General features: G+C 35.6%; 10 protein-coding genes and 1 pseudogene across 11 annotated transcripts in view; 7 read left to right on the plus strand and 4 right to left on the minus strand.

Moving 5' to 3' along the window:
• Positions 1–1,436, plus strand: part of LOC117933743 (uncharacterized zinc finger CCHC domain-containing protein At4g19190) — a 12,058-nt gene extending 10,622 nt beyond the window's left edge. Inside the window, exons 5-6 of the mRNA XM_034855265.1 lie at positions 143–257; positions 350–1,436. Coding sequence (XP_034711156.1) covers positions 143–257; positions 350–1,065 — 831 coding nt within the window. The 3' untranslated portion in view covers positions 1,066–1,436. The remainder of the gene's footprint in view (positions 1–142; positions 258–349) is intronic.
• Positions 1,437–3,382: 1,946 nt separating this feature from the next.
• LOC117928993 (upstream activation factor subunit spp27) lies at positions 3,383–6,533 on the plus strand. The gene is made up of 2 exons (XM_034849170.1): positions 3,383–3,732; positions 6,300–6,533. The coding sequence occupies exons 1-2, from the start codon at positions 3,517–3,519 to the stop codon at positions 6,423–6,425; spliced, it is 342 nt and encodes a 113-aa protein (XP_034705061.1). The 5' UTR covers positions 3,383–3,516; the 3' UTR covers positions 6,426–6,533.
• Positions 6,534–11,818: 5,285 nt separating this feature from the next.
• Positions 11,819–16,439, plus strand: LOC117934104. Its single transcript, XM_034855722.1, has 10 exons — positions 11,819–12,316; positions 12,401–12,572; positions 12,958–13,105; positions 13,326–13,403; positions 13,775–14,138; positions 14,488–14,600; positions 14,771–14,935; positions 15,098–15,237; positions 15,893–15,985; positions 16,095–16,439. Exons 2-10 carry the CDS (start codon positions 12,463–12,465, stop codon positions 16,252–16,254), a joined length of 1,371 nt encoding a protein of 456 aa, XP_034711613.1. The 5' UTR covers positions 11,819–12,316; positions 12,401–12,462; the 3' UTR covers positions 16,255–16,439.
• Positions 16,440–56,335: 39,896 nt separating this feature from the next.
• Positions 56,336–60,942, plus strand: LOC117926616 (F-box protein SKIP31). Its single transcript, XM_034845777.1, is given in 10 exon segments — positions 56,336–56,495; positions 56,590–56,745; positions 57,620–57,693; positions 58,448–58,476; positions 58,479–58,522; positions 58,856–58,966; positions 59,491–59,665; positions 59,793–59,908; positions 60,539–60,599; positions 60,682–60,942. Coding segments are annotated over 10 exon segments (915 nt in total). The 5' UTR covers positions 56,336–56,417; the 3' UTR covers positions 60,753–60,942.
• An 826-nt stretch (positions 60,943–61,768) lies between these two features.
• On the plus strand, positions 61,769–64,621 carry LOC117933952 (glycine-rich protein A3). 2 transcript variants are annotated; one of them, XM_034855547.1, is made up of 4 exons: positions 61,769–61,866; positions 63,378–63,555; positions 63,622–63,732; positions 64,163–64,621. In XM_034855547.1, exons 2-4 carry the CDS (start codon positions 63,393–63,395, stop codon positions 64,420–64,422), a joined length of 534 nt encoding a protein of 177 aa, XP_034711438.1. In that variant the 5' UTR covers positions 61,769–61,866; positions 63,378–63,392; the 3' UTR covers positions 64,423–64,621. The 2 variants fall into 2 exon arrangements, with proteins under 2 accessions (XP_034711438.1, XP_034711433.1); XM_034855542.1 differs by having other exon boundaries at positions 63,378–63,732.
• Positions 64,622–67,686: 3,065 nt separating this feature from the next.
• LOC117929718 (ABC transporter E family member 2) lies at positions 67,687–75,623 on the plus strand. Its single transcript, XM_034850105.1, has 11 exons — positions 67,687–67,941; positions 68,053–68,138; positions 68,261–68,476; positions 68,581–68,670; positions 69,124–69,428; positions 69,521–69,716; positions 69,809–69,994; positions 70,107–70,376; positions 73,798–74,043; positions 74,661–74,795; positions 74,891–75,623. The coding sequence occupies exons 1-10, from the start codon at positions 67,839–67,841 to the stop codon at positions 74,778–74,780; spliced, it is 1,818 nt and encodes a 605-aa protein (XP_034705996.1). The 5' UTR covers positions 67,687–67,838; the 3' UTR covers positions 74,781–74,795; positions 74,891–75,623.
• Positions 75,624–76,051: 428 nt separating this feature from the next.
• Positions 76,052–79,324, minus strand: LOC117929710 (pentatricopeptide repeat-containing protein At4g19220, mitochondrial). The gene has a single exon (XM_034850093.1). The coding sequence runs from the start codon at positions 79,186–79,188 to the stop codon at positions 76,336–76,338; it is 2,853 nt and encodes a 950-aa protein (XP_034705984.1). The 5' UTR covers positions 79,189–79,324; the 3' UTR covers positions 76,052–76,335.
• A 3,764-nt stretch (positions 79,325–83,088) lies between these two features.
• On the plus strand, positions 83,089–84,505 carry LOC117928355 (transmembrane protein 45B-like). The gene has a single exon (XM_034848252.1). It carries the CDS (start codon positions 83,207–83,209, stop codon positions 84,125–84,127), a length of 921 nt encoding a protein of 306 aa, XP_034704143.1. The 5' UTR covers positions 83,089–83,206; the 3' UTR covers positions 84,128–84,505.
• Positions 84,506–89,759: 5,254 nt separating this feature from the next.
• LOC117905874 lies at positions 89,760–92,012 on the minus strand (annotated as a pseudogene).
• Positions 92,013–107,366: 15,354 nt separating this feature from the next.
• Positions 107,367–109,620, minus strand: LOC117905881 (aspartate aminotransferase, cytoplasmic-like). The gene is made up of 2 exons (XM_034818751.1): positions 108,949–109,620; positions 107,367–107,558 (listed from the first exon to the last, which is right to left on the minus strand). The coding sequence occupies exons 1-2, from the start codon at positions 109,618–109,620 to the stop codon at positions 107,367–107,369; spliced, it is 864 nt and encodes a 287-aa protein (XP_034674642.1).
• Positions 109,621–124,365: 14,745 nt separating this feature from the next.
• LOC117934065 (arabinosyltransferase XEG113) lies at positions 124,366–136,312 on the minus strand. The gene is made up of 13 exons (XM_034855667.1): positions 135,961–136,312; positions 134,976–135,266; positions 134,663–134,868; positions 133,969–134,074; positions 133,156–133,412; positions 132,810–132,945; positions 130,225–130,319; positions 130,050–130,103; positions 127,858–127,971; positions 125,706–125,804; positions 125,486–125,602; positions 124,897–124,983; positions 124,366–124,790 (listed from the first exon to the last, which is right to left on the minus strand). The coding sequence occupies exons 1-13, from the start codon at positions 136,145–136,147 to the stop codon at positions 124,623–124,625; spliced, it is 1,917 nt and encodes a 638-aa protein (XP_034711558.1). The 5' UTR covers positions 136,148–136,312; the 3' UTR covers positions 124,366–124,622.
• Between the last annotated feature and the right edge of the window lie 4,905 nt (positions 136,313–141,217).

Raw genomic sequence — 141,217 nt, forward strand, 5'->3', positions numbered from 1 at the left:
ATCTTTTGTTTATGATAATGGGATCACTGACAGATTCAGAATGTACTGGTGTACACTTGATGCAATTAGGGGCTCCAACCATCATGATTTGACAATAATATTTATTGTTGTCACATTGGCTGCTTTTTGGTTTCTTTTGCAGCCTCTGAAATGGGAGCTGAAGCAAAAACCAGGAATTAGTCCTCCCCGTGGAGGTTTTAAACCAGATGATCCCAACCAGCAAATAGTTTCCGAGGATATATTTGATGAGTATGGAGGTAAAAAGCTTTTCCTATTGCAGTAATTTTTTCTTTGATTTGTATTCAATCTTTTGGACGGTCACTGACCATTATTTCCATTTGATTTCTAGGATTCCTTAGCGGGGGGAATATCATTCCTGAGTTGCTGACCAACTTCTCATCAAGCAAACCTAAGAAGAGGAAGTCCTCAAAAAAAGGTAAGCACAAGAGGCCATCATCACCAACCAGCAGTCAGCCAAAGGATCCTCAGCAGGATGAAGCAGAGAGAAGGTCAAGGAAGGATAACAAACATAGGAAGAAGAAACGAAATCATTCTGAATCTAGTTCATCAGATGATGATTCAGAGGATTATGGGGGGAGGAGGTCAAAGAAGGATAACAAATATAGGAAGAAGAAGCAGAATGATTCTGAATCCAGTTTGTCAGAAAATTCAGAGGATGATAGAGAGAGGAGGTCAAAGAAAGATAACATATATAAGAACAAGAAGCGAAAACAAAATCGTTCTGAACCCTGTTCATCAGACAATTCTGATGACAATGAGAAGAGGAGGCCAAAGAAAGATGACAAATATAGGAAGAGGCGAAATCATTCTGAATCCAGTTCAGATAATCCAGGGGATGATGGGAAGAGGTCAAATAAGGTTTACAATTATAAGAAGAAGAGAAATAGCGACTACTCCAGTTCATCCGACAACTCACAGTTTGATAGGCATCACAAAAAGAGCAGAAACAAGCATTCTGACAGGAATCCATCTGAAAATATTGACCCTGATAGGCATTTTAGAGGTAAACACCATCATCGCCATCATCATTCCCATCATCACTGATTCTTCATCAGAACAGGTGCCCATCCTACTTAAACCTTACAGTTGAAAGCCAGTAATGAAGCATTCTGATGAATTTCCAATATGGAAGTGAGCAAGCGATGATGAGGGGAAACCAGAGAAAACAGCTGCTGTATTGAATGTTGTGGGGTGTTTTGTACCCTGATACAATCACACACAAAAACAGGACCATTTCCCATGTATGTCACCCCATAGAATCTGATGTCAACCGTTTATGCAGTTGTTTGTGGATCATATGCTGTATTGCTTGATGTTTTCATGAAAAGTAGTTTTTGTATTTGATGGGTCATGTCCTTGATTAAGGAGATCATGTTTCACAGTGATTATCTTGAGTGGTATTTTTTATGTAGGCATGCATGATGGTCAAACACACATTGGGTTTTGCCTATTTGGCGTCCGAGAACTTTGGTGGCATCCGGTTGAAATGCTGCCTTGCTTGCAAAGTGGATTTTACTTCAAAGTCAAGGAAAACAAAAATGGACCCACCCATTTTTAATGTCATGGCCTATGGTGAAAGGGGAATAAGGTGACTTTCATTTTGGAAAGTATAAGGAAAGAAAAAAAAAAGTTGAGAAAAATGATTTTTTTTTTTTTTTTCATGTTTGATTGTTATATAAAAAATATAAGAGAAAATCAAATATAATTATAATTAATTAAAAATAGTTAGAAATTTATACATTGTCAAATATTTCATTTTTATTTTGAAAAGTTAAAATAATTAAAATGAGTTTGAATTAGCTTATAAAAATAATTCTATTTTTTTATTTTTCTTCATTTTCTTTCCCTTAAAATTTTCCTTCAATTTTCTAGCAACCAAACATTACCAACCCTACATTTTCATTTCAACTTTTTGAAAGAAATTTATTTCATTATATGCATATAAAAGGAAAGATGGGAGATTTTTTTTTTTTTTTTTTTTTAAATTGTTCTTGAAAAAAATAGTTTTATATTCTTTATAAGAGATAATAGTTTTCACATTCACAGACTTTTAAGAAAAAATAAAGTATTGAGAATTTATGTTTTTAAAAGACAACTAATTTCTAAAAATAAATTCAAGCTATTTTCAAATATCTTTTATAAAATGTTCTAATTAACAATTAAAAATATGAAGAATACTCCCCTTTAATGTAGAATAAGTCAACATAATTATATTTTATATTTGACTTCTTAAATAATTTTAAAAAAATAAATAGTAATTAATTTTAAAAAGTCAAAAATTTAGTGGTAACTTGGATACACTTGCTATTTTTTATTTTAAAAATTTTTAAAATTCTATATAAAAGACTAAAAGTAGAATATAGTGCATAAAAAGCATAGATTTACCCGTATATTAAAATATTACTTTTAGAAATTTTAACATTTGAGATAGTAGAAAATTTTGATATTTAATTTTTTGAAACAATTTTTTAAAACCATTAATAGATCAAAATGTGCACAATTAATCCATTACTTTGTTATTTATGGATATATTAAAATTTTCTATTAGACAAAAAATAAATAAAGAAAATAAAATTAAAAAGAGTAATAAATATATATAATTTAGTAATTTAATTATTTTTCTTGTAAAAAATAGTTACACAAAAAACACATAATTGACCAATTCCTTTGTTTAATTGTAAACATATTATATATATATTTTAATTTTATTATTAAAATAACTAATGGAAAAAAATAAAAATGGATAATCAATGAATAAAATTTAATTCTTTTTATTATTTTCATATAAAAAATAGTACGTTTTCAATTTTTATTTTTAGTATAAAAAATAGTACGTTTTCAAATTTTATTTTTAAAAATAGTTTTCATTTTTTAATCAAATGTTTTTTCAAAAAGAAAATATAAAAATATAAATCATATTACTATTTTTTTAGAAAGTATTTTTAAAATAGTTTTTTAACATAATTTTTCTTTATTTATAATTTAAAATAGAAAATAATGCTGATTTTCAATTATTTATAAAAAAAATTAAAAACAATGAAAAATTAAAATAGAATTATTATGGTTGTGTGAATAGTGGTGTGAAAATTGTTAAAATCCAAAATTTAAAAAAGTTTATATGAAAGATCATTGGGTGTTTTAGTTCATCTATCCTTAAAAGGTAATGTATGAAAATTTGAAGGGTATATTAATCTCTTAACATCTTATATCATTTCTATTAATTATATAAATTATACTAATCAAATGTTAATCACAATTGTCCGTTCTTTTTCACTTTTAAGACCTATTTTGGAAAAACGCCGTCAATGAAACCCTAAGCATTAGAGCGTGAAGTGAACGGCAGCAGTTGGATGTTTGAAATTTGAGTGGATGGAGGGAAACCCCCACCCAAGCCCCTACTCCCTACAGAGTAGCATAAAAAATATAGGGGCCTACTGCTGAGGCATATTGATGTTTGGGAGTGTGGGGTTTTAGTTTTAGAGCGAAGGAGGAAAAATGGGGTCAAGGGTTTTGGGTGGATGCAGAGCTCTGATGGAAGCGGCCAAGGCTAATGCCAACGCCAACACCAAAGTGGCAAGGCAGGGCGGTGGCATAACCAAGCCGGTTCCAGTATCCCCTCAACTGGGGAAGTTTCTCGGAGGCGTTCCTCAAGCTTCTCGCTCCCTTGCTATCAAGAAAGTCTGGGAACACATCAAACTCCACAATCTCCAGGTTCTCCCCTACCATTCCTCTCTCTTCTTCTTCTTCTTCATTATGCTATTATCATGTAAATGCCATGTTATGTTCAGTGGGTAGCTTCTTCTGTTATCTATTCTTTCTTGATTTCCATGACGTTACATTCAAAGCAATGTTCTCAACTCTCCAGTTCATGAATCAACTATTCCTATAGTCACCGCAAATCACTTGCTTATGTTCAAATTTGGTTCGACTCTGCCAAGCTATAATGTTCAAAACCAATATTGGAACCTATCTCGGAAATGGGGTTTGCACTTATAAATGGTGATTATAGAAAGAAGAATGTTCACACTTCTATTCTTGGGTTGAACCTCTCATTTTTGGATGCATAATGGAAATTTACCAGCAAGGCACCTAATGAGGCCCAAATAAACTAAAGGAGCTCAGCATTATCTCCTTGGGTTGAGAAAGAGAAGTTCCTTGCCCTAAAAAATGCCCTCTTTTCTTGCCTTTTGTACACACATTATGCCCCATGTCCTATGCCAAAGGAAACCATCTGCCACCCGAACTAAAAATGGGGTGAGCTTTATCACAATCCCCTTTCTATATGCTCACTTTAGAGTTTGATGAATGTCAACTTGCCCTGCTATGTGCTACACTCGCAAACTTGCTCATCACAAGCCAACAGCCTCCAAAGCCATTTTCTTATCCAATTGTTCCCAGTCTCCTCCTCAACTAAAGGTCAACTTGCATTCCAGCCCATCAATGATGTTTCTTCTTCTCATCCAAACCCCTCCTCAGGGGAAGTTCTTCTAAACATTATCTGGCCCCTTCTTACCAACATTGGGATCAATTTATATACGGCTTGACAATAAATTTGGTTCTTTTGAATGATGGGGTAGGACGAGTTTAATTGCTAAGAAATTTCAAAGAGAAGTAGTTATATTCCTCAGAATCTTCATACTAAATTTTTTAATACATGACAAGGCTGGAGAGTGGAGAGTTTGCTCCTTGTCAGTTAGGTTACCTCCCTTGGATAAACTCTGTATGTTTCCATCCACCCTCCTGTCTCTTAAATCTCTCGATTTCGAACTCCACATGGCTTTTGCTTTGGAGGGAGGAACCAAAGTCATAAGGAAGTTAGCAAACAGCCGGAAAGCATGTCAACTTTCCTTCAAGCTCCGCTACTTATTTAACTAACTGATCCAATCAGTGTTCTCTTATCCAAATCAATTATGATCCTAGACTCCCTCAAAACTAATCAGGATGCCCCTTCATTGCCTGAAGTGTTTTCTCTATGCCCCAGATAAGGCTATAATGTCACCCATATACAGTAAGTGCTATGCTGCCTTGCCCTCACCACCTCTCTTCATCACCTAAATAACAAAGGGGTAAGGGGTTGTCCTACTGAGGTTGCCTCAGCTATTAAAAGCCAGTAGGACACCCTTTAACCAGAATGTCATATTTGTCCTTATAGATGCCTGAATGAGGGTGTTAGCATGGATGACTTTCCTTTAGTTGCTCTTTCATGGGTTTATTGACAGCATGAGTTATACAGGGGTCGGTGAGAGATAGGAAGGTGATAGTTTTATTGTCTTTTTCCCTTTTTTTTTTCTTTTTTGACGAGTAAGAGAGTGTATTAATAAACGCTAAAAGCGCACAAGAGTACTTGGGTCATATACAAAGAGCACAAAACAAAAAATAGGAAAAAGGGTACACAAAAAATACTCCCTCCCTCTCTTTCCTCTTGTTTGTTTCCTTTTAGTTTTGTGTTCCATGTATGCATCTTATGCACCTAGGTTACATTCCTGTGATTTTTTTCTACTAATACTCACTTTACTTATAAATAGCATTTTGTTGCTAGAGAAAGGTGTAATCCCAGTATCTGATTGCAGGACCCAATGAACCAATAACATACAAAAACAACATTATAATTAGCTTTAGTCCCATGAGCAGGATCTGCCTATAATGTTTTATGTCGCATTTTTATCAGAAAAGTTCGTATTTCAATACATTGGCTTTCACCATAATAAAAAATAAAATAATTGTCTGATGAATCTCCTGAAAGCTCATGGTACAAGTTTAAAAAAAACTATTTGAGTCATTCATAAACAGAGTTCATTTTCCTTGGATATTAATCTGGCCCAAAATTTTTTTTACTGTTTCCTTCTGAAGTAGTTTGAGGCCTGTTTGATTAGAGGGTTGGAGACATGTTAGTTTTGGAAAATGTTTTCGAAAAAACTATTTGAGTCATTCAAAGACAGAGTTCATTTTCCTCAGACATTAATCTGCCCCAAAATTGGTTTTACTGTTTCCTTCTGAAGTAATTTAAGACCTGTTTTGATTAGAGGGTCAAAGACATGTAGTTTTGGAAAATGCTTTCTTGTAAATTTCAAATACCTAAAACAGCAGAATTTTTCAGAAGTTTATCATTCTCCATTTTTCATTGTTCTAAAGTTACTAGCCAGCAATAACCCATGTTGATCCTCCAAACTGATAACTAGTTAAAAGACTTGCATGCCTTCCAGTTCTCTCATTTTTCTTGGGACAATGTTGTTTATCCTTCTCATTTACTTGGCATGACCTAACTATGATGTTTGCAGAATCCTACAAATAAGAAAGAGATTTGTTGTGATGAGAAGTTGAAGACCATATTTGATGGGAAAGACAAGGTTGGGTTTCTAGAGATCGCGAAATTGTTGTCTGCCCATTTTGTGAAAACTGGTTGATATTAGACTTGCCTTTTCCGAACTCTTATGATCTATTTGGGTTGTTAGAATTGTATTTGAAAAACTTATTTTTCCTTTGGGTAACCCTTGTGTGGACCCGCATTTTCACGTGTGTTCCCACTCGATCAACGAGACTCGCTTTTGTTGGTGAAAAATTAGTTTTGGAAAAGTCAGAGTCGCCACTTATTTTATTTTACCCCTAAAGAAGTGACTCCATATTTATGGAAAAACGTGTTTTTGAAAAACCCGAGTCTAGGCACAAGGATCAAGTTACTTATTGGGAAGGTACCTCAAGGAGGGTGCACCCCTCTAAGCCCTAAAGAGGTCTCTATTGGCCTAATTGAGGGAAATGTGACAATAAATCGATTGATTTGAAGGTACCTGGGTTGACTAAAGTGATTTTGAGATTCTATTAATACTAGCATGCCAAATAAAAAAAAATTCAAATCACAATCATAAAGGAGAGTTAGGGTGTGTATCTAAACCACTTCTCAAGCGCTTTCATAAGATAGTCAAAGTTAGTCAAGAATATTGGCACATAACATGCATTTTTATCAAAAACAATCAAACGATGCATCATGGCAATCAAGGACAACATCAATCATAGATATAGCTCACAATGTCCTACATATTCGTGGATTTTGGCTAATGGGTGATAGAGAGCGTACCTGGATGACCAACTAAGCGCTTCAATGGGAAACAAGGTTAGTTTAATAACAGGTGCAAAACAATCTCATGCATCACAAAGAGGATCAATATCAATCAAATGTCAAACAAACACCTCGCTTAAGTCAATATCAAAGGTGTCATGGATGTTGGGCCCCCACCAAGACTCAAATTGCTTTTGCATGAGTTAGTTCAATGAATTCCATTATTTGGAACCATGAAGTTTGTTCATGCTTGTTGAAAAAAATGAGAAAACCGTGAAAATTAGTTGAAAATAGTGAAAATGCATGCCAGAAGGGAAATGACAATAAAGAGTTTGTTAAAAATCTGGATTTGATGCCTAGATATATGAGGATGAAATTTGAAAATTGGGAATTATTTCGGTGAAAAAGATTTGGAAGACTTGAATCAAAACTAGTAAGATCACAAAGACAAGAAAAGAAAGACCAAGGGAGAAGGAAAGTGTGCACCAAGGTAGGCAATGTTGGAGTGAGGTCCGGCGAGGCAATGTGACTGTACTGGGTCCTTGACTGCATTCTGCCCTCTTTCGTATCCAAGTAAAAAAATTTCGACTCTCCTTCTAAGCATTTTAGTTTGACAAGTTTTGTTGTGCCTGAGGAAATTGTTGCTGTAATTGAAGTTGATGAAAGGGTTGAGGAGACTGCCCAAAGACTTATGCTACTGTAGAATCCCAGTGTTTGAAAACCATTCTGCAATCTGGAAGCTCAATTTCATTTGTAGTTTTTTTTTTCTATCTCCTTGGGATGTAAGAATCAAATCCTTCTCGCTTCAGGTGCGTTAGAAATCCATATTCTGGTTGCTGGCATAGCATAATGATTCACAAAAGTTTCCCATGAGCATGCTGAGCAAGATTCACAAGAGCAGCCCTGTTGAGAGCTTTGGGAGTGCAAAATGTGATTCAGGACTTTCAGTGTGCAGAAACGGAGTCTGGAGCAGCATCTTCAGTCTTTGGGGGTGTGATCTTTGCAGTGGTAGATGATTCATTTCATATCTGCGTCTTGTTGGTTTTGTGAAGCAGGAGTACCAATTCTTTGGGAGCTTCCCCATTCCTCCATAGTTCACCTTTTCCAGCCTATGAGACACTTTCTATATGCTGTGGTCCCAACCTGATTTTCCATCGTGTCTTGAGATTCTTTTGAATGCACCCTTTTTGTCAGCCATATGATAATCTCCTTTAATGACAGCCAAGGCATTTCCACTGGCCGAAGAAGAATCAGGAATTCCAATTAGAAGGGTTTCTTTTCTGGTATGAACTGATTTCTGTTACTGTCCATATTCTTCGTGACTAAAACAGAATTATTCCCCTGTCTCTCTTCAGACCAGTCTCCGTTAGATACATGTCAGAAAATAGACAACAGCAAGTGCCGAGAATCATGATGGATTCTCATGAGGGTGAAAAGTTAGTTGATGAAGAAACTTCTCATAACTGATGCATCACCAATTAACTGTAGAAGCTCATCTTGATTAAAATTGGAGAAATCAGATTCATCAGATTGAGATTCTGAACTGGTTTCAAAGTCTTCTCCTGACCATTCAACCTCGTTTTTCTGAGTTACACGTTCTTGCTGATGAAGCCCTTCTCCTTACCTCTGTAGGGCGAACACAAATTGCCACCAAAAAATTGGCTAGCCCAGGTTGCTAGTTTATGCATCTATTCACCATTAATTTCTTTTTCCTTTTTGGAATTTCTGGAATATGGAAGAAACCTGTGAAGAAGATGGCGGAACATTCTGGTAATGCAGTGCACAGTAGGACCTCTTTGAGGGGGGAACCCTGTAGCCACTAACTTTAGCATCATTTCGGAGTGGAACACTATTGGATGAAGAATATATCAAGAGAATTCTTTGAAGCTAACACATTCTTAGCAAGAGATGCAGAAGCTTCCTGGTTATTGAAATCATTCTCTTCAGGTGTAGTGGTAATGACTTTTTCCTTTCCCCTTATTCATAGCATCCTCAATGTCCGTGGCAGCTAAGAAGGGAAAGACTCGAGGAGGTTTCTGATGAACCTTGGAATTTTTGGAGCTTGAATCATTAAACTTTGTATGCCCACCTGTAGGGACTGTTGAGTTTGTATTTACCCAAAGCGACCTTTCCATCTAGGCGAAGAATGAAAGACTCTTCCCATTCAAACACATAGGAGTTGGTAACAAGATCATAATGCTTATTAACCAGGACATTGTACTCATTTCCGACTTGAGTGTCATTCCACAAAACCAAGGAATTGTATCTGGAAAGGGTGTGTGTAAAGGGTACGCCAGAAGGTGGCCATGAAAGCCATGAAGAAGTAGGTAACAGAGGAATGAGCTGGTCCTTTCTTGGTGGCGCTAAAACAAACAAACACTTCCAGATCTTACGTTGCGACAGAGAGAGACGGCAGATGGCAATACAAGAAGACCGTGCGTCAATTTCACTCCACATGTCACCTGAAAAGGTCTCGCGCCCATTCTGTAGCCTGGCAATGTATCTACGTGAACGGTTTCCTCGTGTGCGTCACCAACAATAGCAAATGAATGAAATATTCAAATAAAGCTGCACCACATGAACGGAGGCCACTAGTGCGTGTCCCGTTGGAGGCCTTTAATCAGGTATCCTTCGGGCTTCAACTATGCTATGCTAAAGGCGAGGTGCATCCACTGAGCAGAATGGGTGACCATCAAGTAGGCACTGCAGACTGTTCTCAATGTGGAGCTGCCGCATCTGAAAGATGGTCCTGGCTGCAACTGTCCAACACGTTGCTAGAGACATAGTGACCGGATAAATCTGAATCAAATACCTTTCAAACAAGTTGGCTATTTAACATGTACAAGCACATTAATGTTGTCCATCCAAGAATGAAAAATGATCGCATTTTCATATGACCCAGGGGAGAGGGTGGTGTTCAAACCATGTACTAATAAAAGTGATGGGAAAGGAGTACTTCATGGAAGTTTCGTTGAAATATCCTGCTTTGGGCGGCAAGATTATGATTATAGCATAGAAATTTCGTCCCTCCCATTTTTAAAGGGGGAATGAGGGCGCGTTGCAACTTGTGTTTGGCTACCAATTCGGTTTCAATATAAGTCAATGGATCCACGTATTATGTTGATAAGTTCCTAACTCAAATCTAATCTTTTTCAATTAAAAATTCCAAAGGGTTTGGTCACTACCTATAAATATTCTTTTAAGCCTTGTATTTCTACCCTACCCTTCTTAGGGTGGATCACGTAACCAGTTCTCACAATAAAGGAAAATTGCATATGACTAAGACAAAGGCTAAGTGGGAGAGTACAATTTTCCCATTAGAAAGTTAAAGTAGGTATGAAGGTATGAAGCTAGTTGATTAAGCATCCTCTATCTCAAAAGGTAGCTCCACCAAAAGAGCTTATCCCTTCAATTTTATATTGGTTTTTCTACCAGTAATGGAGTGGTTGCAAGTACTGGGGACATGATTGGATTGGGGCCCATCTAAGCGCCTCTTTTTTAATGCGATGACGCATGATGGCATGCATGCTTATTACTACTTTGACCCTTACTCCTCGGTGGAGCCCCAAGGGTGGAGATCGTGGGATAAGACCTAGAAACCCAATTGGAAAGAGGGATTTTGAAAATATCTATATATATATATATAAAATATAAAAAATTCGAAAATTACCCTCAAATCTATGATAATTTACGAAGAGTTAGATACTCAATTTTGAAATTATCTTGTGAAAAACAATTTTAAAATTTAAAATTATTTTTGTGAAAGATAATTTCAATACGATATATTCGTGTAAAGTGAACTTTAAACTTTATTAAATTCAAATTCAAGGTTATAAAATTAAAGATAAATATGTATGTATGGTAGGTAAAATTTTTGAAATGATTAATATAAAGAATTAGAAAAAAAAAGGTTTTATTTCCAAATATGGTTTATATTACTTTTTTAATTTCAAAAATTGTTTATGGTAAATTTTAAAATTGTGTTGGTTTTTAAATTCGTGTTTGAGTCTAAAAAATTTGTTTAGTAAGTTTTATAATTATGTTAATTTTTAAATTGGGATTTGAATCTAAAAAAGATATTTGAAATATCTTAGAATTAGGAAATCTTCTAAACTCTAAAAAAAAATAATTATTAATATAAATAAACATCTACTTTTATGAAACTTCAGAAATCAAAGCTGTTTGGAAAAAGCTTGATGCTTTTTTCAAAATCATTAATAACTTTTAGTTTTAATAAATATGAGAATAACACAAGGAAGTGATGTATGCAAAAGGAATGATAAGGTATGGTAAAATTGTGTATATTTTTTTGTAATTAATGTATTATTTAACATTCAAGAGACTATTTGTGATTTTTTACATTTAAAAGTGTATGTTTTTTTTTTTTTTTTTACAGTATATTTATTGTTCACCTGTGCTATTGATTTTATTCATATTTATGTATAATTTTTGCTAAAATAGATTAAAAAAATTTAGTTTGGGATTTAATTCAAGATTAGACATTAAATTTTGTTGGTTATGAAATCGCTACCTATCATAATTTTGATTGTTGAAACCTATGAATCATGACACAACTACATGAAATGATGAATAAATATGAACCAAATATAAAAGAATGAGAGATAACAAAAATCCAAGAAAAGAGTAGATACGGGGCAGATTTAGAAATACGAGAAAAGGCGGAGCCACAGAACCCCACCTCCCTTGTGGTCCTGTGGATGACCAGCTAGCAGAGACTAGAGAGAGAGAGAGAGAGAGAGAGTGGGGAGTGGATGATGACATAGATGAGTATATAGCAGAGTAGAGGATGGGTCACGGGGAGATACCATGAGCCACTTCCACATACACGCGTTTTGGGTTCCTATTTTCCAAATCCATTGCAATCTTTCTATGTATGAAATTACTGCTCCCTCCTTTTAGGGATAAATTTGAAGAAGGAGGCCTGAAATAGAGGAGAGAAGGAGAAGTGGGGGAAGCAGAGAGTTGGTTAATGCTGTGGAATCCTCTTCATCGATTCAATTTTGGGTGTGGGTCCATCAGTATCATGGATCTTGGAAACTCCTCCTTCATCCCCTTCATCTGCTGCTCCTCTCCTTCTTCCCCTTCCTGTTATTATTCCTCCTCATCCACATCCTCTTCGTCTTCTTCCTTGTCTTTTGGTATTGGAAGTGACTACCCAGACCCCAACTCCATGGCTGTATCCCACATCAACCGCACTTGCTCCGAAATCACTGCGTCCTTGTATGATTTTCTGCTTTTCTCTTTTTAATTGCTTCTTTTTTTTCTTTTTCAATTTTGATTCACTCTGATTGGACCAAATTGCAGATAATCGTCATCTTTCTTCTCCCGTATATAAATAAATAAAGAAAGGGTTTTCTTTGTTGAGGATGGCCGCCTCACTGTCCCTCTTGTGTGGTTTAGCAATGACTAGTACTGCTACTCTTACTACTACTACTGCAGCTGCTTCATCACCAATGGCTTATTCTCCAACAATCAGGTAATTATTATGAAATCCGAATTTGCTGTTACTTTGGGTGATAATTGCCATCCGCAAATAGTAGAATTTATGTGTATTCATGGCTGTTGTATTATTAGTGGTACAATTAGAGGTACAGGAAGAATTGGAGATGGGCAATCATCATATCCGTTTGATTTTAGGTCTATGAAAAGTTGCAGGCTTTCTTTATGAGTCGTGTTTAGTGTTTACGCAACATCCACATGATGCCTTATTGTATAATTTTTGTAGAATTTCGGGTTTTGTTTAGGCACAATGCCATGCTGGAGAGCCCTTTCAGAGAGGCAAATATGAAAAATCTAGCATTCCTCTGTTCTTTATGGTTGGCATTTTGATAACATCTTTGATCTTGTTTCAATGAAAACAGGAATAGGAAACATTCAGCAACAATGTTGCACGAGAGGAAGAGGAGGAAGAGCCTTTCCCCTCCAGTTGTTGGTGCAGCTGCTTCTGCTGTCCCACTTTTAAGGAGTAGGACAACAAGGGATTCCTCCACTCCCAATATTTACCTGGAGGTCAGTTTGTGTGCCCACCACCCATTCAACCATGCAAATCCTTGCAAGAATGATGCAATACCTTGGATCTCTTTCTGTCCAGTATAATTAAAATCCACTGGCATAGTTCAATTAGTTGGATACCTTCACATATTTACTTTATCCTTGCTTGTTGTATTAATCCTTTGGATCTTAATGGTTTCTATCTGTGCATTGGATGGCTTGTAATAATGATTGTCAGGTTCTTAAGACTGCAAGGGAAAAGTTTACTCAGGAGATCTCCTTCCAGTCCAAGGACAAGGACATCTCTCTTGCAAAGGTAATTTTCTTTCATGTTTCCATGTTTCTTTCTAAATAAATGATGATCCCAATCTAATAATCATCACTGATTTGGCTCACTTTATGCCCATCCTGTCAGAGAAAGGCTAAATCTTTTCTTGTTCGGCTAAACATGATTTTCCCTCCAAAGTGAACCCATTTTTCTTATGCTAATACACCCCTAATTGGGATTTTTGTGCTTGTGGGATATGAACCATTATCATTATTCACCGTTATCATCTTTCTAATCATTGCTCTTATTCTTGGATTCTGCAAACTTAAATTGTCCTCTTTCTGTTGGTCTTGACACGTAATGGCATATTTAAAAATTGTCCTGAGATTTAGTTTGCTCCAAAAATGCTCTTGGTGCAGGCTTTGTTGTATATTGCAGCTGAAGATGAGGCATACATGGCTTTCAATCGAGAGATGGATGCACTTTCATGTCTAAATGAACGGAAGGATACGTTTGTCCCATCTGATGCCCAGGAGTGGGATTGCTTGGAGACAATGCCTTTGGCTCATAAAAGCATATCTGAATGGCTGCATGAGTTGGATGCCATTGCCAAAGAGGTGGAAGCGGAGCTAGTTTCAAGGGATATAGGTTGCCATTTAGTTGCAGTTTTGGAGGCAGTGAATGTAGTTCTTTTCCAGTCAAGAGGCTTTAAAAGATCAACTGTCCTTGTTGATTCAAAGTGTTCATACTTGCATTCCGTACTAAACTCTGGCCGTGGCAGTGGTAAAGCTTCATTCTACCTTTTATAACTCTCTTGCTAGCTTATTGTCCTCACTGAGGCCATACGTTGTGGATCTGAAAAACCTTCTCCACTCTGTCATATATTGTATCTTTCATTATATGGATTTTTTCTGCCACCAGACAATATTTGCATTTAGTACTAAGCTCTGGCTGTGGCATTGGGAGAGCATTTCATTCTAACTTTGTATGTCTCTTCTTAAGGGCGTTGCTCTTTTGGAGCCCATACCTGGTGCCTCCTAAAAACGTTCACCACTGTTATAACTTTATGTACTGTATCTTTCATTATGTTGATGTTTAGTGCCTCCTGACAATATGATTGCACCATTGACAGCAATTTTGCTTAGCATAATCTATATTGAGGTGTGTCGAAGACTTGGTCTAACCATTGTTGGATCTCGAGTTGGGGAAGATTTTCTGATATGGCCTCAAACAAGGAACCCTGAGGTGTGTTGATTTTCCAAGCTCACATGTTTAATCTATCTTGATGGAAAATAAGCATCAGTACCTACTTTTACTAATTCATGTCTCATGCTTTTCATAGTTTTGTGTTCTATGGTCATTATCCATATTCAATCTTATGTAGTCAGGATCTTATAACTTTTGTCACTGTGTAGGAGCTCTTCAAGGTGACTACAGGACACAACTTGTTTGCAATTGTAAATGGAAGGTGTGTGGAGGACCCTAGATCAAAGGCCTCGGATGTAAATAGCAGTTCGCTTTTGGGGCTTGATATTGCTACAAACAGAGACATTATTGGCATTGCTTTAGCAAATTTGATCGTAAGCTCTAATCCTTAAAAATAATTTATAATTTTCTAATGCTATTCTGTAAATTCCTTTTTGTTACCCTAGTCAACTCCAACTTTTCATGCCTTAGTGTTTGGTCCCATGACTCGACCCAGAGGAAAATAAAACTAGTAATAATGATTAAAACCTTTTCAGAGGCTTCACTGGAAACGTGCTTCAAGAACGAATCATGGATTGATGCTGACTTCTCCACTTAGGCCTGTTCATGATGCTACTGAAAAACATAGTGTGATGGATGGCTCCAATGTTCATTTGTTGCGGCCTCAAGATCTGAGGTAATGATGTTGTGGTCCTTTTTCATTACTATGGTGGTCACATTTTAAGCAGTCATTGTTGGTTTATGAACATTCATACAAAATTTAGAAAATACAATTTCTTGGTTTTGGTCCTTGGCATGAGTGAGCTTGCGTTTATTTATTTATTTCTGTACCAAATGGTTGGGATGCTTATCTTTTATATAGGCTATATGATTATCAGGAACAGAAGCACTGAATATGGCTCTTCTCACTGCCATAGTATTTACATTCTTGAACCATTAACCGTTGTAGCATAAATATATGCAGAAGGGAAGGCACCTCCTTAGATTGGCTAAGCCAGTCATTTATTTCACACTAATATGTATTTGTGTTCCCTTATACTTGGCTTTTGCATTCAGACTAAAATTAAAAATGTGAGTGTACATGTTAATAGGGGCACCGTGTTTGTCCTAAAAAAAAGCTTGCTATGTTATTTGGAGGTTGAATCCTCAGAAACTGTATGTAGTTATTTTAGTGGCACAATATCTAGTTTTTGTTTTCCATCATTGAAATTCTGAGGTGTTTAGCACTATTTCAAGTTGTTCTATATTTGGTATTGGTGCGAAAATGGAAGAAGATTTTATTCAATTTCGGATTGCTATGCTAAAATATCTATCTTTATTTTTAAATTAAGGTTGGCTATCATGGCTTCAGAGAGATTGCTGATTCTGCAGCCACATAATTGGGCCCTGAGGAGAGACCATGGGATGATGTTGTATTACAATAGGTACAAATTCTGGAACTTCTATGTTTCCCAAATTGGTGTTGTATTCATTAGTTTGGTTGATTAGATCGTTCTTGGTATTTCTGTTCAATTAACTGGTGTAAACTACCAGGGAGTACAGCTCTGCAGTCCAAGAGCTCAGCATTTGCATGGCCTTTGCGCCAGAAGAAGAAGCAGAAGTTTTAGAACCCTTTGTTGAGAAGTTGCATTTGTTACGGCTTGAATCATCATGGGAGTCTTTGGGACATACAGGTCGAGTGACGGTACCTTGACACTGCTTGTACATAACCAATTTTCATTACCGTCTCTTCTAACCTATCCTTACTATAATAGAGATCATGTTGAAAGAAGCATGGTGTGTAACTTTGAGTCTTGTTTCTGACTTTGTGAATGCTCCTCCTTCTCAAGCATGCGGTCTTCAGCAACTGCTTTATTTTAAATTTTTGTCCTTCGTTCATTTTCTGTGGTTTCATCAAGTGGCTGATTGGGGTAATGGATGGATCACTCCTTCACAAGGAATGTGAATGAAACCATCACCTGTGGAGGGTTGTCCTGGAAGTAAACTATCATTTCTGAAGTAGAATTTCACTTTTATCAATAATTTTGTTGTTGATGGTGATGAGAGGAGTTTAGCCACAACAGAATGAACCAAGTTAGGTGAAACAACTAAATCAGCAGGCCAACTTTGGGGACATGTACAGGACTCTAAAAGAGAAAAAGGAGGGGCCAGCAGCACCAATAAGCCAGGATGTATGCTATTGCTCATCCCACTAGGGAGTAAGGACAACAACAAAGTGGGACTGCAGCCTCTGTTGTTTGTGCCTTTTGGGATAAGATATTATTATTCCTTCTTGGGCCTACACATTGATTTATTGTCGTTTCACCCCTATCCCCTATCCCTTAGATTCCACTAATGACAAATGACAAATGACTGCTGACAGCCTGACACTGATGATGGAATTCCCTTTTCTGTCTCTTTGCTCATCTTAACATGCATAAAAATGATAACTTGTTATATTACTATTTATTAATATTCAATTTGTACAAGGAAAAATTTATCTTATTCTAATATTTATATTTCTTTAAAAATTATAAATACTTTCCTAAAATTTTCTAAATAATATTAAGTTGTTCAATAAGGTAGATTAAATTACACTAAATATAATACATATATCATTTTAATTAAAAAAAATTGTTTCACTATGTGACTTGTATGAAAAAGAATATTAATAAAAGAGTAGCCTCAAATAGAGAGGGTACGATAATGAGGGATGACAAAGAGGGCTGTAAACTCCTTTTTAGAAGTATTTTAATGGTGAATTATGAATGAATGAATGAGTATTTGACATCCAAAATTATAATGTTTGGGGTGCATGCAACTCAAAATTTTTTTGTTTCCTTAAATATGAGATTCCTTTAAAAAAATTGGGATAGCTTTTTGCCCATGCAGTACAACTCCCGCAGCAATTTGGGTTCTCATACAGAAAAATGTTAATCCAAATTAAATTTTGGTTAGACCTATGCTAAGAGTTTGTGAAATGGATAGTAAATTTACATAATAGTTATTAGTTTTGTGTGTTGAGTTCAATACACTTTCTCATTCATTCTTAGATTGAGTTCAGAAATTTGATTGTCAAATCATTGTTATATGTATATAAAAGGTAAGTGATAACAGGTTGATAACATGTGAATTTAATTGATGGCTCATTCCTTTTCCTTGTTAGATAGATGTAGAATTCAATTACTAGTTTTTAGGGTTAAACCAAGAATTTTGGGTAAAAAATGGCTCATTTATACAAAAAAAAAAAAAAAAAAAAAAAAAAATTAGATTTAACCACTTTATCAAACTTATATTCAAATTAGCCTATTTGGTGCCACATAAAAACCATGCCATATATATATATATATATATATATATATATATATATATATTTTAAATTTTAAATAAAGCCTTAATTGGCAACTGAGATTTTATTTTCAAACTAAAGTCCGCAGTTACCAACTGAGGTTTCAGTTTTAAAACTAAAAGCGTAGTTGCCGATGGAAACTTCATTTTTTAATTGAAACCTCAATTACCAACTAAGGCTTAGTTATTTTTTTATTTTTTATTTTTTACTTTAAAATTTAATTAAAACTATTAAATTATAATTTATTATTGAAATTAAAAATATATACTTTAATAATAAATTATTTATATTTAAGCTTAAGAATCTAGTATTACTTCAACAAACATAAATTTATAAATAGAAGATATTATAAATGAATAATTTATTTATTAATAAATTAATAATCTTAAAATAATAAATTTATATAACATATAAATAAGATATAAAATTGTATAATTTATTAATTTAAGATTAATAATTTATTATTATTTTATGATATTAATTTATTTGTATTATAACAAATTTATCTTTATTGAAATAATAGTATACTCCTAGTCACAGTTGCTAACTAAGGCTTCAGTTAATATTTTTTTTTTCACTTTCAAATTTAATTAAAAACTATTAAATTACAACTTATTATTGAAATTAAAAATATATAATTTAATAATAAATTATTTATATTTAAGCTTAAAAATCTAGTATTACTTCAATAAATATAAATTGATAGATATAATACAATAAATGAATATTTTATTTATCAATAAATTAATAATTTAAAATTAATAAAATTATTTGACATACAAATAAGATATAAAATTTTATAATTTATTAATTCAATATACTTAATTTGTTGTTTTTTAAGATATTAATTTATTTGTATTATAACAAATTTATCTTTATCGAAAGGGTTGTTATTTGGTACCCACTCTTCATTTTGGGGGTACCTACTCACATTTGATCCCAATAAAAAGATGACATGTGTAAAGTACATATCATTAAAAAATTTATAAAAACTTATTAAACAGGTAAAGATGACTTGCTGGTGAGAAATAATCACATGCATTTCATATATATTAAATATTACAACTTTTTTTATAATTTATTATTAAATATCAAATATAATTTGTTATTTAATGCATTACAAAAAAAGAAAATCCTACCAATTACTCTTATACTCTCATTATTCATATATATAAAAAAGGATAGTAATTTAATATGAAAATTAAATAATTTCAACTACCAAATTACAAAATATGTAAGATGTATTTTGATGAATCAAATTTCAATATCAAGTTTAAAAATTTTTGAGAGAGAAAATTTAAAATTTGTATTATATGAAGAAGATGAAGGATTTCAAGTGATTACAAGTGTCAAAGGTAATATTTGATATTTTTTTATCCAAATATAATTGTTGTAGGAAGAAATGTGATGTTAAATAAGGATTTTAGAATTTTTTATGAGTTTATTATAAAATTTTGTTATCAAATTGTTATTAATATTTTTATATAATTTTTTATTTTTTTTTTGTTCATATATTAAATTTGAAGATGAAGCTTTATATGTCTTGAAGGATGTCAAGTGATTACAAATGTTAAAAGGTAACATTTGATTTTTTTTTTCCATTTACATATAACTATTGTAGGTAGAAATGTCATGTTAAATGACATTTAAATATGTAATGATTTATAACATCTAGATTTTTTAATTTTTTCTGAGTTATTATTAATCAAATTGAAAGCATTTAGTCATTTGTTATGAAATTGTCATCAATATTTTGTAAGAGATGGTACAAATTTTCTAAGAGAGAGTACGAACATTGTAAGAGAGGGTACGAACTTTCTAAGAGGGGGTACGAACTTTCTAAGAGAGCGTACGAACTTTCTAAGAGATGGTACAAACTTTCTAAGATAAGGTACGGACTTTGTAAGAGAGGGTACGAACTTTCTAAGATAGGGTACGAACTTTCTAAGATAGGGTACGAACTTTCTAAGAGAGGATATGAACTTTCTAAGAGAAGATACGAACTTTGTAAGAGAGGGTACGAACTTTCTAAGACAGGGTACGAACTTTATAAGATAGGGTACGAACTTTCTAAGACAAGGTACAAACTTTTTAAGAGAGGGTACGAACTTTCTAAGAGAGGGTATAGACTTTCTAAGACACGGTACGAACTTTCTAAGAGATGGTACGAATTTTGTAAGAGATGGTACGAACTTTCTAAGAAAGGGTACAAACTTTCTAAGAGAGAGTATTAACTTTCTAAGACAGGGTATGAACTTTCTAAGAGAGTATACGAACTTTCTAAGAGAGTATACGAACTTTCTAAGAGAAGGTAACGAACTTTGTAAGGGAAGGTACGAACTTTCTAAGAGAGGTTACGAACTTCTAAGACAGGTTACGAACTTTCTAAGAGAGTGTACGAACTTTCTAAGAGATGGTACGAACTTTCTAAGACAGTGTACGAACTTTGTAAGAGATTGTATGAACTTTCTAAGAGAGGGTACGAACTTTCTAAGAGAGTGTACGAACTTTCTAAGAGAGGGTACGAACTTTGTAAGACATTTCTAAGCTTAATTAATATCAATAAATAATATTATTGTATTTCCATGTGGAAAAAAAATTGAAAAGTTTGAAAATTTGTAAAATTTTTTAAGGCAAAGAGAATGTGACGAAGGGTGCTAAGAATGTGAGGATTCCTCACATTATTCGTACCATTCCTCACATTATTCGTACCTTCTACAATTACTTAGTGTTTTAATTTTTAAATTTTCTTAAAAATAATTTTCATCATTTCTAAGCTTGATTAGTATCAATAAACAATATTATTTGTATTTTAAGTGGAAAAAAATCGAAAAAATAAAAAATTGTTAAATTTCAGGGTACAGAGAATGTGAGGTAAGGTATGAAGAATGTGAGGATTTCTCATAATCTTCATACCTTTTCTCACATTTTTCATATTCTCTCTAATTTTTTAGGATAATTTATATTATTTCCAATTTTTAATTTTTTAATTTTTTAATTTTTTAACAATTCTATCAATGATAACTCAAAATAATATTATTAAACCATGTAATTGTTATTTCAAGTTAAAAAGTAAATCTGAAATTTTAAAAATATAAATAATTTAGGGTACGAAAAATATGAGAACGGTAAGAAAAATGCGATAAATACATGTTTGGTACTTTCATCACATTTTTCATATTGATTTTTAGTTTAAAAATTTTTGAAATTATAAATTTATTTTCGAAAATACTATCATTAGTAACTTAAAAGAGTATTAGTAATTTATTTTATTGTAATTTAACTTTAAAAACCTTAAATTCAAAAAATGTAAAATTTGGAGAGTACGAAAAAAAATTAGGACGATCTAATTACCTAAGCTTTACATATAATTATCAAAATGTTGAATTTTAATGAAAATACTCATTTCATATTAAAATATTACCATATTCATTTTTATGTTGAATTTAAATGTTTAATAATTTGTTAAAAACAAAATAATGTAATTATGATATATGATGATTTTTTTTAATAAATATTTTTTCAAATTTTATATCATTTTTATTTTTATTTTTTTCCAATTCTACTTTTATCTAATATTTATTTCATTTAAACCCAAAATTGTTGAGAATGGAGGAAGAAAGAAGGCCACAACCGGTTCTTCCCTTAACTGGTTAAGTGGATTTTTTATTTCAAATTTAAAATGGATGACCAAAATGTAATCTTGGACATCCAATGGCTTGGAAAACTTTTTCGGTAGGTACCGAAGATGTACCCTAGAATTTTCCTTATTGAAATAATAGTATACTCGTAAGTTTCCATATATAGATTTTTTGACAAAATTAGTTAATGAAATTAATTAGAAAAAGTCTACTACAAAATATAATTTTTAGTAGTTTCATCAAAGTCACAAAAAATACCCACTAAACATTTATACAATGGAAAAAAAAAACATATATAATCTCATATGCCTCCACAAGGAGAGAGAACCTATAGATAAATTTGACATAATACAAATAAATTAATATCTTAAAAAAAAATTAAATATCTTTAATTAATAAATTATACAATTTTATATCTTATTTACATGTTATATAAATTTATTATTTTAAGAATATTAATTTATTAATAAATAAAATATTCATTTATAATATATTCTATTTATCAATTTATGTTTGTTGAAGTAATACTAGATTCTTAAGCTTAAATATAAATAATTTATTATTAAAATATATATTTTTTATTTCAATAATAAATTATAATTTAATAGTTTTTAATTAAATTTTAAAGTAAAAAAAAAAAATAACTGAAGTCTTAGTTGGCAATTGAGGCTTTAGTTCAAAAATGAAATCTCAATTGTCAATTAAAAAATGAAGTCTCAATTGACAATTGTGACTTCAGTTAGAAAATTGAAGCCTCAATTGCCAATTGAGGCTTTAACTAAAATTTTGAAAGAAAAATATATTTATATGACATGACTCTTATGTGGCACTAAAGAGGCCAATTTGAACATAAGTTTGATAAAGTGGTTAGATCTAATATATTTTTTTTTGTATAAATGAATCATTTTGACCTAAAACTCGTGAAACCAATCTAACCTTATGAATTTTATGACTACTCGTACACTCAACTTGTGTAACTCACTAACTTCACCAATCCAAGCATATATTTACTAATACAATTCTAACCCAATTTCAATATAAGCAAAGAAAAATATTCTTAGATTGGGTAACTCACATTAGGCTGGGCTTTAGCTAAATGGATTTTGTTGAACCCAAGTTCACCACCAACCCAATCTGACCCATCAAAGTTGTACCCTTTGCTCTAAGATTATGGTTTGCATGATTGTATTATCTAATGTGAGTTTGGTAATTAGTGTCAATTCTTTTTTATTGTGTTATTTTCAATGGGTGGTAATTAAAGAAGAATTCTCTCACAAATATCTTAGTATATGTTCAAACTCACAATCATGCACTAGAAGATTGAATTTTATTTTATTTTATTTGTTCAAATGCACTTAACAAGAAGTTGAAAACTTTTAGAATGATGAAGAATAAGATTACATATTTCTTTTAATCAATAATGGCTCAAATAAGGTATTTTGAAGAAGATGGAAGGTCAAATTGGTCATTAAGCATAGTTTACCTTGATCAATTAACTTTAGCAATCAATCAATAATTTAGCCATTAGAGGTAGGAGCATAGCAAGAAGTCATTAAAGTAGCAAGAAGTCATTAAAATAGCAACAAACTTGACTAGTTGAGCTTTTATCATAATAGATGGTCATTGCTAAGGACACTCAAAATGGAGACCAATCCACCTCAACCAATTAACCTAAGTAGTTGGTCAATACCCCTCCAATTTGTTAAAATAAGAAAATAAAAAGTTTTAAGCCACAAACCTTGGGAAACGACCAACTAAACACCTTAAGACAAATTTGAAAAAACCCTTTTGAGGTGATTTTGATCAAGTTAGACTTCAGTTTTTCTTGAAACCAATTTTTATCTATTTTTTTTTAAAAAAAGAATAAGAACCATTTAAAACCATTCTAGATGAGTTAGGTGCATTAAAAAAATAAATGCAATTTATGGCCCTTAAGATTCCATTTGTTTCTCTTAGCATAATTAATTTCTTTAGAAATTAAAATTTTTAATTCTAATAAACTCATTAGCAACTTAACTTTGTTTTGTTACCATCAAAATTATAATTTGGGAAGACCTTGGACTTAAACCAGGACATGAGCCTTTACTTGTTTATGGTAAGAGTCAATAATCTATTTAAGTTGGGACATAGGTCATTATTTGTTATGATTGTTTGTTTGCATTGGAGTATAGACATTTATTTGACTAGCATGGAAGCTAATAAATCATTTATTGGAGTATTCAGTTTGATTTGATTTGCAATGAACTAACTAGTTAATTATTTTCAATAGAAATGCTTGATGTTGATCATGACAAAGTAGGTTGTTTGTATATTTTAGGATTTGATTGTTGGATGAAAAGTGACCATTTGTGGTAATGATAGCTTGATCTGATGGATTAGTTTTGTTTTTTTTGTTTTTTGTTTTTAACAATCTTATGCATTTGATTTCCATCATTTTAGAGAGCTTGACTAGATTTAGACACCTTGCTCATAGCCTTTGTATAATACTTCATATCTTGGTAACATTTACCTTATGTGTTTTATTAAGCATCTTCACATTTTATCATACTTTTCAGGCATTTAGTCATTGTTATGTTTTTTTTTTTTTGTTTTTTTTTATTATAGTTTAATTAATCCTTAATTCCAATAGTTATGACTTAGTTCATTTCTTGTTAAGCTACATCTTACTTACCAAATCATGATCAATTAGTTTGGATTACAATTTATTAGTAAGATAATTTCTACTCATTGGTCTTTAGGTTCAAACTTTTCCATTATAATGAGCTCAAGTAGGTAGGGATTACTTATAATGTTATTTTTACTTTTAAAATGTATGTGTGGACCCCACATTTTCGCACGATGAGTTCTCACTCGATAGTGAAACTTGCTTTTATTTATTTGTGAAAAAATGATTTTTTTTTTTTATAAAAAAAAAGACTTGGAGTTACCACTTATTTTTGCTTTATTTTTTTTAAGGGAAAAAGAAAATAAGAAATAAAAACCCTAAGTGTGACTCCCAAAGGAAAAACAAGTCTGTGAAGAACCAAATCTGAGTGTGACTCCTGACGGAAAAACATGTCTATGAAAAACCAAGTGTGGACCCCGCATTTCGGCTCAATGCGTTTCCCACTCAAATGACGAGCTCGATTTTTATTCGAAAATTATTTTTAGTGATTAAGAAAATGACTTGGAGTCGCCACTTATTTTTGTTTTATTTTTAAAAGGGTAAACAAAATAAGAAAGAAAAACCCTAAGTGTGACTCCTTGTTTTGGAAAAGGTTAGTCTACGAAAAACTGGATCGAGTTCGGGGTCAGGTTACTTATTGGGAAGGTACGGTAGAGACCGTAGCACCCCTTTAAGTCCCTAAAGTCGGGTCTCTACTAATAAAATGAAGCCGATGTGGCAGTTAATAATAAAGTCAATGGATACTCACATCAATTATGCGTATATGAGAATCAGAATATGTATAGTGAATGATCAGAATGAGTGAATGCATACCTGGGCAGCAAACAGCAACGCGCTATCATGGAATGAGGTTAGTGAATAAACACAGAATGATTATATGTATATCAAGAACAGAGTAAATCAATCACGCATGGCAAATAAATAAATAAATCAATCAATCAATTAGTCATGAAATCACATATGTGGGGGGCCCACCAAAGCCCGATTTATTTTTGCATGAATTAGTCTCACAAATTCCATTATCTTGGAATTGTGAGAATCACATTAATGCTTATATAAAAACCAAGAAGAATAGAAGGTTTATTTGAGAACCCGAGTGGAAATAAAACAGTTCGAGGGGAAATTTTGATTTTTGAAATTCATTTGAAAATTGGAGTCTCGAAAATTATTTGAAGATTGGAGTCTTGAGAATTAGATTTAAGAATTGAAATTTTGGATATTAAATTTGAAAGAAATTAGAATTTTGGAAATCGGAAATTAAGTTCAAAAATTGGAACTTTGAAAGAAAACTGTTCAAAAATGGAATTTTAAAATAAATAAATAAATAAATGGAATAATAATATAAGGACGAAAATAATGATTGAATAAATGGGAATATTGGAATTTTTTGAAATTGGAAATTAAATTCGAAAGTCGGAAATTTTAAAGAAATGTTTAAAATAGAATTTTAGAATGAATAAATAAACTATTAGTGATAAATTAATGTGAATATGAGAATTTTTCGGGATTAGGAATTTAATTCGAAAATCAGAAGTTTTAAAGAATTGATTTTGAATGGAGTTTTAAAATAAATGAATAAAATTCTAATGGTTAAATAAATTAATGGGAGTACGAGAATTTTCGGGATTAAGAATTTAATTCGGAAATCAGAAGTTTTAAAGAATTGATTTAAAATGGAATTTTGAAATAAATGAATGAAATATTAGTGATTAAATAAATTAATGTGAATATGGGAAATTTTGGAATTAGAAATTAAAACCAGAAGTCGGAAATTTAGATGAATTGTTTAAAATTGAATTTTAGAATAAACAAATGAAATAATAATAATAATGAAAATAATAAGGATTAAATAAATAAATGTGGAAATTAAAATTTTGGAAATTATCTGAAAATTGAATTTATGAATATTTGATTTGAAAGGAAATAGAATTTTCGAAAATTTATTTGAAGGTGGCATTTTTTTAAAAAAAAAGAAAAAAAATTAAATTAAATTCGAAATTGTAGAATTTTTAGAAAATTAAATTTAAAATTTTTAAAATTTGAACCTTAGAATATTATTTCAAGGATTGAGCTTTGAAGAATTAAATTTAAGAAATTGGGACTTTAAAAAAATGTTAGAAAGGGAAAATTAAAAAAATAAATGAATACAAAAAAAAATGAGATTGGTTGTGGATAGGTTGTGTTGGTGATGATGATGGAAATTAAAGTATGGAAGGCAAGGAAATATCATGGATGGCTTTTACAGATAAAAGAAGTAGAAAAAAAAATAATAAATAAAAAAAAGTAATGATGCAATCTGGAGATGAAGACTTTTAAAGGTATCCTTATTAAATGCTTTCCCACTTTCAACATGTTCTCATTTGCTAGGAGATCAAATACCACCCATTTAAAGGAAACAGTAGGCATGGAAGAAAAACTGCGAACAATCCACAGGTGATTCTCCTATTGGGCTCGACAGTCAATCACATAGCTCATTCACACATTCCAATACACGTTCTTTGTCTGATTTCTTATATGGCAGTTTGTTTTCACAGAAGCAAGATCTGAAAACCTGGGCCATTCTCCATCTCCTTCTTCACATTCCCAAACTCACTCACTATTTCAGCTCACTTTAAATCCTCCAGAAAGAATGCTCGCCTTCCATCGCAAACCAGAAACAGGAGAAACGGCAAGAACAGAGCACCAAAAATAGGAATGAAATGAACCTATACAAGCCTCATTTCGTGTATCACTCAATGAGCTCAGATGGGGGGTGGGCCAAAAACAGTTACCAAATGAATTTTCTCTTAAAAAAACCAAGACGTGAATGCCAGTATTTCATGTGAAATCTCAAAACAGAGGATAGAAAACAGGATAAAAATCAAACAAAGGATGAGTGCAAGCAAGCTCAAATTACATAAGAATAAACAAGAATCCTCGGCAAGCAAAACCAGACATCAAAATATAAATCCCATTGTTCTCGGAAAACATAATAAAATAGTATGAAAACAAAGGAAACTCGCTTTTAGAAACCATACCTGTGTTCTTCGCTTCTTGGCCCCTCTCCTTTGTTTTCTCCCTCCTCTTTTTCCCTCTTCCTTCACCCGTTTTTTCCTTTTTTTTTCAGCCGGTTACTTCCTTTGATATTTTATTTCCCGCTCTTTCCTTGACAGCCACCACCTACTCTCTGTCTCGCGTCCCATCTCGCCGCCACCCCCAGCTTGATTTCAAGGTGGTCAGAAGAGTAAACGTAAAATAAAATAAAACACTGTTCGGGGGTCTACACCAAGTCTGGGTCTAGGGGTTAGGTTACTTATTGGGAAGGTACAGTGGTGAGCCATAGCACTCCTCTAAGCCATTATACGCACGACCTCTACTAAACAAATTAAGGGAATTGTGGTAATTAATTAATTAATTATGGATACCAAGAAAAATAATCGATGTACGAGTCATGATGAAAATCAATATTCATATAAATAATAATGAAATCTAATTACAAGAATACATAAAATAAATAACAAGAGAATTATGCAAAATAATTTATTGAACTAAATAAAAATAAACAAATAAATAAAAGTTTTCAAAAAATTTCAAAGGATTTTATTAAAAATGATTTTGAATTAATAATTTCGATTTATTTTATAAAAAAAGTCAATTTTCACAAATAAATAAAAGCAAGTTTCACCATCGAGTGAGAACGCATCATGTGAAAATGCGGGGTCCTCAAAATGGCGACTCCACTGGGGAGTCACAAAAGGATAATCCGTCGGGGTAATTACCGCGTCCTCGACACAAAAATCTATTGGAAAGTCAAGGATAGCGGGACAGTCAAAACCTAGAAGGTCGTGCTCCTCTAGAGGCTCATCTCAGCCAAAAATCATTGAAACAACGACACAGTAATGTAAATAAACATCCCTCAGTAGAGTAATGAAGACCGTAACAGATCTGCGAGAAAACAAACATTTCCATAGCTAAAGGAGGGAAATATGCCCCAATATAGCAACTAAGGCATCCGGTCTGTCCCGATAACTTGAAAATAGCTCCATGGGATGTATAAGAGATCTGACACGTATTCCACTGAAATGATGATATGGGAGATTGTGCATCTAAGGTAACTCCATCCAAGAGTCACGACAGTATCAGAAAGTACGAGCCCGACTGAATGACTTAAGAAAAGCTCTACTAGAGAATCAGAACAAAATGAAATCGAGTCATCAGCCCGACGTACACCCTACAACTGGAGATGATCATGAAAATCAATGAAGATTTGTAAATCTTAACCGAAACGGAAATATGCCCTAGTATGGCATCAGGTGCATGGTAGATCGAAAAAATCAAATGGCACCAAATCATCCATCACCAAGAGTGTAATCCTAGCTATCTATGTCTGCGGCGAAATCAGATCATCAAATCAAAGAAATGTCTCCCAGAAGAAGAAACATGATGACATCCAAATGCTGAAAAGTGTGGGTCTGACTGAATGGCTTAAGAGAGGTTCTCCTAGGAGATCATGATAAGATAACAAACAGGTCATCGTCCCAATGTGTATCTCGTAAGTGGGGATGAACATGCAAATCAATGGAGATCTACAAATCTCAACCAAAATGGAAATATGCCCCAGTATGGCATCAAATGCATGGTAGATCGAAAAATCGAACAACATCAAATCATCCATCATCAGATGTGCAATCTCGATCATCTATATCTACAATTGAATCGTGTCTAAACATCAAAGAAGCGTCTCCTAGAAGAAAAAGCATGATGATATCTGAATATCAATCAAATCTTAAATACCTATCCAAGTAGGGACTGTCGAAGGCAACATCTGATCCCATGGCCTCAAGGCGGTCTTAAGACACGGGACGTAACGTAGGCGAGGGTGATAAGGTAATAGAATTGAAGGGAAACTAGGCCCAAATACCCAATGATGAAAAATTATACCCTCGTGTATAAAATGCAATATGTATAAAAAAAACTCATGAACCATGGACCTGAGGGTGCCTAATGTGAATATAATATCAATAATGAGACGATGAAGCAAAAACTGATAATGAGATACGCAAGAATGATGTAAGGGAAATATCAAACCTGGAATAGGCCAGTGTAAGCAGGATTCAAAAAATCGGCCGAGTCTGGTACAACTCGGTCGAGTCGTATCCGCCTCGAAGTTGACCGCGACGAGTCCAATACCAGATACCTAGACTCGGCCTGAATCGGTTGGACTCTGATGAGTCGACCGATATTCCGAGTTAACTCGGTCGACTCGGGGAAAAAAATTCAACAGATTCTCTACAAAAAAGCCTCATCACAATAAGTCTTGATTTTTCAGAGAAATCAGAGATTCCTTTGCAAAAGAAAACCTATGAAAATTTTAAACAAACCCATGAAAATTTGAAACAAACCCGTGACTCTTTCAAAAGCCTCTAAAAAGAGCCTCGGTTGAAGAATAACTTACCTAACCCTAAATCCACCATTGTCGGAGTCTAGAATCTTCATCTTTGGTGCGGTGCCTGGTGGGAAGATAGTAGATCATGGTTCAATAGTCTAAGAGGTTGCATCTTCGTGGTGTTGGGGAAGAAGACAGAGGGTTGCATCTTCGTGGTGTTGCTGTGTTGGGGAAGAAGAAGAAGACGTGTTGGGGAAGAATAAGAAGACATAGGGCAAAACGTCTTTGTGGTGTTGTTGTGTTGGGGAAGAAGAAGAAGACAGAGGGCAAGGGGTTTGAAAGTAATCAACATGTAATAAATTAATAAAGGAATTCCTTTTCAAATATTGTTTAATATTGTTGCTATATATAATATGTTATTCCTTTTCAATTTAATATATGTAATCTCTGTATATGGTTTAATATTATTGCTATATATAATCTGTTATTCCTTTTCAAATATTGTTGCTATATGTCTTATAAACTAAATAAGACATAATTAATAATTTTAAATTATTTCATGAATTTTTTAATTTTTAAAAATAATTTTGAATTCAAAAAACCAATCTAATTAATTACATATAAAATAAAAAATTTTATAATATTATGTTCATAATTCAATTCTAAATGAGTACATGAAATGAAAATTTTGACTCATTTTTAAAAAGTTAAACTTTATTAATTATTCAATTTAAATAAAATATTGTGAAAAATTATTACTTTAAATATTTATTATTAATTTTTAACCCAAAAAATGATGAAGATGTTAATATTTTTATGTTTCTAACATATACTAAAATCGTATTTTTTTTATAAAAATAAAATAAAATTAACCTATGATTTTATTATAATATCATATATAAGTAAAAAATTATAAGTACTCTTTTGTAATAGATACTAAACCTTCGTTTAGGTTATATTTGATTCCCAAAAAAATTATTAAGAAAATTAATTTATTTTTTTCACTATTTTTATCATAAAAAAATATAAAAGAGAATCAACTGCAATTAAAAATTAGCTACACATTTATATATTTTTAAATTATATAATCTTTATATAGAAAAATAAATAAATAAAATGAATTAAAAGAGCCATTAAAAAATAATTTATTAACCTTAAATTTGTTTAGTTTTCTTTTTTTTCCTCTAATATTATAAACCAAATATAACATTAGTAAATGACTTATTTAATTAAAAAGGTTATTGAAAACCCAATTTTGTAAATCTAACCCTTCATTATTTTTTTGGCATCATTTTAAAAAAAACACTCTCATTTTTTCCATATAAAAATAACTATTTCTTTTAAAGCATTCATGTAAATACTTAAAATAATCAAGGGTATTTATATATATAAAAAAAATGAGTTACTCTTCAAATATAAGGATTATTTTCATCATTTTTAACTAATTAGGTTTTAATAAATTGAGTTACTCTTCAAGTATAAGGATTATATAAAAATTTTGTATAATGGTACAAAATATAATGTACAAGAAATTGTATTGAATACTTTAAAAATATCACTCAATTTTCTATTAGTATAAATAAATTTACATTATATTAGTGACAAAAAATTTCCCTATTACTCAATTACATTAATACTATATTGCAAAATTAAATTACTATAGAAAATTCATAATTATTGAAATTTCTTTTTTCAAATAATCATAAATGATTTAATAATACGGAATGAAGGGTATGCATTTACATGGTCAATTACATTTATATTTGAATAAATCTTACTTCATTATATCATGTAGATTTTTTTATATATAATATTCTACAATTAAATTACAATAGGAAATCAATAAGTGGAAAACAAAAGATGATGAACTTAGGTGAGATCGTGTTTATTGCTTTTTTAGTACAATTTATTTTTATATGGTAACAATATGAAACATATAAGTGAGTGGAAAATTAAATATTATAATTCTTATATAAATGTGTTTATATATATTTATTTGAAAATTAAATTGTTTTCCTTTTATACCTGGTTAGGTTAAATTTTCAAAATGGCTTCAAAACATGATATTGGTTGGGAGCATGTAGAACCTGTTGGTGGTAGTAGAAGAACCACAAAGTGTAAATATTGTGGGAAAGTTATACATGGCGGTATAATAAGATTAAAGCAACACATCGCACATATATCTGGACAAATGGAAGGATGTCCACGTGCCCCGGTAGAAGTGTCACTAGTGTTAGACAACATATGTCTAATACTTCAAAAGAAAAAACCACAGTTAAAGAAAAAAAAACGACTTTTGAATTTCTTAAATAGAGAAAATTTCTATGAAATTGATGAGGATGATTCTGATGATGAAATTGAGGAAATTGCTATGGCTGATTTTGAAAGAAGACAAATGAAACAAGCAATGAAAGAAAGTCGTTGAATTTTTGAAAAATGTGGAAAAGAGCATAAGAAGGGTGGTAGTTCCTCACAACCTTCTAATGCTAGGATTAAGCGCGGACTGACATGTAGCTTCAGTGTAAGAGAATGAGCTAGCATACCTCCAAAAGGAATTGATCCCTACATGTTCCCATCAAAGCAGAAATCAATAAAAAACTTGTTTTCTACTGAAGGCGTGAAGAAAGTGGGTAAAACTATTTCTAAATTCTTTCTCTTTAATGCAATACCCTTTAATGGAGTTGACAGTGGGCCTTACTATCAATCAATGATTGATACCATAGCAGAAGCAGGTCTAGGCATCAAGGGTCCCACGGGATACCAAATTGGAAATACATATTTGGAAGAAGAGGTGCAAAAACTTGAGGTGTACATAACAACATTGAAGGTTAAATGACCTATATATGGGTGCACAATCATGTGTGATGGTTGGAGTTCTAGGACTAGAAAGCCTATCATCAATTTCATGATTTATTGTGATAGAAGTATGATATACCATTCTTCAGTTGACACTACCAACATACCTAAGACAGCAGACTACATCCTTTCTCTTATGGATAAAGTTGTAGAGGAGGTTGGGGAGGAAAATGTTGTTCAAGTAGTCACTGATAATGAGGCAAGTTTTAAAGCAGTTGGTATGTTGTTGATGGAGAAACAGAATCATTTGTTTTGGTCTCCTTGTGCAGCCCACTGCATTGATTTAATGCTTGAAGATATTGGAAGCATGAAGCAGATTAAGGAGACATTAGATTAAACTAAGATGATCACAGGATTTATTTATAATAGCTTGAAAGTAGTGAATTTGATGAAAGTGTTCACCAAGGATAGAGATCTGTTAAGGCCAGGAATAACCCGTTTTGCCACTGAATTCATTTCACTTGAGAGTCTTATACGTTATGAGGCTGATTTGAAGAGAATGTGCACAACAAATGAGTGGTGTGAATTCAATAAAGATAGGAGCAGAAAAAAAAATCTAAGAGATAAGGTATCCAACCTTATCTTAACTAATCGATTTTGGAAGAAGGCAGGAGAAGTTCAAACCATCATGGAACCTCTCGTCAAAGTATTGAAATTGGTTGATCAAGATAAAAAGCCCACACTATCAATCATTTACGAAGCAATGGATAGAGCTAAATTGGCTATCAAGGCATTGGTCAAGCAATGGGAAAAGTATTAAGAAGTCATTGATGGAAGGTGGGAAGGTCAATTGCACAGACATTTGCATGCTGCAGGTAATAAAAAAATTCTTTATATATATTTTATTATTTTTTTCAAGTACAAATTATTATAAACTGATCATTATTTAACTTATGGCAGCATATTTTTTAAATCCAATGTTCCAATATTCAAAGCATTTCTCCACCCATCTGTAAATTAAAGTTGGATTAAAGGAGGTTATCAAGATATTAGAACCAGATTTGGATAGACAAGCAAAAGCTATTAACGAGGTATAATAATAGTTTGTGACCTTTATATAATGCATTTTGTATATGTAATGTGCATTAACAAAAAAAAAAATGTTAATGATGTAGGTGAAATTATTTGTTGACGGCCAAGGAGAATTTGGAAGTGCACTTACAAAGAAAGTAATAAATCAATCTCTTCTAAGTACTCAATACATTTATGTCTATTACAAATAAGAAATTATCATCATTTTTTGTTAAATATATCATAGTGATTAATAAGTATGCATTTTCTTTATTATAGTTGAATGGTGGAATAACTATGGTGACGAAGGTTCACATCTATAAAAGATTGCTGTTAAAATTTTAAGCTGAACTTGTTCTTCATCAGGTTGTGAAAGAAATTGGAGCACATGGTCATTGATTCACACAAAGTTGTGCAACCGTTTGGCAATGAAAAATTTGCATAAGTTAGTTTCTGTGCACTACAATATGCGACTTCGAGTTAAGAATTTGATGCAAGAGCGAAGCAATGAAGATTTATACAATCCAATTGACCTGAATCATATCTTTAATGATGATGATATATTAGATGAGTGGATACGAGAAGGAGAGGAGCCTATTTTATCATCTGATAATTTGGATTGGTTGGATAAAAGTCTTCCCACTAATGAAGAAGGTAGAGAAAGAAATGTTGATTCCCGTCGTAAAGGTAAGGCTTCTAGAACAATTTCTTCAAGTTCTAGTAGTGATGATGGTGACAATAGGGGCAGTAGGCGGGGTGGTGGCACTAGTGGGGGCAATAGAGGAGTTGGTAGCACCGGGGGTGGTTATGTTTGTCAAGTAGATCCCGGCATGTCATGGGCACAAGGAGGTGAAAATTACTATGCCACACAAGATACAGATCATAGATATCGACCAGGGATATGGGAACAATGAAAGCATTTGGAAAGACTAACTACATTTCCCAACGATGATGATTATTCTAATGGGCATGATTATCATAGATCAAATCATCACCGTATTGATGAGCACTTACAAAATTTAGGTATAGGATCAAGACCATATTTCAAAGAGGTGATGATAGATCATATCAAAACTTTAGAGACCGTGATAGCTCTTCTAGTACTTTTAGTAGAAATGATTTTAATCGATTTCCAATGATGCATCCAGAGAGATATTCAAATACTGGAACACGAGCTAGTGACTCATATGGATATGATCAATTTTCTAGTAGCAATAGCATTGCTTATCGAGGTTTTGGATACTATCAATCTGGTGTTAATTCCGAACAACCTTCAAAACCATATTTTCTTGATTATGGATCATCAAGCCAATCATCTCACCCAACATATTTGAGTTATGAACAACTCTTTCAACCATATCCTCTCTACGGGAATTGCCACCCCAATTTGTATGCTTGTCATAGGACTGATGATGATGATTTTGAACTCCCTCGTCATTCAACATGGAATTGATTATTGTATTGTATGTGTTGTTAATAAAAATGTTATTATATTTGAAATAAAATAACTTTTTTTTATTAGCATTATCATAAATAACTTTGAAGAGATACTTTTATAACTATTTAAATAATGTTAAATATAAGACAATTTTATTTTATTAATTTTTTGAGCTTATTTAATTGAATATATTTTTCTGATGATTTAAATAATACTTTTATATATATATTTTAATTTTCTAATTAGCTTATTTTACGTATCGCCCGATACCAGACCGATACACCGAGATCGATACGCCTCGGGACCCTTCGAGTCAGTGACCGATATCGCGACTTTGAACCATGAGTGTAAGAAAATGACAAGGGGGTGAAACGAATGGGCCAAATCACAAGCAATGATAAGGATAATAGAAAAACAATGAACATACGAAGAAAAGTGGTGATCAACTCAAATCAAACATGGAGTGAAGTCACATCAATAATGAACATAATGATGGAAAGGATAATGACCTAGAGTCCCTAGGAGAAGGTCACTCATCTCACTCTAAAAGAAATATGACAAAGTGAATACAAATAAAATAGGATCTCAGAAAGCTCACATACGAACTCCTAACAACAAACATACTCGATAAAATGACCCTCAAATATCAATATACACACTCAATGATGGAGAATACTATGCACATACACACATGTGCTTATTTTTCTTTTCTTTTCATTCAGATATATATATATATATATATATATATATATATATATATATATATATATATATATATATATATATATATATATTTATTTATTTTTTTACATATATACAGATGCACATACCTTGAACATAAACAAATAAACCCCAAATATGAAAGCAATAATGGATAGACACACCCTCAAGTGCTAAGGTAACAAAAACTCTCTCTAATGAAATGACCTTCTCAAACTAAGAATCTCTAAATCAGTGTCTGTGGGATCGATAATGGAAATGATGTGACTATCCCCCATGTAATGAACTGAGGAGGATCACCACTCAGGGTCGAGAGAATATGAAGCAAAACAAGCAGTAGATAGGATAAAAAAGAAGATATGAAAAACACAACCAATGAGATACAATGGAATGTAGTAGAGTGATGGTAGGAAAAATAATGGGAGAAAGATGCACTTGTAGGTCCAAGACTCATGAGACTCCCAAACAATGCATGCATACACTAAAGGTCTCCCATCCCAGTGCAAAAAATATGAGCAATGCGATAAGAAAGAAATATTATAATGCACATGTGAGGCTCAATGGGCTAGCAACGGTCTATATGTCAAAAGGGAATAACAAGGTATATGGCTAACCAAAATGATGGCCACCCATCCTGCGACCATGGTCTCAAACATAGTACCTCTTTAGCTAATCCATGTTGGGCTTCCATCTAGATCCATCAACCATGCAGTGCCATTTAGGGTCAGCTCCCTAATAAAGTAAGGTCCACTCCAATTGGGTCTGAACTTCCCTCTGGGATATCTGATCAATCCTCTGATGACCTTCAAAACCAAGTCACCTCTCTGTAGTAGTCTAGGCTTGACCCATTTCTTAAAAGCACGGGTCATCTTCCTCTGGTAGGCATGAACATGGTCTGCTGCCCTCAATCTCCTTTCATCTAGGAGATTGAGCTGGTCTAATCGAGCCTGAGCCCAATCTGCCTCTGGAATCTGCTGCTCTAATGCTACTCTCAATGAACCCATCTCTATCTCAACTGGTAGCACTGCCTACATACCATACACCAAAAAGTAAGGTGTGGCTCCTGAAGAGGTGCGAAAAGAAGTCCGATAAGCCTACAATACGAAAGGGAGCTTCTATGACCAATCTCGAGAAGTCTCAACCATCCTTCGCAAGATCCTCTTAATATTCTTATTCGCAGCCTCTATGCCCCATTAGTTTGCAACCTATATACAGACGATCTATGATGCTGGATACCGTATCTCTTTAATAAAGTGTCAATGTCTACTCTGAAATGTACTCCTCGGTCCAAGATCAACTCATAAGGGACTCCATAGTGACAGATAATGTGTGATCTGATGAAACTAGCAACCCCAGATGATGTCAGTCTCACATACGAAGCAGCCTCCACCTACTTGGTGAAGTAATCGATGGCGACTAAGATGAACTCATGACCATTGGAAGACTTCGGCGAAATCTTCCCAATAATGTTTATGCCCTATATTGAAAATGGTCATGGCAAAGTCAGTGCATGTAACTTTGAAGGTGGCACATGAATGAGGTATCCATGTATCTCACACTCGGGACATCTCTGAACAAATTGGCAACAATCTGTTTCCATAGTCAACCAAAAATAGCCAGTCCTCATGACCTTATGGGCTAACATATGTCCTCCCATATGTGGTCCACAGACTCTTGCATGAACCTTTCTCATCACTCGATCGACAGAGGCACGGTCTAAACACAATAGCAACATCCCATCAGTTGATTGTCTGTACAATGTCTCTCCACATATCACAAATCGAGCGGCCAACTATCTCAATGCTCTTTTTTCCATGGCCATGGCGACCTCAGGATATGAGCTAAGTCTCAGAAACTGGTATATGTCATGGTACCAAGGTAAGTCATCATCAAACTCTACCTCTTCAATCAAGCAACAACAGGCAAGAACTGATCTAGACTCGATCAATAAAAGGCGAACAATGGGATCAACAGGAATATCAATATGGAAACTAGAGTAGCCAAGGCATCAACAAACTGGTTTTGAGCTCTAGGAAGATGTGTATATCTCAAATCATCGAATCTCCCAACCAGTAGCTCCAAGTATGCGTGGTAAGGCTAACCTCATATCTCTAGTCTTCCACTCGCCCTGAATCTGTTTCAATACCAGATTGGAGTCACCAAGCACCTCCATCTGTCTAATCCTTAGCTCAAGAGCCGTCTCTAATCCCAAGATACAAGCTTCATACTCAATAATATTGTTCATGGCAGGATGTCGATCCGAGAATGCCAAATGAACAGATCTAGGAATGTGATCACCATGAAAGGATATCAACAATGATAAAACAAAGGCTATGAATAATTAAAGAAAATACCCAAAAGGGGGGGTGAATTGGGTTTTTCAAAATCTTTTTCCACACAATAATATATGCACAAAATAAATAAAGGAAAGAGATAAAGTTAGAGAATTCAAACTCGGGTTTATAGTGGTTCGGCCCTCCCTTACCTACGTCCACTCTTCTCAATCTCCTAACCAAGTGAGGGTTCCACTAACTTGAAGCTTCAATCAAGCTTTCAATCGTCTTACACTTGGATTCCGACTCCAATGGGCTCTCACACAATCTCTTTAAGATTTGAACCACTTGAAGGCTTTCACACTCAGTTTACACAAGGATGAAAATCTCAACCTAGCTTAAGGATGGCTCAAGTACAAGAGAAAGCTAGGATGAATTGCAAGAGTGCACTAAGAATATGCAAGTGATGGTTTGATGCACTTAGAAAGAAAAAGAGAGCTTTTTGATCAAGAACAGGTAGGTAAACTTTGAATGCAATTGTTCTCTGCTTCATAAATGAAGAGGAGCTCTCAATTTATAGGATTCTAAGGTCGGGAGACAAAAACAGCAGAAAAGTAGCCTCAATCGGACGAGCAAAGGGTCGACCGGATCACTAGCCGTTGGTGCATTTAATGCATGGCAGGTTACCGTTGCCTCGACCGGACCTCGACCGGACAAGGGTGAGGCTCGACCGGGAAGAGAAAGCTACTGGGAGAGAGAGAAAGTTTTTGTGTCTCCCTCAACCGGACCTCGATCGGACAAGGGCAACCGGTCGACCGGTTCCCTAACCGGTTGAGCCGGTTGGCTATAGCCATGACCGGTTGAGCCTTTTAGCCCCGAAAACCTATCCTTTTTTATTTCTTTCTTTTCCAATACTTAGGTAAAGTCTTTAGGTGAGTTAATATGCCAATTTTGAATCAATTTGCATAAGGTATATTTGATAAAACTCGGGTTTTAAAGAAAATCAAGTTTTAGAGAATAAACCGAGTTTTCTAAGATGCATGAAAAGGTATGAACATCCTAAGTGCACTCATGCTATCATCTTACATTCATTTCCTATGATCACAAATCTTCCAAATGATCTCGATCCCGTATTCGTTTGGTCCTTGATGAATTTTTGAGATTAAGCCTGAGATTCTTAACAGTTTAAAACAATTAGTCACTTAACCATGGTTTGTTATCATCAAAACCTGATTAGGAGAACCCTTGGGCTAACAATCTCCCCCTTTTTTATGATAACAAACCTTGGTTATCTAGGAGACAAAGAAATCTCCCTCTCAAACCAATCATGGAATAATCAACACAAAATTTAGGAAATTTAAAGCGAGAAGACAATGTGAATCAATAAGAGTGTCATATCATATATAAGCATGAGCAATAGTACATGAAAGCATAAGTATGATATGCATGGAAATGAAAAAGTCTCCTAAGGTCTTAACAAACAAGACACTTATACCGTATCCAGAATGGTTAGTTTCACCGTCAAAGTACATGCGCCAACCTAACAGACTAGTCACAGCAGCAACATCCTCATTTGGGAAATCATCATCAATAACTCTACCATCGGAAACTGGCAATGAGGCTAGGTGATCTGCAATAATGCTCCACCTGATGGACTTCTGAGTGACATAATGGATGTCAAACTCAGTCAGAAGTACCAACCATCTCATGAGGCAACCGACCAAAGCGGGCCATGTCAAACAAATATCTCAGAGGATCTAGACGGGATATCAAGTGTACTGAGTACTCAGTCATGTAATGTCTCAGTTTACGAGCGGCCCAAACCAATGTCAAACAGTAGCGTTCAATCATGACACGCCTCATCTCATAATCTAACATCCTCTTACTCAGATAATAAATAGCTCAGTCATTGCCCAAATCATTGAGTTGAGCTAACATGCATCCCAAAGCTAAGTCTGAGATTAACATGTATATGAGTAAAGGACGGCCTGGTGCAGGAGGTACCAAGACTGGAGGCGATAACAAGTACTCTTTGATCCTCTCAAATGTGCGCTGACATTGATCATCCAAAACAATAGGTTGACTCTTCCTCAAGAGTCGGAAAATGGGCTCACAGATGTTTGTCAATCTGGCAATGAATCTGCTGATGTACTGAAGTCTACCCAAGAAGCCTCTAACCTCTCTCTCGGTCCTCGGTGCAGGCATGTCAAGGATGGCTCTGATCTTATCTAAATCCACCTTTATGCCCCTCTCACTAACCATGTATCCCAAGAGCTCCCTAGAAGTCACTTCAAAAGTGCACTTCTTTGGATTCAGTCTCAATCTGAACTGTCTGATCCTCTCAAAGAATCTCTCTAAAGCTGCTAGGTGATTTGATCTATCTTGGGATTTCACTATCATGTTGTTTACATAAACCTCGACATCCCGACGCATCATGTCATGGAATAGGGTGGTCGCTGCTCTCTGATAGGTAGCTCTTACATTCTTCAACCCGAATGGCATGACTCGGTAGCAATAAGTACCCCACTCGGTAATGAAGGACGTCTTCTCAATGTCCTCTAGAGTCATCAGGATCTGACTGTATTCGAAAAATCCGTCCATAAAAGACAACATCGAATAACCTACTGTATTGTCAACTAGCATGTCAATGTGTGAGAGAGGAAAAACATCCTTAAGACTGGCCTTGTTGAGATCTTAGAAATCAACACAAACTCTCACATTATCGTCCTTTTTGGGAATAGGGACGACATTGGCCAGCCACTCAGGGTACTCAACCACTAATAAAAATCCTACACTAAGCTACTTCTAAATCTCCTTATTCACCTGCAAGCTCTAACGAGGGTGCAATCGTCTCAACTTCTGCTTAATCGATTTGGCATGGGGCAGAAGTGGTAAACGATGTTGGACAATAGATGGATCAAGGCCTGGCATGTCCTCATAGGACCATGTAAAAACGTCCAAATATGATTAGAGCAATTGGACGAGGCTATCTCTCTAATCTGTAGATAAATCCGATCTGATCTTCAACTCCCTAGGTTGATTTGTTGTGCCAAAATCAATAATCTCTACGTCTCCTACAGTCGGTGAAACTCTCTGATCAATGGGGTTCGGATTGGAAGCAAAAGACAAGTCATCATCATGTTGTGCAATCTCATTATCTATATCAAATATCTGTGATGTGGGTGAAGATGGTACAAACAAAGTAACATCACAAGAGACAGACAGATACTCGAAAATGCTCAAATCCATAAACGAAGAGTCATGAACATTCTCAGAACGGGAGACAAATCCCGATAAAACATCTAATGAAATATGTGGGTCCACAAAGTTGGACACTCCCTCAACTGGGCCAACAGGGCCATCAAGCAAATCATCAACAACTACAACATCACCAACTGAAAAACTCCAAAATAGGAGTAGTGTGGATCTCCTCGGCAACCTCGATGACAGACACTTCAAAAAGATCAAATGGTGAAGCAAGCTCGGGTAAAACTGTCCCATCGATTTGGCTCATACTCATCGCGAGCATCTCATCATTATACTCGTCGCGTGGAACAACTCCATCCACTATGTCTCCGATCTCGACAAATGTCCCATGCTCATCGATCTCATCCGAGAAGTAGAGCGTCATAAGGCTCATACGATATAGAGATGATGGGGCGGCTAACACAGAAGCCGAAGTGTTAGGGGCTCCATCACTCAACTGTAGCTGATGAACAAGACGCTGAAGCTCGATCTCCTGAACAATGCTTAGTCCCCCAATGATCCCATCTGAAGGCATCTGTGGCTCCGATGCTCTCACAAAGTAATCCGCCAAACTCATGGTGTATGGGAGAATATGATAATCGAACGGTTTGTGAGTCAATCGGGCCCTCACCATCTCCTTGCGCAATCTCACCATATATCGATAATCAGCCTTAGTGGGGATGAACCCAAGTCCGAATGGTACATCATGATTTGGGATAGCCATGAACTCACTAGGCATGTGCTGACGTCGCCCCAACCCCATGCCATGTAAATAAGACATGCTTCTCATCATGTCGAGTACCACTATGCTACCATGCTGGTCAAACAACATAGCCACGAAATCTCGGCAAAAATCCTCCATCTCCAGGGTTTACACTTCACCAAATGTGAATCCAGTTAGAAATAGGTCATCATCACTGTGATTAATCTAAAGTACTGGCTCAAAAGAAATAAACATATCTCCTACATACTATACTGTGATGACCTAGCCATCGTGAATGAACTTCACCTTCTAATGAAGGGAAGAAGGGATAGTTCCAACTCTATGAATCCAAGGTCGACCCAAAAGTAGGTTAAATGATGTAGGAATCCTCAAAACCTGGAACAATATGGGAAAAGTGGTCGGACCTATCAAGAGCTCAATCTCCAAAGTGACCATAACCTCTCTCCTAGTGCTATCATAGGCTCGAACTGTTTGAGTGGAGGACCAAAGTCAGAGGGCGCATAGCCGAGGGCGATGGCAGTAGCTAAAGGGCAAATGTTCAGGGTCGAGCCATTGTCCAAAAGTACAAATAGGACTCGACGGCCTGAACAACCGACTAAGATATACAGTGGACATGTATGGTCCAGACCATCAGGCGGCAAGTCATCATCAGAGAATACTATACAGGTGGCTCTACCAACTGTTACCAAGTGAATCAATACATCCGGCATGGTGGTAGTCTTAACTCTGATCTGGCTCAAGCCTCGAATCAATGCGTCTCTGTGAGTGCTAGAAGATGCCAGCAAGTTCCAAATAGAAATACGAGCCTAGGTGCTCTGTAACTGTCTCAAAATATCGTCATCCTCTTTCCTGACCTCCTTAAGAGTAAATGTCCCCTCCAATGGTCTAGCAGCTATAGGGGGCTACTGTCGTACCACCCTACCTCCACGAATAACATACCGTATATCAAGAATGTGAACATCATCAACATATGGAGTTTGAACCTCCTTAACATCCAGAATCAAGACAAATGGCGTCTAAGCACTGTAATGTGGGAAACTCAATGGCTCGACTATGGTCGTCTATACTGATATCGCATCAGGCACTAGTTTGAATGGTGTGGGCATCTGAGGGCCCAAAGTCACTCCGCCTATCTCATAAATTTCATCTGATACAATGGGCTCTGGTTCTAAATCATCCCAGCTCAACATGTGGATATGATCGTCAAGCTCATCAAAGTCAATGGAATGTACGCCATCGGCCAGAGGAGGAACCACGTGTGTAGTGTGAGCTGGTAATAGGTTGTGGTTACACTTGGCTGACCCAAGTGAACCAAACCTTGATCAATCAGATCATGGATAACATGTCTCAAAGCAGTACAGTAGTCAGTCTCGTGCCCTGACCCCTAATAATATGCACAATGTAGATCTATCCTGAACTAAGGCGGGACAGGCTGAGATAATGGTCTGGGTGTGAGAGTCGTCAACAATCTAGCCTCTGTGAGTTTTCGAAGAGCCTAGCTCAACGGCATACCAAGTTGTGAAAATTGTCTTTGCGTCCTCAAAGCAAAAGGGGTAGAGGTTTGCTGAGCTCTGGGTCTAAGAAAGGATGTTGTAGGTCTCGCGACAAACTATGCCGCATAGCATGGCTGCCCTGTGGCAGAATATGAAACAGGAGGTCTCTCTATGCCCTGCGCGACATGGTAAGGTAGTGCTAGTATAGGTGTAATCATAGCCTGTCGAGGCACCCGTGGCTTGTAATGCTAAGGTGTATAAGAAGGGTGAGTCCCAAGAAGCTATGGAACTGGCTGATGACGCCTAGGAGGCCTTTGACTGGTAGAACTGATAGCGCTCACATCAACTGACCTATGTTCTCCAGATGGTTTCTTCCACTTAACATCACTAGGGGGAGAATCTGCCCATAAACATCTGGAAATACCGTCCCCAACATCATATAGGGCCAAAACCAGAGAGCCAAAATTTGTAAAGGGTACCCTGACCACATGTCTAGCAATCCTGGGTTGTAGACTCCTCAGAACCATCTTTATCTAATCTCTCTCTGATGGCTTATCAATAATCTCGGCTATCTTCCCGCACCAATAGGAGATAAATGAAGAAACGGACTCATCTGATCCTTGTCTCAGGGTCTCAAGCTCTTTCCTCGATACATCTACGACAATATTAAATGAAAATTGTCACAAAAACTATTAGGCAAAGTCATCCCATGTCCTGAATCCGAAGACTCCAAAGACATGAACCAACATTGGGCCACTCCACTCAGAGATAGTGGGAATAAAGTGATCATCTGTGACTCGTCCAATCTGTGGGCCCTCATCATTATGCTGTAGAGTCGAAGGTGAATGCAATGGCAACCAATGCCTGTGTACCTCTCAATGTCAGGCATCCTAAACTTGGCCGGTAAACTAGCCACTGGCACACCCTTAAGATCATCCCAAACAGCTGAACCATCAGATACTCTCAACTGTCTCATACGCTGCTCAATACGGTCCATACGTGCATGAGCATCATCAATGACTATGGTCTAAATGACTGTAGATGGGGCGACCTCAAAATGACCATGTAACATATTGATAAGGTGAGGTCTGAGGCACTATCGGAATAGGTGGTGGCGGTAGAGGTGACAACGAGTCATGAGATGTCTCATCTTAAACTACGGGCGGTCTGCTCTGTTGACTGCCTATCTCCTGCCTGAGACTGGCCAAGGCCTCCTAAATAAAAGCCATGACGGTTGTGAACTTATCAACCGTGACAACCTACTGATCCATGTCTGATCTCTCTGAAAATCAGACTAATCTCCTATCTACTCTAGCCCAAGATGGTGAATCCAGACTGAGAGCAAAGTGTCAATCTTGGAATATGAGAAACGGAATAGGGGTATGACACAAAGAAAACACAGATGAAATGCTAATCTAAACTGAAACGAGCAAGCCATCAAAGTGTAGATAGACTCTCTGACCGTAACTCAAACTCGTACTGATCTCAGTGCACTCTCAACTATAGACTAAAAAAGAAAGTATTGAATCCAAACTGTGACCCCAGAGGCTCTGAAGGCCCTCAGATGCACCCATGTGTAGGGAGGGCGTTCTAATCGAAGGATCTACGGCTCAACCTACAAAGTAAAGGTGGCTCTAAAATGATATGAGTGGACTTTAAAAGATCCCTAGTAGAAGCAATCATACCCTCCGGTGGTATGCAACCTTCTGCACGCCTTAGAAGAGACAGGGTGCTTTCATGCAAGGTAGTTATCACCTCCACACATGCACTATCTCGACATCCCAGGAGGTTTCCTATGGTGAAACCTCTTAAAACTCTCAACACTCAATGGTCAACTAGAGTGCGCAGTGAGCGGTGTGGGTGCATCCGAAAACCCTATGAAGTTAAAACAGAAGAGGAAACACATTGGTCGCCCAAATATCCATGAAACCTAGCTCCAGGCTATACAGGTCTTCAAAGATCGGACTCCAATCAACATCAATGTGTCGGTCTCCTCTAGAATGCTCCCAAACATCGATATAGCCCATCACTAGACCCTACTCCTAACCGCTAGCTTGGTCGAAGACCAAACAAAGTAACAAGTCTCATATCAAATACGAGATCAAGGGAAACAAAGTCGACCGAGACTAGGGAGTTGGAGGTAAGGGTATAGATGTGTGTCCCACACAGACAAGAAATACATGCATCACATAGAAAAATTGTAGTCATGCACCAAGCAATCATTCAAATAACAAGTATATCACTCATATATACACACAAGTTAGGCAAGAATATGATAAGCAAGATAGGAATATAACAAGAATAAACAATATGTTGAGATAAACAAGATAATATACAACAACTAGAATCAATCATGTCAAGATGAATGAGATATACCAAAATGAGAATATATATATGTCTAGGAAAGTAAGATAATCATACAACAAGAAGAGTCACTATGCTAAAATAAGTAAGAGAATCAATCGATGTAATCAACATGTCAACATCACAAATGAACATAACAACCAAACATGTATCACAGATAAACATATCAAAGCTCTCAACGTGTAATCAACAACCAATCATACCAAGACACATAGAGAGGGGTATCCATCGATCGACCAATCAAACACCACATTCCCCTCAACTTGAGTTTAAGTTTGACCCTCTAAAAATCCCTAGTGGAGTCGCCATTTTGTGGACCTCGCATTTTAGCTCAATGGCGAAACTCGCTTTTTATTTATTTTGTGAAAATTTGTTTTTTTGAAAAAAAAAGACTTGGAGTCGCCACTTATTTTTGTTTTATTTTTTAAGGAAAAAACAAAATAAGAAAGAAAAACCTTAAGTGTGACTCCTAAAGGAAAACAGGTTTGTGAAAAACCGAGTTTGGGTTCGGGAGTCAGGTTACCTATTGGGAAGGTACAATGGTGAGTCATAACACCATTCTAAGCCTATATAAATATGGTCTCTACTAAACAAATTAAGGGAATTGTGACAATTAACTAATTAATTATGGATACCAAGAAAAATAATCAAGCAAATGAGTATCTACAAGTCATAGTGAAAATATATATACACAAAAATAATTATGAAATCTAATTACAAAAATACATAAAATAAATAATAAGAGAATTATGCAAAATGATTTATTGAACTAAAAAAAAATACTAAAAAAATAGTTTACAAGAAATTTCAAAGGATTTTATTAAAAATGATTTTGAATTAATGATTTCAATTTATTTATTTACAAAAAAGAATCAATGTATTTCTTAATTTCATTTGCATTCAACTTTTAGAAAGATTATTTACACTTATTATATCAAAATAATTTATTACAAAATTTCAATTTGGGCACAAAAATTATTTTTACTAGAAAATAATGAATTTTTACAATTTTATTTACAAAAGTATTTTGATTCATTTTCATTTTAAAAAAAAATGGTTTATACAAATTATTTAAAAAGACATAACTTTATTTGCAAAAGAAATTTTAATTAAAAAGAAAAAATAAATAAATCCTCTATTTCTAAAAAAATATTTTTAACCCCATTTTAATTAAGAAAAAAAAAGAATTCATTTAAAAGAAACATTTTTTTGGACAAATTTTATTAAACAAAGAAATTTTTGGACAATTTTATTAAAAACAAATTTTCAAATTCTATGAAAAACAATTTTTTTTTTTTTGGATTTTTCTAAGTGCATTTTTCTGAATTTTTATAAATTAAAAAAAAACTTTCTTTTATTAAAAAAATATTTTAAAATTATTGTTTTATTAAAACATATTTACTGAATTCTTCATCTTATTTAAACAAAAATTCTAGTTTGTTTGATGTTCAATTCTGTACACACTCAATAAATATATACAAACGAATATTTACAAGAACTAATAAAAATAAAACCAAATAAAAGTGGAGAATAAAATATATACCAAAATAAACTTACAACAAATTCTTCTATGAAATTCCATGTTTCATATGTCATAAATTCGTACTCAGCCAACAAAATTGTAGAATGGGCTCATGTAAAAACAAAAATAGCACAAATGTAAATATCCAAAAATATGCAGAGTCTAAAATAATTATTCAAGTTTCAAATTAGTCCAATAAATTTCAGCAATTAAAAATGAACCCAAATTAACAAATATAACCCTACAAAAATATCTCACATGTCCTAAGGCATAATCTAAAATTTTCAAATTAATAGCCAAAATATAAGCTCAATTAATCAAATCCAAAACATGATAAATTAAAATAAATCTCATTAGGCCTAAATTTAATATCTCATAATCCAAGTTTAATTTTATATGCAAACCTAAATCCACAATTGAAATCAACTTAATTTAATATGCAAACTCGCATCTAAAATATATCACAATATTATATCATATCCGAATTAAATAATTAAAAGGAGTACAACCATATAAATTATCAATTAATCTAACCCAAATTAGCCAATTCTAAATTAATTTACCAACAATAAATTATCTCAAATTTCATATTAATTTACCAACAACAAATTAAACTAAATTCCATACTGATTAACAAAGCTCAAACATAAGGTCCACCAACAAACATATAGTGATAATAACAACATCAATAACAACAACAACAACAACAACAACAATAATAATAATAATAATAATAAATATGAGTAGTGAGTGGCAGTGTGTGGGAAGGACCGTAGGGAGAGGAAAAATGGAAGTTGGCGTCTCTGCCAGAGTCGTGGAGGAAGGTCAGAAAAGAGAGAGAGAATGGATGGGGAAAGAGAGGAAAGTGACATTGGATGTTCGGAGGGAGAAAAAAACCCATAAAAAAAATGAGGAAGAAAAAAAATCTGGAACTGGTCCCCGACCGGCCTTTTGGAGCAAAATGGAGAAAATAGGAGAATAAGAGAAAATGAGAAAGAAAAATTGGTCGCCTCCTGTGAGATTTCCTAGAGAGAAGCATAAAAAGAAAAAAAATCCAACCAGCAATGGGGGGATCGTGCGGTCTTGTTTGGAATAGGTGGCTGTGTGTGGGAGGATCTAGAGGAAGAAATGAGATAATGGGAGGGAAAAAAATGAGGGGGTTGGCCAAAGGGAAGAAATGAGAGTAGGTAGAAGAAAAATAATAATAATAATAATAAAAAAATAACAAAGAAGAAATGAGAGGGACATGTCACGTGGGGGGAATGGGGAGTTGGTGAGGGTAGAGAGAAAGTGGGTGGAGAATGTAAGGAGAGAAAATAAATAAATAAATAAAAATAATAATAATAATAATAATAATAATAATAATAATAATAATAATAATAATAATAATAATAATAATAAAATAAAAGTAATAGTAATAAAATAATATACAAAATAATAAAAACTAATAATTAAATGGTGAGTGGGCTAAAAAAATCATATATGATTGAAATTTAAAACCTAAGAACAAAATTGGGCTCAAAATTAATGTAAAAATAAATTTGGGACAACTTTTGGGGTCTATAGTATGTTAAGCTTGACATAAACAAACGTTTGAGTATGATTGTTTTATCTGGGTGAATTTCAGTATACAATCAAATGTGATATCTATTGCCAATTGTTATAATGACAAGCTTTTGAACATGTTAAGCTTAACTATTATTAATTTGTATTTTTTCGATTCCATTAATTTTGCTTATTGTGACTATGTCTTTATATTCTATGGATCTTGGTTATTATGACCACATCTTTAAGTTTTGTCATCAATTTATATGCTTTTCTTTTTTAATTAATTTTGGTAATGACAACAAAATCTTTGCATTCCATTATTAGTTATTCTTTGTGGTTTATGTTGGCACGTCAGAGGATTAATCGCGTCTATCAACTCCTATTGTGTTCGAATATCGTGGGTGCTTGGGTGAATGCACTATAAGATTAGAGTATGCGTCTTTCCTAATAGCAATTGCTTTTAGGAGAGTTGGTAGTGCCCGAGGTCCTATAGTTTCATTGGTTGTAGTCCTTCAAATTGCATCCTTAAGTTCTATAAATGTATTATTTTATTTGTTAGCAATTCTATGATATCATTTTTGGCATAAGTAGTATAATTAGGATTTTATCAAATTATAAAATCAATCACAATGATATCACATATTGGTTTTAAGTTTGATGAAATTTGGTTGAATATTAATATTACTTTGAAAGTAATGGTAATGTATGAGATGTGAAATTTCAGACATTTTTTAAATTCCTTAATTAGTATAGTCTTCCATATTACTAAAGGATGATTGAGATGACTTGTTTGTAATAAGGTCTAAGAAGTGAGAGAAAGGCTTAATGGAAAAATTTATAGAGAATGCATGTTTTGGTTGAGCAATAAACAACCTGTCTAAGTTTTAACAGATTGACATGTTCTGAAATATCTTCTATAACTTAGCTCACATTAAAGACAAAAAAAAATTTATGGTGCTTTGTGCAACTTGTCTGAGAAGGAATGCATAACTTGAGCAACTCATTCCAAAGAAGAAATTTTTTATTTAGGTCTTGCACAACCTACACAATGGTCAATTGTGTGGTCTATGCAACAAATCATAGAAATGGTGTTTTTAAAAAATCACACTTACACAACCTGCACAAGTAAGCATAGAAACCTAATTTTGATGATTCCTAACTTAATTTGGTGCATTTTTTTTTTTTTTTTTTATCATTCACCTTCAATAGGACTTTGGCATTTCATGTTAGCGAATGTCTGTGATCCTTTGTATCAAAAGGACTTTGTTTGGGTAAAACAATCTCTTTATTTTGTTTATCAATTAGTGATGTTTTGCCTAGTTGGGATGAGAAGTGATTTTTGACCTTGTAAAGATGGTCAATGTACATCGTGGTATCTTTGTGGATGATTATTGTTGATTGCATGATTGCTTTTGTATTGATAATTCACATCATAAAGCATGACTAAATTGAGATTAAAAATGATTAGATTGTCATAGTTTATTCATATTATATATTGGGTGATTGAAACTTAATGGAGAATTCTTTAATTCAAATAATAGTTCACTTATCAATGTAATTTCTTAAATGGTATGAGAGTAGGTTTTGCTTGAATTTGGCTTAAAAATGATTATCTCATGTGGTAAAACCTCGTAGAGAAAGTACTTCTATTTTAAGACCTTGATATTTTCAAGGGGATAATCATACTCATTAGAAAGTGAAAATGGGATTTTTCTTAGAAATAAAAAATGTAAAGTGTAAAACTTCATTGGGTTTGATTGTATCGTTCTAATAATTCTTGATCATGAGGGAGGATCTACTACAGTTGAGAAACCTGAATTTTGTTGAGATTGCATTAAAAAATGAAATAAGTAAACACAATGTGAAAGTTATGTACTTCATTTATAGAGTAGTAAGTCCTATTTAATGTATGGGAATTGTTTCTTGTAAATCAATAAAACAAAATTAGAATATTGAAATAATATATAAGGTCATTAATATCATAAACAATTATAACTAGGTTTAAATTGATTCACAGGGAAAAGAATGAGATTCTTCATACTATGCCAAGCTAATGAATCATTTCTAAGGTCTAAAATTGTGTGGAAAATCCTAATATCTTTGTTTGATAGGTTTCAGCTTAAGATAAAAGCTATTGGGAGGTCAAAAGATGATGATTCACTAAGAATTGGCATCGGATCATCAAGGCCTTCAAATAAGTGTGTCTAAAAAAAACAAAGGACAATAGTGTAGCACTTAATGCTCCCAAGGATAAGTCCTATGGTTTATACAATGATTCTAAAGAAACATGTTTGATCCTAAAGTTGCTAGATTTGGTAGAAAATTTAAGAAGTTTATGAAGGCTAAACTTAGGGAAAAGTTTAAGATTGAGAATAAATTAGGATTCAAGAAGAGAGAAAAAGATAGTAGACACAAATGAGGATTTAAAGAGAAAGAAAAAGATAGAGATGTTAAGAAGGAATTTATTGAAGTTGAGTGTTTGAGCTAAGGTGGAAAGGGTCATTTATGCCCTTGAGTTTCCAAGTAAGAAGAGAAACAAAAAAGTAATGCAAGTGAAATGGTCTACTTTTAATTCTAGTTCGTTAAATCTTCAAATTCTAATGAAAAATGATCATTACTATTGTTAGAAAAATTAGGTTAATCCAATCTAAGTAATTACCTTAAAAGGGGGGGTGAATAGAGTGATGGTTTATTTTTGTAAATTTAAATTGTTTAAATGCAAGAGACAATTATATGCAAATATATAATAAAACAATATAAAAACAATTGCATATAAAGTAAAAGAGTAGGGAAGAGATAATGCAAACACAAGATTTTATAGTGGTTCAACGCAATCCCAAGCTTCAATCCCAAGCTTGAGGTTCCACTAATTTAAGGCTTCCAAATCAAGCCTTCAAGCAATACAATTGGATTATGGTTCCAAGGCACTCTCTTAGACTTTTGGCTCCAAGCACCCTTTACACTTCTCAAAAGATACTCCACTCTTGAACAACCCCTCAAGTGATACTCCACACTTGAGAATCCCTAAGTGATACCTCACACTTAGACTTTTCTTCTCAAAAATTTACAAATGATTTCACAAAATCCTAGTGCAAAACTTTAGACTCAAATGATACAAGAAAACTAGGATTGAAGTCTTTTTATAGAGGAAAAATGTTGAATTAGTCGTTGGGTGTTCGATCGGTCGAGATGGGGGTCGATCAGTTGACTAACTGTTAGCATTTAATGTTTGACAGGTGACCGTTGGACCTTGATCGGACCTCGACCAGTTGAGGTGAGGGTTCACCGGTTCTTCATCCAATTCAACTGGTTGAGCCGTTTTTGGATCAACAACCAACTTTTTCAACTTAAAACCTTTTAAATAAGTTTGAAAAACATTTGACACAAGGTTTTAGTTGAAAGCATGAAATCATCCAACTTTAAAGGATTTAAAATGAAAAAACTCTTGAATGATTTTGGTACATAAGTAAATAATGTAATACATGAAAATCCTACTGTACCAACAACCTTACAAAAAGATCTTATGAAGCTTGGGTCTTAAAAAACACTTCACTTTGAAGTCTTCTTTTTCTTAATGATTTCTCTTTGACTTGATTTGTCTTTGTGGTTGTCACTTTGAAAATCATTTTGCCTAATCACACTAGAAATATAATAATTAGTTCTAAACGTTGTTTTGTTGTCATCAAAACCAAGATTAACCAAACCTTCGTTTCACAGTTATAATTTTATTATTGTTACTAGTTTTGATGATGTTGATTTAAATGAGATGGAATCTAACAATACACTTTATTAAATGGAATAATCGACATTTGATCCTTTCTAGGAAGCATTATATGATGAATGTCTCAAGATAAAAATTGAAAAAGTTAATTTAGGAAGTTACAAAGATTTACTCGATGATTTGAGTGTTTTAAAGAATAAGAAAACTTCCTAGTTTAACAAAATAACATTGCTTGATATTCATCATGTTTAAAAAAACTTGGAATTGAGATAAAGTGAACTAAGTGCTATAACAAAGGTTAATCCTAATGTCAAAATGTTAAGTTCAAGAAAGTCCTTCGGTAATTAAAGATGATTAGGTTAAGTATATGGAATCTTTGTCAAGGGTAAGAAGGTTGTGTCCATAGAAAATTTTCTAGCAACTTTCTTTTCTTATTTTTGGGCACTAACGATATGGTTAAGGTGCAATTAGAGGGTGAGGTAGGTGTTAAACCTACTCTTGTGTTAGGTTTGAGTGTTCAATAATTTTTTGTTATGCCTTGGAACCTTCTTTTATTTGTAATTTTGGCTTTGATATATTATTGCATTTAAGGTGCTTTTATGGATGTTTGTTGGTTTCAAATCGTTTCTTGCTTGAATGAGGTAGTTGTGATTTTGGTTTGCTATAGATATTATTAGTATTTGTATCATTTCACTATCCGATTTTGGAGCTCGACATGTGAAATGATAATTTGCCCTTAAATCATTTAAGTCATGATTTAGGACATTATAACATAACTAAACACTTCACAATAGATTTCTTAAATAAAATGGAAAATGTTATATGTTGATGGTGGAAATTCCAATGAAATTTAAATAATCCCATATAAGAAAATATATATTTACACAATGTCTTCTTCAAACCTACGTCATGCATGAAAAAAGGGAATCAAATAATTTATAATTTCTTGTAAGGATGGCAAAGCTTGATACAATTCATCAAATAACACATATTCAACATGTTTTTTGTTGTTTTGAGTTGAGTATAATTAAGTTTGGGTCAAATTTGTGTTGACTTGCATAATTTATTTAATAAATAAGTAATTTTTCGATTAACTTGTCGTAGGCATTAAAATTTTTTTAGTGAATTAAATTATTACTAAATTGGTCTTGAAAATGTGGCTTCCTAATTCAACAAAATTTGGGCGTGACAAGTGATGAGTCACATATTTGACACATGACATATATTCAAAAGGTGACACGTAACGAAATTTAGAAGGCTACAAATTTTAGTCTTGTAAATAAAATTAAATTTTCCAGTTAAATTTAAAAAAAAATAGTCACTTATTGAAAAACTTCTAAAGGAAACAAATCTTCTAATTGAAGTAAAAAGATAATTATAAATAAATAAATATTCTCTTATTGGCCGATTTCTTTAATGAATGAGACAAGTTATCAAAACCAAAAAACCAATTCTTTGAATTAAGCAAACAAATTTTAGAGAATCTAAATTTAATTTTCTACTTTTACCTATAAATAATTGTGACTTCTTTCAATGAAGGACTTCAAATTGACAAAAATAACTCCACATGAGAAAAAAGGCTTCACGAAATCTCTTAACACAAGACCTACACAAATAAAGTTATAAACATATTTGGTTGAAATATTAATCATATAAATATATAAAAGACCTAACTCAATTTGATTATAAAATAGGAGGACTTTAATTATTAAATAGGTTGCTCGACATGTCATCCATAATAATAACTAGATAGTATTTGGATTTATGTTTTTAACATGATTATTATTCTAACACGATCCTCCAATAGGAATTGTGATCCCTAATTTCCCATATATGTTTAAGATCAAATCCTCAAATTTGATCCATGTGGTATGATTAAGGGTCTCCAAAAAGCCCGCGGCCCGGCGGGCTAAAGCTCGGCCCGAGCCCATTTCTGGATTAGCCTGGCCACGGGCCCCAAATTAGGCCCGGCCCGGCCCATAGGCCCGCCACTTTAAAATATATATATATATATATATTAAAAAAAAAATTCAAGAAATAGAAAATGTTACATTAATAAAAATATTCATTGTTAACTATTTTATTCATTGAATGTATACATTACATTTGAAAATGTGAGAAAAGTTTACATTACTACAAAATAAATACATCCCAACTAGGTTGGCACCTACTTATTTGTCAATCATTTGTACTTTTCAACCATAAAAATAAAAATAAAAATAAAAATATGACATACATTTAGTAAAATATTTTAATCATTATCTCTTGGTGGTAATGGCGAACTAGTGAAATTGAAAGGTTGTTCTGCTCTTATTATATAACCAATCGTTTCTTCACGACAATAAGATTCATCATAAGAAAATGTTTTTAAATTTCCACTTTCATCTTTACCTAATTGCATATAATTTCTAATATCTACATTATTTTTAGTTTTACAATTTTCATGATGCCTTTTTAAATGACTTGTACTTGCATTTGAGCCACCACTAAGAAGTTTGTTACAAATTTTATATTTTGCTTTTATTTCTTTTTTATTATTTTCTAAATTTATTTCTATTCTATAAAAAAAATTCCATATATTTGAAGTAAATTTTTTGCTATCACATGCATTAGATGAAGAACAAGAACCACTTGTCATAATTATAATTATTGATAAAATATTATGTTAAAAATAATAAATGTAAAATTAAAATGTAACAAATAAATAAAAGAAAAGGTGAAGTATGTTACTAAATTGGAGAACCGAAGCAGAAATTCCTTCAAATTTGAACTCTTTAAACCACCAATCCTTGTTTTTCACCACCAATAATATTGAATAATTTGAGACAAAATGTAATAATCGGAAATATTGTGGAATGGGAGAGAGCTTAAGAGTTGAGAGAATAGAAAAAAATTGAGGATATTTAATATTTATAGGGATTTAAATATTAGGATTTAATTTTTTTTTTTTTTAAATTTCAAGACCGTTCAACGGTCATATATTTGAAATTAAATTATGAGTGGCATGTTCAATGGTCATGTAACCGTTGAACAGCCAACTCACTTTTATTTATTTTAAAAAATCATACAACATTTCTAATATATATATATATAATTAATGCAAAACAATTACACAAAAGAGGGTTAGCTCAGTTGGTGGCTAGCTCCCTTATGATTCCATAAGGGAAGAGGTTTGAATCCCCTTCCCTTCAAAATTAAAAATTATTTTAATTGTTACCCCGGTCCGCCAAGCCCGCCCAGCTTGAGGGCCCATGGGCCGGGCCACGGGCCTTAGATATATCAAGGGCCTGGCCCGGCCCGTTGACTACTCAACGGGCTCAGTGGCCCGGCCCGACCCGTTGGAGACCCTTAGGTATGATGTTGCTAGTGAAGAGTGCAAAGCCATTGTAAAATAAATGATTATTTGATTAAAAGGGTTATTAAAAGTCTAATTTTGGAAATATAATATTTGGTTTCATTTTAATAAAAATGTTCTTTTTTTTATTTTATAAAAATAAAAATTTCTTTTAAATATGTATATAAATACTCGTAATAGTCAATAACATTTATGTTTAGAATAAATTAATTAAATTCACATATATGTAGATTATTTAATTTCTTTTAACCAATTAATTCTACCATAAATAGTGGATCGGTTTATTTGCTTCGTTCGACACATTACCTGGGGTTAATTAATTTCATAAATATTTACGCGTTAAAAAGGAAAAAGGAAAAAATAAAATAAAATTTAGCACATGGCGTGGAATCCACGCATAAGAGGGCGCGTGGAAGGATTCTCAGAAAAATGATATTTTGCGTAGGGAATCGGAATCGGACCTGTTAGTTTCAATTTGGGGTCAGGTTCGGAGTTAGGCTTGGGGATCTGAGGTTCGGGGTTAGGTTAGGGAGGGGATTGCGTTTGTTTGGTGCGAGTCTGTGTGGGAACCAGACGAGGCTGAGAGATGACGGTTTCGGAGGACGAAGACGAAAATCTTGCTCATTTCCTGGAATCCGAGGTCCTCTCTGAGGCCTCCGATCAGGTTGCTTCTTTGGTTTCCGATAAAATTCAGTTTTCCTACCTTTTCCCGCAATCCGAACACACCGATATCTACCTTGATGTTGTGGACTTTGCAGGAAAAAGACGCGGTTGCAGAGCAGCCACAAGCAAAGAGATTGCGCGTGGATGAGGAAGGAAGCAAGAGAAGTGCCCCCAAGAGGATAGAGACTGGCATCTTCAGCAAGATCCCCCCTGAACTTTTCCATCATATCCTCAAATTCCTCTCCTCCGAGGTCTCTATTTTTCTTTCATTGTTCTCCATTTCTTAGATTCATATTCACCTTATTATTTGTGTATAGAATGACACGTATTGATGAAACTCTTCACTTAATGCATCAACTCTCGGTATTTGATCATCCATTGAAATTGTGCTCGTGAATGAAAAATATTTCCTTTTCGTTTCATTTCTACTTTCATCTTTTTAATATCAGTTTTAAATTGATTGCTGCTTGGTATATGCACAGATTTTTATCATATTATTAGTTTGTTAGTTAATACCCACTAAGAATTATTTTAAGAATTCTTATTTGATTATTTCTGGGCATAAATTGATCTCTGAATGGAAAAATATCACTGTTGTCCAACTAAACTAACAAAATTTAAGGTGGCAGAAAGAAGGGTTAACTAATTATAATTTGTGGTCTTGGTGTATGTAGATATGGGCCCTATTTCTTTTATTAGCTTTATTGATTAGCTTGGTTCTAACTTCTAATTGAGGGCAGGTGATGGTTTTTTTGCTTCTCTCCCTCTCCCTGTTGGGTGAGCCTTTTGGAGGCTGGTGTATACTTCCTGTATACTTCAGGGCGCTGTTTTGACATTTCCTTTTTTGAATATATACACTCTCTTATCAAAAGAAAAAGAAAAAAAAGGTTAACTTATATCCCTTCAACTCCCTTTATCAATTGGCTAAGTGCTTGGTAGCTATGCATTCCTTGTTGCGAAAAGAATGCAAGAAGGAACATGTGATGATTTTTACATTTGAAATTGCTTTTGCATAACATGTTTACTGACACTTGATAGAATGTGTTTACATTTTGGTTATTAGTTATTTCAGAGTCTACTGACTCAGCTTATTTTTATGTTAATGATGTTTTATGAAACCTGCAGGACCTTGTTGCATGCTCACTGGTTTGTAGATTCTTAAACTGTGCAGCATCTGATGAAAGCTTATGGCGTCGACTGTAAGTAATATAATTTTATCCTCTTTCTACTCTGTTCACATATTTTGGAGTCAAGGTGTTTAGTTCTGGATTTTCTAATCTTATTTGTGGTTTTTTTAGTTTGGTCATTCTTAATTATTCAGAAGTCTCGTCCTAGTTTTGGTATTTGTGCCAGAGTAGAATTTGGCGAGGCCTTATGAAAAGTTATTGTTTCTATATGTCTTGCTCAAGGAAGAATTGTATTTGCATAGAATTCTAGACAGGCAGAGATTTGTAGAGACATTTTAACAATTTCAATGAATAAGTTATTAGAACACTACCAATTTTGCACGCACTTAATGGTGAGACTCCCTTAATTTCTCTACTAGGTGAGAGCTCTAGAAAGCCTTGGTGAATCTCTGATCGCCTACATATCCATCATTGTACTCTGTGTTGCTGAGCACATTGATATGGATGGTCAGGAGAAAGGTTGGAAGCTATGTAGCCATGATTAAGCCTTGTGTCATAAACTTCTGTAGTTCAAGGTTTATTTGCCAAAGAGAAAATGGTGTAATAAAAAACATATGCATGTTAGAGGGAAACTTTAGAGCATTGACCACTTGCCAAAATAGTTAAAAACTATAATGGGGCTTGGTGTTGCAACATGTCTCCTTGTGGTTTATATTATATATATGTATGTATATGTATGCATATGTATGTGTATGCATGTATGTTTAAGTTTGCATGAATAAAGACAATCATATCTGTTGCTATTATCATTTCCAAAATTTTATAGGTATTGTATGCGCTGGGGTCTGTTGCAGCCTACAAAAAGTTTCGACAATGTGCTTGGAAAAAGCTGTATATCGAGGTAAGTTTAGAATTGTAAGTATTATTGTTCTTCATGTGATGATAAAAAAAAAAAAAATTGTTCTTCAGCACAATTATCCGAAAAAGTATATTGTTGAAAGTAAGGTTTTAAATTCATTTTTTATGTAGGTGGTTTTTTATTGTAGAAACTATTATGAACTTAAAAATGGGAATTTCTTTTTTCAGTCTGAATTCACTTAAAACATTCTGCACCATATGTTTTCTAGGGTATAAGATCTTTGGTTTGTCTTATTTCCTTTGATTCGTTTGATGTCTGTTGTTAAAGTTTGGTTTAGTATTAATATAGTTTTTAAGCCTTACCTTTTTCCTTCAGCGTGATGAAGAAGACATGATTGAATTTGTGAGAAATTGCCCATCTGAGTTCAAGGAGTATTATATCCAAATGCAGGTAGCAAAGAGAAGCCAAGCACCTCTTTTGTCACAGGTAAAGGATTGCCTGTAACTTTTGCCTCTTGTATGAGCTTGAGACAAATCATAATGTTTTCCTCCAAGAATTTTTTTTTCCTTGGGTTTTCTAATTTATTGTGGTAAATATGTTGAATGATGAATGTTCCAGCAGTACTTTTTTTTTTTTTTTAAACATACCTTTTTATTAGCAAAAAATATGTTTTCTTTTCTTCTTCTTTCTTGTTTTTTTTTTAATGAAACTATGTTCACAACAACTATTTTAATGCTTTGACTTCACTTTTATGTCTGTTTGAATACGCTTGTTTGTGCCTTTTAGATGAGTGTATGATATCTTGTGATTGGGCTTCAAATTGTTTGTATTTTGTGCTAGTGTGTGGCTGTATATGTGCTCAATTTTAAAAGATTAAGAATCAGATGATCTTGATATTTATTTATTTTCCCCCTGCATAGATGATTCTCTGTTTCCCATTGTGACATGACTATACTGAAATTTAAGAAGTGTTCCAAATTTTTCATTTCTAATTTGGTTCTTATATGAAGGTAAATGATGACCGGATAATTCTTGACAAGACTGTTGCTGATCAAGTGTCTAGTTGGAAAAGTAGTCGAGGTCTGACTGATAAGGTGGACATCGACCATAACTGTTCTGGAGTAACTTGTACCTACTACCAAATTGGGGATGTATTTGTTTGTGAGAAGACCGGACGTGTTCATGGTAGGAAACAGTCATAATTCTTTACCAACTAATGAGGCATATATGTTGTGTGTAAATGCACAAATGTATACATGTTTGTGCATAAAATTTGGTGCTAACTGTTCTATTCTCTTGGTTGTTTATGCAGTATGTGATGATACATGCAGAGAAGTTGTTATGGATACAGCCAATGATATTGTGGTTTGTACAATTTCTGGGCACTGTTTTGATAGATTACTGGTATCAGATGAAGAACCAGACACTGTGAGTATAAGTCACCTTCAGCCTACATTATTTTTCTGGTTGTGAATTGTAAAATCACTGACCTCATTCATATGTTTTCTGACTTCTCTTATTCACCCCATAAATAGCCTATATGTTTTGTTCTAATCCAGATTTGCTTTTGGGATTTTAATATCTTGGGCTTTCATAGTTTGGAATCACAATGTCACAGTTTTTTCCACCATCCTTCATGATTACTCTCAAAAGGGAATGTTATAGTACAGTATAGTTGCCATGGACAGGCAAATACTCGAAATTTTGAAAATGTGATTGCATGGGCTCATATTCAACCATGTAAAAATACAGTAGGAGCCAAACAAACTGCTTAAGATTGATGAAGTGAATCCTTTCCTTAATTCCTTTTTGTCTAATTGGTTTTTCTGTTTCAGAAATGTCCATATTTTTCACCCTTCTTTTGCTTGTTTTCTTTTCGTTTCAACATCATCTTTCTATATATATAAACGAAACTTCCATTATCCAATTTTTTAGTTTTTTTATTTGGAATTTTCTTGTAGTTTGCTCTTTTGGTTGATGCCATAAACAGGGTTGCTCTAGGTAAGAAATTATGTTATAAATCAAAATATGTAAGATCTTTCTGTTCCTGCTCTTCAGGAACAGCAACAAGGTGGGGTAACAGATGAAGCTGAACCATTCATGGGATCTGGCCGTTTTGGTAATCCGCCTACTCTTTTATCTCTTTCATTTGGTCCCTGATTCCTGAAACCCTTCCACATGTTTTGTTTGTGTGGGGGCAGCACGGGCGTATTTGCTAGGATACAACTGCGCTGATGAGAAGGAACTTGAAGCTGCTTTGAGGTTCTGCTGATCTATCAGAAATTGGAGTACTAAGACTGCTTAATCCAAACAGCTGTACGCAACATGTTAATAAAATTTATAAGAGTGGAGTGCAGGAAGAAGCACCTTTTTGGTTGTTGCTATGACTCTGTTGAGCTGTTTTGTTGTATAGCCTACTCTTCTTATAAATAGATGTATGTGGGTTTTCAAGGATTTATCATATATGCCAGCCAATTTACACTTTTTCAGCTGCATTGAAAAATTCAACTGCATATTATAGCTTTTGGGAATTGGGAAAGTTAAGGTGGTGTTTATTTTTTGTACTGAATAGAAAAAATCAAAATATTTAACTTTTTTTATTTAGTTAAAAGTAATTTGTTGATATCATCTAACATAACTAAATTTAATTTATTGATAATAAGTTTATTTTAATTATATTAAATGATGTCAACAGGTTAATTTTACTCGAATAAAAAAAGTTAAATATTTTGATTTTTTTTATATTTCCATTTGAACGTGTTTTCGTCTCTTCTCATTCTTTTATGTTGCAGGTGATTTGGAATTGGACCAATTCCTCGGTCCAAGTTTGAACAGCTTGCATGCTTAATTGGAAGGAATGCCGTTTTTTTTATAAGTAAACAAGTACTTTTATCTATATTTTTTACGAAAGGAAGAAGAAACATGAAAAATGAAGCAATGTAGTTGACCTTTAGGACTTACATGATTTATGATCGTAAAAGGGAATGAATTATTATTGGATTTCCAAATTATAGGAATATGGTATATTTAATTTTCTTTATATGCTGAAAACAAATAAATAAAGTATCAAGTATCAACAAAAATCAAAAGAAGAAAAAGGAAACGTGATGGGAAAAAAGATGGGCGAATATATTGGGATAAAGTTTTATACTTTTGTCTCTTAAGCTTGGGCCCCACATTCCCCGGGCCCACAGCTTTATACACGTGTCCTCACACCCCCAACCCTGCCCCTCCACCCTTGCTTATACGCGTCCGATACGCGTTTCAACGCCGATCTTCTTCTATGCTATAAATCGAACCTCAAGACTCTCTCCTCTTTTCATTCCTCTTCTTTCGATTTTTGTTGTGAAACAAACAAACAAACAAACATCGCTCGAACCACCTGGGTAAACTCTCCCTCTCCTTCCTCTCTAGCTTGATTTGATTTGATTTCATTGTATAATGGGTTTGAATTTGTTAAAATCTTTCATTTTGTTGTATTAACTCTTGCTGATCCATACATATATCCATATAATCTCATGTGATTGTTTCTATTGGAGTTTTCCTCTCCATTACTCATGATTTCCCTGGTTTGGAAAAAGATTTGGATTTGAATTGGGCGTCAGTCAACATATCATTAGATCATTCATTTTCTTCCCTCTAACATGTCTCTTAGCTTTTCTTTCTCTGTTTTGTTTTGTCCCCTGGTATATAATGATTTGGTAAAAACAAATTCTTTTCTTCAGCAACCCAAATTTGAAGTTTTCAGAAATACAAAATTTTCACGTTTGGGTACTCAACATGCATCAATCTGCTGCATATTTGGGCACAAAAAAAATATCTTCTTCTTTGAGCCCTATGTTTGCTCATGGAGGCAACGAGGGAATTGGATGTGTTATTTTCCAGGCATTTATTCTGTATTATTAAAGGTCTTCGTCTATTGGAGCGGGTTGTTTTGAGAATTGAGGCTAAGTCAGATTATACCGTACATTATTAGGATGTTTTACCATCTGAGAACCCCAAATTTACAAGGACCAATTCCAAATTAGACCTTCAATTATTGTTTGTTGCTTTATGCTTATTGTTAAGGGTTTCTTTGAGTTCATTGTCTTGAGGTGGTAGACGACTGTGATGGTGATTTCCGATCACCATTTTCAATCCCAGCTCTCATTACATTTGTCATGGTGTGTTTTTGGTCCCATTTCATGGGGATGTTTTGCATCCTGTCTTCATACCTAATGGGATGCATATGAAATTTTTATGTGGTGTTCTACTGTACACCAATGTCTTGTTTTGCTATTAATTTGTGTGAGAGCTGATGTTTTTCTCCCTGAATGATCCAATCAAAAACCTCTACATAAGTGGACATTGTGCTTCTGGACCATGTTTTGCTGGATCAACCTAGTTTAACAATACTCCAGATTTGTTTATAAACAGTGCTTGCTTTGTATCCATCCTGTTAGATATGAGTATGCTCCAACTTATTACTTGTTTATTTCTTTTGCTCTCAATGCAATAAATCGAAAATTTAAATGCAGCTCTAACTACTGTTTGGCTGGGTAACTAGACCTCCTTTATTTGGGTGAAAAGAATTTAACATTAAATAAAGAACAGCTTGTGAGCAGGACAAGTTTTGCTTCCAACAAGAGAAGCTTTGTGAGGTGTGCAAGAGACTACATTTTTTTTTATAATTCAAAATAAGACTTACTTTTTGATGTATTGAATGATAAGTTTTTTGCTAAAGGTCAAATGGGTTGGATTCATTAATAGTTTTGGGTTGGATTCATTAGCAATTTTGTGCGTATATGTGTGGAGAGGGGTTAGAGAGGTGATCATATTGTTTTCTTGACATGCATACACAGACAAATTTGTCTTTATCTAACAGGTCCTTTGTCTGTTGTTTACCTTGATTTTGCAGTAAAAAAAAAAAAAAATGGGTGGTGGAAAGGATACTCATCATGATGAGTCTGACAAAGGACTCTTTTCGCACCTGGCCCATGCTGCTGCTGGACATTCTTCTGGTCAGTACCCTCCACAGGGCTATCCACCACAAGGATACCCTCAACATGGTGGCGGCTACCCTCCACATGGTGGTGGTGGCTACCCTCCACATGGTGGTGGCGGCTACCCTCCACATGGTGGTGGCGGCTATCCTCCACAAGGCGGCTATCCTCCACAAGGCGGCTATCCTCCGCAAGGCTATCCACAGGCTGGATATCCTCCTGGTTCATACCCACCAGCTGCTTATCCTGGTCCATCAGCTCCTCATTCAGGTATGATTCTAGTAGTTGTTTTTGTGATGCTTTGTGGGAAAGCAAATGCTGTACAAATTTTACTTGCTGTCCAAGTACTTTTTTGACTGATATTCTACATTTGAGATATTATTCAATGTACATGTTTGGCATGACGCATGTAATGTACACTGTCAACCACAGGCAAATTGTTTTGAGCTGGTAGGAAGTGTATTTTTTCCTCTTAATTTCTAAGTTACCAAACATTGTGAACATTCTGAACATTCAATGAATTCCAAAATCTGATGATTTGGAGTCATGCTGGTTTCCACTAGACCTTTAGCCCTCCAATGGTCATCAGGTGATTGGATTTGTGACATTGAAAGTGCCTCTGTTGAGCAAGGAACCGTTCGTTCAATTATACTTGTGTTGATATTCTGCAACTTGTTGAATCCTTACTTATGATCTTCAGGACATGGAGGCATGGGGGCAATGCTAGCTGGGGGTGCTGCTGCTGCTGCTGCTGCTTATGGTGCCCACAACCTAGGCCATGGCAGTCACAATGTGGGCCATGGCGTCTACGGAGGAGGCCATGGTCTCTACGGAGGAGGCCATGGTCACGGAAAGTTTAAGCACCATGGTGGCAAGTTCAAGCATGGGAAGCATGGAAAGTTTGGGAAGCATGGGCAGCATGGAATGTTTGGTGGTGGGAAGTTCAAGAAATGGAAGTAATTTGTGTGTAGTTTGACTTAAGAGTTGCTGATTCTGGTTTCTATGAATAAGCCTATACATCTGTGATGACCCATATTGGCCCTGCTTTTATTAGAACATTGAATCAACTGGGCCTCTTGAGGAGGTTAGTTTGTATTATGTTTCAGTTTTCAATCCCATGAGTCAGTCAGCTTTTTAATTGCTTATATATTCTCAGTTACTTGTGCGTTCCAAACTTTGCTATTTTCCTTTCACTGATGGTTCATATGTGTTAAAACTTAAAACAAAGCCAAAATGGTGCAGTTGATCATGTTGGTGAGCCAGAGTTCATCCCTATTGCCTGTCAATCCCAAGAGGAAGCCAATGTTCCATGCCACCATCAACAAAGATTAAGGGCTTGTTGGTTAACCGTTCTCAAAAATAGTTTTTTGTTTTTTGGAAAAAGTTAAAAAAATATGTTTGATAATTAGAAAATATAATGTATTTTTTAAAAAATATTTTGAAAACTGTATTGGAAAACATTTTTCATCTTAAAAAGTAAAAAACCCAATTAGGGAAAAGAGTCATTGTAACAAAAATCATAAATGGAAGGCTTTCATATGTCGATATAAAGAGAGATTGATTGGGCTTTGATTGCTTTCCCTCATGCGTAGAATGTTTCACATGGATGCTTTTACCGAGGAGGATGCTAATACTTTATTTCTTTTCTATTTTTAGTGAGGATCCGTAGATATAAGTGAATCAAGGATGAATTTGTAAATTTGCTATTGGAAATCATTTATTTATAAATATAATACATAATTAAGTCCAAAAAATATTATTCTCTTCCACGTTCATCCTCCTATTACTCTCTTTCACACTCACCCTAAAACAATTTATAAATATATCTTTTTCTTCTTTTTTTTTTCTTCCTAATAATAAACCCTAAGAGAAAATATCTTTTAAGACTTATTTTTTAAAATAAATTTTGACAAAAAAAACTTGTGTAAAAATAGTTGAAAAATAATTTAAAAGTAAGAAATTACGAAAAAGGATAAAAACTAAAAGGTTGGACGTTGTGCAAATGTTTAAACTTGGAAACTAGACATTGAATTGGGATGAATGTGTATGTCTTCTTAAGGATAGTTTGGTTATTTTATCAAAGAATATTTTTGTCCTAAAAATTTATTATTCAAATTGATGCAAAGAGAAATGGGATAAATCGGGATATAATTTCCTTACATTTAATATATTTTAGGGTGTTGTTTGTTGAATATTATGAGGATTAATTAAAAATATTTATATAATATTTTGATAATCCTTAGGAAAATGTCAAAGTACCATAGTGTACATGTTGGTACCTGAAATTCTTCGAATGAATTTCTTCATTCCTACCACGCTCGCCTTCTATTTGCACAAAAGTTCACTTAGAAGGAGTCCGGGCAAACCACTTTGATGATCAAGTCAGTATACTTTGTTTACGCTAATGGTTGGCTTATTTTCTTACAAATGTAATTTTCATTATAGATTGACAAATATTCTTATCTACCGATTTATTCAATGTTAGAATTAGGCTTGCTATTAATGTGTGTATTTTTGTCTCCAAAGATCTACAACTCAAATTAAAGTCATAAAACAAGTACTTGACAAATAAAAATTGGAACCGGCGCAATTCATAGAATTAGAAGCCTTTGCACAATTCACTTCTAATCTTGATAAAACTAATCAGAATCAATTGGCAAGAGGGAACGTGAATTTTTCAAATAATCCCAATCATCCCCTCTTATGATAAAGGAATAGATAATGACTATTTATATCGGTACAAATGGTTATCTTGATTCATTAGAAATTGGATAGGTAGGTAAAGAAATTTCTTGTTGAGTTACGTAATTACTTAAAAAAAAATAAGTCTTAGTCCCAAGAAATCATATCTTCTACTAAAACAAAATATCAAATAGTTGCGATAAATCTATATCACCTCGTTCTAACCCTTTTCTTTTTCCAATGAAAGACACTATTAATTAAGATCCCTCATGTTGAGGCCCCGCGTCCCTGATGATCCACGTAGTTACCAAATGGATGGACGCACGATCTCAACCAATATAGATTCCTGGTTCAGCTGCTCCTGCAAAAGGCGTCCGGACAGGGTGTCCGGACACACCCTTCGATGGTTTTGTCAGTCATGGTTAGAGAGAATAATCAGTTGACCTTTTACTAAGTATTGCAAGCTTACCTTCCTCTTTGTTCGAAGGTTCATATATATAGTACCAGAAACTCTGTTTCCCTTTTTAATGGTAAGGAGATATTTTGGCTTATCATGATGCCACTAGGTGGTGGCAGAACCATCATCACCCTACAGGCGGCTGATAGAGATCGTGGGAGGCGCTGTGACTGTCAGAGATTGTGGGAAGTGACTTGCCGTCACTTCATTCCTGTCCTTTTACTCTGCAGGTGGCGGAACGTGGGTTATGGCAGACTGTTGTGATGACGTGCAAGACTTGCTTACTTCCGTCAATGATCTGGACAAACATATCCAGATAGGTTATGTCGGTTGTCCGGATGTGCTATGCCGGTCGTCCAGATGTAATGTTTGTAAGTGTCGTGTGCTTCTCTTCTTAGGAAGTCCAGATAGGAGAAGCGTGCCACGTGTACTCTTGGGGAAATCCGGATAAGATTGTGTGTCACGTGTCATCAGGGGATGTGTGTCACGTGTCATCAGGGGGGATGGGTCCCTACACCTTACAATATTTAATTTGTGGGTATGAAAGAAAATTTTAGCAATGAAAGACTCTTAATTACAAATGATTTTTTGAAAATTATTTTCCATTTCTAGAAACTACTTTTCATGTCTTGGTGTCAAAATAGGAGTAAAAATAGAATGTGTGGTATAAAAATGGAGAATCTATTTTTTTTCCAACAATGATTTTGGTATAAGCATTTCAAACTTTCACGAATGCTCTTACCATTGGAAAATATAATATTTAATATAAAGAATATTGAAAATCTTTATGGACAACTCGAGTAAATATGAGTGGTTGGCATGAGGGTAATGGGTGTGGAGGGCACACGTCACAAGGATTCTCCCCGAAATTATACGAATAAACTTGGGTCAAATTGTAGAAAAAGGGTTTTATATATTTTAAAAATATATTTATTTATTTTCTTGAATAATATTTATTTATTTATAGTTTTAATTTTAAGGGTGTGGGGTTTGGGTACAGTAAGCCCGAGAATTTTCCCCATAATATTAATGCCAATAGGCTTTACAAAAGGATCGAATAACAAATAGGAAATGGAAAAAAAGAAATAATAATAGGAAAAGAGGAAGAAACCCTAGAAAGCGTGCGCAGAACGGCACGCGCCAAACGCCTTTCTTTCTTCCTAGTTCCTGCTTTGTTTCCCTGAATTTAAGAGGGAAGTGAAGGAGAAGCCGCAGAAGAAGAAGAGAGGGAAGAGCGATGGCGGATCGATTGACCAGAATTGCCATAGTCAGTTCTGACCGCTGCAAGCCCAAGAAGTGCCGTCAGGAATGCAAAAAAAGCTGTCCAGTTGTCAAAACTGGTATTTCTTTTTCCCTTTTTTTTTCTCTTTCGATTTTTATTTGTATTTCTAAATCCATAATCAATGGATTCGTGAATTGGTCGTTATTTTTATTTATTTTTTTGTTGGCAGGTAAACTGTGTATTGAGGTAACCCCTGCATCGAAGATTGCCTTCATATCGGAGGAATTGTGCATTGGATGTGGTATCTGCGTCAAGGTTTGATTTTCTTTTTTGTCCCCCTTTTCAATTCTGTTGTTGAATGAATTTAACTGATAATTGAGTTTGTTGAGTTGAATTTGGTGTTGTAACTATTAATTTGTGTGTTTGTCCATTTGTAGAAATGCCCATTTGAAGCAATTCAGATCATCAATCTTCCAAAAGATTTGGATAAAGATACCACTCATCGTTATGGGCCAAACACTTTTAAATTGCACAGACTGCCAGTGCCCAGGCCAGGCCAAGTTCTGGGTTTGGTTGGAACTAATGGCATTGGAAAATCTACTGCCCTCAAAGTTTTGGCTGGCAAATTGAAGCCCAACTTGGGTCGATTCAATGTAATTTTTGCCCTTTTTTAATCTCTGATTTTTTCCTAATTGTTTCGTTATAATTGCTCTGATGTGTGCACTTGAGATGGAGTTGTTTTCTTTGTATTTTGCAGAACCCTCCTGATTGGCAGGAAATATTGACATATTTCCGAGGATCTGAGCTGCAGAATTATTTCACCCGAATCCTTGAAGATAATCTCAAGGTTTGCACCTTTGTTTTGAGTTTTGCTTGTGATGTGCTGTGTTGTTTCACAACTTGTACCCAGAAAGGAAAGACCTTCTAAGTTGTTCCCAATGAAATTGAATTGGGGGGAGTATCACTCCCTCAAGAGTTTTGGATTATAAAACCTCTTGACTGAAAAAGGATTAGCTTCCTCTAAATGTGCTCTTGTTTATGTTATTATTGTAAGTCCTATTGCTTTGAGAAGGTCCAAACCTGGTAAAAATAAAGTAGCTGCAAAATGGAAAATAATTATAAGCACGGGGTCAAAACAAAAGCCAACCAATAACAAAGAAAAAATATACTTGAGAAACCATTTAATGGTTTGTTTTTCTTACTGCTGTATTTGGTATCTTAAACCATCTTCTTACATTAAATTAAACAATGGTGTCCGTTATGTTCTTTTCTCTTCCTGATGATGAGATATTTTTTATAGGCAATCATCAAGCCTCAGTATGTTGATCATATTCCAAAAGCAGTCCAAGGAAATGTTGGTCAAGTGCTTGACCAAAAGGATGAGAGGGATATGAAGGAAGAACTTTGTTTTGATCTTGATCTTAATCAGGTTATTGACCGTAACGTGGGAGATTTATCGGGTGGAGAGCTCCAGAGGTTTGCTATTGCTGTTGTTGCAATACAGAATGCAGAGATATATATGTTTGATGAACCTTCAAGTTATCTTGATGTGAAACAGAGGCTTAAAGCTGCCCAAGTTGTTCGATCTCTGCTCAGGCCTAATAGGTAGATATCATTCCCCTGTCATATAAAATGTTTTTCTTACTTGTATTCAGGACTTGATAAAACTTCTGCTCATTTAAATTTTTGTGTTTCAGCTATGTAATCGTCGTGGAACATGATCTTAGCGTCCTAGATTATTTGTCAGATTTCATTTGCTGCCTTTATGGGAAGCCGGGTGCATATGGAGTTGTTACCCTTCCCTTCTCGGTTAGAGAAGGAATCAATATATTTTTAGCTGGATTTGTTCCCACAGAGAATCTACGATTCCGGGAGGAATCTCTCACTTTCAAGGTAGTAATTCTGATTTTAATTTCTTGTGTGGATTAAGTACCAAGTAGCACATATTTGACGACTTGAGCCATTTAATTTGTTGTGTTTTTCAGGTTGCTGAGACTCCACAGGAGAGTGCTGAGGAAATTGAGACATATGCACGATATAAATACCCAACCATGACAAAAACTCAGGGCAATTTCAAGCTTCGTGTGGTTGAGGGAGAATTTACAGATTCTCAGATTATTGTAATGCTGGGTGAGAATGGGACAGGGAAGACAACATTTATCCGGATGCTGGTACTCTTTATTTTCATAGTTGTTGACATTCATTGTAATAGACTGCTGTTTTTTAGTATTTTGAAAATTTCCTCTTCAATGGCATGAATTCTCTTATTGGTTAATGATGCAGGCTGGTTTACTGAAACCTGATTCTGTAGAAGACTCTGACGTGGAGATACCTGAGTTTAATGTTTCTTACAAGCCCCAGAAGATCAGCCCAAAATTTCAATCTACAGTTAGACACTTGTTGCATCAAAAGATACGTGATTCATATATGCATCCTCAGTTTGTCTCAGATGTCATGAAACCTCTTCTAATTGAGCAATTGATGGATCAAGAAGTTGTGAACCTCTCTGGTGGAGAGTTGCAACGAGTCGCACTATGTCTATGCCTTGGAAAGGTAAACTGATGCTTTAGTTTTACCTTGCCCCCTGAAATATACCTTTATTGTTTATGCTTAGTGACTTTATATTGTTTATGCTTACTGGGAACTGCTTTCAAAGCAGAAGAGAGTGACTCATGCCCCTATGAAAGTAGCTAGAAAGAAAGGGCAGAAGGAAGGGAAAGTCACTCATGGGAAGACTAGGAAATTGATTGCTTTAACTCATAATTTCTCCTCTGTGTTCCTCCTTGTTTATTTGTCATCTTCACTGTGCTGGGACTGCAATTTGTGCATTTTTTACCTATGAAGTTGTCAGGCTATGATTCACTCATCATTGGATCTTGTTTATGCTTAATATATCTTGCTTTACTTATCAAAAAAAAAAAAAAAAGAATGGATACTAATTGTTTAGGTAGTACAACATTTAGCAAACAAATTCCTTTTTTCTATTTTGATCCAACTAATCAAGAGTTACAGCATGATTTTTCTCTATTTCATTCTGCATTATTTATGGAATCTTTGAAATGGTTCAAGATTTAAACCCTTTTTTTTTGGGATAGGTTTCAAGATTTAACCCTGTTGATTATAGTAACAGTTAAGAACTTCCAATTTATTTTTTCTTTTCTTTTTGTTCCCTAGGAGGTGACTCACGAGGGGCAAGCATTATTAGAAGTATATATGGGTGGCATTTCAATGGATGGAATGGCAATGTTTTTGTTTGATGATCATGTTTGTTTGTCATTTGAAAGCCACATGCTAAATTTTCCATTGATTCTAGGTGATCCATCTCTCTGGTTATTATAGAAATCCATTTTTCTTCTTATGATACCTCCCTCTTGTTACTATCCCTCCCAAAACATCCCATTTTGAAACCTTCTTCTTCTTCTTCTTCTTATTATTATTGTGTAACTTGTCAAACTAAGAAATTGAAGGCCCATGTCATTTCATACTCTCTTTGTGTTATCCTTATCTCTCTACATCTTTCCTGGATAAAAGGTGTTGAACCTTCATTGCCTTGGGCCTTTTCACTCTATTTCTCATTCATGCCCTTAAAAATTGAACACTCAATTAAGTTTTCCCTAGGCTAATGTTATTTGAAGTTCAAAGTTTCATCATTTCATACTCCTCTTTGCGTGATCTTTATCTCTCTTCATCTTTCCTGGATAAAAGGTGTTGAACCTTCATTGCCTTGGGCCTTTACACTCTATTTCTCATTCATGCCCTTGAAAAATGAACACTCAATTAAGTTTTTCCTAGGCTAATGTTATTTGAAAGTTCAAAGTTTCATTGGGAGTTGAAGCCTTCACATGATTAGTGATTAATAAAATGGTTAAAACCAATCTCTTACTGCAAATTAGGAGCTCTTGTGAAGCTTTTAGCTCTGAACCCTTTGTTTTATGCTAGAGCTAGGAGGTGGCCAATCATCACTCCACTGTTTGGTTGCCTTGTGGTTGGGAAGAGTTTGTTTATTTTGGTGGATCTATCTCTTGGATTCCTCCTAGAGATGTTGCAATCATCATAAACATGATGGTTATAGCTTTTCAGGAGTTGAGAAGAAACTTTGGGGTGTAGTAGGGTTATGACCAGGAGCTATAAGAATTATGAACTATAGGAAGTAACATTTTGTCTGACCAACCAATGTTGCAGTTTCTTCCAAGGAGAAACCAAACCCACAGGGATTCTCCTGTTGTTCTGGAGGATTGCTTTTATTTCCTGCACCCTTTATTTCTTTTATAGTTCAATGGAATTGTTGTTTCTTATAAGTGAAAAAAATAGCATTGTTTTGCTACTGCCCACTCTTTTTTTCTGGACTCACGCATGGTAAGGATTTTTATATTTGCTTTTATTCATGTTGCTGAGTTTGCTGATGTTTCTTCATTGTCATAGGACTTTTAATGTTCACCATTTGCTGGACTGTAGGTAGGTTTTAAGAAACACTGATTAGAAGTTCTCTAATAATTACAAATGGAAGGAAAAAAGAAGGAAAAAAATATGATTATTAAAATTGCATGATTGGTTGAAAAATTGATTGGTATATTTATTAAATAAATTCTTTTGTATGTAATTTGTGGTCTTGGTCTAGGGTGGCTATAGATATGACCCCCATGTCTCTTGTTAGCTTCATTGATTGGTAAGACTCAAAGTAAGGGTAGGTGATGTTTTTTGTTTCTCTCCCTTGCCCTCTGAGGTGAGCCTTTGGGATTATGCTGTATACTTCCTTGTATACTTGGGGACGCTATGTTTGGCATATCCTCTTTCTATTTATACTATTGCTATTTACCTATTAAAAAAAAAGAAAGGGGAAATTATTTTTATTTTTATTTTTATTTTTATTTTTGTCTTTATATTGCAATATTATAAATCAACTAGGGATTCATTTTAATTAAAGTGGTGTTAGGAGTTAGTAGTTTTAGAAAATTTTTGTTAAGTGGTTAGTCTAGAGGTATTGTAGTATTTACTATTCACATTACTATAGTTATTATCATGTTGCTATAGTTAGCCCTATTTATGCTCCTTTAATGGTAAATTATGAAAGTTTTCTTGGGCTTCAACTTTAATCACAATTAAGAATCTTTCTTCTTGGGTTGTGAAACAACACATTAGGTACATTGGAAATGTCCTATAATGAGAAGCTTTCTTATTTGGTTATGTTCACTAGGCTTATTTTAGAAGTCTGTTACTGGCCTAACAAGTTTTTAGTTTTTATAAATAAGGTTCATATTATGTAAGCAAGACCACAATGTTTGAAATGAATGAGTTTCTTTTGGAGTTATTGGAAGGTTTAGAGTTGCCTAATTACACACTAGCTCAGTACTGATACACTCTCTCTTGCCTAATTTTACACAACTCTCTCTCTTTCAGTACACACACACACACACACACACCCTCTCTCTCTCTTTCTCAAACTTTTCCTTCATACTTTCATGCATGTCACCACCTCCTTCTGCAGGACATCTCTTTGTCTTTTCCAGCATAATTTGGCTACCTGAATTTTACTTCTGAAGTAATTTTCTACAATATTGCTACAGGACATGTACAATAATTATTATTTAACACAAACTGCTAAGAACAGTTAAAGATGGCTTCTAATTAATTGCCTCGTAAACTAAGTAATGACAGAGATTTTAATATTTGCCTCTTATAACTACTTCTTTCTTAAGATTTTCATATTTGCCTCTTACAACTACTTTCTTTCTTGGTTTTTGAATTAACATGGTTTGGGTTTTAGATGTCATAAAATTGAAGTTCTTTTGATCTGCTTGCAATGGAAATTTTGAATAAATGTCTCTTTGAGCACAACTATGCTATAGGAGTGGCTTCATTGCAAAGTAGTCTATGGAATTATTGTGTTTTGGAGAAACTGCTCGAATTATGTGGTCTGGATTTTTTTGTATTCCTTGTTGTCTTGTTGACTCGTTTTCTATTGGATCTCATGCAGCCTGCAGATATTTATTTGATAGATGAACCAAGTGCATATCTTGACTCAGAACAGCGTATAGTTGCATCAAAAGTCATTAAGAGGTTTATCCTCCACGCAAAGAAGACTGCATTTGTGGTTGAGCATGATTTCATAATGGCAACTTATCTTGCAGACAGAGTTATAGTGTATGAGGGGCAACCATCAGTGGATTGTACTGCCAATACTCCTCAGTCATTGTTGACTGGGATGAATCTTTTCTTATCTGTAAGTTACCATTTTTCTTCTTTGGTAAAAGAGGTTAAATGAAAGAAATACATCAATTAAACCTAAAAATGTATTGAACACTTTTAGAAAATTTCCTCTGGGCATGTGGTTTGGCAGTTCTCATGATAATGATATAGCATCTAATTAAGTCCCCTGATGATTGTAACAAGACCAAAACCTTTCATGTTTTGAAGTCATTAGAAGCATGCCCTTCTACCTGTATTCTCTCCTAATATCATATACAGGATTAGATTAACAATATTGGTGTGGATGTTATAAAACTCTGATACTGAAACTAAATACTAAAATTTCTGATAAAAAACAAAACTAAATACTATAACATTGGCTAAAGGGGTAGAAAGGCTTACATTACAAAATTAGTGTCAGGAAAACCAATGCGTAATGTATGCATCTCTGTGTCGTTAGATGTGCATCTCTGTGTGCAATGTTCTTATACTTTTATATTGGCCAATGAAGTATGAAGACTTGTGTGGGGAGGCTTGAGCCAATACAAGAGAAAGTAACAATGTGTGCCTGCATATGTGTGCTTATTTTCACCTGTGTGCCATTATGTATATTCAGTTTTCTGACCTGGCACTTTATTGCAATTTATGCAGCATCTAGATATCACATTTAGGCGGGATCCAACAAATTTCCGCCCAAGAATCAACAAATTGGAGTCAACCAAGGACAGGGAGCAAAAATCTGCTGGATCATATTATTACCTGGATGACTGACCTGATTTTTGACAGGTTTGATTCATTTGCTCATACTCAACTCATTTGTGTTGCATTCTTTTGGCACCTAGGCAATTATCTTGACCCTTTTTTTGCCTCCTTTGCTGCAGTTGCTGAATATGCAAGCTTTGAAAGGCGTCTTTGTCAGATATCAGAGCTTGAGTGAATCATTTTGATGGATTGACAAATGGAGAGTGGCCCTTTGCTTTTGGAGAAGTATTGTTTTCGGGATGGTTAAATGAGTAGTCTTACAAGTAATCTGTTAATGCCACTTCAGGATAGTTTCCCCTTCTCTTGTTTTGGTCGTGATATCAGTTGAGTGAATTTGAGGATGAATTGTGCTTTTTCTTCTCCTTCACCACATCTAGTGTGTTTCAAACTAGAGTGAGGAGAAGAACAAAAGATAATGATGTCACAGATTTGGAACCTTAGGGAAGAACCCATCTCACACTTGGCCTTTCCTTTTGGGGCAAAGGAAATCAACTATAAATTTGGGGAATTTTCTGTGGAAAATCTGTTGTGGTATAAGTTTATTTATCAAATGAAGGAACTACAATGGACAAATGTTTTTCCGATTTTAGTCCCTCTGAAATTGAAGGAATGTTTTGATGTGTGTTGAAGTCCAGGTGCCCGGTCATAAATCAAGGATGTGATGCTGTATTCTCCCTTTTCTGTTGTTGTTTCTTGACAGAGGCTTCGTTCTTTTACAGCAAATGTCCTTATGAATGTTACAGCAAGTGACTTAGAAATATGAAAAAACTGTAACCAAGAACCATGAACACCATAAACTCCTATAGAATTTGGGATTTAATTGAATATGAGGAATTATTTTACTTTTAGCTTTGAGATTGAACTGTACTCTAAGCTGGAGGCTGGTTTGTTAACCGAATCTGGATAAATTTCCTTTATGCAAAGTGGAAGGTATAGACATTTAGAACCAGCTTTGAGTAGACTTCTGGATTGAGATTCTGTTTTCATCATGATACATGATTCCCATATACATCCCTTTCACTATGATTCCTTTTAACTGTGTGAACTTTTGATTCATGGGTGTATCACTAGACACTGATTAAGAAAGCTTATAATAGACTAATAGTTAACGGATCCATGATGGCCAAATTGACTGCCAATATATCCTAGAATGCCTGCTTCAGCTTGCTATCACAAGGTGGTATGATGATTTGTAGATTGATGACCATCAACCTTGGTATCGTCTTGTTAAGGTAAGAAATATAAAAAATTTGCTCAACCCAAATGGCAAATACAAACTATTGAATAATTGTGTTAGGTCATTCATGGTATGTTAAGGTAAGAAATTTACGCAAGCTAATAATCATGTCGGACTACCCGGATGTGTTTATCATATGATCCATTTAATAAATGATCTTAACTCATTTAATACAAGCACACTTACACTTGACTCAAATCCATTAAAATGTATTTGTATTCATTTGGGGTCATGTTGTCTTGTCCTGTCAAAATTGGAGCTATATGGCCACTTCTTTCAAGATGGGAAGAGTTCCCTTCCTGATCCATGACTTCTCTTCGGCTTTCTTCACCCCATTCCAACATCAATAAGACTGTAAGCTGCTGGCTTCTTTAAGCCTTTGTCCTGTATTATTCTCCTCAACTCTACAGCATCTTTCCATCTTCCTGCAGCAACATACATATTCGACAGTGAAATGTAATACCCGACATTTTCAGGCTCCAGCTCAAAGAGAAGCTCTGCAACTTCTCTCCCCATCTTGAGATCCCCATGATAGCTGCAAGCACTCAGCAGGGCTCCCCAGACACCTGGTTCTGGTTGAGTTGGCATCTGCCTGATAAACTCATAGGCCTCACCAAGCCTTCCTGCTCTACCCAGCATATCAACCATACACACATGATGCTCAGTGTCTGCTTCCACATTGAACAACTCCAACATGTTGCTATAGTACCAAAGGCCTTCATTGACTAGCCCTGAGTGGCTGCAAGCTGATAGAAGGCTTATAAAAGTGCTTTTAGTCGGTCTAGTTCCACACTCACGCATTTCATGGAAGAGTTCAATCGCCTTCCCACCATTGCTATGGAACCCGAATGCAGATATCATAGAATTCCAAGCTGCAACTGACCTTTCAGGTGAACTTTGAAATATTTGAAAGGCAGTGTCCAATCTTCCACAGTTGCTGTACATATCCTCAAGCGCTGCAGATACAAAACTATTTCCCTGTAACCTAGACCGAATCACATGACCATGAATCTGTTTCCCATGCCTTAGAACTCCAAGTTGTGTACAAGCTGAGAGAATGCCAACAATGGTGATCTCATTTGGCTCAAACTCAATATGACGAAATAGTTCTAGCGCTCTTCTACCATCCTTGTTCTGAGAAAAAGCAGAGATCATGCAATTCCATGAACATAAATTGCGATTGCAACTGAACCCGAAAATTATTCTTGCATTCTCAATCTCCCCACATCTTCCATACATAGTAATTAATGCATTCTGTACACGAATATCGGATTCCATTAAAGTTTTAAGGGCAAGACAATGAAGTGATCCCCCTGCAAACAACAGCTCAAGATTTCCACAAGCTGATATAACATTGAAGAGGGCAACAGAATCATGACAGACATCAGGGTCCTGCCTCATTAAGTTGAAAGCTTTTAAAGCTTCCCAGAAATGGCCATTCTGAGTGCAACCAGCCATGACAGTGTTCCAACAAACAATATCGGCTGCAGCTGAAACTGTTTGTAGCAATGAGAAACAGGCTACAAGATCTCCACAATTAATATACATTAACATGAGGGAATTAACTGCTAGAGGATTGTTTGCAAATCCCAATTTCAGCTGCCAGCAGTGAATGGATTCCCCAAACTGCAGGAATTCAGAGGAATCACAGGAAGGGAGAATTGCCAAAAGAGTTGACAAGCTGCACTGTGAATATGATTGGAGCAGTTGTCTAAATAAATGTTGAGCCTCTCTACTGTGCCCATTTTGGGAATGCCCAGATATCATCGCATTCCATGAGACCAAGTCTCTTTCTGGAATGGCCTTGAACACGTGCTCAGCCCTCTTCACATCTTTGCACTTTGAGTACATGTCAATCAGGCTGTTAGTAACTGAAAAATCCAATCCCATTTCTCTCCGAAGTGTTAACCCATGAACAGCCCGCCCTTCTCTCAAGAGCATTAGCTCTGCACAAAGTGGAATGATGGTAACTACAGTAACTGAATCAGGTTGAACACACCCCAATAATTGCATTTCATGGAGAAGATCAAATGCTTCCCAAATCCTCTGGTTCAAGGCCAATCCATCAAGCATTGCATTCCATGAAACGATATCCTTGTATTTCATTTCTTTAAACAATATCTCTGCAGCCTGGATATCTCCACATTGTGAATATAGTGAAATAAGAGAATTCTCAAAAGAGTTATGAGATATGTCTTTGTAACCCAATTTGATTCCCCACCCATGAATGACTTGCCCAAAACTCAGCTGTCCCAGAAGTGCAGATGCTGAGACAGCACATGTCAGGCTCACATTATCAGCTTGTTCGCTGGAATAAGCCATCTTCTTAAAATACCACAAGGACTTCTCAGGATAATTATTATAAGCACATCCTCTCATCATTGAATTCCAAGAGATTATGTCCCTATATTCCATCCCACCAAACACACACTCTGATGAGCTCAATTCACCGCATTTTGCATACATGTCTATGAGCGCATTACACAAAAATGAATCCGAAAGCAACCCAGTTTTGAAGCTTATACCATGAAGAACTAGGCCTTGTGTCAAGTTACCCATGTGGGATGAGGCTGACACAACAATCAACAAGGTGGTTGAATCAAGCCCAACCCCTTCTCCCATCAGCTCCACAAACAAATTCACTGCAACTCCAAAACACTGATTTTCAACCGAGGCAGTGATCATAGCATTCCAAAGAATCACATCCCGGTAAAGAATTTCATCAAACAGAGCCCATGAAGAGCTGAAATCTGCAGCTCTTGAATAGGCAGTGAGGAGAGAGGTGGAAGTGGGCAAGTGAGCAAGAGCACCCATCTTGAAGGCTAAACAATGGGCGATGCTGGCAGTCACGTTGGTGGGTCTTGCAGCAAAAGACTTAATGAAATAAATAACATGACAAAAGTGGGCCTGTTCGAAGCCTCTGTCTCTATGAGGCATTTCATTGAACAGTTGGAAGGCAGTGGAAGAACGAGAGGAAAAAGATGCTGACAGCAGCGGATGAGGTTTGATGAGTAACAAGGCATGTGTAGGCTTGGGCAGGTCATTGTAAAGCAGGGAATGATGAGTTGTGGTTTGGGAGATATGATGAAGAGAAAGTGAAGCTCTTAGTGTGAGGAAGGTGTTGGTTGACGTGCGCTTAACAGCCTCTCTTATTTTTGCTTTCACTCCCCAACTGCCCATGCCTTGGGAAGTTACCCACCCGATTTTTATAACATGAAATCGGCTCTTTGAAAAAATATTTTAAATCAAAAGTAGCGAAGAAATTATTTTTTAAATTGAATAATGTATGTTCATCACATGGAAAAATACTAGGTACCATGTCGCCTCTTAATTGTTGAAATTATACCATGACAACGAGATTTACATGATTGAGTGATGATATAAATAGGAGTCCGTTTCATCCTCATTTTTGGAAGTGGTTTTAATGTAAAACGTGTTTTTATAAAAACATTATGTGTTTGTTAAAATTTAGAAAACATTTTTAAAAATTATTTAAAGAGTGTATTTGATAGTGATTTTAGAAAACGTTTTTATATTTTTTTAACACTTGAATGATAAAAATTTTCAAGTATTAGAAATATTATAAACGTTTTATCAAATCACTACTAAACAAGTTCTTATAGTATGGAAAAATCACTTATAGTGTTTTCTAAAAAAATATTTCATAAGTGATTTTCTTAAAAACATTTCGAGTGCATTTCATAGTGATTTTAGAAAATATTTTTATCATTTCTAATTCTTGAATTTTTATTTTTATTTTTCAAGTATTAGAAAACTAGAAACACTTTTTAAAATCATTGTTAAACACACTCTTCATCATAAAACATTTACATTAAAAATATTTGAAATAAAAACGCTTTTAAACCAAATGTACTCTAAGAATATGTTTAACAATGTTTATATTCTAAGTGTTCTCAGTAAAAGTATTTTCTTTAAAAGTTTTTCAAGATATGATGTTAGGATCAACAACAACCTGCAAAGTTAAATAAATTTGAAATATCAAGCACATAAATTTATTTGGTCAATCTCTACTCTCCCAGAGGTTTATACTTCCAAAACCAATAGTAATCCTCAGGTGTATGGTACAAAAACCTCAATGCTCCTTAGTACACTCTTTAACACCTTAAAAGAATGTGGTAACTCATCAACAAAACATGATCTCTTTTGAGAATGCTTGACTACGACAAAGGATAATGATGTAAAGTTTAAGACTTTAAGTGCACAGTATGAGACATATATTTACAAGATAAACCCTAATAGACTTAGACTCAATTTTTTTTTTTTTTAAAAATTCATATGTTACCAAATACAATCAAGAAAAGTTGGGAAATGTTGATAAACAAAACTTGGTAATTTTTTCATCCAGCCTTGGCTTGAGCAAAGAGAGTGCTTGAGTGGCCCTAAAGGGCATTTAAGTGCCCCTACTAAAATGTTGCTTTCTGCATTTAGTTTTCATTTATTTATTTATGATTTTCAATTAAAATTCTTAATTTTACTCACTAATACTTACCTATATTATCTCAAGTTGATTTTACTAATGTTTTCATAATCGTATCAGCTATTGAACCGAAAAAGTTATCAATTTACAGTTCACTGATGAGACCGATGAGCGAATCACAATCAAATCTGTGATATCATAAATATATATTTTTATATATTATTCAAATAAAATAAAAATATTAAATATTTGCTTCTTCATATATGAAATATGAAAATGAAAATAAAATATGGAATAAGGAAATTAAAATAAAAAGGTATAAAATCTAAATTCTAAAACTCTAAACTAAATAATAAACTCACAAAAAAGGATTTCACTTCCTTGTCGATGACAACAAGACGGATTGACGATGGCATGTTGGGTAGTGGGCTTTGGGGGAGAAGACTTTTATGCTAAATAAAACAATGTTGTTTTGATGAGGGAAAAATATTAAAAAGGTTGAATCGTTCAATTTGGAGAGAATTGACTGGTTAGTTCGGTTTGTCAATCCGATTGTTAGTTCGTCAATTTGATTATCAGTTCATTCGATCTAATATCGATCAAACCCTTGATCGGTTCAACTAATTGGATCGAACTAGAACCATGATTGGTCGACGATCAAACCAATTGGTCCGATTCGATTTTTAAAACTATGAATTTTACAACAATTTTAAGTTTTTATAAACCATATAAGTAAAAGAAAACTAGGTAAGATCATAATTTAGAAGTTAAAAAGCATATCAAATTTTCAAAATGATTTTTATTATATAAAATATTAGAAAATAATTTTCAAAAATTCAAAAATATTTTCGAAATACTTACCAAAAATTGGGACATCTTTCTTATCTAGACCCTTACAAAAGTCCTATCATTTATAACCTTGCTTGATGTTTGACTTTTCAATGGTCTCGTGTTGGTCAACAACATTGCTTGTGTTGCATGTGGTAAAACAAAACAAGTGGTCCGTATTAATATTTTGACTTTGACCCACCTGAGCATAATATTCATAACTTGTAGGCCAAAAAACCCCACTATTACATGGATAATGATCTTATGCTGATTCCATTGGGGTGTGGTGACATAAGAGATGACCTATTGAATCCTCTTCTCATTCAATATGGACCGCTGGATTGGTCAATCATCATGCATCCCAATATGTTCTTTAACGCAACTCATAATACAATCCAAATTGTTTCCTACATTCTTTTGGATTATACTTCTAGATAAAAAATACATAAGCAAAAATTAATTCAATATCTTTTTCCAATATAATTCTTAATAAAAAAATGTAAATTTAATGAAAAATATAAGTCTCTTTTTTATAATGTTTTTGAAAATTATTCCAGAAAATAGATTTTAAGATTAGTTTTAATTGTTTTCTATCATGAACCTTTCGGTTATATTTGGTTCCGAAAAATATTACAGAAAGAAAAAAAATAATTCTCATATTTAGTTTTACAATAAAAAATAGTTAAATATAATAAAAAAAGTATAAAAACATATATATTTTTAAATTTTTATATAATAGAGTTAAATAAATAAAATGAGTTTGAGTTAATATATAAAAATAATTTTTGTATTTTTTTCTTCTATTTTTATTTTTTATTTTCTATTGAATTTTCTTGAAAGAAGCATAGTCTTTAACTGATCTTCCATGAAGATAATATATTTTTATACACAATAAAAAAAATTAAAATATTCTTAAAAAATATAATTTTTACAATTAGCTTTTTTTTTTTTTTTAAAAAATTATTAATTGTGTTTTTAAATTAAAAAACAATTTTTTATTCTCAAAAAATAAAATCTACTTTCAAAAATGTTTTCCAAATAAGTTTTTTGTTTATAGTAAACTAAATTTGTTTTATGTATGTTTTTCAATTATTTTCTAACAACCAAAGAAAGCCTTAATGGTTTATTCATAATATTTCAAAATTTGAAAATAAATAAAATAATTTAATTAATTTTATATCAATAATTTTCTAATATCATCTTTTACAAGGCACCAAAAATTTCATCACCAAAATTCAAAATGGATTCCTCGCCTTTGATCAACGAGTCCAGGGCTGCGCCCGCCAAATATTCGTATATTAAACGCTGCGTTTGACCGTACAGTGCACAGAAAATCATATCAAGGAAAGTCATTTCCATGACTGATGTTAAACAAGGAATTAAAAATAAGAAATAAATAAATTACCCATGAAAATTCATTTATATATAATTCTTGTCATTTTCAGATTTTATTTTTTAAGTGGATTGATTCCTTTGGTTAATTGAAGATCTTGAGAGAGAGAGAGAAAGTCGGGTTTATTATTCTGACTTTTGATTTTCTAGAATTAATATATAAAAAAGTAAACTTCGTGACTGCTGCCACTACGTACAGATGGCATGTGTGTATCAAAGCAGATGGGATTGGCTTTGAAGATGAATAATGAATATACAATTCTGTGGCTTCTAGAAAAAGGTCTGCCATGTCATGTGAACAGAGGGTTTCTTTCTTTGGTCAGCAAGCAATAACCTTATTTCCCAAGGAATCACCCCTTGTTTTAAAACCCCTTCCAAGCAGCTGTTTTAATTCAAATAGAACTCTCCACACATCCAAAAATTCAATTCCTCAATCCCTCTTAAACCCCCCCCGCCCGCACGCACCCCTCACACCCCCACCACCTCTCAACTCTCCCCTCCTCTTCCTCTCCTCCACAAAGGTTGTGTTTCCTTAGGCATATGGGCACTTTGGTAGGGCATGTGGCACCCGGGTTTGGGTTCCTTTTGATTGGGCTGTGGCATCTCTTTAACCACATCAAGCTCCATTACCAACATCCCAATTCCTACACTTCTCCCCCATGGTTTCCCACCTCCAAAATAAGGTACTTGGAGCTCTTTCTGATCATGGTAGGGAGCTGCATCTCCATAGCCATGGAGCTCTTCATTGGCCCCCAGAAGCACCAGCCTTTCGACGTGGATGGCACCATCCCTTCCAACCATCTCCACAACTTTGAGCATTCATCCATTTCCATGGCTTTCTTGGTTTATGGGGCCTTTTCCATCGTCCTCGATCGCCTGGGCTCAAAGGCCAAGTACGGCTTGACTCAGCTCCTGGCCGCCATAGCTTTCGGGCAGCAGCTGATGATGTTTCACCTTCATTCGGCGGACCATGTTGGCATCGAAGGGCAGTACCATTTACTTCTCCAGATTGTGATCCTGGTGTCCCTGACCACCACCCTCATGGGAATAGGCCTTCCCAAGAGCTTCTTAGTTAGTTTTGTGAGGTCTGCAAGCATACTTTTTCAAGGTATTTGGCTGATACTCATGGGGTACATGCTTTGGACCCCAGCTCTAATCCCCAAAGGCTGCATCCTCCACTTGGAAAATGGCCACAAGGTGGTGAATTGCTCGGACACGGAAGCTCTCCACCGCGCTAAATCGCTTGTCAACATAGAGTTCAGCTGGCTCGTTGTAGGTATGATGATATTTGCGATGTCTTTTTACTTGTTCTTGGCTAGAGTTTATAGGGAAAAGGTGGAGTACTGGTCATTGGGAAACGAGGAAGGGCGAGAAGATGATGAAGACTTGGAGTCCCAGAAGAAGAGTAATCTGGAGTTTGTTCACATGGGAAAGACCTATGCCATGGATATCGAAAGGTAGAGGAAGAAGAAAGAAAGAAAGAAAGAAAGAAAGAAAGAAAAAATAAGGATACATAAAAGATTAGGTATGTGTGTGTAAAAAGATTAGGTTAGGTGATTGGTGGGATCCCATTCTTTGTTGAATTATTAGGCCAGGAATGATGTTGGCTTAATGAAAACAATGAATTGAGGGAACAGTCAATTGTAGGTGTGATACTGTTTGGCTTTGCATTCGTGGCTTTTAGTTTTGGGTGAGCTCAGTTGGGTTAGGATGTGTGGAAAAAGTCAGCAATTGTCAAGTTATTTATTTATTTCTTCATCATCCTTCAATCTGTAAAAAAACAACTCTGGATCTGATTCGATTCTCTCCTGTACTTTAATTAATTCAGTTCGTTAATCATCTTGTCTGGATTGCTGGGCGCCACATTCTGAATCTACCCATAACTTTTTTAGGAAAAGTCTATGACTCATTCAAGTTTTAATCTAGGCCTCTATGTGAGCCCATAAATTTGAACCCTTGAAGAAATTACAGTCCTTGCACTATTTTAGCTAGGAAAATTCTATGGCATGCATTCAATTTTAACCAGTGTATTGACTTGGAGACTTGCACAAGAAACCTAGAGCTCTGTATCATGCCCTAAGGCTACACGCCACCAATCAATTTCAAAGGGTAAGCCAACATTTGGCCCCAATATTAGAAGCAACGCCTATATATAAAATCCATGAATTAAAGAGGACGTGGGCAATGCCACCTTGCCACCTTGACGTAAACTCCAAAATGGTGAATATTTTAAGCGACTAATTCTTTGAAAATAAGTCTTATTACGTAACATATGAGGCCTATTTTCTTATTAAAAAAAGAAGAAGAAAAGATTAGGAGCAATAATTGTGATGATGAGAAGATAACTATCATCTATGGTCCATCAATTGCTTCAAGAATCTTATTATATATAAGGCATGTGCATGCATCTCTTATAAGGGTTTGGAAAAATTTTTTAATGTTTTTTTTTTCAAAATTTTTAATATATGGAGCTTTGCAACTTGAATGGGCCTTTAAATTAGAATATGACCGTTGAAAAAATATTTTCAAATTTATGATAATATGTCAAATGAACCAAAAAAATAATTTATTTTTTCAAAAGAAAATTTTAATATGATATAAAAGGAGGTGTGAGAAAAAAAAAGAAAAGAAAAGGGCATTTGGACAAATGAAGATGGGTTACTTATAACTTTTACACATATCAAAACAAAGTCATTATATCGAGGCAGATTCATATTAATGAGTCCATGTATGCTTTGACTAAAGGATTCTAAGCCATTTTAAGGCTATTTAGCGTGAGAAGGAAGGCATACTCCTGTGTTGTACAAAATTATGCTTTCAATTTAATAATCTATGGACTTGTGGTAAACGGCTAGATAATGAAGGCAGACAAGGATGTCTTGGAGATGCAATGAATTTTCCATGAAAGTTCTTCGAAGGGAATGAGAAAAAAATAATGTGGGGACATCAAGTCAAGCACATGAATGGCAAGTCAATTGTTTTTGTTTTTTAAATCTAAAGTCATTCCTATGTCCCACACGATAAAAGATATAGCGAGCAATAGATATTAAAGGCGTGTTTAAAAATAATTTTGAAAAACAGTTATTAAAAATAATTTTTGATTTTTATAAAACAAAAGTTTATTTCCTTATACTTTCCTCTTTATTCTTTTTCCCACCTAACAGCATTTCCAATGGAAGTGCTGTTAGGACCTCCTCTGGCAGCTGCTCCAACTCCTCTGGCAGTTGGGAAGGAGTTGGGATCGCTTCAAGTGCTACTAATTAAAAGTGCTTACGTCCAAATTACTTTTGAAGGTTTTGACGAATACATAGAGCTTCTCCGCATGCCCTTTTTCTTAACCATTTTCATGGATACAAGATTATATTTTACTCAAGCTACAAGTACTTGGTAGAATCTGGGGATGAAGATGATTCTTATCAAATTTTTGAGTATTAATTGGATGAATTAGGAGTAGAGAAGTGATACAAAACCTGGAGCACAGGGTAGGGCGTAGTAGGTCGCCTGAAAAGACCTGTTGATGTCCTATCGAGTGTGCTTTTGGTGGGATGAGTAATGATTGCCCTCAAAATATAGTCAGGGGTCCTGCTTGGGACGCGTTATGCAACCTTGGAAAGGCACGAGGCGACGGGCTATCAATTACTGGGTCTGGATTGGATGTCCAAATAGAGGAGAAGTGGTGCCACATGTCCAATAAAAGGGTGATCTACCACGTGTCCGTCCGGGAGAGGCCCCTACAAAATGTTTATTTATTTATTTATATTTTTTTTAAAGGAAAAGACAAGCTTGCACCCAGGGTAGGCCGGAGAATATATTAGTATTTTTGTTTTTATTTTTTCCTTAAGTTTGCTGCTTCGTCTTTCTACCAATCAGAGTTTGAGCTTTGATTTAATGGTTTGTGTTACGTGCCCACCATGCAACCGAAGCATGTGATTCTCTTGGCTTTGGAAATTAACATACTCCCATTACCCAAGTGGACGAACATAAGGATGTCGTGTTGTGGATACCACCAGTATATCCAATAGGGTTCAAAAAATCAGTCGAGTTCGGTACGACTCAGCTAAGTCGTATCCGCCTCGAAGCTGACCGCGACAAGTCTTATACCAAATACCTAGACTCGGCCTGAATCAATTGGACTCGGATGAGTCGACCGATATTCCGAGTTAACTCGATCAATTCGGGGAAAAAAATTCAACAGATTCTCTGCAAAAAAGCCCCATCACACTAAGTCTTGATTTTTCAGAGAAATAAGAGATTCCTCTACAAAAGAAAACCTATGAAAATTTTAAACAAACCCGTGAAAATTTGAAACAAACCCGTGACCCTTTCAAAAGCCTTTAAAAAGAGCCCCGGTTGAAGAATAACCTACCTAACCCTAAATCCACCATTGTTGGAGTCTAAAATCTTCATCTTTGGTGTGGTGCCTGGTGGGAAGGTAGCAGATCGTGGTCCGATAGTCTAAGAGAGAGGGGTTGCGTCTTCGTGGTGTTGGGGAAGAAGACAGAGGGGCCCTCTGAGAAGGCTGCATCTTCATGGTGTTGTTGTGTAGGGAAAGAACAAGAAGACAGAGGGTTCCTGGTGTTGCTGTGTTGGGGAAGAAGAAAAAGAAAGAGGGGGAAGGGGTTTGAAAGTAAGCTAATAAATTAATAAAGGAATTACTTTTCAAATATTGTTTAATATTGTTGCGATATTTTTGCTATATATAATCTGTTACTCCTTTTCAATTTAACCCAAAAAATGATGAAGATGTTAATATTTTTATGTTTCTAACATATACTAAAATAGTATTTTTTTTATAAAAATAAAATAAAATAAACCTATGATTTTATTATAATATCATATATATAATTTGTTATTCCTTTTCAAATTAATATATATACTCTATGTGTATGATTTAATATTGTTGTTATATATAATCTGTTTTTCCTTTTCAAATATTGTTGCTATATGTCTTATAAACTAAATAAGACATAATTAATAATTTTAAAAATTTTCATGAATTTTTTTATTTTTAAAAATAATTTTGAATTCAAAAAATCAATCTAATTAATTACATATAAAATCAAAAGATTTTATAATATTATGTTCATAATTCTATTCTAAATGAGTACATGGAATGAAAATTTTGACTCATTTTTAAAAAGTTAAACTTTATTAATTACTCAATTTAAATAAAATATTATGAAAAATTATTACTTTAAATATTTATTATTAATTTTTAACCCAAAAAATGATGAAGATGTTAATATTTTTATGTTTCTCACATATACTAAAATAGTATTTTTTTTTATAAAAATAAAATAAAATAAACCTATGATTTTATTATAATATCATATATATAATTTGTTATTCCTTTTCAAATTAATATATATACTCTATGTGTATGATTTAATATTGTTGTTATATATAATTTGTTTTTCCTTTTCAAATATTGTTGTTATATGTCTTATAAACTAAATAAGTGTGGACCCCGCATTTCCGCTCATGCGTTTCCCACTCGATGGCGAGCTCGATTTTTATTTCGAAAAAAAAATGATTTTTTTATTTCATTAAGAGAAATGACTTGGAGTCGCCACTTATTTTTGTTTTATTTTTAAAAGGGTAAACAAAATAAGAAAGAAAAACCCTAAGTGCGACTCCTGGTTTTGGAAAAGGCGATCTGTGAAAAACCGGATCGGGTTCGGGGGTCAGGTTATTTATCGGGAAGGTACGGTAGAGACCGTAGCACCCCTCTAAGTCCCTAAAGTCGGGTCTCTACTAATAAAATGAAGCTAACATGGCAATCAATAAGAAAATCAACGAATACCCAGAGCGAATCATGCACACGTGAGGATCAGAACATGCATAGACACTAATCAGAGTGAAAATGGGTACGTACCTGGGCAGCGAGCCACCATGTGCTATTAAGAGGAAGGGTTAGTGCACAATTAAGGGACATAAAACATAGCTCACATGCCACTAAATATGGAATCAACATATATCACAATTCAATCAAAATTGATTTTCAAAGAAAACATCCAATAATATTGGGCCCCCACCAAAGCCCATTTGTTCTTGCAGGAACCAATTCCATGAATTTCATCACTCGCAATTATGGAATTGGATTTTTGCTTATTTTAAAACATTAAAAAAAAAAAAAAGGTTATGAAAATCGGATGTCAAAAAGGAAAATGACATCAACACTTCAATAATGAGACTCCTGAGACCCAAAAAACTAAGGATGCAAAATGGGGAAATTGGGATTACTTAAGAAACCAAAGTCCAAAAACTTATTTAAAGAAAAAGGGGTTGGAAGGTTATGTTCACAATTAAAGCAACAGTGAGCTGAGAGATGAAGATATATGAAGAGAGAACACGTGGCATAAGGCTGCCCCAAGCAGACCATGCAAAGGCAGAGTGGGGCTCGGAATGCGAGTGACAATTACCACGTGGACAGCAAAGAGAAACGGGTGTCTTTGGGGCACCCCAGATGTCTTATTCCAATGACAATACATAATTGCGGTAATTTTACTGATTTTATGGCTGAACCGGGTAGGAATCCTGGAATGAAGAACAGCTAGCTCCCTCTGATCTGCCCATAGTTTTACAAAATCCTCATCCATCTGTTTTTATCGATTAGAATATTGACAATGCCATGCATGTTGTCAGCTTCACCAGTTATTTCACTCATTATGACCCCTCAATCACGTCAGCTTTCATCCATGCATGCAGCTGTCAATAGCCTCAAATAGATGTCATCTGGCCTCATAGATCAGCTGGCACTCCCTGGAGAACTTCAGCCACCGAGTCATGAAACGGGAATTGACCGAGATGAAATACAACCTTCTCCTCTTCATCCTTGGACCATGGAACAACTTCCAAGAACCTTAGACATGAGATGATGCCCACGTCAAACATGAGTACAGCAGATATCCCGGGCAGCCTGAAGGTCCTGGGAAAATATTTTTGGCGCGTTGGCAGAAACTTCGGGATCATAATTTAGTGCCTATAAGTGACGACCAGTTCTTCTACCCCTCATGTCCATTAATCCTTGTCGACTCCGATGGTTTAACCTTTCACCGGAGCGGTCTATCGAAAGAAACTGACATTCTCCGCCCTACTGAGAATGAGACGAGTCCCTAACAGAGATAGGATTCATGTATAGGTCATTGACAATATGAGAAAGTCGAAGCATGGCTGCTGCTGCTACCACTGCCACAGCCACACCACGGCTAACTTCGAAAGTTAAACCCTTGCCCTTGACTTTAGCATCAAAATGCTTGAAGATGGTAACATCTCTCCAGCATATCTATAATGACCAAGAACTTTTGCATTGGATTACACCTTCTTTGTTGAATTTTCCACTCTCGGACTCCACTGTAACCATGTGCCTGCAGCTTCATGGGGTAGAGGCAGAAGCTGCTTAAAAAACAAAGATGCGAGCACTTGGACACTTCCTCTATTCGTCATCAAGTTCCCATCATCTGTACTAGTGTCAGGGTCACATGCTGCGCTTTTAATGCACCTGAGAACTCATCAACCTTTAGTGGACTTTGGACTCTTATTTATGGGACGGGTCCTTCATTTCCGATGGCCTAAAAATGAGAGCCATTGAGACACCATCCAATCTGTCGGGAAAGCGGGACCATGCAGCGCTGAAACTCCATTGGCTGAGCGGCCTTGAGAACCCCTTCGAATCTACCAAGGAACACGAATTTCTTTCTAGCTCTTAGCTATGGACCAATACTCTAAAAGATCTCGGATCCTTGCGTCAGCCGACTTAGACTCTTCCATCACAAGCTGAGTGATGCAAAACAAGAGTTGCTGATGATGTATTGACGCCCACCAATACCACTATTTGCACACCACAAATATCGCGTTTCGGTCCTTATCGGTATGAATGAAAGAAAACACATGCTCCAAAACCTCTTCCAGAAACGAGTACGCCATTGAAACTTCTTTCTCGGAGTTCCGAATTCACAAACAAACCCTAAACCGGACTTTTCGAAGTCCCAGATCTGAGATGCCATTAACAAGCTCAGTTGCAGAGAAGAGAGAGAGAGGGGTATGAGAAAATGTGGTGTAGGGATGGGTCCGGTTTGCATGGGGACTTCATGCATGCGGAAATGATGACAATGAACGGGTGGGGGATGAACGGCATGAGGAGAAGTGGATATAGTGGTTGGGGTGGCCATGCGGAGTTAGAGGGATGAGAGGTGGACTTCGGTCACAAATACGCAAGAAGCATATATTGCGGCATTGCTGGAGTCATTGTTGGAAGTGGTGGTGGTGGTAGTGAGAGAAAAGGTGGTGAGGGAATAGGGGAGACAGTTGACATGGATAGGTATGGGTGGCAGGTATGAAGGTTAGGAAACGGGTATGAAAGTTGAGGAATGGTTGTGGAGGATTGTAAGGTGTGAAGGCGGATTATTGATGATGAGCATGATATTGGAGATGAGTAGAGAGTGGTATGTGCAGAAGAGAAGAAATGGGTATCAAAATGTGGAGGCTTAATGATGAAACTGGGTAAGACGAGTTTTGGATGAAGAGCATGGAGAATGGGATGATGTTTGGTAATGTGTTTGTATTGGAGCAAAGGCATGGATGTTTAGAGAGAGAAGTGGGTACATAAAGATTGAAAATGAGATGAGATGAGGTGGCCATGCATGCGTGGTCCATGTGCATGGGAGGCTATGAACTATGGGTATCGCTAGAGGCAATGAGTGTGAAGGAAGGCGGTGAGCTTGAACGTGGGTATGATGCAAGTGAAAGTTTGAGAGGATGAGGAGTGGTAGATGGGTACATGCATGAAGAAGCACAGTTGCTTCTGTTGGCATTGCATCAAGGTCCTCCAATAGGCCTTTGAAGTCTAGCCCAAGTATTTCCGGGTCACAGTAGCGGCATGCCTTCACAGACAACCCCGCCATGGTGAAAATGTTTGAGTGGTTTCCCCATGTGGGCGCTGGAATATAAATTGTATGCTGGTAGTAATGCCTTGCCAGAAACTCAGCTCCAATTCTCAGTGAATCAGTACCAGACAAACCTTGGACAGCAGCTACTCTATTTTCCTGGATAGCCGGGCTGTCAGCACTAAAATGAGTTTAGTGCTCAATTTATTGAACACCGCCAGTCCAGCCATGGGAAGATACGCTTTGACCCGGGACGGGTCATTAACTAACAGCTGTTCTGCTCGCCTCACTACATTCAAAACAAGGGGTTTTCCTTCCTCTGTTCGATAAACCCTCACACCCAAACTCAACTTGATCAAGCTGGTATCCTGGTTATAAGCAACAATGACCCCAAGAATGGGATCCTCAGGAGCGTGAACGATGTTGGAGAAGACAGGGCCATCTGGGTGTTGAGACTCCATGGCTGCTGTTTGTCAAGAGAAGGGGATGCTCTCTGAGCGCTGGGAAACACTAAACAGCTCGGCTAAAACACAAGAGGTCTCTGGTAATTTCCTGCACCCGTTTTATTGCATATGGCATGGTACACCTGGTGTCGATCAAATGGAACATAGGAAGACATGCGTCAAGGACAATCCTCCATGCATCACCTCTTTGCTTAACAATGGCTTTCTCAAAACTATGTCCAAGGCTAGTTCACCCTTCCGACTTTTGCAAGGGTTTCTCATCCAGGTCGCGGTATCTAGACGGATCCAGATTATGTTCACCTTATAAACACGAGAGTCACCTTTGATAATGGTCTACAGCAGAATGCTTCCATAAGGGTTTGCTTCTTGACTTCTCATGCAATTACATCTATGGGGTGGGCTTGGATTCTCCCATAGGCATCTCAGCCCAGGTGACCAAATGCAAAGTGCAACACTCAACATAAAAAAAAAAAAACTTGACAGAAAAATATGAGAAGAACAACACTTGACATAAAAATATGAGAAAAGCAAACAGAGCATGTACACATATACATATAAAGAGAGCCGTTAAGTCTCACCCCGTCCCGCGGATGCAAATGGGAAGGGTATAGGTGGAGCCAAAAAAAAAAAAGGAACACAGGTATAGTCTCAAAAAAAAAAAAAAAAATCAAAAGCAATGATGGATCTGCACTCAAAACACCCCAAAACAAAAAAAACAAGATGCACGGGTGACCTTCATATGTCAAAGGAATCCTCAGATGGCCAGAAACAGAGGAGAGTGGTGCAAAACAGGGGGAACAAAATAGACTAAAAGTAAAAAAAAGCATACCTGGACCAAGAGCCTCCTGCTGAATGGATCTTCTGATCCCTTTCCAGCTTCCTCCTCCCTTTTTTATCTCCTGTTTCTATCTTCCTTGGCAAGCTTCTACTTGCCCCACTGTTCCTCGCATCAGCAGCATGTCGTCTGCCAACCACCAGCATGGTCGCCCAATGTTTTTGCAGCCGATTTTCCGGGTCTGGAGAAAAGCAGGACCCCTCCTCTTGTCTCCAATGTGCTGCCAGCTCCTCTAATGTTATATATTAAAAACTAAGATCTCCCAAATGGGGGTCTACAAATATGCCCCTCTTCGGTAGAGTTCACGAGTGTAAAGAACATGAACACTGAAGTGAAAAGAAAGTGTGAATAGTAAGTGGAATGAAGTGAACTCTACCGAAGAACTAAGGAGACCCCCATAGGAACACTAGTGAAACACAAACTCACTCAAACTGACAGACTAACACGAGCCTAAACCTGAAAGAAAATGATGTCTCAAAATGTCCCTGAAGCCACACTGAGGACCCAGGCTTTCCCTAAGACGTCCCCAAAAGTGACTCGAAAGACCATATCAAGGATGAGTAACGGTCGAACCACTCTAGAAGTACGGGAAAGAATGCGCCAGAAGGAGACTATCCTAAGTGAACTATATGAAAATGACAAATGTAGGGTGCTCAATAACATGACAGAAATATGTGTCGTGAACTCAAAGGACATCGTTATAAACAGTGAGAAGGGAGATACGAAAGGACAATGACGAATAAGCGATAAGCACGGGGTGACAAGGTGAGGAAAGCCGAGGACGAATGCAAAATCCTGAAGGTGGGATGTGCAATGCCAGTGAATATCAATGTCCGGAGATGTGACTCTGAGTGACAAGACTGACCCTAAATGCTAAATTGAGAAAATAACAGCTCTGGAAGCCAAACCAAAAAGCTAACTCTAAACGCTAAACTAGAAAATAACAGCCCTGGAAGCCTAAACAAGACGACAGAAATGGCTCTGGAAGCCTAAACAAGATGACAGTAATGGCTTCTAGAGCCTAAACAAGACGACAATAACGGCTCTGGAAGCCTAAACAAGATAACGGTAATGACTCTGAAAGCCTAAACAAGACGACAGAAGTGGCTCTGGAAGCCTAAACGAGATGATAGAAATGGCTCTGGAAGCCTAAACAAGACGACAGTAATGGCTCTGAAAGCCTAAACAAGACGATAATAACGGCTCTGGAAGCCTAAACAAGAGGACAGAAATGGCTCTGGAAGCCTAAACAAGATGACGGAAATGGCTCTGGAAGCCTAAACGGGATGACGAAAATGGCTCTGGAAACCTAAACGGGATGACGAAAATGGCTCTGGAAGCCTAAACAAGATGACAAAAATGGCTTTGGAAGCCTAAACAAGACGACGGTAATGGCTCTGGAAGCCTAAACAAGATGACAGAAACGGCTCTGGAAGCCTAAACGAGATGACGAAAATGGCTCTGGAAGCCTAAACAAGACGACGGAAATGGCTCTGGAAGCCTAAACGAGATGACAGAAGTGGCTCTGGAAGCCTAAACAAGATGAGAGAAATGGCTCTGGAAGCCTAAACAAGGTGATGGTAGGGGGATGCTCTAGGTGATAACTCGTAAAGATCGACAAATGAGTCTGACAACCATGAAATCAAGACGAGACACAATAAACCCAAAGAGAGGGGGTATGCCCCAGTAGAAAAGCACTGAAGGGGGTATGCCCCAGTATGACGACTCGCAAAGATCAAGAAATGGACCAAGTAGTGAGAAAGATCTGCAAAATATCCGATGAATTCAAAGACGGGGGTATGCCCCAGTGTGGTATGCCGCTGCAAATCTCAATCCGCTGGAAAAGGCTGAAAGGGACTCTACGAGTCTCGAACGACGCTCCGCTGAGAGCTCATATCGATGAAGAGCTCAGGAATGATGGTCAATGAGGCGAACACAATACATCTCGACTGAGTGATGGAAACTGTAACGGATATGTGAGAGAACGATTGCCTCCAGTGCTAAATGAGGGCAATATGCCCCAGTATGGCATCAGATGTACCCGATTTGTCCTGATGACCCGAGAATAACACCAATGGGACACGTAACAGATTTGATATGTACCCCCCTGAAATGATGACGCGGGAAATCCAGGCACCAGAGACAACTTCATCCAGGAATCACGACTATATCAAAGGGTATGAATCTGGCTGAATGACTCAAGAGAGGCTCCTCAGAGTATCCGGACAAAAGTGAAATCAAACATCGATCTGGCGTGTATCTCATAACCGTGGATGATCATGTAAACCAGTGGGGATCTCTAAATCTCGATCAAGATGGGGAATATGCCCCAGTGTGGCATCGAGGATGTAACATGTCGAAAAATCAGATGAGCTCAAGTCATCCATGCCTGGCTAGATGGCTCTCGATAGGCTCCACTAAGGAATCGTCGTGAGGATAGCGAATATATCATCATCTCTGCATACATCTCGCCAAATAAGGATAAGCGCGCGACTCCCTCATGATCTGTAAATCTCATCCGAGCATAAATATGCCCCTGTATGGCATCGAAATGTATGATAGCTCGGAGATCAAATAGCATGGAATCATCTATCCTCGAACATGTGACCTCTGCAAAGATCCGTATATCTCATCCGAAACGGAAAATATGCCCCAGTATGGCATCGGGTGCACGATAGGTCCGAAAAAAACAAAAGACATGAAATCATCCATCGTCGCACATGTGACCTCCATGAAAGTCCGTAAATCTCATCTGAAACGGAAAATATGCCCCAGTATGGGCATCAGATGCACGATAGGTCAGAAATCGAGCGACATGAAACCATCCATCATCGAACATGTAACAATGGTCGTCCGAATCCATAACTGAATCATCCACACATATCCAAGATGTACCTCCCAGACGGAGAAGCATGATGGCATCCAAGTGTCGAGAAGTGCAGACCTGGCTGGGTGGGTCTCAGGGGCTCCGTAAGGTAACGATCATGTCCACGCCTCAGTGAGCATCCAGTAAGTGATGATCGTGCAAATCCGTGAGGATCCATGAACCTCTAAATGAAACGGGATATGTCTCAGTGTGGCACCAGAGGTATGATAGGTCAAAAATCAGGTGACACCAAATCAATCATCGTCAAACTCGCAATCCTGGTAATCCGAACACAACTGAATCAGACCTGCACATCAAAGAGGTGACTCCCAGAAGAAGAAGCATGACGATATCTAAATATCAACCAAATCTCAATCACCTGTCCAAGTAGAGGCTGCTGAAGACGACATCTGATCCCATGGCCTCAGGGTGGTCTTAAGACACGGGACGTAACGTAGGCCAAGGTGATAGGGTGATAGAAACGAAGGGAAACTAGGCTCAAATACCCAATGATCAAAACTCATGCCCTCATATATGAAATGCAACATGTATAGTGAACCCATGAGCCATGGACCTGAGGATGTCTAACGTGAATATGATGTCGATAAGGAGACAAATGAAGCAACATGAACTGATAGTGGTATGTGTAATGATGATGTGAAATGAGTATCAAACCTGAGATGGGTTGCTGTAAGAAGAGAATAGGATGTGAAGGGAATGAGACGAATCACAGCAATGATAAAAACGACAGCGAAACAATGAATATGTGAAGAAAGGTGGTGATCGACTCAGATCAAACATGAAGTGAAGTCACATCAATAATGAACGTAATGATGGAAAGGACAATGACTCGGATCCTTAGGAGAAGGTCACTCATCTCTCTCACAAATAGATATGACGAAAGCAATACAAATAACATGGGATCTCAGAGAGCTCACATACGAACTCCCAATAACGAACATACTCGATTAAAAATGACTCCCAAACATCAATATACATACTCAATGATAAAAAATAATACACATCTGCGTTTTTTTTTTTTTTTTTTTTTTTTTTTTTTTTTTTTTTTTTTAATCTAATCTTTTTTTTTTTTTTTTTTTTTTTTTTTTTTTTTTTTTTTACATATATACAAACACGCGTACCCCGAACATGACAAATGAACCCTAAAGATGATATCAATAACAAATGAACACACTCCAAGTGCTAAGGTAACAAACAAACTCTCTCTGACAAGATGACCTTCTCAACTAGGATCTCTAATCCAGTGTCCGCGAGATAGATGGTGGAAATGATGTGACTATCCTCCATGTGATGAACTGAGGAGGCTCACCACTCAGGGTGGGGATAATATGAAACAAACCGATAGTAGATAGGATAGGAAAGAAGAAATGAATAACACAACCAATAAGATGTGATGAAATGCAAAGGTGCAGTGATAGGAAAAGATGATGAGAAAAACATGCCCCTAGGTCCAAGGCTCATGAAACTCTCAAACAATGCATGCATATATTAAAGGGCCCCTGTCCCGGTGTGAAAATGTGAGCAAGGCGATAAGAAAGAAAGGCTATAATACGCATGTGAGGCTCAATGGGCTAGCAACGGACTATGTATCACAAAGGAATAACAAGGTAAGGGCTAACCGAAATGATGGCCACCCATCCTGCGACCATGGTCTCAAACATAGTACCTCTTTAGCTGATCCACATTGGTTGGCTCCGAGAATCGGTTTCCGTCTAAATCCATCAGCCATGCAGCGCCTTCTGGGGTCAACTCCCTGATGAAATAAGGTCCGCTCCAGTTGGGTCTGAACTTCCCTCTAGGATCTCTGATCAATCCCCTGATGACTTTCAAGACTAAGTCACCTACATGTAGCGGTCTGGGCTTGACCCGCTTTTTGAAAGCGCGGGCCATCTTCCTCTGATATGCACGAACATGGTCTGCTGCTCTCAATCTCCTCTCATCTAGGAGATTGAGCTGATCAAATCGAGCCTGAGCCCAATCTGTCTCGGGTATCTGCTGCTCCAGTGCTACCCTCAACGATCCCATCTCAATCTCAACGGGTAGCACCGCCTCCATGCCATATACCAATGAATAGGGTGTGGCGCCTGTAGAGGTGCGAAAAGAGGTCCGATAAGCCATAATGCAAATGGGAGCTTCTCCGACCAATCCCGAGAAGTCTCAATCATCCTCCGTAATATCCTCTTAATATTCTTATTCGCGGCCTCTACTGCCCCATTCGTCTGCGGCCTGTACGCAGACGATCTATGATGCCGAATGCCGTATCTCTGTACTAAGGTGTCAACCTCTCCTCTGAAATGTACCCCTCTATCCGAAATCAACTCATGAGGGACCCATAGCGACAGATGATGTGTGATCTGATGAAACCAGCGACTCCAGCCGATGTCAATCTCGCATATGAGGCGGCCTCCACCCACTTGGTGAAGTAATCGATGGCGACCAGGATGAACTCATGACCACTGGAAGATTTCGGCGAAATCTTCCCGATGATGTCAATACCCCATACGGAAAATGGCCATGGCGAAGTAAGTGCATGCAACTCGGAGGGTGGCACGTGAATGAGATCTCCGTGTATCTGACACTCGGGACATCTCTGGACGAACTGGCAACAATCCGTCTCCATAGTCAACCAGAAATAGCCGGTCCTCATGATCTTACGAGCCAACATATGCCCTCCCATATGTGGTCCGCAGACTCCGGCATGAACCTCTCGCATCACTCTATCGGCAGAAGCACGGTCCAAACACAATAATAGCATCCCATCAGCTGATCGTCTATATAATGTCTCACCACAAATCACGAATCTGGAGGCTAACTGTCTCAATGCTCTCCTATCCTTGGCCGTGGCAGCCTCAGGATATACGCCAAGTCTCAGAAGTGATATATGTCATGGTACCAGGGCAGACCATCGTCCGTCTCCATATCTCAATCAGACAACAGTATGCAGGAGCAGATCTCGACTCAATCAATAATGGGCGAACAGTGGCATCGACAGGAATGTCGATCATGGAAGCCAGAGTAGCTAAGGCATCAGCAAACTGGTTCTGCGCTCTAGGCAGATGGGTATATCTCAAATCATCAAAATCTCCAACCAGTAGCTCCAAATACGCGTGGTAAGGCCTAAGCTTCACATCTTAGTCTTCCACTCACCCTGAATCTGTCTCAATACCAGATTGGAGTCACCAAACACCTCCATCTGTCTAATCCGAGCTCAAGGGCTGTCTCTAATCCAAGATACAAGCCTCATACTCAACAATGTTGTCGTGGCAGGATGTCGATCCGAGAATGCCAAACGAACAGATCTGGGAATGTGATCACCATGAGGGGATATCAACAGGACGCCTATCCCGTATCCAGAATGGTTGGCTGCACCATCAAAGTACATGCGCCAACCTGACAGACTAGTCACAGTAGCGACATCCTCGTCCGGGAAGTCGTCATCAATGGCCCTGCCATCGGAAACCGGTAAAGAAGCTAGATGATCTGCGACAATGCTCCCTCTGACGGACTTCTGAGTGACATAATGAATGTCAAACTCAGTCAGAAGTACCAACCATCTCATGAGGCGACCGACCAGGGCAGGCCTATCAAACAAATATCTCAGAGGATCTAAGCGGGATATCAAATGCACTGAATACTCGGTCATGTAATGTCTCAGTCGGCGAGTGGCCCAAACTAAAGCTAAGCAATAGCGCTCAATCATAACATATCTCGTCTCGTAGTCTAGCATCCTCTTACTCAGATAATATATGGCCCGATCCTTGCCCGAATCATCGAGCTGAGCCACATGCATCCAAAGCCACGTCTGAGACGGATAGGTATAGGAGTAAAGGACGGCCTGGTGTAGGAGGCGCCAAGACTGGGGGTGACACAAATACTCTCGGATCCTCTCAATGCTCGCTGACACTGATCATCCCAAACAGTAGGTTGACTCTTCCTCAAGAGTCGGAAAATGGGCTCACAGATGTCTGTCAATCTGGCGATGAATCTGCTGATGTACTGAAGTCTGCCAAGAAACCTCTGACCTCTCTCTCTGTCCTCGGTGCAGGCATGTCAAGGATGGCTCTAATCTTGTCCGGATCTACCTCTATGCTCGCTCACTGACCATGTATCCCAAGAGTTTCCCAGAAGTCACTCCAAAGTTGACTTCTTGGGATTCAGTCTCAATCTGAACTGCTGATCCTCTCAAAGAATCTCTCAAAGCTGCTAAGTGATCTGATCTACCTCGGGATTTCACTATATGTCGTCTACATAAACCTCGACATCCCGATGCATCATGTCATGGAAGAGGTGGTCGCTGCTCTCTGATAAGTGGCTCCTGCGTTCTTCAATCCGAATGGCATGACTCTGTAGCAATAAGTACCCCCACTCGGTAATGAAAGACGTCTTCTCCATGTCCTCTGGAGCCATCAAGATCTGACTGTACCTCGGAAAATCCGTCCATAAGGACAACATCGAATGACCTGCCGTACTGTCAACTAGCATGTCGATGTGTGGAAGAGGAAAATCATCCTTAGGACTGGCCTTGTTGAGATCTCGGAAATCAACACAGACTCTCACCTTGCCGTCCTTTTGGGAACAGGGACGACATTGGCCAGCCACTCCGGGTACTCGACCACTGATAAGAATCCTACACTGAGCTGCTTCTGGATCTCCTCTTTCACCTGCAAGCTCCAACGAGGGTGCAATCGTCTCAACTTCTGCTTAACCGGTCTGGCATGGGGCAGAAGTGGCAAACGATGCTGGACGATAGATGGGTCAAGGCCTGGCATGTCCTCATAGGACCATGCGAAAACGTCCAAGTAGGATCTGAGCAGCTGGATGAGGCCATCTCTCTCATCTGCAGATAGATCTGATCCGATCCTCAACTCCCTAGGCTGATCTGCTGCGCCGAAATCAACAATCTCTGTATCCCTACAGCAGGTGAAACCCTCTGATCAACGGGATCCGAATCGGAAGCAGAAGACGAGTCATCGTCTGAATCGTGATGTGCAATCTCATCATCGATATCAAAAATCTGTGATGTGGGTGAAGATGGTGCAGATAAATCAATATCAGAAGAGACAGGCAAATACTCAAAGATGCTCAAATCCATAGATGAAGAGTCAGAAACATAGTCAGAACGGGAGACGAACCCCGACAAAACGTCAAATGAAAGAGGTGGGTCACAAAGTCGGACGCTCCCTCGATAATGCCAACATGGCTATCAAACAAATTATCAAAAGCTATAAGGTCCTCAGCAGACTCCAGAGTAAGGGCAGTCTGGACCTCCTCGGCGATCTCGAGGACGGACACCCCGAAGAGATCAAATGGCGAAGCGAGCTCCGGCGGGGCCATCTCCTCGATCTGGCTCAAGCTCACCGCGAGCATCTCATCAACGTACTCATCACACGGCACGGCTCCGTCCACTACGTCCTCAATCTCAGCAAAAGTCCCGTGATCATCGATCTCATCCGGAAAGCAAAGCGTCATAAGGCTCGTGCGATCTGGGGAGGGAGGAGCAATCAACACAGAAGTCGAAGGGCCAGGGGCTCCGTCACTCAACTGTAACTGCTGGACGAGGCGCTGAAGCTCGGCCTCCTGGGTGGTGCTGAGTCCTCCGATGACCCCATCAGATGGTGCATGTGGCTCTGATGCCCTCACAAAGTAATCGGCTAGGCTCATGGTGTATGGGCGGACAGGATAATAAAAGGGCGTACGAGTCAAGCGAGCCCTCACCCTCTCCCTGCGCAATCGCGCCATATGACGATAGTCAGCCTCAGTGGGAATGAATCCGAGCCCGAATGGTACGTCGCGGTCCGGGAAAGCCATGAACTCACTAGGCCCGTGCTGACGCCGCCCCAGGCCCATACCAGGAAGATAAGACATGCTCCGCATAATATCGAGCACCACTGTGCTGCTGTGCTGGTCAAAGGACATGGCTACGAAATCCCGACAGAAATCCTCTATCTCCACGGTCTGCACCTCATCGAAGGTGAATCCAGTCAGAAAAAGATCGTCATCAGTGTGACTAATCTCGAGTACAGGCTCGGCAGAGATGAACCTATCACCCACAGACTGCACCACGACAACCCGGCCATCATGAATAAACTTCACCTTCTGATGAAGGGAAGAAGGAATAGCTCCGGCTCTATGGATCCATGGTCGGCCCAGAAGCAGGTTAAAGGATGTAGGAATCCTCAAAACCTGAAACACGGCGATGAAAGTGGCCGGACCGATCAGCAGCTCGATCTCCAATGTACCCATGACCTCCCTCCGAGTGCTATCATACGCGCGAACGGTCTGAGTGGAGGGACCGAAGTCAGAAGGAGCGTATCCGAGGGCGATGGCAGTGGCGAGAGGACATACGTTCAGGGCCGAGCCATTGTCCAGAAGGACTGACGGAACTCGGCGACCTGAACAACCAACAGATATATAGAGAGGACGCGTGTGGTCTGAACCCTCTGGCGGCAAGTCGTCATCGGAAAAGACGATACAAGTGGCTCTGCCAGCCGTCATCATATGAATGAGTCCCTCGGGAGTGGTCGTGGTATCAACTCTGATCTGACTCAAAGCTCGAGTCAGTGCATCCCTATGAGTACTGGAGGACGCTAAGAGGCTCCAGATGGAAATACGAGCCTGAGTGCTCTGCAACTGCCTCAAAATCTCATCGTCCTCGGCTCTGACCTCCTCGGGAGCGGACGTACCCTCAACTGGCCTAGCCGCCGCGGGAGGTGGCTGTCGCATCACTCTACCTCCTCGAAGAACATACTGAATGTCCAGAGTCTGAGAATCATCAACGTGTGGAGCCTGAACCTCCTCAACATCCGGGATCAAGATGAAAGGCGTCCGGACACTGTAATGCGGCAAAATCAATGGCTCAACAGTGGTAGCCTGCACCGATGCCGTCTCGGGAACCAATCGAAATGGAGCAGGCATCCGAGGACCTAGAGTCACCCCACTCATCTCATAAATCACATCTGGCATGATGGGCTCTGGGTCTGAATCATCATCACTCAGCATGTGGATGTGGTCATCGATCTCATCAAACTCTAAGAAATGAATGCCATCGGCTGGTGGAGGGACTGCATGTGTGGTGTGAGCAGGCAACGGGTTCGTGGTCACACTCGGCTGACCCAAGTGTACCAAACCCTGGTCGATCAAATCCTGAATGGCATGTCTCAAAGCTGTGCATCGATCGGTCTCGTGTCCAGGCCCCTGATGGTATGCACAGTGTAGATCCATCCTGAACTGAGGCGGAATCGGTTGAGGTGGTGGTCTCGGAGTGAGAGCGGCCAATACTCCGGCCTCTGTGAGCTTCCGAAGAGCCTGGCTCAACGGCATGCCTATCTGGGAGAACTGTCTCTGCGTCCTCAAAGCAAAGGGAGTAGAAGTCTGCTGAGCTCTGGGTCGGGGATAAGGAGCTGCGGGTCTCGCAGTGAACTGTGCAGCGTAGCATGGCTGTCCAGTGGCTGCATAAGAAATAGGAGGCCTCTCGATGCTCTGAGTAGCATAATAGGGCAAAGCCAATGGCTGAGGCTGATATGTCTGATCATAAGTCGGGTGAGGTGCTCGTAGCCTGTACTGCTGAGGCGTGTAAGATGGGCGAGCCTCGAGAAGCTGCGGAATAGGCTGATGACGCCTGAGAGGCCTCTGACTGGAGGAACTGATGGCACTCACATCTGTCGATCTCTGTCCTCCGAAGGGTTTCTTCCCCTTAACATCACTAGGGGAAGAATCTGCCCACAAACCTCTCGAGATGCCGTCCTCGACATCATACAAAGCCAGAGCCAGAGATCCAAAATCTGTAAAAGGTACCCCGACCACATGCCTGGCAATCCTCGGCTGTAGGCTCCTCAAAACCATCTGAATCTGATCTCTCTCTGATGGCCTATCCACTATCTCGGCAATCTTCCCACGCCAGCGGGAGATGAATGAAGAAACTGACTCGTCTGATCTCTGCCTAAGAGCCTCGAGCTCCCTCCTCGATACGTCAACGACAGTATTAAATGCATACTGTCTCAAGAACTCTTGGGCCAGATCATCCCAAGTCCGACGACGTGATACATCCAAAGAAGCAAACCAACGCTGTGCAGCGCCACCTAAAGACATGGGGAAAAGCATGATCATCTGAGCCCCGTCCAATCCATGAGCCCTCATGATCGTACTGTAAAGTCTCAAATGGATGCGGGGGCACCCAATCCCCGTGTATCGCTCCATCTCTGGCATCTTGAACTTGGCCGGTAAACTGGCCACTGGCACTCCATCAAAATCCTCCCAAGTAATGGCTCTGTCGGAAGTCCTCAACTGCCTCAACCCCTGCTCAAGCCTATCCATGCGAGCATGTGGGTCCTCTAAGGTCGGGGTAGGCACGGTGACAGGAGGCGGAGCAACCTCGGTCTGACTATGTAGGGTGAACGGCATGGCCTGTGGTGCTGACTGACTGGGTGGAGGGGGTGGCGGCACTGTATGGTCATACTGGGCACCATCCGGGGTCGGGACCTGCTGGGCCTGCTGCCCATCTATCCTCCGACCAAGGCTAGCTATAGCCTCCTGAATCGAAGCCATGGCCTCAGCGAACTGATCGACTGTGACGATCTGTGAATCCATATCCCTCTGATCTGATCTCTGGTCTAACTGGTCCGATACTCTGATCAATCTACCCCCAACTCTGATCCAAGAAGTCGAACCCAGACTGAACGTATCGGTACTCCTACAACAGTGGAAACACTATATAAGGTGCGGGGTAAGGGAAACTTCACAAAGAATGTCTATCAAACGTGTCAAAAGGTAGTCTGGAAGCAATCAAACTGATATCCAATCCTGAGCAGATATATAAGAGACTACTGCGAAAGTAACTAAACCTGTCACTACTGAACCGGCTCTGAAGGCCCACAGATGCACCCACGTGTTCGGGAAGGAGAAACCTAATTGAAATGTCTAAGGCTCAACCTACAAGGTCAAGGTGGCTCTAAAAGGAGATAGGTGGACTTTAAAAGATCCCTAGCAGAAGCGATCGCACCCTCCGATGGTACGCAACCCTCTGCACGCCTCCGAAGAGACGGGGCGCTTCCATGCAAGGTGGTCATCGCCTCCACACATGCACTACCTCGACATCCCAGGGGGTTTCCTATGGTGAAACCTCTCAAACTCTCAAAGCTCAATGGTCAACTAAAGTGCACAGTGAATGGTGTGGGTGCATCCGAAAACCCTAAGAATTTAGAGCAGAAGAGGAAACATACTAGTCGCACGACTATCCATGAAACCTAGCTTGGGGCTATACAGGTCTTCAATGATCAGACTCAATCACCGTCAAAGTGTCGCTCTCCTCCAGAATGCTCCCGTGCATCGATATAGCCCGTCGCTAGACCCTACTCCTAATTTCTGGCTCGGTCAGAGAGCAAGCACATAAAAGGTCTCACACTTGCAATAGTGAGAACCGAGATGAAAGGAATGACCGAAACCAAGAGAGTTGGAGGTAGGGGGATAGAAGTGAGACCCGCATAGACAGACGACATGCAATCATGCAGAGGGAGGGCAGTCATGCATCATACAGTCAGGTAGAACAGGATATATCACTCACGTACACACAAGATAAGCGAGAATACGACAATCAAGATGAATAGTGATACAAACATCATGCTCATGGACGATCAAGATGATATATAGTGGTGAGTGTATGCATGTGAGGTGACCAGAACAATCATGGCAAAATCAGAGTCAATGTGCTAAGCAATACAAGACGATCAATCAACAACAATCCAACACGTCTATGTCTCAAACGAATATATCAATGAAGCACATAAAATCATGGTATTGGAAATCTCAATCAAAACAAATCAGTCAACATAGTCAACATGTCAAAATCCCAAATAGATATAACATCTAAGTATGCACAAAGAAACTCTCAATGTGCAATCAAGAGACGGGCATCCACTGATCGACTAATCTAATGCCATGTTTGCTTCACTTTAGGTTCAAGCTTGACCCTCTAAAAAAATCCCCAGTGGAGTCGCCATTTTGTGGACCCCGCATTTCCGCTCATGCGTTTCCCACTCGATGGCGAGCTCGATTTTTATTTCGAAAAAAAAATGATTTTTTTATTTCATTAAGAGAAATGACTTGGAGTCGCCACTTATTTTTGTTTTATTTTTAAAAGGGTAAACAAAATAAGAAAGAAAAACCCTAAGTGCGACTCCTGGTTTTGGAAAAGGCGATCTGTGAAAAACCGGATCGGGTTCGGGGGTCAGGTTATTTATCGGGAAGGTACGGTAGAGACCGTAGCACCCCTCTAAGTCCCTAAAGTCGGGTCTCTACTAATAAAATGAAGCTAACATGGCAATCAATAAGAAAATCAACGAATACCCAGAGCGAATCATGCACACGTGAGGATCAGAACATGCATAGACACTAATCAGAGTGAAAATGGGTACGTACCTGGGCAGCGAGCCACCATGTGCTATTAAGAGGAAGGGTTAGTGCACAATTAAGGGACATAAAACATAGCTCACATGCCACTAAATATGGAATCAACATATATCACAATTCAATCAAAATTGATTTTCAAAGAAAACATCCAATAATATTGGCCCCCACCAAAGCCCATTTGTTCTTGCAGGAACCAATTCCATGAATTTCATCATTCGCAATTATGGAATTGGATTTTTGCTTATTTTAAAACATTAAAAAAAGAAAAGTTATGAAAATCGGATGTCAAAAAGGAAAATGACATCAACACTTCAATAATGAGACTTCTGAGACCCAAAAAACTAAGGATGCAAAATGGGGAAATTGGGATTACTTAAGAAACCAAAGTCCAAAAACTTATTTAAAGAAAAAGGGGTTGGAAGGTTATGTTCACAATTAAAGCAACAGTGAGCTGAGAGATGAAGATATATGAAGAGAGAACACGTGGCATAAGGCTGCCCCAAGCAGACCATGCAAAGGCAGAGTGGGGCTCGGAATGCGAGTGACAATTACCACGTGGACAGCAAAGAGAAACGGGTGTCTTTGGGGCACCCCAGATGTCTTATTCCAATGACAATACATAATTGCGGTAATTTTACTGATTTTATGGCTGAACCGGGTAGGAATCCTGGAATGAAGAACAGCTAGCTCCCTCTGATCTGCCCATAGTTTTACAAAATCCTCATCCATCTGTTTTTATCGATTAGAATACTGACAATGCCATGCATGTTGTCAGCTTCACCAACTATTTCACTCATTATGACCCCTCGATCACGTTAGCTTTCATCCATGCATGCAGCTGTCAATAGCCTCAAAAATAGATGTCATCTGGCCTCATAGATCAGCTGGCACTCCCTGGAGAACTTCAGCCACCGAGTCATGAAACGGGAATTGACCGAGATGAAATACAACCTTCTCCTCTTCATCCTTGGACCATGGAACAACTTCCAAGAACCTTAGACATGAGATGATGCCCACGTCAAACATGAGTACAGCAGATATCCCGGGCAGCCTGAAGGTCCTGGGAAAATATTTTTGGCGCGTTGGCAGAAACTTCGGGATCATAATTTAGTGCCTATAAGTGACGACCAGTTCTTCTACCCCTCATGTCCATTAATCCTTGTCGACTCCGATGGTTTAACCTTTCACCGGAGCGGTCTATCGAAAGAAACTGACATTCTCCGCCCTACTGAGAATGAGACGAGTCCCTAACAGAGATAGGATTCATGTATAGGTCATTGACAATATGAGAAAGTCGAAGCATGGCTGCTGCTGCTACCACTGCCACAGCCACACCACGGCTAACTTCGAAAGTTAAACCCTTGCCCTTGACTTTAGCATCAAAATGCTTGAAGATGGTAACATCTCTCCAGCATATCTATAATGACCAAGAACTTTTGCATTGGATTACACCTTCTTTGTTGAATTTTCCACTCTCGGACTCCACTGTAACCATGTGCCTGCAGCTTCATGGGGTAGAGGCAGAAGCTGCTTAAAAAACAAAGATGCGAGCACTTGGACACTTCCTCTATTCGTCATCAAGTTCCCATCATCTGTACTAGTGTCAGGGTCACATGCTGCGCTTTTAATGCACCTGAGAACTCATCAACCTTTAGTGGACTTTGGACTCTTATTTATGGGACGGGTCCTTCATTTCCGATGGCCTAAAAATGAGAGCCATTGAGACACCATCCAATCTGTCGGGAAAGCGGGACCATGCAGCGCTGAAACTCCATTGGCTGAGCGGCCTTGAGAACCCCTTCGAATCCACCAAGGAACACGAATTTCTTTCTAGCTCTTAGCTATGGACCAATACTCTAAAAGATCTCGGATCCTTGCGTCAGCCGACTTAGACTCTTCCATCACAAGCTGAGTGATGCAAAACAAGAGTTGCTGATGATGTATTGACGCCCACCAATACCACTATTTGCACACCACAAATATCGCGTTTCGGTCCTTATCGGTATGAATGAAAGAAAACACATGCTCCAAAACCTCTTCCAGAAACGAGTACGCCATTGAAACTTCTTTCTCGGAGTTCCGAATTCACAAACAAACCCTAAACCGGACTTTTCGAAGTCCCAGATCTGAGATGCCATTAACAAGCTCAGTTGCAGAGAAGAGAGAGAGAGGGGTATGAGAAAATGTGGTGTAGGGATGGGTCCGGTTTGCATGGGGACTTCATGCATGCGGAAATGATGACAATGAACGGGTGGGGGATGAACGGCATGAGGAGAAGTGGATATAGTGGTTGGGGTGGCCATGCGGAGTTAGAGGGATGAGAGGTGGACTTCGGTCACAAATACGCAAGAAGCATATATTGCGGCATTGCTGGAGTCATTGTTGGAAGTGGTGGTGGTGGTAGTGAGAGAAAAGGTGGTGAGGGAATAGGGGAGACAGTTGACATGGATAGGTATGGGTGGCAGGTATGAAGGTTAGGAAACGGGTATGAAAGTTGAGGAATGGTTGTGGAGGATTGTAAGGTGTGAAGGCGGATAATTGATGATGAGCATGATATTGGAGATGAGTAGAGAGTGGTATGTGCAGAAGAGAAGAAATGGCTATCAAAATGTGGAGGCTTAATGATGAAACTGGGTAAGACGAGTTTTGGATGAAGAGCATGGAGAATGGGATGATGTTTGGTAATGTGTTTGTATTGGAGCAAAGGCATGGATGTTTAGAGAGAGAAGTGGGTACATAAAGATTGAAAATGAGATGAGATGAGGTGGCCATGCATGCGTGGTCCATGTGCATGGGAGGCTATGAACTATGGGTATCGCTAGAGGCAATGAGTGTGAAGGAAGGCGGTGAGCTTGAACGTGGGTATGATGCAAGTGAAAGTTTGAGAGGATGAGGAGTGGTAGATGGGTACATGCATGAAGAAGCACAGTTGCTTCTGTTGGCGCTGCACCAAGGTCCTCCAACAGGCCTTTGAAGTCTAGCCCACGTGTTTCTGGGTCACAGTAGCGGCATGCCTTCACAGACAACCCCGCCATGGTGAAAATTTTTGAGTGGTTTCCCCATGTGGGCACTGGAATGTAAATTGTATGCTGGTAGTAATGCCTTGCCAGAAACTCAGCTCCAATTCTCAGTGAACCAGTACCAGACAAACCTTGGACAGCAGCTACTCTATTTTCTTGGATAGCCGGGCTGTCAGCACCAAAAATGAGTTTAGTGCTCAATTTATTGAACACCGCCAGTCCAACAATGGGAAGATACTCTTTGACCCGGGACGGGTCATTAACCAACAGCTGTTCTGCTCGTCTCACTACATTCAAAACAAGAGGTTTTCCTTCCTCTGTTCGATAAGCACTCACACCCAAACTCAACTTGATCAAGCTGGTATCCTGGTTATAAGCAACAATGACCCCAAGAATGGGATCCTCAGGAGCGTGAACGATGTTGGAGAAGACAGGGCCATCTGGGTGTTGAGACTCCATGGCTGCTGTTTGTCAAGAGAAGGGGATGCTCTCTGAGCGCTGGGAAACACTAAACAGCTCGGCTAAAACACAAGAGGTCTCTGGTAATTTCCTGCACCCGTTTTATTGCATATGGCATGGTACACCTGGTGTCGATCAAATGGAACATAGGAAGACATGCGTCAAGGACAATCCTCCATGCATCACCTCTTTGCTTAACAATGGCTTTCTCAAAACTATGTCCAAGGCTAGTTCACCCTTCCGACTTTTGCAAGGGTTTCTCATCCAGGTCGCGGTATCTAGACGGATCCAGATTATGTTCACCTTATAAACACGAGAGTCACCTTTGATAATGGTCTACAGCAGAATGCTTCCATAAGGGTTTGCTTCTTGACTTCTCATGCAATTACATCTATGGGGTGGGCTTGGATTCTCCCATAGGCATCTCAGCCCAGGTGACCAAATGCAAAGTGCAACACTCAACATAAAAAAAAAAAAACTTGACAGAAAAATATGAGAAGAACAACACTTGACATAAAAATATGAGAAAAGCAAACAGAGCATGTACACATATACATATAAAGAGAGCCGTTAAGTCTCACCCCGTCCCGCGGATGCAAATGGGAAGGGTATAGGTGGAGCCAAAAAAAAAAAGGAACACAGGTATAGTCTCAAAAAAAAAAAAAAAAATCAAAAGCAATGATGGATCTGCACTCAAAACACCCCAAAACAAAAAAAACAAGATGCACGGGTGACCTTCATATGTCAAAGGAATCCTCAGATGGCCAGAAACAGAGGAGAGTGGTGCAAAACAGGGGGAACAAAATAGACTAAAAGTAAAAAAAAGCATACCTGGACCAAGAGCCTCCTGCTGAATGGATCTTCTGATCCCTTTCCAGCTTCCTCCTCCCTTTTTTATCTCCTGTTTCTATCTTCCTTGGCAAGCTTCTACTTGCCCCACTGTTCCTCGCATCAGCAGCATGTCGTCTGCCAACCACCAGCATGGTCGCCCAATGTTTTTGCAGCCGATTTTCCGGGTCTGGAGAAAAGCAGGACCCCTCCTCTTGTCTCCAATGTGCTGCCAGCTCCTCTAATGTTATATATTAAAAACTAAGATCTCCCAAATGGGGGTCTACAATAAGACATAATTAATAATTTTAAATTTTTTCATGAATTTTTTTTATTTTTAAAAATAATTTTGAATTCAAAAAACCAATCTAATTAATTACATATAAAATCAAAAGATTTTATAATATTATGTTCATAATTCTATTCTAAATGAGCACATGGAATGAAAATTTTGACTCATTTTTAAAAAGTTAAACTTTATTAATTACTCAATTTAAATAAAATATTATGAAAAATTATTACTTTAAATATTTATTATTAATTTTTAACCCAAAAAAGGATGAAGATGTTAATATTTTTATGTTTCTAACATATACTAAAATAGTATTTTTTTTATAAAAATAAAATAAAATAAACCTATGATTTTATTATAATATCATATATATAATTTGTTATTCCTTTTCAAATTAATATATATACTCTATGTGTATGATTTAATATTGTTGTTATATATAATCTGTTTTTCCTTTTCAAATATTGCTGCTATATGTCTTATAAACTAAATAAGACATAATTAATAATTTTAAATTTTTTCATGAATTTTTTTTTTATTTTTAAAAATAATTTTGAATTCAAAAAACCAATCTAATTAATTACATATAAAATCAAAAGATTTTATAATATTATGTTCATAATTCTATTCTAAATGAGTACATGGAATGAAAATTTTGACTCATTTTTAAAAAGTTAAACTTTATTAATTACTCAATTTAAATAAAATATTATGAAAAATTATTACTTTAAATATTTATTATTAATTTTTAACCCAAAAAATGATGAAGATGTTAATATTTTTATGTTTCTAACATATACTAAAATAGTATTTTTTTATAAAAATAAAATAAAATAAACCTATGATTTTATTATAATATCATATATATAATTTGTTATTCCTTTTCAAATTAATATATATACTCTATGTGTATGATTTAATATTGTTGTTATATATAATCTGTTTTTCCTTTTCAAATATTGTTGCTATATGTCTTATAAACTAAATAAGACATAATTAATAATTTTAAAATTTTTCATGAATTTTTTTATTTTTAAAAATAATTTTGAATTCAAAAAATCAATCTAATTAATTACATATAAAATCAAAAGATTTTATAATATTATGTTCATAATTCTATTCTAAATGAGTACATGGAATGAAAATTTTGACTCATTTTTAAAAAGTTAAACTTTATTAATTACTCAATTTAAATAAAATATTATGAAAAATTATTACTTTAAATATTTATTATTAATTTTTAACCCAAAAAATGATGAAGATGTTAATACTTTTATGTTTCTAACATATACTAAAATAGTATTTTTTTATAAAAATAAAATAAAATAAACCTATGATTTTATTATAATATCATATATATAATTTGTTTTTCCTTTTCAAATTAAGATATATACTCTATGTGTATGATTTAATATTGTTGTTATATATAATCTGTTTTTCCTTTTCAAATATTGTTGCTATATGTCTTATAAACTAAATAAGACATAATTAATAATTTTAAATATTTTCATGAATTTTTTTATTTTTAAAAATAATTTTGAATTCAAAAAACCAATCTAATTAATTACATATAAAATCAAAAGATTTTATAATATTATGTTCATAATTCAATTCTAAATGAATACATGGAATGGACATTTTGACTCATTTTTAAAAAGTTAAACTTTATTAATTACTCAATTTAAATAAAATATTATGAAAAATTATTACCTTAAATATTTATTATTAATTTTTAACCCAAAAAATGATGAAGATGTTAATATTTTTATGTTTCTAACATATACTAAAATAGTATTTTTTTTTTAAAAAAATAAAATAAAATTAACTTATAATTTTATTATAATATCATATATATAATTTGTTATTCCTTTTCAAATTAATATATATACCCTCTGTATATGGTTTAATATTGTTGCTATATATAATATGTTATTCTTTTTCAAATATTGTTGCTATATGTCTTATAAATTAAATAAGACATAATTAATAATTTTAAATTATTTCATGATTTTTTTAAATTTTAAAAATAATTTTGAATTCAAAAAACCAATCTAATTAATTACATATAAAATCAAAAGATTTTATAATATTATGTTCATAATTCAATTCTAAATGAATACATGAAATGAACATTTTGACTCATTTTTAAAAAGTTAAACTTTATTAATTATTCAATTTAAATAAAATATTATGAAAAATTATTACTTTAAATATTTATTATTAATTTTTAACCCAAAAAATGATGAAGATGTTAATATTTTTATGTTTCTAACATATACTAAAATAGTATTATTTTATAAAAATAAAATAAAATAACCTATGATTTTATTATAATATCATATATAAGTAAAAAATTATAAGTACTCTTTTGTAATAGATACTAAACCTCCATTTAGGTTATTCCTTTTCAAATTAATATATATACTCTCTATGTATGGTTTAATATTGTTGCTATATATAATCTGTTATTCCTTTTCAAATATTGTTGCTATATGTCTTATAAACTAAATAAGACATAATTAATAATTTTAAATTTTTTCATGAATTTTTTAATTTTTAAAAATAATTTTGAATTCAAAAAACCAATCTAATTAATTACATATAAAATGAAAAGATTTTATAATATTATGTTCATAATTCTATTCTAAATGAGTACATGGAATGAAAATTTTGACTCATTTTTAAAAAAATTAAACTTTATTAATTATTCAATTTAAATAAAATATTATGAAAAATTATTACTTTAAATATTTATTATTAATTTTTAACCCAAAAATGATGAAGATGTTAATATTTTTATGTTTGTAACATATACTAAAATAGTATTTTTTTTTATAAAAATAAAATAAAATAAACCTATGATTTTATTATAATATCATATATAAGTAAAAAATTATAAGTACTCTTTTGTAATAGATACTAAACCTCCATTTAGGTTATATTTGATTCTCAAAAAATTATTAAGAAAATTAATTTATTTATTTTCACTATGTTTATCATAAAAAATATAAAAGAGAATCAACTGGAATTAAAAATTAGCTAAACATTTATGTATTTTTAAATTATATAATCTTTATATAGAAAAATAAATAAATAAAATGAATTAAAAGAGCCGTAAAAAAATAATTTATTAACCTTAAATTTGTTTAGTTTTCTTTTTTTTTCCTCTAATATTCATAAACCAAATATAGCATTAGTAAATGACTTATTTAATTAAAAAGGTTATTGAAAACCCAATTTTGTAAATCTAACCCTTCATTATTTTTTTGACATTATTTTAAAAAAACACTCTCATTTTTTCCTTATAAAAATAATTATTTCTTTTAAAGCATTCATGTAAATACTTAAAATAATCAAGGGTATTTATATATATAAAAATGAGTTACTCTTCAAATATAAGGATTATTTTCATCATTTTTAGCTAATTAGGTTTTAATAAATTGAGTTACTCTTCAAGTATAAGGATTATATAAAATTTTGTAAAATGGTACAAAATATAATGTACAAGAAATTGTATTAAATACTTTAAAAATATCACTCAATTTTTTATTAGTATAAATAAATTTACATTATATTAGTAACAAAAAATTTCCCTATTACTCAATTACATTAATACTATATTGCAAAATTAAATTACTATAGAAAATTAATAATTATTGAATTTTTTTTCAAATAATCATAAATGATTTAATAATATGGAATGAAGAGTATGCATTTACATGGTCAATTACATTTATTTTAATTAAAAAAACATATAAATAAGTGGAAAACAAAAGATGATGAACTTAGGTGAGATCGTGTTTATTGCTTTTTTAGTACAATTTATTTTTATATGGTAACAATATGAAACATATAAGTGAGTGGAAAATTGAATATTATAATTCTTATATAAATGTGTTTATATATATTTAATTTGAAAAGTAAATTGTTTTCCTTTTATACATGGTTAGGTTAAAATTTCAAAATGGCTTCAAAACATGATATTGGTTGGGAGCATGCAGAACCTATTGATGGTAGTAGAAAAACCACAAAGTGTAAATATTGCAGGAAAGTTATACATGGCGGTATAACAAAATTAAAGCAACACATCGCACATATATCTGGACAAGTGGAAGGATGTCCACGTGTACCGGTAGAAGTGTCACATAGTGTTAGAATACATATGTCTAATACTTCAAAAGAAAAAGCACAGTTAAAAAAGAAAAAAAAAAAGAACGACTTTTGAATTCCTTAAATAGAGAAAATTTCTATGAAATTGATGAGAGTGATTCTGATGATGAAATTGAGGAAGTTGCTATGATTGATTTTGAAAGAAGATAAATGAAACAAGCAATGAAAGAAAGTCATCGAATTTTTGAAGAAGGTGAACAAGAGCATCGGGAGGGTGGTAGTTCCTCACAACCTTCTAATACTAGGATTAAACACTGACTGACACGTAGCTTCAGTGTAAGAGAAAGAGCTAGCATACCTCCAAAAGGAATTGATCCCTACATGTTCCCATCAAAGCATAAATCAATAAAAAGCTTGTTTTCTACTGAAGGCGTAAAGAAAGTGGGTAAAGCTATTTCTAAATTCTTTCTCTTTAATGTAATACCCTTTAATGCAGTTGACAGTGAGCCTTACTATCAATCAATGATTGATACCATAGCAGAAGCAGGTCCAGGCATCAAGGGTCCCATGGGATACCAAATTGGAAATATATATTTGGAAGAGGAGGTGTAAGAGCTTGAGGTATACATAACAACATTAAAGGCTAAATGGCCTAATATGGGTGCACAATCATGTGTGATGGTTGGAGTTCTAGGACGAGAAAGCCTATCATCAATTTCATGATTTATTGTGATAGAAGTATGATATACCATTCTTCAGTTGATACTACCAACATACCTAAGACAGCAGACTACATCTTTTCTCTTATGGATACAGTTGTAGAGGAGGTTGGGGGGGAAAATGTTGTTCAAGTAGTCACTAATAATGAAGCAAGTTTTAAAGCAGTCGGTATATTGTTGATGGAGAAGCGGAAGCATTTGTTTTGGTCTCCTTGTGCAGCCCACTGTATTGATTTAATGCTTGAAGATATTGAAAGCATGAAGAAGATTAAGGAGACATTAGATCAAGCTAAGATGATCACAAGATTTATTTATAATAGCTTGAAAGTAGTGAATTTGATGAAAGTGTTCACAAAGGATAGAGATCTGTTAGGGCCAGGAATAACCCGTTTTGCCACTGAATTCATTTCACTTAAGAGTCTTATACGTTATGAGGCTGATTTGAAGAGAATGTGCACAACAAATGAGTGGCATGAATTCAATAAAGATAGGAGCAGAAAAATTCTAAGAGATAAGGTATCTAACCTTATCTTAACTAATCGATTTTGGAAGAAGGCAGGGGAAGTTCAAACCATCATGGAACCTCTCGTTAAAGTATTGAAATTGGTTGATCAAGATAAAAAAACCCACACTATCAATCATTTATGAAGCAATGGATAGAGCTAAATTGGTTATCAAGGCATCGATCAAGTATTGGGAAGTCATTGATAGAAGGTGGGAAGGTCAATTGCACAAACATTTGCATGCCGTAGGTAATAAAAAAATTCTTTATATATTTTTATTTTTTTCCAAGTACAAATTATTATAAACTGATAATTATTTAACTTATGACAACATATTTTTTAAATCCAATATTCCAATATTCAAAGCATTTCTCCAACCATCCGGAAATTAAAGTTGGATTAAATGAGGTTATCAAGAGATTAAAGCCAGATTTGGATAGACAAGCAAAAGCTATCAACGAGGTATAATAATAGTTTGTGACCTTTATATAATGCATTTTGTATATGTAATGTGCATTAACAAAAAAAAAAAATGTTAATGATGTAGGTGAAATTATTTGTTGATGGCCAAAGAGAATTTGGAAGTGCACTTACAAAGAAAGCAATAAATCAATCTCTTCCAGGTACTCAATACATTTATGTATATTACAAATAAGCAATTATCATCATTTTTTGTTAAATATATCATAGTGATTAATAAGTATGCATTTTCTTTATTATAGCTTAATGGTGGAGCAACTATGACGACGAAGGTCCACATCTACAAAAGATTGCTGTTAAAATTTTAAGCCAAACTTGTTCTTCATCAGGTTGTGAAAGAAATTGGAGCACATGGTTATTGATTCACACAAAGTTGCGCAACCATTTGGCAATGAAAAAAAGTTACATAAGTTAGTTTATGTGCACTACAATATGCAACTTCGAGTTAAGAATTTGATGCAAGAGCAAAGCAATGAAGATTCATACAATCCAATTGATCTGAATCATATCTTTAATGATGATGATATATTAGATGAGTGGATACGAGAAGGAAAGGAGCCTATTTTATCATCTGATAATTTGGATTGGTTGGATAAAGGTCTTCCCACTAATGAAGAAGGTAGAGAAAGAGACGTTGATTCCCGTCGTAAAGGTAAGACTTCTAGAACAATTTCTTCAAGTTCTAGTAGTGATGATGGTGACAATAGGGGCAATAGGCGAGGTGGTGGCACTAGTGTTAGGAAGTGTCCCAAATTCCTAATTAGTATAGATTCCTTTTTTGTAAAGAATATTATATAGAATATTTGTAGGTTGATATATTATTGTAATATTAGACTTCCTTATAGAATAAGGAAGGTTGTTGGAAATATCTCTATAAATATTCTAGGTCATGAGGGGAAAAAGTTATGAGATGGAGATGGGCCTGTAGACACTATACAAGGTGGATAGAGATGTGAGGAAGAACGGGAGGTACCCGGTGGAGCGAGATGACTCATAGCAAGGTATGGATACAAGGAGTGGGGAAACATGGGATGTTTCGGGAACCCAATAGTTGTATCTGGTTCTGTCCTCTATAATATTCTCTATTGTATAGTGGAATCATTATCTCTCATCCGTGGACGTAGGCATGGTTGGCCGAACCACGTTAAAACCTCGTGTACCGTATGTGTGATTGTTTTATCTTTGTGTTCTTGAACTAACATTGTTGGCATCAAAGCTTTTGTCGGCACTACAACTGGTATCAGAGCTTGGGTTAAAGATTTCTGGAAGAGCAAAAGATCACAAAGCATACAAGATGAAAACAAAAGGAATTTTCACTGAAGGTGGAGTCGATTGCTCTCTCGTGGTGATATGATACAAAAAGGTTTGTGTCATGGAGAGATTGAAGATTAACTTCATGGAATTTGGTCCAAGGTGGAGATTGTTAGGAAGTGTCCCAAATTCCTAATTAGTATAGATTCCTTTTTTGTAAAGAATATTATATAGAATATTTGTAGGTTGATATATTATTGTAATATTAGACTTCCTTATAGAATAAGGAAGGTTGTTGGAAATATCTCTATAAATATTCTAGGTCATGAGGGGAAAAAGTTATGAGATGGAGATGGGCCTGTAGAGACTATACAAGGTGGATAGAGATGTGAGGAAGAACGGGAGGTACCCGGTGGAGCGAGATGGCTCGTAGCAAGGTATGGATGCAAGGAGTGGGGAAACATGGGATGTTTCGGGAACCCAATAGTTGTATCTGGTTCTGTCCTCTGTAATATTCTCTATTGTATAGTGGAATCATTATCTCTCATCCGTGGACGTAGGCATGGTTGGCCGAACCACGTTAAAACCTCGTGTACCGTATGTGTGATTGTTTTATCTTTGTGTTCTTGAACTAACATTGTTGGCATCAAAGCTTTTGTCGGCACTACAACTGGTATCAGAGCTTGGGTTAAAGATTTCTGGAAGAGCAAAAGATCATAAAGCACACAAGATGAAAACAAAAGGAATTTTCACTGAAGGTGGAGTCGACTGCTCTCTCGTGGTGATATGATACAAAAAGGTTTGTGTCATGGAGAGATTGAAGATTAACTTCATGGAATTGGTCCAAGGTGGAGATTGTTAGGAAGTGTCCCAAATTCCTAATTAGTATAGATTCCTTTTTTGTAAAGAATATTATATAGAATATTTGTAGGTTGATATATTATTGTAATATTAGACTTCCTTATAGAATAAGGAAGGTTGTTGGAAATATCTCTATAAATATTCTAGGTCATGAGGGGAAAAAGTTATGAGATGGAGATGGGCCTGTAGAGACTATACAAGGTGGATAGAGATGTGAGGAAGAACGGGAGGTACCCGGTGGAGCGAGATGGCTCGTAGCAAGGTATGGATGCAAGGAGTGGGGAAACATGGGATGTTTCGGGAACCCAATAGTTGTATCTGGTTCTGTCCTCTGTAATATTCTCTATTGTATAGTGGAATCATTATCTCTCATCCGTGGACGTAGGCATGGTTGGCCGAACCACGTTAAAACCTCGTGTACCGTATGTGTAATTGTTTTATCTTTGTGTTCTTGAACTAACATTGTTGGCATCAAAGCTTTTGTCGGCACTACAACTGGTATCAGAGCTTGGGTTAAAGATTTCTGGAAGAGCAAAAGATCATAAAGCACACAAGATGAAAACAAAAGGAATTTTCACTGAAGGTGGAGTCGACTGCTCTCTCGTGGTGATATGATACAAAAAGGTTTGTGTCATGGAGAGATTGAAGATTAACTTCATGGAATTTGGTCCAAGGTGGAGATTGTTAGGAAGTGTCCCAAATTCCTAATTAGTATAGATTCCTTTTTTGTAAAGAATATTATATAGAATATTTGTAGGTTGATATATTATTGTAATATTAGACTTCCTTATAGAATAAGGAAGGTTGTTGGAAATATCTCTATAAATATTCTAGGTCATGAGGGGAAAAAGTTATGAGATGGAGATGGGCCTGTAGACACTATACAAGGTGGATAGAGATGTGAGGAAGAACGGGAGGTACCCGGTGGAGCGAGATGACTCATAGCAAGGTATGGATACAAGGAGTGGGGAAACATGGGATGTTTCGGGAACCCAATAGTTGTATCTGGTTCTGTCCTCTATAATATTCTCTATTGTATAGTGGAATCATTATCTCTCATCCGTGGACGTAGGCATGGTTGGCCGAACCACGTTAAAACCTCGTGTACCGTATGTGTGATTGTTTTATCTTTGTGTTCTTGAACTAACATTGTTGGCATCAAAGCTTTTGTCGGCACTACAACTGGTATCAGAGCTTGGGTTAAAGATTTCTGGAAGAGCAAAAGATCATAAAGCACACAAGATGAAAACAAAAGGAATTTTCACTGAAGGTGGAGTCGACTGCTCTCTCGTGGTGATATGATACAAAAAGGTTTGTGTCATGGAGAGATTGAAGATTAACTTCATGGAATTTGGTCCAAGGTGGAGATTGTTAGGAAGTGTCCCAAATTCCTAATTAGTATAGATTCCTTTTTTGTAAAGAATATTATATAGAATATTTGTAGGTTGATATATTATTGTAATATTAGACTTCCTTATAGAATAAGGAAGGTTGTTGGAAATATCTCTATAAATATTCTAGGTCATGAGGGGAAAAAGTTATGAGATGGAGATGGGCCTGTAGAGACTATACAAGGTGGATAGAGATGTGAGGAAGAACGGGAGGTACCCGGTGGAGCGAGATGGCTCGTAGCAAGGTATGGATGCAAGGAGTGGGGAAACATGGGATGTTTCGGGAACCCAATAGTTGTATCTGGTTCTGTCATCTGTAATATTCTCTATTGTATAGTGGAATCATTATTTCTCATCCGTGGACGTAGGCATGGTTGGTCAAACCACGTTAAAACCTCGTGTACCGTATGTGTGATTGTTTTATCTTTGTGTTCTTGAACTAACATTGTTGGCATCAAAGCTTTTGTCGGCACTACAACTGGTATCAGAGCTTGGGTTAAAGATTTCTGGAAGAACAAAAGATCACAAAGCACACAGGATGAAAACAAAAGGAATTTTCACTGAAGGAGGAGTCGACTGCTCTCTCGTGGTGATATGATACAAAAAGGTTTGTGTCATGGAGAGATTGAAGATTAACTTCATGGAATTTGGTCCAAGGTGGAGATTGTTAGGAAGTGTCCCAAATTCCTAATTAGTATAGATTCCTTTTTTGTAAAGAATATTATATAGAATATTTGTAGGTTGATATATTATTGTAATATTAGACTTCCTTATAGAATAAGGAAGGTTGTTGGAAATATCTCTATAAATATTTTAGGTCATGAGGGGAAAAAGTTATGAGATGGAGATGGGCCTGTAGACACTATACAAGGTGGATAGAGATGTGAGGAAGAACGGGAGGTACCCGGTGGAGCGAGATGGCTCATAGCAAGGTATGGATACAAGAAGTGGGGAAACATGGGATGTTTCGGGAACCTAATAGTTGTATCTGGTTCTGTCCTCTGTAATATTCTCTATTGTATAGTGGAATCATTATCTCTCATCCGTGGACGTAGGCATGGTTGGCCGAACCACGTTAAAACCTCGTGTACCGTATGTGTGATTGTTTTATCTTTGTGTTCTTAAACTAACATTGTTGGCATCAAAGCTTTCGTCGGCACTACAACTAGTATCAGAGCTTGGGTTAAAGATTTCTGGAAGAGCAAAAGATCACAAAGCACACAAGATGAAAACAAAAGGAATTTTCACTGAAGGTAGAGTCGACTGCTCTCTCGTGGTGATATGATACAAAAAGGTTTGTGTCATGGAGAGATTGAAGATTAACTTCATGGAATTTGGTCCAAGGTGGAGATTGTTAGGAAGTGTCCCAAATTCCTAATTAGTATAGATTCCTTTTTTGTAAAGAATATTATATAGAATATTTGTAGGTTGATATATTATTGTAATATTAGACTTCCTTATAGAATAAGGAAGGTTGTTGGAAATATCTCTATAAATATTCTAGGTCATGAGGGGAAAAAGTTATGAGATGGAGATGGGCCTGTAGACACTATACAAGGTGGATAGAGATGTGAGGAAGAATGGGAGGTACCCGGTGGAGCGAGATGGCTCGTAGCAAGGTATGGATACAAGAAGTGGGGAAACATGGGATGTTTTTGGAACCCAATAGTTGTTTCTGGTTCTGTCCTCTGTAATATTCTCTATTGTATAGTGGAATCATTATCTCTCATCCGTGGACGTAGGCATGGTTGGCCGAACCACGTTAAAACCTCGTGTACCGTATGTGTGATTGTTTTATCTTTGTGTTCTTGAACTAACATTGTTGGCATCAAAGCTTTCGTCGGCACTACAACAACTAGTGGGGGCAATAGAGGAGTTGGTGGCACTAGTGAGGGTACTAGAGGAGATGGTGGCACTGGGGGCGGTTATGTTAGTCAAGTAGATCCCGACATGTCATGGGCACAAGGAGGTGAAAATTACTATGCCACACAAGATAGAGATCATGGGTATCGACCAGGGATATGGGAACAACAAAAGCATTTGGAAAGACTAACTATATTTCCCAACGATGATGATTATTCTAGTGGGCATGATTATCATAGATCAAATCATTACCGTATTGATGAGCACTTACAAATTTGGGTATAGGATCAAGGCCGTATTTTAGAGGGGTAGATGATAGATCATATCACAACTTTAGAGACCGTGATAGCTCTTCCAGTACTTTTACTAGAAATGATTTTAATCGATTTCCAATGATGCATTCAGATGGATATTCAAATACTGGAACACAAGCTAGTGACTCATATGGATATGATCAATCTTCTAGTAGCAGTAGCATTGCTTATCAAGGTTTTGGATACTATCAATCTGGTGTTGATCCCGAACAGCCTTCGAAACCATATTTTCCTGATTATGGATCATCAAGCCAATCATCTCACCCAACATATTCGAGTTATGAACAACTCTTTCAACCATATCCTCACTACGGGAATTGCCACCCCAATTTGTATGCTCGTCATAGGACTAATGATGATGATTTTGAACCCCCTCGTCATTCAACATGGAATTGATTATTGTATTGTATGTGTTGTTAGTAAAAATGTTATTTTATTTGAAATAAAATAACTTTCTTTTATTAGCATTATCATAAATAACTTTGAGCAGATACTTTTATAACTATTTAAATAATGTTAAATATGAGATAATTTTATTTTATTAATTTTTTGAGCTTATTTAATTGTATATATTTTTCTGATGATTTACATAATATTTTTATTTTTTTTAATTTTCTAATTAGCTTATTTTACGTATTGCCCAATACTAGACCGATACACTGAGACCGATATGCCTCAGGACCCTCCGAGTCAATGACCGATACCGCGACTTTGAACCATGATATCCAATTCCCAGCAATAACTAAGGAACTCGACAAAGGACATCATCATGCTGAATTCGAATTTGTAAAGACACGATTATATGCAAAGAAAAAATTAATTAAATTATTTAAAATGAATTTTAATTTATGATTCAGTTTCATGATTTTTTAATATTAATTAAATTAGTTTTTAAGTTTCAAATTGTTTTAAAAAATTAATAAATTTTATGTATTGAGTATAGTTTAATTTAAAATTTATTTGTTTATTGAATTTTTTTTATTAAATTAAAGAAAATTCATAAAAACAATTGTAATTTAAAAAAAAAAATTATATTTCAAGATTTTTTTATCCGTATTGAATCATGAACAAAGAAGAGAAAAAAAAATGATATTATGTTCAATTTTATTTGTTTTTTATTTGCTTTTTTTTATTTCTTCATGTTTTCTTTCTTTTTTATTAAAAAGATTAAGTAAAAATAATTTCTATTTATTCTCTAAAAATTATTCTTTATTTCACTTTTTTTTTAAAAATTGAAAACATAAAAAATTCATTCAACTCTTTGTTATTTTCTATTAAAAATTAAGTCCTCAACTTTATTATTTTCTATTGGAATAAAAAAAAACATAAGAGTAGTTCTTTCATTTGTCATATTAATTCCTAAAGATATTTAATGGCTCTCCGTATTTAAAATAAAATAATTGTCTCCAAATGCATACAACCCTCCATTCTTTTCTATTAACATTAAAATAATTTCATAACTCATATTTCTCATATTCATTTCTAGATTATGCTTTCCTTTTAACATTTTTTTTCACTCTTTTTGTCCGTATATGAACATTCCTTTCTAGATTACCTTGTTATTTAAAAAAAAAAAAAAAACTATTAAGAGTTATTAATTAAAGAGATGAAATAATCTTAATATTGTAAAAGCAACCCTCTATAGGTTTAAAAAATTAACCCCTTTTTCAAGTAAATGTCCTTCCATATTTGAATTATTTTCATTTAAATTTTGGAAGAGAAGAAATCTAGGATTATAAAATGGGTAGTTGGAGATGAGAGTTTTTTTTTTTTCCTTAAAGTGTCAAGATTGTAGCTAATTAAAAATATATATAAAATAAGAACCCATCTTTCTTACATTTTAAATCATACAAAATAAAGACCGTAGAATAATAAAAGGAATAGTAGAGATAACTATGATAAATAATAATAAAAAGATAAAATAAAAATATGGACTTAAGAATAAATTAATTATTTTTACCTATTATTTAAAATTATTTTTTACTTTAAATCACATCATTAAATTATTTTATCAAATATACTTATTTTACCTAATAACTTAAATTAAGTTATTAAGTTGGTTTATCGAACACCCACTGGGTTAAAACCTTCCATACCAATATCTGCCCATGTCTAAAGTCCAACTCAAGAGACTTGTTTCAATGAATGTACAAAAGCAAACTCCGGATATCAAATGAATATAAGTTTTACATAGAACCTGAGAAAGGCCTCACATCCACATTCCTTTTCTTAATCATCTTGGAATAAACAAGTCCAAAATTTTCTCATTACTGGTATACAAAGACATCTGCTCTCTTCTATACCAATGATTAGATTATGTATCCTGTTCAACAACATAAAATACAGCCCTCTTCTAGGCTACAACAGTGTGTGTGGTTGGTTAGATTTCATCACCAGGGTGGATGATCATCCTCAGAAGCTTGAGGTGGGATTGGTTTCCAATTGGGTTTCTCATCCCAGTACATGTCATAATATATGTGACCCGGATCACTACCCTTCACGCAGCACCAAATACCAACATACCGCTTCACCCGTTTTCTGAATTTTTCCTCCGTTTTCTGATCACATATTTTGCATGGCACGACTTCTTGTCAGCATATGATTACTGAACATAATATATTTGTCACTCTAATAATGAAATAAGGGAAGGAGAGTGAAACTTGCCTTGTCAGTGAAACCGAGGAAAGCATCTTGCATCGTTGAGAATTGGATGACTTTGACATCCTTGAATAATGAGAATACTGATTTGAACTGAAATTACAGGATAAAATTCAGTTTTCAGAATGTTTTTAGCAGGCTAGATTGAATTTGGCTTAGTTGAACAACATGAGGATAAATTTAATGCAAACTGAAAATAAAAATAAATAATATATTAAATTCTTAGATTTTGGCTTCAGCTCTCACAAGGGTTCGGGTTGAAGCTACGCCTGTTCAAGCTTTGCTCTCAGAAATTTCGGGTGAGATGGCTGTCAAGAACAGCATTGACTCACGTAGAAGACTTAGCCTAGAAATTTTCCTAGGTGGTGCCCACACATGGGATTAAAAATGTGTTTGAAAGAAATACTAGCATAATTTTACATCAGATGGTCTGGACACGGAATTTCTAGAGGTCTAAACAAGGTTTGTTAGAACTAGTCCAGATAATTAGATGTGATGATTAAGATTTAAAAAAATTCACCAAAAAGGAAAAATGTTAGACAAGCAGAACAATAATTACAAAAAGATGATGCCTTAGGGTTGTAATCGAAGTTACCGTTTCTTCAGTGCTGTGCTTTGGAAGTCTTATTCCTAGTGAACTTGTATTGTTTGTTACATTACAACCTGGGGATCCTTCTCGACAAAGTTGAACATCAAGCCATGAATCTTTCACCTGAAACAGACATCAAAATGCGAGAAGTTCCACTAAGATAAGGAGATAAAAAGAGGAACAACATAGTGAATCCGAGCTCTAAATGTGGCAGCTAATGATATACCTGTTTGGGCATTAGTGGATTGTCAAAGAAAGAGTATTCTCTAATATTGATCCCAGGGCCAAATTCATCCTCCGGGAATTCTTTCAACATCACATTTACCTACATTTCAGTACAGTTACAGATGCAAAGTGAGGAGCCCACAATTCAAACTACAATGCATCACTTCATAGCTTATGTTCTACATGCATACTGTTGGAAAAAGTAAATATGTACTGTGAGAAATTGAGATCTCCAGGTAAATGGGACAGTGATGATTAGAAAAGTACCTAGCAGCATATTAGTGTTCCAATCATCAGGAAATATTGTCTTGACAAATATAATAAAGAAAATCTTAAGATGCCAGTGGACTTGTCATGTGACAGTGAAAGCAATGGAATTCTGTAACCATCTCTTTGATGCATACTGCGGTAGTTCTCATTCAAACTTTTGTGGTGCCTTTTAAAAAAAACAAGAAGATAACTATCCTTAAAGCCTTCTCTCCTAACAGTTGGACATCATGTTTCCCTCACTTCTAATGGTTATAGCTTACACCCTCATGCCTGAAAGGTTTAATGTATGATCAATAGAGCAGAAACTCCAAGTAAAAATAACCTCATGCCTGATAGCTTTCTTAATCCAAGGGCATATCTGGTTAGCTCCTATGGGTATTTGTGCCCATATGAGAAGGTATCATTGGTCAATTACAGACTAAGCTAAGGGAGTTAACACCCTCCACATTATTCCAATAGAATTGTTCTCATTTCATCCATCACATCCACTCTATTGTTGGCTAATTGATGAAATAAAAAAGCTGGAAAACCCATAAAATGTTTAGAACTTCATGCATAATGTGACAATTTTCCCAAGAACCATGGAATAAATTTCTGGCAAAGTTCACACACTAAATCATCCTCCAAATGATGTTTCCACAACCCAACATGACTTGCTGCCCTTAACCCCACTGGAAGAACTAAAATCTATACTTCAAATAAAATCATCTAAACCGAAGGCATAGAGAAATTAAAGAGGATCTTTGGTTTGTGAATTGAACAAAATTTCCAAATTCAGAAAATACCACCAATTTCAAGCATTGCGTGGATTGGGGTAAGGGTTGGGTGTTTGAGCATGCCTTTGTTCATATTTCATGTAATCCTGAGATCTTAGGGCACATGGGCACAACCAAATAACCTAAATTTTCCATTATTCCTTTATCACACACCCTACCCCAAAATGAACTGTATATCAATGAATGCCTAACATGGATACTTCCTTCATCCATGGAACAAAAAAGTACATTACAAGAGTCTAAGATAACTTAGAATGAAATGGTAACACGTCTTTTTCTTTATTGGACACAAATGACGGGTACATGGATGACCAATACGAATGTTGGACACATCCCATACCCAAATCCAAGTCATGTCATGTCCAACATGGCTACTTTACATCCTTTAGGGTGTCCTTGTAACATAGCCTATTTCTAGCTGGACTAGGGTTGCAAGAGAGCATCCATCAAGATTTAACTTCATTTTCACCTGAAGGAGCACAATATTTTGGTGAATGTTATCAGAGAAATATCATTCTATCTCTGAATGATTTGTTAGAATCTACAAACCCTTAGTGACAGCAGCCAAAATTAAACTTTTCCAACGACTTTTTTCAACACTCTCTCAAAACAAAGTGTTCTGAACAATGTTATTTCCTTTCTCCAATAAAATGAGCCAAATAATCAACAAAATAGTGCTTTCCAACTTCATCTCTCCATTAGAGCTAATTTTGTTGTTATTTATATTGCATGTAATACTTCTTCGGTAGTTTCTTATATATAACACTTGGTTGCAAGAGCCATGACTTCAAGATTCTTGTGTTATACTTCTTCAATAGTTCCTTAAATATAGTGAATCCCCAAGTTTACCTCTCTTTCAGAGCTAATTCTGTTGTTGTTATTTATATTGCATATAATACTTCTTCAGTAGTTTCTTAAATATAACACTTGATTGCAAGAGCTATGAGTTCAACCTTCTTATGTTTCAATGATTCTAATAAAATTTAATTGACTTTGCCACCACTTATTAGGTATTAAAGGAGATGATGCTAAACTTCCACATGACCTACCTCGTGGGTAAACAATAATGAGAGTAGGCAAAAGTAGGTTCAACTAAAAAAAAGGTACCTCAAATACATGGTCCAAAGGGCAGAGAAAAGGTTGTCTAGTAATAGACCCCTCAAGAACTCCAGGATGTGGAAACCATAACCTATCCAATCTGCACCATAATGGAGGCATGACCTAAAAATCACAAATAAAAGAACAGAAAGATCAAGACATAATAAGAATTTCCAAATGCAATTAGCTAATATGATGAATTAAATAATCAATACTAAAGGAAAAGAAAAGAGTTCAAAGCATAGCATGCTCTTGCATGCCTTACTCTTTCCTCGACCACTCTCTCAAATTTTGATACTATGATAATATTTGAACATCACCTTTGTTTTCATTAGTCTGACATACATTGTTGAGCCTGATATACACTGTGGGCCCATATCTCAACAGCTTTCAAGGAAGTTGGTAGCTTGACCGTTCTCATATATAAATGCTGCTTTTCCACCATATATGGGGCATTTGTCCTAGTCTTTATAATTGTGTTAACTATGCTTAACTAGTGGCCCTGAATTCAGTCTCTCCTACTGCTATAGTTCCTCATCATTTATTTGTTGAGTCTGATATATGTTGTGGGCCCATATCCTAAGGTCATGTTTGGTTGGCTGGATATAACATGAGATAGGATAAGAAATGAGATATTATATCCTATCCCATGTTTGGTTGATGATGGGATAGGATAAGTGATGGAATATCCTATCCCATGTTTGGTTGATGATGGGATAGGATAAGTTATTCCATCACTTATCCTATCCTATGTTTAACCAAACATAGGATAGGATAAGTGGTGAGATATATTATCTACCCTTTTTTTTATATCTCTTCTACATGTGATGTATTAATTTTATGCTAAGATATAGGATATGCATGTCCAATGTATCATAAATTCATTTTTTGTCAATTTTTTATTTTTTTTATATACTCATTTTGCAAAATAAATTTTTTTATTATAAATTAAATTTATGGTTAAAAAAGAAAAATTTTTAAAATATTTCTAAAATAATATTAACATATGATATATAAATTATTTTTATATATTGAACAACATAATATAAAAAATTTATCCAAAAAATTTAAATATTTTAATCATGAATATTGTTAAATATAAGAGAAATTTCCTTTTAAAAAAAAAATACAAATATTAAAATGTGATATAATTTTTATTTTAAACATTGAAAATAATATATATTTCATATTATTTTTTATTCATTTCACAAATTAGATATTAATAATATAACTTAAAATCTCATTGGATATATTACCTTAGAATATCACGTTCATAGGATATGTATATCAAAGGATATCATATCCCATTATAAATCATATTTTAAGATATATATTTATGATCCAATGGGGATATGATATTCTAGGATATACATATCTTATCCTATCCTATTCCGCCAACCAAACATAGCATTAATAGTTTGAGGTTTCAAGGACATTAGTAGCTTGACAGTTCTTGTAAAAGAATGCTACTTTTTTCACCATTTATAAGGCAGATTAGAGCGACAAACAGCACTATTACCACATACTTCAAGCCTTGATGAGATTTCCATAGTGTCCTATGCCTTACCCTTTCCTCATCTTTTTTTATGACTTCTTTTACCTCTAAACCCTAATTCCTGAGAGAATACATAATATCTATACATGGTTGGATTTCTAAGTTCTTGTAAGCTTAGACCCCTAATGTGAACTTTTAATTAATTTATTGAAATTGTGCTTCCATCTTCCCTTAATTCCTCAAAATTTTCTAAACTCTGTCACCATCTCCTTTAATGCACTTGACCTGTTAGAGAAAAATGTGTGTTGAATTGCAGCCTTGTAAAAACCCAAACTACTTAAATTTTAAAAATCTAACAGGTCAAAAACTTGGAGCTGAAGATGTGGTTTCTATATTATTTGGGAATTTTGTGAATCATTGTTGCAGCATGTTAAAAAAGAGAGTGCATTTATCAATGAATAAGACCATGACAACAAGAAGAATTACAAAGTTGGGTTGATGATGATAAAAGGCATCCAATATCCCAGACCAAATCCCAATACCTGTATTGGTCCAAGTTTTATCCCCAAATTCATAGATTAATGGCCTGACAACAAACTAACCCTTTTCTTATATATTATAATTGCAGAACATGTAGTTCTTGCACCAGCTAAAACTATCATAAAATATTATGATCAACCAAGGCAAAAGTTTGAATCATTCTCACCAGTGTACGTTTCAATAATGAAGCAATAGCAAGCGCTGTACGTATTTGTTTCATCTGAGGACAATAACACAATATAATTAATGAAATGGAACATGGAAGTGGTACAACAATTATAACAAAAGTCGTTAAAACAATTATAATAAAAGTCAGTCGGATTAGGCTGATACATGCATACTTGGTAATTAATGAGAGCAAAATGTGATTCAAGATTATGCTCCCCATCCAGCAACAGGCTCTTTGGAATAGAAGGCTTAAATGTCAAGAAACCTCCTGCATAAGTTCTCAAATAGATTAAATTTGTCCTTGAAAATGTATAGTCTTCAAAACATTAACCAGAAGCAGATGCTATGACACATGCATCAATGCATTTAAGGGTCAGCTTCTAAACTTCAGTTGGTAAGATGTAGGAAACATTTGATGGGACTTAGTGTTTCCCATGAAAAGAGGATGACGGACAGGAAAAGTATAAATTTTGTATTTCCCACAATCACTGGAGTCTAACATTAGATTTTCAGGACTAAAGACAATATGCATGCAAATGAGCCTACATCCCGTTTACTTCTATGGAAAATTGTAAGTTTTCATGCTATTTAGGTGCAAGTCATATGCAACATAACAGGAAATTAGCCAGTTTCTTCAACTCCTCAGTACCGTATCCTAAACGAGTATATATTTAAACATAGGGAGATAATAAAAGGTCACAAAAATGTTGTCGCTGTGTGTAAATTAATAAGCATCTCTAACTTAAGCACAAAAACACACTTACTATGTTATATTTATATCGAAAATCAAAAGTGAAAGTAGTAATGAGTTAGAATGCATGTGTAACTCAAAAATTAATTTTGATATAAAAATTAGATAAACCTGAGTTTCTGATAAGATAGCAACTGCAATGGTGTCTTATTTTGAGACAAGAACTTAGCAGTTGGGAAATTCCAACTTTTAATTTGTCACTCTAAGGCAAACTAGTTTCTGGAAGTTTAAAACTGGAACATCGAGTATAGGGACAAGTATTCATACAAGGTCTTACATACTTTAGAACCAGAATATCAAGGACGACAGCAGGTTCATGAATGGCTCAGCTTCAATCACTGAAGGAGGATGATTGAATCTTAGAAGTTCAGGTAAAAGCTTGGAACCATGTGGAGAAGTGGGCTTTGCCCATTGGTGTTCTTAAGAGGAGCTGAACACTGGGGGAAGGCAGAAAATTCTCAATATCAAGAAGATTTTATCAATATTAAACCTATTTTTAACATAGAAAACCAACATTTCATTAAAAAAACCCAAAAAAAAAAAAAAAGAGAGAGAAGTTAAGATAAAGAATACAAGGAATGGTGAACTATTCTTCTTGCAAATCTAGGACCCTTTTTTTTGGACAATTAAATAGAAATTTGATTGAAAACTGCCTACAGTGGGCATAAAAGAAGGAAAATACAAAACAAAGATCTCTGATAAAAGAAAAATAAAAAACAAAGATCAGGAAAGAGCTCCAACAGCCTAACACACTATACAAACTTCAGTTTCATCAAGCAAAATCATGCTAGCAAGAATGGCACTAAACTCCAAAGGAATCACCTCCTACAGAGAAGTATTCATTTTCACATGGACACTGGAGGAACCCAAAAGAAACCTGCCAACCAAAAGAGTTCAATCCACAACTCTAGTGCAATAGACAGTAAAGAAAAATATGATCCACTAATTCACCATGGTCAGAGCACAGGACCCAATACTCAGGAAGAGTAAGCTAGATAAGGAACTCTTATCTATAATAACTCAACAGTAGCAACCCCATTTACAAGCCAACAACCGAGCAAAGGCTCTGATTTTAATGAGAACTTTAGAATTAGCTTCAGGAAAAGGGATGGAGCATCACTATAATAAAGGGCAAGGGGAGACTATAAGAAGCTGGAAGTAACCATATCAGTAATCTCTCATTTGATAAAGGGGAAAAAATGGAGGTAAACTTATGCAAGCAAAGCAAAAGGATAGGAGGTCATCATTTCCAGATTAGATAACTTCTGCAAAAGTCAAAATTCCATGACAAGGAGTATTGCGTCTGATCAAGGATATGAGAAATACAATCATCCATATCCCCATCAGACTATGATAGAGAATGCTGAGAGGCAGATCCCCATCAGATGTTCTCCCAGAAGTGAATTCTGTAGCCATCACCTACAATGAGAGGAATAAACTGAGAGAAGTTTGAGAAACCCCTGAAATGGTTTTCCAAGGGCACTATTGCAAGAACCAAACTACGAGGTTGGTATCTCATCTGTTAAAATACACTCATACATACTTTAGATGTCGCAATATCACAAAGTGTCATGATGACTAGGAACCTAAGCCCCATTCCCTGCTGCATCTCCCACCCCCACCAACACCCAAAAAACAGCAGCCCCAACTTAACTTTACTAATCCCCTTGCAAAACTAAGATTGATCATACCTGATAAAAGAAATTATGATTGAATTCTCTTAATCCTATAAGAGATAGCAATAGTGATTCTAATGACAGAGAGGCATCACATGATAATGCAGATAAGCACAATAGAACTAGGAGCTAAAAAAAAAAAACATAGATAGGATGTAATGGGTTAAAATAACTGACTGGAATTCAGATCCGCATATAAAAGATTCCAAGCGAAAGACAGATAGGATGTGTTGCACTTTGCAAGGACTAAAGCTACTAGCAAGTAATTCATGGGCATGAAATGCATTATAATAGAACTCTACAGGATATAGATAACATCTAGAAGAATTACCTGGTGAATCATAATATTCTGGTGGATCATAGAAAACCTTCGCTTCCCGAAGTCTATGACGCTTTCCGTCAGTACCAGCGTACTGGAATGTAGTATGCACTGCATATGGCTCCAGTCTGAGTTGTTGATACATGGACTGCCAACATAGTGTCAAGGCTTAGAAAGATGTTCAATGCACAGTTTAATGCGTTCTATGTCATGGATCTAGGTACAAAATTCTCAAGTTTGATGGCAGAAATGAGTAAAAGGAATGAGGAATGGAGCTGAAAGTTTCAAATATATACAAAAAGAACCAGGGATGATTAATAAATTTCAAAACTTCAAAGCACTAGTCTATTTGTCCAACCTGCACAAAATAAGTATGCCCACTACAGAATATACTAGCTGGCAAAAGTCCCAGCTTGAGATTTCCATCATAAGCATATGCGAGTCCACTGTCCTCATCAACAGATGGGCCTAATTGCCTGCGTACAAGGTCATTGAACCCATTCTGATCCCATATCTTATCATCAGCTAGAAGCATCTCTTTCCACTCTCTTGCCAATTTTTTTGCAGAATCTGTTGGTCGCCAGTGGAAAATTCCTATATTGTAGGCAGCACCAACTGTTAAGAAGCAAAGAAAGAATCTCATTAGCAGGATGATCATTTAAAAGAAATAGCAGCCAAGCAATTAATGGAGATAATCACTCACTGCATCATTAGCTGCAGTAAAATAAAAGCACAGTTTGAATTTCATATTTGACATTGATTACAAGGCAATCTAAGGTAGAACCAACCAATGGAAGGTTAATCTAGTAACGATTGACTTGATTATTTTCTCTTGAAATTTTAGTTCAGTCACTTCGTAAAGGGAATTGATTTATGAAAATTTATTCTGGTTGCAATTGTGCAATAAGGCCCTATTTTAGCATTTTTCCAATGTTGGGGAAACCAAAACATTAGCATGTAGGATGCTGTTCAGGGACAGAAATAATGTGACAGTAATGTTGACCAACAAATCATAAAAAATTTTGTGCTATGAGGTTGCAACTTCACAACAGCTTACACACACAAACCACTTTAAGATAACCCAAGCACAGGTCATGAAGACTATCTAAAACCATAAGGTAAACATAATAAATGGAGATTGCATTAAAAGGTTTCTTTACATAATATTCACCTTGTTGCCAAATATCCAAGCGATCATCAACAACTGTTGGTACAACTTGATCACTTGAAGTTAAGACATCTGCTCCAGGAAAACGTGCCAAATATGGAAGCGGGTTCTATTCCAGCAACATAACAAACGGAAATCTTTAGTCGAATTAGTTGAAGCAAATAGAGGAGTAAATAGCAATGTCCTTTGCAAATAATTTTTTATAACAAAATCTATACAGCTTCTTGAGTAATGTATGAAGAAATATAACCAACAGGATAAGAAATGCAATAACAACCTATAAAAATATAAAGTGAAAACAAATAAAACAAAACTAAGAGGTGTAAAAGGAATACAAGGCATATTACCCAAAAGAAATTCCCCCCAATACACACAATATGCATAAGAGTTGGCATGTATAGAGTTTCATGGTCTAAGAAGTGCACCAGGAGAAACCATTTCAGATGCTTAGCAAAAATATTTTGTTTGGTACATTAGAAAGGAAGAGCATCCAGGATATTCTTTTTCTCCCTTTTTCCCTTTTTTCCTAAAGCAGCCCTTCAAATGAATATTGGATAGTTGTTTAAAATATCAGCGAAAAAAGGGGACATGAATCAAATAATAATAATAATAATAATGATAATGATAACATTTATGTAGCTAAAGAAGAAGACCTTGATCCCAAAAGAACAATCCAATAACAGGCACAGAAGACTACCTTTAACCAAACCATGTCTGTGTCACACATCAGTAGCTCATAGCCAAAAGGCAAGAGAGCATCTATCAGGATAACCTTTTCTCTCCCCATTTTATGAAATGTTGGTGTTCCCCATCCAACATCTATTGTGCTCATGTGGCTGCCCATATCAAAGACTGGAACACCTCTCCAATACAATGCCTCCAATAACTTGGTGTCCATTGCACCTATAACAACGATTTCAAACTTCCTTAACAGTCTTGAAAATTGACATAGAATATGTGGAAAAGTGATATTTCAAGGAAGTAATTACAGGTCCGAATGAGGAACCTACCAACAAGAAGATTGGAGATACCCAGATCAGTCAAGTGCTTAACCCAAGTGAGGATAAAATCCATGAATGCATAATTACCAAACGTCACTATTATGACATTATCCTTCACCCTTTGCTCTACCAGTGTCTTTGTCAACTGAAAGGCCTTCAAAGAGGGCCTTTTTTCACCTCGAGGGGGAGCCTCCCAGATAGGCCTCGTCCACATGTTTTGAGATTTGGGTGATTTAGGTGGAGGCGCTGGCACTGCACCCCAATCTGTTCGTTGAGAAACATTGGGTCCTTGATCGACATCTGAAATACAACATGCAACCAGATATAACACAAAAGAAACTTACAACATCAAGAGAAGGTAGACAAAATAGAACTTGATATATCAATGCCTGACATCATAAAGAAGTGATTGCATACTGGCACATGCCATTTCATTTTACTCAAAAACTAACCCAAAATACGAAATGCACAATGACCAGTCACTGATTGCACAATGCCTGTTAAGAAGCTAACATTAAGTAAAGCAAAAGAAACTTTTCTAGAATTATACCAGCAACCAGAAGGCAGAATATTCTCACAACCCAGAAACTAAATGTTTTATTTCTATTCATGATTTCTAAATTTATCCATCCTATTCGGAAAAATAAATCCTTAAAAACTAAGGAATATAAACCGTCGATCGAAAAAACATAATCCCATAAACAATTCGTTCCCATCTCAAAGATTTTCAAAGAAAACGGAGATACAAGTAGCTTATCATATCAAATTCATCCCCATCCCTCATTTGCAGGTAATACAGTTGAATAGTGAGAAACACCCAAATGGTCAACGGAATGACAAAGGCCTCCCCTTTCCCACCCAAATTCAACAAACCAGTTCCTCCGCTTCCCAGTACGGAAAAATCTCAATCTCACTCGCCCCCAATCCCATTCTCGAAAAAAGAAAACACATTCAAAATTCAAATTTCCGACGAGAGTTGAGTGAGAAAACGTACGAATGAGAGATGATGCAGAGGAGGAGGAGGAGGAGGAGGAGGAGGAGAACCAAGTGGAGGAGTCAGCGGAGTAAATGGCGGAGAAGACGTAGAAGGAGGAGAAGACGATGCCAACAATGACGGTGGCGTAGATGGTCAAGAAGAGAGGCTTGGAATTTGCAGCGTCGTGGAATGGAATCCAACCCATTTTCTCATTCACCCACCACCTCACTCCCAACTCCAAATAGGGTTTCAGAAATCATTCATGGTGTTGTGTTGAGCCTCTTTGAATGATAATTTTGTAGAATCGGCCGAGTCAACTCTCCACCACCATCAACTCCAGCGACCACCAGCCATTTATGCTTTTACATACACGGCTGTCTGAATCTAGCCCCTTGTTATTATTATTATTATTATTTGATTTTATTTATTTAAGACAAATAAAAGCAGGGAAAGGAGAAAACATTTTACTCTTGTTCAAAAACAGTTTTCTTTTTCTTTTTATATTTTTCACAAAATAAGTTTGTCAAAAATTGTTTTAACAAAATTAATTTTAAAAAAAAGTTTTTTTCTTATTTTTTTTTTAGATTTTATGTTTCAAACAGTAATTGAGAATATAAAAAATATTTTTTAAAAAAATTCATTACATCAAACATGACTAAATAAGCCAAAAAAATAAAATTTTATTTCTAAAAATGATTGGAAATTGTTTCTAACCTCAATTTTTTAAAAATAGTTTTTCTATAACTATTTTTCTATATTTACGTATCATTATTTAATATTTTATATGTGGTATCATTATTCTATATTTTATACCTTAATCTTATTTATTTACATATTATTTTTATATATTTGTATATTTATTCAATTACTTAAATCTCATTTTTTCATATCTTCACACGTGTATATCCTCGTACATTTTAAATAGTCGAGATCAAAAGTTCTGGTATGATAGAATTTTTCAAAATATTTAAGGTATTTTTTTCATTCTTTTATTTATTTATTATTTATGCATTATTGTTCTTATTATTTTTTAGTTTTGTAAATTAAATTGTGTTTATTGATTTATTTTACTTTCACAATATCCAATAATGTTTGACTACATCCTTATTTACCATCCTTCACCTAATCTAATGGGAGAGGATTAGGAAAGCATCAAACCTAGGAAGGCATCATTGTCCTAGTAAAGAAAACAACAACTCTCAAAAGGACATGTATCACAAAAAAAATCCATTGATTTTAACATATTTCCAATTAAACCACCTAATATCAAGGATGTCATACAACACACAATAAATGCTATAAAAGCTTGAGATTATACTTGTTTACACTTAAACGTGAAGGCTTGAAGTTCTTTGGAATCAATAAGGTACGGATACTTGGACTAACAACTTCTTCAATCTAAGAGAAGTTGGAGTCAATATTTATAAGTTTTAGCAATTTTTTTTTCAAGAAAAGCAATTAACTCAAAGCTTTGACAAAGTCCTAAAATAAAATTTAAAACCTATTCCTATCTTGATGATTAGGGTTTTCCCAAACTCGTCTTATTAGGACATGGTAAAATGGACCCTTAAAAACATTTGTATCATTGTCATCCCCGATTAATATTAAACTTTGAAGGCCAATGTTTTATCAACATTCACTTTTAATAAGACTCGTCAAATATTTGATAGTCTCTTGATTAGTTAATTCAATAACTAATCACAAACTATTATGGAAATGCAAGATAAAATAAAAAGACTATTATAATAAAACAACCCCTGGCTTTTTGACATTTGAGTAACAAATGTATTGTGTTAAGACTATTATTCAAGGTAATATTTGGAAAGATTATCATAAATTTCCTCAAAAACTAAAGTTATATATAGAGGTTGAAAGTTGGAAATTGATTTACCTAGTTGCAAATAATGGAGCTATCATAATTGGAATCAAAGAATTTGAGGGCCAAATTCTACAAGGATGGGGCTTCCATCCAGGTATTGAAATAAACCACTACTTTCGTTTCATATGCATTTACCTAAAAAAAGATGTGCTACTAGAAAAACAAATCAGTAAAAAAATCAAGCTTCTAGTTGAAAATTGTTTTAAAAAATAGCTCTAAAAAACAATTTTAAGAACATTTTTTAAAACTATTTTATGAAGTTTTGTAAAACAAAACTATGTTTAGGAACTTTAAATATTCTTAACATGTTTTTTATACTTTTAAATATGTTTTAAAAATAAATTTTATTTATAATACTTTATTTTTAATCATTCTCTATATATGTATAATTATTTTTTAATACATTGTGATGTAACTAGATTTCTATTATGAAGTTAGATTGTTCAACTAATTCCTTAATTAGGATCCTAGTCTTGCTCATTGGAAAGCTAGAAAGTTGATACCCTAGTACCTTTTTTAATTTGAACTAGGTATGTTGCTAGTAAAGATTGAATTTATGGTTGATTGGGTACAATTATGTTGATTGAGGTAAGGAATTAGATGAATACATATCCACATAAAGTCATCCTATATAATATCATCTACAAAGAAGTTAGAGTACATTAATGGCTACTTCAACCACTATTCATTAAAAAGGTTCCTTTGTGAGTTTGACATTCCTGTATATCGCAATAGCCATATATATATATTGCTTATGCTAAGGATCCCAAGTATCACAATAGAATAAAACACATTGATATTATAAATTATTTTATTTAAGACATGGTTGTGTAAAATGAAATGACCATGGAACAAATTTCTACAAGTCATATGCAAGGTTTTAGATCCTATAACCAAATCGATATCCAAAAACAATATTTCTAAGGGTCGCCATGTAGTTTATACCAAAGGTGGAAGGGTAAAAGTTAAATAGACATAGATAGACTCACACACCAAAGTGATTGCCTTAAGAGACTTTGTACAATGGATAAACAAAGATTAAACATAATGAGTCTATAATGATATTATAGCAGACTTGTTTATTGCTTTTATATAAAGTCTAAGATGAGATTTATGATGACATTAATAGAGATTCAATCTCGATCAAAACAATCTATGTTTACTTATGTATAAGCCACTAGCAATTCTTTATTAATATGGTATTGGAGTCATCAAGCTACATAAAATATTCTAGTTATGTAGTTGAAGTGATCAATTAGACTAAGATCTATATTATGTTGGAGAATAATTAATTTGATCATATATGATTGTTAGAGACAACTCTGTTAATAGCACATGTTCCATACTATATATGTTTGATGACCAAATAAAAAAGGTGAGTGGCTCCCTACTTCCTTACCATGTGAGTTATTATGAATCAGTGTGTTTGAGTTACTATGAATCATTATGTTTAATCTTATAGCCTTTATGTGACTTTTGGTTATGCTATGAAATACAAGTTTGATGTGTCCTACTTTAGCTGTTACTTATTGTCATGGATGATACAACCTAAAGGGGTGTTAATGGGAAAATAATAAAAATAAAAATAAGTAATGTAAGGGTGATTAGACAACCATTTAGTCTTGACACATCTTAATTTTATATTGTAGGTATTGCAATCTAGCTATGAACAATAGTATTAAAGGCATGACTTTGAATTCTTCTTTTCATGAGGATCTAATATGCTTAATTTGATGTAACCAAGTAAATATGGGCATAATGAAATACTAACCTTAGGCGGACTATGTTGATCTTGATGAGATCTAGCATGGTACTTCAACACCATTTTTCTTGTATGCTCAACTATTGCATGATCTACAAGTCTATATAAGTAGAGATGAGAATGAAATTAATGAGAGATGAATAAACATGTTGTGACTACTATATGTGCAAACTATTGATATTTTATCTTTGTGAAGCATCCATAGTGGTAGTAGACCAACCTTGATAAAAGTATAAAATCTAATTTTCTAAATTTTAATAATCAGAGATAATATGTGAAACTCTCAAATTTAATCTCAAACTTTATTAATGTTTATCGACTATACAAAAAGGGATCTCTTTTGCAATCATATTTAATTCCATCAAGGACTCTTTTGGCTTATATATTTGGGTTTATAGAAAGTAGTTTATGCTCTTATAGTATTTACTAATATATAAACTAGTGGAGCCAGATAGACAGTGCCTAGATGGGCACTTGTCCATTAGTCGAAATTTTGATTTTTTTTTATTTTTTTTTTCGGCAAGATGGGGATTTGATCGATTTCTAAAAGATTTGCTTCAAATTCACCGTTACTATCAAACTATATGACCATTTTGTCTTTAATTTCTTTTGACGCTAGAAATATATTCCTTTATCTTGCCCCTCCTCGACTTATTTCTTGTCCTATACATATATAGACCTCAAAATTGTAAGAAGAAAGAAGACAACTAGCTTGGACACAAGACAAGATAGATTTATCTAATGTCATCCCATTTTGACTTATTAGGCCAAGAGTCAGATCCTGTCTCAACCACAGGACCTTGAGATGTTTGATGTTTAGGGCATACGTGAGATCATGGATGATGAATCCTAAGCTGTCAAGATGGAAACAATTATGATCATCTCCTTTTATTTTATGTTATCTACTCCACAGCTCTTCATTGTGGGTGTATACAAATTAGGATCTAGATTGTATAAACTAATGTTTCATAGTATGTATGGCCTATTCACATAAGGTTTAAAAAAAAAAAGTGTTAAGTGGCCTATTCACATGACCACCTGCACATCTAGTTAATCAATACACTTGCATGCATACCGTGTAGAGGTCACCTCTTCCGATAAGCCAAGTAAATGGATTTCAGTATGTGACCCACCACTTCAAAATCTTCTACATCTTCCAGCCGGTATTCATTGACTTCTTCATATATGTACATAAACAAATGACATTGTTTTGTTCCAAATCATGTGAAATCAAAGTGTTAGTAAAAATAAAAACGTCATATAAATATAGAAAGTCCCCCAAAAAAGAAAGAGAATTTTTTTTTTCATACCATGCACTTATTAAGGTGTATGGTTCTTTAAAAAATTGAAGGAAAATATGAGAGAATAAAATAAAATAAAATGAAATGAAAAAAATAAAAAATAATTTAAAGTCAATAAATTATATTTATATACTATTTCAACCTCTTTTCATTCATTTAAACCTTCTATATAAAGATTAAATAATTTAAAAATATATAAATTCCTTCGTTATTTTTATTATAATATTTTAACTTTCTTTCTATTATTTCATAATACATCTAAATATAAGAAACTTATTTTCTTTAGTATTTTCTGTTTTCTTTACTTAATACTTTTCATAACCAAACTTAACC

This window comes from Vitis riparia, chromosome 2, assembly GCF_004353265.1.
Source record: "Vitis riparia cultivar Riparia Gloire de Montpellier isolate 1030 chromosome 2, EGFV_Vit.rip_1.0, whole genome shotgun sequence".
Classification (NCBI taxonomy): Eukaryota; Viridiplantae; Streptophyta; class Magnoliopsida; order Vitales; family Vitaceae; genus Vitis; species Vitis riparia.

What these genes read in the sequence shown, in the direction of transcription:
- LOC117905881 (XM_034818751.1), bottom strand. Translation starts at nt 109,620, where the DNA reads ATGGAGTCTCAACACCCAGATGGCCCTGTCTTCTCCAACATCGTTCAC. An exon ending in TGCCTCTAGCGATACCCATA is followed by an intron (nt 107,559 to 108,948) that starts GTTCATAGCCTC and finishes TGGTCATTATAG; the next exon opens with ATATGCTGGAGAGATGTTAC.
- LOC117928993 (XM_034849170.1), top strand. Translation starts at nt 3,517, where the DNA reads ATGGGGTCAAGGGTTTTGGGTGGATGCAGAGCTCTGATGGAAGCGGCC. An exon ending in TCAAACTCCACAATCTCCAG is followed by an intron (nt 3,733 to 6,299) that starts GTTCTCCCCTAC and finishes TGATGTTTGCAG; the next exon opens with AATCCTACAAATAAGAAAGA.
- LOC117928355 (XM_034848252.1), top strand. Translation starts at nt 83,207, where the DNA reads ATGGGCACTTTGGTAGGGCATGTGGCACCCGGGTTTGGGTTCCTTTTG.
- LOC117934065 (XM_034855667.1), bottom strand. Translation starts at nt 136,147, where the DNA reads ATGGGTTGGATTCCATTCCACGACGCTGCAAATTCCAAGCCTCTCTTC. An exon ending in TATCTCCAATCTTCTTGTTG is followed by an intron (nt 134,869 to 134,975) that starts GTAGGTTCCTCA and finishes TCGTTGTTATAG; the next exon opens with GTGCAATGGACACCAAGTTA. An exon ending in AGCACAGCACTGAAGAAACG is followed by an intron (nt 124,984 to 125,485) that starts GTAACTTCGATT and finishes CTGTAATTTCAG; the next exon opens with TTCAAATCAGTATTCTCATT.
- LOC117929718 (XM_034850105.1), top strand. Translation starts at nt 67,839, where the DNA reads ATGGCGGATCGATTGACCAGAATTGCCATAGTCAGTTCTGACCGCTGC. An exon ending in CCAACTTGGGTCGATTCAAT is followed by an intron (nt 68,477 to 68,580) that starts GTAATTTTTGCC and finishes TGTATTTTGCAG; the next exon opens with AACCCTCCTGATTGGCAGGA. An exon ending in CAACATTTATCCGGATGCTG is followed by an intron (nt 69,995 to 70,106) that starts GTACTCTTTATT and finishes TTAATGATGCAG; the next exon opens with GCTGGTTTACTGAAACCTGA.
- LOC117934104 (XM_034855722.1), top strand. Translation starts at nt 12,463, where the DNA reads ATGGCCGCCTCACTGTCCCTCTTGTGTGGTTTAGCAATGACTAGTACT. An exon ending in GCTTATTCTCCAACAATCAG is followed by an intron (nt 12,573 to 12,957) that starts GTAATTATTATG and finishes CAATGAAAACAG; the next exon opens with GAATAGGAAACATTCAGCAA. An exon ending in CTCCCAATATTTACCTGGAG is followed by an intron (nt 13,106 to 13,325) that starts GTCAGTTTGTGT and finishes AATGATTGTCAG; the next exon opens with GTTCTTAAGACTGCAAGGGA.
- LOC117929710 (XM_034850093.1), bottom strand. Translation starts at nt 79,188, where the DNA reads ATGGGCAGTTGGGGAGTGAAAGCAAAAATAAGAGAGGCTGTTAAGCGC.
- LOC117933952 (XM_034855542.1), top strand. Translation starts at nt 63,393, where the DNA reads ATGGGTGGTGGAAAGGATACTCATCATGATGAGTCTGACAAAGGACTC. An exon ending in TCCATCAGCTCCTCATTCAG is followed by an intron (nt 63,733 to 64,162) that starts GTATGATTCTAG and finishes TATGATCTTCAG; the next exon opens with GACATGGAGGCATGGGGGCA.